Source organism: Bubalus kerabau, chromosome 8, assembly GCF_029407905.1.
Source record: "Bubalus kerabau isolate K-KA32 ecotype Philippines breed swamp buffalo chromosome 8, PCC_UOA_SB_1v2, whole genome shotgun sequence".
Taxonomy (NCBI): Eukaryota; Metazoa; Chordata; class Mammalia; order Artiodactyla; family Bovidae; genus Bubalus; species Bubalus kerabau.
Genome location: NC_073631.1, coordinates 14692318 through 14836496, shown reverse-complemented (window position 1 = coordinate 14836496; position 144179 = coordinate 14692318). Strand labels below are relative to the sequence as shown.

The following is a 144179-nucleotide window of genomic DNA, read 5'->3' as shown; positions in this document are numbered from 1 at the left end:
TGGTCATGTATGGATGTGAGAGTTGGACTGTGAAGAAAGCTGAGTGCCAAAGAATTGATGCTTTTGTGTTTTTTTATGAATAAATATTTTATTTTTATTTATTTATTTTTTTATATTTTATTTTATTTTTTAACTTTAGAATATTGTATTGGTTTTGCCATATATCAACATGAATCCGCCACAGGTATACATGTGTTCCCCATCCTGAACTCTCCTCCCTCCTCCCTCCCCATACCATCCCTCTGGATCATCCCAGTGCACCAGCCCCAAGCATCCAGTATCGTGTATTGAACCTGGACTGGTGACTCGTTTCATATATGATATTATACATGTTTCAATGCCATTCTCCCAAATCATCCCACCCTCTCCCTCTCTCACAGAGTCTGAAAGACTGTTATACATCAGTGTCTCTTTTGCTGTCTCATATACAGGGTTATTGTTACCATCTTTCTAAATTCCATATATATGCGTTAGTATACTGTATTGGTGTTTTTCTTTCTGGCTTACTTCACTCTGGATAATAGGCTCCAGTTTCATCCACCTCATTAGAACTGACTCAAATGCATTCTTTTTAATGGCTGAGTAATACTCCATTGTGTATATGTACCACAGCTTTCTTATCCTTTCATCTGCTGATGGACATCTAGGTTGCTTCCATGTCCTGGCTATTATAAACAGTGCTGCGATGAACATTGGGGTACACGTGTCTCTTTCCCTTCTGGTTTCCTCAGTGTGTATGCCCAGCAGTGGGATTGCTGGGTCATAAGGCAGTTCTACTTTCAGTTTTTTAAGGAATCTCCACACTGTTCTCCATAGTGGCTGTACTAGTTTGCATTCCCACCAACAGTGTAAGAGGGTTCCCTTTTCTCCACACCCTCTCCAGCATTTATTGCTTGTAGACTTTTGGATCGCAGCCATTCTGACTGGTGTGAAATGGTACCTCATAGTGGTTTTGATTTGCATTTCTCTGATAACGAGTGATGTTGAGCATCTTTTCATGTGTTTGTTAGCCATCTGTATGTCTTCTTTGCAGAAATGTCTATTTAGTTCTTTGGCCCATTTTTTGATTGGGTCATTTATTTTTCTGAAATTGAGCTGTAGGAGTTGCTTGTATATTTTTGAGATTAGTTGTTTGTCAGTTGCTTCATTTGCTATTATTTTCTCCCATTCTGAAGGCTGTCTTTTCACCTTGCTTATAGTTTCCTTTGTTGTGCAGAAGCTTTTAAGTTTAATTAGGTCCCATTTGTTTATTTTTGCTTTTATTTCCAATATTCTGAGAGGTGGGTCATAGAGGATCCTGCTGTGATGTATGTCGGAGAGTGTTTTGCCTATGTTATCCTCTAGGAGTTGTATAGTTTCTGGTCTTACGTTTAGATCCTTAATCCATTTTGAGTTTATTTTTGTGTGTGGTGTTAGAAAGTGTTCTAGTTTCATTCTTTTACAAGTGGTTTACCAGTTTTCCCAGCACCACTTGTTAAAGAGATTGTCTTTAATCCATTGTATATTCTTGCCTCCTTTGTCAAAGATAAGGTGTCCATATGTGCGTGGATTTATCTCTGGGCTTTCTATTTTGTTCCATTGATCTATATTTCTGTCTTTGTGCCAGTACCATACTGTCTTGATGACTGTGGCTTTGTAGTAGAGCCTGAAGTCAGGCAGGTTGATTCCTCCAGTTCCATTCTTCTTTCTCAAGATTGCTTTGGCTATTCAAGGTTTTTTGTACTTCCATACAAATTGTGAAATTATTTGTTCTAGCTCTGTGAAGAATACTGTTGGTAGCTTGATAGGGATTGCATTGAATCTATAAATTGCTTTGGGTAGTATACTCATTTTCACTATATTTATTCTTCCAATCCATGAACATGGTATATTTCTCCATCTATTAGTGTCCTCTTTGATTTCTTTCACCAGTGTTTTATAGTTTTCTATATATAGGTCTTTGGTTTCTTTAGGTAGATATATTCCTAAGTATTTTATTCTTTTCGTTGCAATGGTGAATGGAATTGTTTCCTTAATTTCTCTATTTTCTCATTATTAGTGTATAGGAATGCAAGGGATTTCTGTGTGTTGATTTTATATCCTGCAACTTTACTATATTCATTAGTTCTAGTAATTTTCTGGTGGAGTCTTTAGGGTTTTCTATGTAGAGGATCATGTCATCTGCAAACAGTGAGAGTTTTACTTCTTTTCCAATTTGGATTCCGTTTATATCTTTTTCTGCTCTGATTTATGTGGCCAAAACTTCCAAAACTATGTTGAATAGTAGTGGTGAGAGTGGGCACCCTTGTCTTGTTCCTGACTTTAGAGGAAATGCTTTCAATTTTTCACAATTGAGGAAAATGTTTGCTGAGGGTTTGTCATATATAGCTTTTATTATGTTGAGGTATGTTCCTTCTATTCCTGCTTTCTGGAGAGTTTTTATCATAAATGGATGTTGAATTTTGTCAAAGGCTTTCTCTGCATCTATTGAGATAATCATATGGCTTTTATTTTTCAACTTGTTAATGTGGTGTATTACATTGATTGATTTGCGGATATTGAAGAATCCTTGCATCCCTGGGATAAAGCCCACTTGGTCATGGTGTATGATCTTTTCAATGTGTTGTTGGATTCTGATTGCTAGAATTTTGTTAAGGATTTTTTGCATCTATGTTCATCAGTGATATTGGCCTGTAGTTTTCTTTTTTTGTGGGATCTTTGTCAGGTTTTGGTATTAGGGTGATGGTGGCCTCATAGAATGAGTTTGGAAGTTTCCCTTCCTCTGCAATTTTCTGGAAGAGTTTGAGCAGGATAGGTGTTAGCTCTTCTCTAAATTTTTGGTAGAATACAGCTGTGAAGCCATCTGGACCTGGGCTTTTGTTTGCTGGAAGATTTCTGATTACAGTTTCAATTTCCGTGCTTGTGATGGGTCGTTAAGATTTTCTATTTCTTTCTGGTCCAGTTTTGGAAAGTTGTACTTTTCTAAGAATTTGTCCATTTCTTCCATGTTGTCCATTTTATTGGCATACAATTGCTGATAGTAGTCTCTTATGATCCTTTGTATTTCTGTGTTGTCTGTTGTGATCTCTCCATTTTTATTTCTAATTTTATTGATTTGATTTTTCTCCCTTTGTTTCTTGATGAGTCTGGCTAATGGTTTGTCAATTTTATTTATCCTTTCAAAGAACCAGCTTTTGGCTTTGTTGATTTTTGCTATGGTCTCTTTTGTTTCTTTTGCATTTATTTCTGCCCTAATTTTTAAGATTTCTTTCCTTCTACTAATCCTAGGGTTCTTCATTTCCTCCTTTTCTAGTTGCTTTAGGTGTAGAGTTAGGTTATTTATTTGACTTTTTTCTTGTTTCTTGTGGTATGCCTGTATTGCTATGAACTTTCCCCTTAGGACTGCTTTTACAGTGTCCCACAGGTTTTGGGTTGTTGTGTTTTCATTTTCATGTTTCTATGCAAATTTTGATCTCTTTTTTGATTTCTTCTGTGATTTGTTGGTTATTCAGCAACCAATTTGTTGGTCGTTCAGCCTCCATATGTTGGAATTTTTAATAGTTTTTCTCCTGTAATTGAGATCTAATCTTACTGCATTGTGGTCAGAAAAGATGCTTGGAATGATTTCTATTTTTTTGAATTTACCAAGGCTAGATTTATGGCCCAGGATGTGATCTATCCTGGAGAAGGTTCCATGTGTGCTTGAGAAAAAGGTGAAATTCATTATTTTGGGGTGAAATGTCCTATAGATATCAATTAGGTCTAACTGGTCTATTGTATCATTTAAAGTTTGTGTTTCCTTGTTAATTTTCTGTTTAGTTGATCTACCCATAGGTGTGAGTGGGGTATTAAAGTTTCCCACTATTATTGTGTTATTGTTAATTTCCCCTTTCATACTTGTTAGCATTTGTCTTACATATTGCGGTACTCCTATGTTGGGTGCATATATATTTATAATTGTTATATCTTCTTCTTGGATTTATCCTTTGATCATTATGTAGTGACCTTCTTTGTCTCTTTTCACAGCCTTTGTTTTAAAGTCTATTTTATCTGATATGAGTATTGCTACTCCTGCTTTCTTTTGGTCTCTATTTGCATGGAAAATCTTTTTCTAGCCCTTCACTTTCAGTCTGTATGTGTCCCCTGTTTTGAGGTGAGTCTCTTGTAGACAACATATATAGGGGTTTTGTTTTTGTATCCATTCAGCCAGTCTTTGTCTTTTGCTTGGGGCATTCAACCCATTTACGTTTAAGGTAATTATTGATAAGTATGATCCCATTGCCATTTACTTTATTGTTTTGGGTTCTAGTTGATACACCCTTTTTGTGTTTCCTGTCTAGAGAATATCCTTTAGTATTTGTTGGAGAGCTGGTTTGGTGGTGCTGAATTCTCCCAGCTTTTGCTTGTCTGTAAAGCTTTTGATTTCTCCATATTTGAAAGAGATCCTTGCTGGGTACAGTAATCTGGGCTGTAGGTTATTTTCTTTCATCACTTTAAGTATGTCTTGCCATTCCCTCCTGGCTTGAAGAGTTTCTATTGAAAGATCAGCTGTTATCCTTATGGGAATTCCGTTGTGTGATATTTGTTGTTTTTCCCTTGCTGCTTTTAATATTTGTTCTTTGTGTTTGATCTTTGTTAATTTGATTAATATGTGTCTTGGGGTGTTTCGCCTTGGGTTTATCCTGTTTGGGACTCTCTGGGTTTCTTGGACTTGGGTCATTATTTCCTTCCCCATTTTAGGGAAGTTTTCAACTATTAGCTCCTCAAGTATTTTCTCATGGTCTTTCTTTTTTTCTTCTTCTTCTGGGACTCCTATGATTCAAATGTTGTAGCATTTAATATTGTCCTGGAGGTCTCTGAGATTGTCCTCATTTCTTTTAATTCATTTTCCTTTTTTCCTCTCTGATTCATTTATTTCTACCATTCTATCTTCTAATTCTCTAATCCTATCTTCTGCCTCTGTTATTCTACTATTTGTTGCCTCCAGAGTGTTTTTGATCTCATTTATTGCATTATTCATTATATATTGACTCTTTTTTATTTCTTCTAGGTCCTTGTTAAACCTTTCTTGCATCTTCTCAATCCTTGTCTCCAGGCTATTTATCTGTGATTCCATTTTGATTTCAAGATTTTGGATCATTTTCACTATTATTATTCGGAATTCTTTATCAGGTAGATTCCCTATCTCTTCCTCTTTTGTTTGGTTTGGTGGGCATTTATCCTGTTCCTTTACCTGCTGGGAATTCATCGGTCTCTTCATCTTGTTTATATTGCTGAGTTTGGGGTGTCCTTTCTGTATTCTGGCAGTTTGTCGAGTTCTCTTTATTGTGGAGTTTCCTTGCTGTGTGTGGGTTTGTACAGGTGGCTTGGTTAGGAAAGCTTGTGTCGGTGTTCTGGTGGGTGGAGCTGGATTTCTTCCCTCTGGAGTGCCAATGAAGTGTCCAGTAATGAGTTATGAGATGTCAATGGATTTGTAGTAACTTTGGGCAGCCTGTATATTGGAGCTCAGGGCTGTGTTCCTGTGTTGCTGGAGAATTTGCATGGTATGTCTTGTTCTGGAACCTGTTGGCCCTTGTGTGGTGCTTGGTTTCAGTGTAGGTATGGAGGCATTTGATGAGCTCCTGTCAATTAATTTCCCCTGGAGTCAGGAGTTCCCTGGAGTCAGGGTTTGGACTTAAGCCTCCTGCTTCCGGTTTTCAGCCTTATTTTTACAGTAGTCCCAAAACTTCTCCTTCTATACAGCACCATTGATAAAACATTCTCCTTTTGAAGACAATGGACTGCTTTTCTGGATGCCTGATGTCCTCTGCCGGCTTTCAAAGTTGTTTTGTGGAATTTACTCAGCGTTTAAATGTTCTTTTGATGAATTTGTGGGGGAGAAAGTGGTCTCCCCGTCCTATTCCTCCACCATGTTAGCTCCTCTGGCCGTAGGTCTTAGCAACCTCCTCGTAAGACTTCTTTCCTTCTTAAGTCACCTTTTCACTTGGGGGAAGCACTTCACGACTTCTTTTTGGCATACCCCAATTGCCAAATCATTACTCTAGAGTTTTGGCACCATTATTAAGTGAGTAAGGGTCATTTGAACATAAACCCTGCTGATATTAAGACTGCGGGCCTAGAATTGATGCTTTTGAACTGTGGTGTGGAGAAGACTCTTGAGTGACTCTTGGTGATGGACAGGGAGGCCTGGTGTGCTGCTATTCATGGGGTTGCAAAGAGTCAGACACGACTGAGCGACTGAACTGAAGCCTAAATCATGCTTATATCCCTTTGCCATGGAACTGGGCACTATCCTAAGTTGTAGTAACATAATAATACAGTGTGGCTGTCTTTGAGGTATCAATAATTTAAGATCAGGTATGGATGTGAGAGTTGCACTATAAAGAAGAAAGCTGAGCACCAAAGAATTGATGCTTTTGAACTGTGGTGTTGGATAAGACTCTTGAGAGTCCCTTGGACTGCAAGAAGATCCAACCAGTCCATTCTAAAGGAGATCAGTCCTGGGTGTTCATTGGAAGGACTGATGCTGAAGGTGAAACTCCAGTACTTTGGCCACCTCATGCAAAGAGTTGACTCATTGGAAAAGACCCTGATGCTTGAAAAGATTGAGGGCAGGAGGAGAAGGGGACAACAGAAGATAAGATGGTTGGATGGCATCACCGACTCAATGGACATGGGTTTAGGTGGACTCTGGGAGTTGGTGATGGACAGGGAGGCCTGCCGTGCTGTGATTCATGGGGTCACAAAGAGTCGGACACAACTGACCAACTGAACTGAACTGATAGATAACATATAAAGTCAATGATGGAAAAAGTGGACTACTCAACAAATAGTACTGGCAAGTAGGTAGTCATTTGAAACAAAATTAAGTTGGAGCCCCTTTTCATGTCATCAGTTCAGTTCAGTTTAGTTCAGTCGCTCAGTAATGTCCGACTCTTTGCGTCCCTATGAATTGCAGCAAGCCAGGCCTCCCTGTCCATCACCAACTCCCGGAGTTGACCCAAACTCATGTCCATTGAGTCGGTGATGCCATCCAGCCATCTCATCCTCTGTCATCTCCTTCTCCTCCTGCCCCCAATCCCTCCCAGCATCAGAGTCTTTTCCAATGAGTCAACTCTTTGCATGAGGTGGCCAAAGTACTGGAGTTTCAGCTTCAGCATCAGTCCCTCCAGTGAATACGCAGGACTGATCTCCTTTAGAATGGATTGGTTGGATCTCCTTGCAGTCCAAGGGACTCTCAAGACTCTTCTCCAACACCACAGTTCAAAAGCATCAATTCTTCGGTGCTCAGCTTTCTTCACAGTCCAACTCTCACATCCATACATGACCACTGGGAAAACCATAGCCTTGACTAGATGAAACTTTGTTGGCAAAGTAATGTCTCTGCTTTTGAATATGCTATCTAGGTTGGTCATAACTTTCCTTCCAAGGGGTAAGCATCTTTTAATTTCATGGCTGCGATCACCATCTGTAGTGATTTTGGAGCCCCCCAAAATAAAGTCTGACACTGTTTCCACTGTTTCCCCATCTATTTCCCATGAAGTGATGAGACCTAGGAAAAAAATACAAGGGATTTCCTTTATTAGTTTGGAGTGGATAAATCTTCTTTAACTATTCAAAATCCAAAAGTCACAAAAGAAAAGACTGACAAAACTTTATATGCTTATAAAACATCTACAAAGCAAAAACACCATAAGCAAAGCAAAAGACAGACTTGAGAAAATTATCTGTATTTTACATCATAGGAACATGTGAAGAATTCCTTGAAGTTGATAAGAAAAAGACCTACAATACATAGATGAGCAAACAGTATAATCAAAGTAGTCACTGAAACTGAATTAGTAATTGCTTTTAAATATATGACTAGATGGGACTTCCCTGGTGACTCAGACCGTAAAGAATCTATCTGCAAAGCAGGAGACCCAGATTCAATCCTTGAGTTGGGAATATCCTCTGGATAAGGGAATGGCTACCCATCTCAGTATTCTTGCCTGGAGAATTCCATGGACAGAGGAGCCTGGAGGGCAACAGTCCTGGGGTTGCAGAGTTGGACACAACTAAGTGACTAACATTTTCACTTTTTTTTTCCACACTGTATCTGGGGTGTAGGCTGTGAGAGACAAGCATTGATGTGTTGTTGGTTGTAAGTGTAAATTGTGAGGGTCCCTAAGGAAAGCAATCTTGCTATAAATATCAAAATTGAAAATGCATATATTCTCTGACCCAGTTATCCCACATCTGTGAACTTAACTTTTATACATAGATTCCTATTGGTAGAATCAGCTCAGTTCAGTCACTCAGTCATGTCCAACTCTTTGCAACCCCATGGTCTGCACCATGCCAAGCTTCCCTGTCCGTCACCATCTCCTGGAACTTGCTCAAACTCATGTCCATTTAGTTGGTGATGCATTCCAACCATCTCATCCTCTGTCATCCCCTTCTCCTCCTGCCTTCAATCTTTTCCAGCATCAGGGTCTTTTCCATGAGTAGAATATGACATATAAATTAGTCTATTCACTATAAGTATTATTTGTAATAGCAATTTGTTGGAACTAATTAATAAGAGGATGGTGGGAGTCAATAAAGGAATGGTAGATTGCTGTTGCCATACAACCCTACTGAGGGGTTACAAATAGTGGGAAAACTATACATAAATAGGGAGGGATCTGTAAGGAATATTGCTAAGTGGGAAAAAAAAGTACAGAAACCTGGATAGTATATTTTATGTTAAAGAAATAGAAATATGTATTTCCTTGTGCTATATAAAAGGACTTTGAAAGAACACAGGAAAAGCTAGTGAAAGTGGCTACATGTAATGGGAGAGAATTAGATGAGGAAGAGTGGAGTTAAAAACATTAGGTTGGCCAAAAAGTTTGTTTGGATTTTTGTGCAGTCTCACCAAAAACCCTGAGCAAACTTTTCGACCAACCCTAGAAAACTTTTCTTTTAATATATTTATTTTTGAGCCATCTAAATATATTCTGTATTCAAAAATAAATAAATTAAAATAAACAATGCAGGAAGTTGACCTTGAGGGAAGATGCTAGGGACATGGCTGGCGCCAGTATACATTCCTATTTTGGTTATCACCACATATCTCCCCTGGTATTTTAAAGACGAGCAGAATGCTGAGACAGAGGCTTACCAATCCTCTGGTGTCTTCTTTCTGATATCCCCTTATAACTCCATTGGTATTTTCAAAGCTAGCGCCTTGCCAAAGATGAAGTGTACACATGTTTCATGCGGGAAGTGATGGCAATTTTAATTTTTGTTCCAATAATATGCCTGTTCCTTTTACATGTCTCCACTCAGATAAAATTAGAACTCTGAAAAAAGAATTAAAGATAATCTTTGGTCTGGTAAAAAGGAGATATCAAAGGTTTAAATCTGTAGAAAAGAAAAAAATTTGGACAACTGTAATGTTAGAGGAAAATAAATCACAGCAATAGAAAGTAATCAAATAATATAAAACAGGATGGAAGTAATAAGACTAAAAAATCACAGTTAGCAGTATAAATAGGAAAGTGTAAAACCCTTCTGGCAATATCTGGCCTACAGCTATTCTGTTTGGTTGATTCAGAGTGCAAATTTAAACAGAACCTGGCAGGGGACCAGGATTAAGGAAACATTTTCTCTGTGTCTTGAAAACCAAAAGAACCATCATTCTGGTGCGCCAGGAGTGGCTTGGGGGAGTAAAGACTACGCCAAGATGCTCCTCAGGAACAAACTTGGAATTTGCTCATAATCACAAAAAAGTGGGCCATTGAGGACCCAAGTTTCTGCTCTATATAGCACAGACTCAATAGTTTTATTCTGTAAAATGTTTAAAGAAGGTGTAACCAAAAGCCCACTGTGGCACATTGGGGAAAAAAAAGAAAAAGGAAAAACTCAATAAAGCTCCCATAGAATGACCAGCGTTGAGCACTGTTGCTTCCCTATGTCCCCTCCAAGTTAAACTGTTTATGTAATGTAGCCAAAGTAACGGAATGAAGTGATTTGGAATCGCAAACTACACACCAGTCATAAGTGGGAGAAAATCTTGCTTTAAAAAGTAAAACTGTAAGAGTTTTTTTATATAAGAATATGAAAAGCAGGTCTATTTATTTTTATAATACTTTTAGATTTGCCTTTTAAGTTATTTATGGCATTTCTTTTGACCAAGAGAAATCCTGTTCTTCTTTTTTTAAAAAAATAAATTAGTATCCCAATTGTGATGGGATACTTCGATGCTGGGAAAGATTGAAGGCAGAAGGAGAAGAGGGTTACAGAGAATGAGATGGTTGGATGGCATCACTGATTCAGTGGACATGCACTTGGGTAAACTCCGGGAGATGGTGACGGACAGGGAAGCCTGGCGTGCTGTGGTCCATGGGGTCTCAAAGAGTTGGACATGACTTGGCGACTGAACAACAACAATCTCAATAATGGGCTTCCAAGGTGTCTCAGGAGTAAAGGATCTGATTGCCAATGCAGGAGACTCAGGTTTGATCCCTGGGCTGGGGAGATCCCCTGGAGAAGGGAATGGCAATCCACTCCATTATTTTGCCTGGGAAAATCCCATGGGCAGAGGAGCCTGATGGGCTACAGTCCATGGGGTGGAAAAAGAGTCAGACATAACTTAGTGACTAAACAACATCAACAATCCTAATCCTTTGCATTTTGCTTTCTTCTTTTGGGTGTATGTTTAAGCTATTCTTTCTGTATTAGAGATTACATTAAAACTAAGTTGTATTTTTCCCCCTCCTTCCCTTGCTTATGTAAAATTCTATGTTTACTATATTAAGAATTATCCTGTATAAGACTCGATTTCCAACTTTTTCTTCCACTCTTTTGCATGTAGCACATGAATTTAATTGTAATCTTCTGGGTTTCTTCATTTCTGTTGACTTCAAATACTTCCCTCATTATTTGCTGTGGTTGCCCTGGAGGTGTGCTGTTCAAGTCTCCCCTCAAAACATATATGGGATAAGCCAGTACACAAGAAGAGGAGTTGCCATTTTGGAAGGGGCAAAAGAACCTGATCAACACTAGGAGGTGGGGCTACTTTTCCATGATGGCAGATGGAAAGGACGGGTGTGAAGCCAAGGTGATCCACTAGGGTTCCACTCGTTACTCCCTTGTCCTACTGGAACTGCAAAGGAACAAGTGCATCCGTGGTAATGCACTAATAAGAGTAGGATTGCCAAGAACTCAGACCCTGCTAGACACAACTCCAGGTGAGCCATCGAGAACTGCATGGCTAAGGGCAAAAGAGATTTAGAATTGATGGTGGAGAGGGGAGATGTGCGCGTAAGCTGTGGCCCAAAGGCTAACTGCAGACACAAGGACTGTAATGTGTCCTGTTCACTTCTGTTTTGAAAATTTGTCATCAGAAAAAGCAGGCCATCGAAATTATGCAGGACACATGTGTGTGTGTGGAGGATTCGTGTCCACCGGTCCCCTGTTCACATCTCCCTTCAAGAGAACCCGATGTGAAGAAAGTCGTGGTGGATGGTCTGCAAATACAGCACCTATGGACCTGCCTCATTGTTCAGGCTGAGGTCTTCATTTCTCTGGGCTGCCCCAAGCCAATAGTGAGCACGATGGGGGTCCATTGGCCAAGCTATTCCCCCCCGCAGGCAGAATTCCTCTGAATGGGGGGGATCTTTGACCCAGGGCTCCTCAAAACAGCCCAGTTGAGACTTTCTTAGTGTTTCATACATGCTAACACTCTTCTTACTCAAATTTCTACCCCTTCCCCTTTCCTTTCACTAGTATCACAAATACATCATTATTTGAGGGAAAGAGTAATAAAAATGGTATAAATTAGATTACTGAGAGAAAGGCAAACTTTTAGTCCCATATGGATAAAGGAAATGAGTAAGCATTTTATTAAGAAAAAAATTGAAAAATGAAAATAAATAATTGTGACTTAAAGGCAAAAAACACCTTCTCTTGAAGAATTCTTTAGCTATGTATGAATTTGTGTGCTAAGTCCTTTCAGTTGTATCCCACTCTTTGTAACTCTATGAACTGTAGCCTGTCAGGCTCCTCTGTCCATGGGATTTCCCAGGCAAGAATGCTAGAGTGGGTTGCATTTCCTTCTCCAGGGCATCTTCCCAACCCAGGGATAGAAGCTGTGTCTCTTATGTCTCCTGCATTGGTAGGTGGGTTCTTTACCACTAGTGCCACATGGGAAGCCCATGTACGAGTTTCCCAGAGTCTAAATATGATCTTCTCAGAGAGCCTTTTTCTGACCTTTGCTTGGAAGAGACCTCTGTAATATTGCCTCCTTTTTAAAAATATGGAAAAGGGAATGAGGAGGGAAGCAGTGTACCCTCTTATCTTGAGGGTGTACTCAATACCTCCTCCAAGTGCCATGTTCTTCTTATTCCTCTCTTCTCTGTCAAGGGTCACTTCTTACTGGGATATAGATCGGGAATTCATGAGTTAGAGTCCCTCTAATGACAATACTGCTGTTTCTCTCAAGGTCCCTGTGTGTAAGTGGGGGTTGGGCATGGGGCAGATCCTACTCTCCTTTCAGTCAACCACATATCAGGTTGTTGTTGCATATTTAATTGCTCAGTCATGTCCGGCTCTTGTGAACTCATGGACTGTAGCCCATCAGGCTCCTCTGTCCTTGGGGTTCTCCAGGCAAGAATACTGGAGTGGGTTGCCATTTCCTCTTGCAGGGGATCTCCCCCACCCAGGGATCGAACCCGGGTCTCCTGTACTGCAGGCAGATTCTTTACCATCTGAGCCACCAAGTTGTTGTGGTGTCTCAAGTTTTTCTAAAGGGCCAGGAAAATCAAAGCTATAAGAAACAGAAGAACTTTCCTGACTACTCCAGCATCCTCTGGGATACAGGAAAAAGGGGGCAGTTGAGACTACGTTCTAGTGGGGAGAGCGTGTTTTAAAATGAAGCCACTTGGCTGGGGCCAGATGTGGTCAAAGCAGCGGCATAATGATGTTGCCCTGAGAAGCAAGTGTCCACAGAAGAGGTCACTGCTCTTTCTGGAGGGCAAATGTGTACCAACATCCTGACATGGTGGGCTGGCACCTGGTCCTCAGAGCAATAACCTCCAAAGGGAAACAAAACTGGGAATTAGAAAAGGAGCCAGCACAGATACTACTGGAATTTTTGGTAAAGGAAGAAAAAAAAAGGAACCAGCATTGACTGAGAAGGAAGAGACAATGTAGAGAGAAAGGAAGAGAACGCTCAGCCTTGTTTGTATGAAGAGTTAAATGGAGGACTGTGCACGTTTGTGGGATATTTTATGAGCTACTCTGGGGATGCCTGTGTCGAGATGCTGGCTGGCGTGATCTGAAGACACTTTATGACCGCCACATTGCCTTGTTCCAAAAAAGGCTACAAGATGGCTTACAGCACTGGGCAAAATGGAGCCAGATAATATCAAGGGAATGGCTACCCACTGCAGTATTCTTGCCGGAGAATCCCATGGACAGAGGTGTCTGGTAGGCTACAGTCCACGGGGTCGCAAAGAGTTGGACACGACTGAGTGACTAACACTTTCACTTTCAACATCATTTGAAATAGGTGAGAGGGGGATAAAGGGGCCAAGAATGAGGCTGGCATAAGTAATGAAGACCAAAGTCCCCTGTATTCTGGGATGGAGCACAGACTTAACTCTGGTTTTTATCAGCAAGTTTGAAAAGCCAACTCTCAGTGTCCATAAGATAGTGGCAAGTGAACTAACGGTTCAGGAAGAAGCACAAATATCCAGTGAGAAGGGCACAATGAAATAACTCTTGAGAGTCCACATAAAGAGGTCATTGTGCAATGTAATCAACAACATTCTTCCAGGGGCACAAGGATAAATTTCATGTAACCATTTTGCAGAACGTCCTGCAGTGCTGACCAAGGACGATGCAAACCAAGGATGAATCCTGAGGGTACGAAAAGAATTTTCTGGGTGCCTGCCTGACTTTAATTCTGAGGTACATTTTAAAGGATCTGAGGAAATAATAAAAGCCAAATCCTTAATGTTCCTTTATACATTTGGCCCAAGGTATCAACCCATAGCTGATAGATATTAAGTAGCTGGAAGTTCAAAACTGGTTATCTTCCATGTGGAGTTCTACTATTTCAGAGATCTAGGGGGAAGTAGTAACACAATGGAACATTGAGTAAGTGTAGGAGTGGCACCTTTTGGGTAAATTTAGCAGTCTCAATAATCAGGAGTTTCTGAGGGAGTACTCTAGTGTTTGGCCAAGATTCTCTTTAGGGAAAAAAAAAATGTGGAATATGTACTCTCAGACAGATGGGCCATTTAGGTTCCAAATTTCTGCTCAGTATAACCTAGTCTTAATTAATATTAGTCTGGAAAATGTGTAAGAAAGGCAAACTAAACATTGTGGCCATTAAAATTAATCCTCCCCTCCCCTAATTCCTGACAAACATCCATAGAAAGCCTGGCTTTGAGTCCTGTGATTTCCTGATGTTCTTCCAAGTTAAATGATTTTCGTAATGTACATCAGGGTATCTGAATGAAGTGGCTTCTGTATAGAATTAATCAGAAGCCAACTGAAATTCAGAAAATACCTTAGTTTACATTTTTGTCCAGTACTCATGTTCTAAAATTTTCTGGCTTGTAGTTTTCCTATATAATATCTTCTGGCATATTGGTTTGACATTTCTATGTAATGGACTGTAACAATTCTGGTTTTATCTTTTGCCTAGATCTTAGTAGATCTTTTCTCATCTTGAGATATTTACTTGCAATAGGGAATAACCTCAGTCTTCTGTTACAAGTTAATCACTAAAAGGGTATTGCCTATAAGTTTAAAATATACATAATGGCCCATCTCTGGGAACCCTGCCTGCCAGGTAATGAGAACTTAAGTAAAGTATCTTTGATTGGCTCACAGGAAACATCCTGACCAGGCCCACCTGTGAAGAGTTAAAGGAAGGGGAAGTTAACACATCCTCTCTGGGGTTTGGGCGGAACCAGGACTTTAACCCCACCCGCTTCAGTGTAAAAGAAGCCTGAGTTCTCACCAGGAAGATGGCTTTTTGGGGTACTAGCCCATCATGTTCTTAGTCTGCTGGTTTTCCAAATAAAGTCGCTATAACGTGACCAACAACTCTTGATTTACTTGCCTGGCTTTGGTGGGAAGTATGAACTTGGATTTGGTTAACAAATTGACAAAGCCAGATGGGAGCCTTGCTGCTGGTGGGCAGTCAGTCTCAGCTGGGGAATTTTCAGGTAAGACCTTAATCAGGGCTGCTTGCCCTGAGGGTCTTCCCTTCAAGATTACCAAAATGGAACTGGCGGCCCCAGGGCGTGGCAATGGGAGCCGGGAATATCCTGGGAATATCCAGGAAATATGGACTCAGTACAGTAGGGTAAGTCACTCTGGTATGTGAAAATGTGGGAAGTTCTTTCTCTTCCATTTTGGGTTTTCTCCTCTGGAATAAACCAAACTCGTTTTCTATTTGAGTAGGGTGTGTGTGTGCTGAGTCACCTCAGTTATGTCCAACTCTTTGCGACCCTATGGACTGTAGCCCAGCAGGCTCATCTGTCCATGGGATTCTCCAGGCAAGAATACTGGAGTGGGTTGCCGTGCCCTCCTCCAGGGGATCTACCTGACCCAGGTTTTGACCTGCATCTCTTTCTTCTCCTGCATTGGCAGGCATGTTCTTTGCCACTAGGGCCACCTGGGAAGCATCCTGTTGGAAAGAGAAAATAGTTCTTGGACTTTTACCTGATTTGTGAACAGGCATTTTGTTTCTTTGGATGCTAGCATGTGCGTGCTGTTTATTTGGTTTGTTGTATTTCTGTTTTAAAAATGGGGAATATTTCCACTATTCCTAGAGCAAGTTCTCTGAAGAACATTTTGGGTAAGTGATTACAGCTATGAACCCACGACTGAGAGGAAGGTTTCTGGTTGTAACAATGGGTGGCAACAATCCCTGGTAGGCTCTCAACAAGGGCTTGAGGCATTGTTACCTTGGGGTCCTGTGCACCTCGTATTGTCACCCTTGCTGGTCAAGCACATCATTTGTGGTTTCTCATTGGTGTGGATCCAGCAGCTCTCCGAGGAGTCATGTTGCCTTGGGGTTAATGTTTCTTGCACTATGTAAAACCCTGTGACCAAATTTGAGGGTTTATTTAGGGTTTTCTGTTTGGTCTTCAGGTTTTTCATTTTGTCTTGATACCATTTTTTATTTACAGACTAATGTCAAATGGAGGAAAGGAACAACAGCAACAACAAAAAACCTATCTGTTTTTGTCTGAAAGCAGGATATTCTCAGGGAGAAGATAAAGTTTCCACTTGGTTCCTAAAATCACCCAAAACCCCATCCCAGAATTCAGCCTGGCTGGCTAATGTCAAGGGAAAAAGGCATTCTTTTAATGGTTAGAGATGATCAATTGCTGTTTATGGTTTTATAGTGGCCTTTGAATGGCTCTATAGCTATTCTTTGAAGAAACAGGGAAGAAGAATGATGAAATCCTCTATGTGTGGCATTTGTGTTACTACATCAGAAAAGCCAGATAGTCGTCACCTTTATGGTAAAAGAAGTGAAGTGAAATCACTCAGTCATGTCTGACTCTTTGCAACCCCTTGGACTGTATCCTACAAGGCTCCTCTGTCCATGGAATTTTCCAGGCAAGAATACTGGAGTGGGTTGCCATTTCCTTCTCCAGGGGATCTTCCCGACCCAGGGATTGAACCCAGGTCTCCTGCATTGCAGGCAGATGCTTTACCATCTGAGCCACCAGGGAAGCCCCAAGGGAAAACCTGTCATATATGAAAAAAAAAGTGGGGGGGGGATGAGGGTGAGGATATATTGCTCCAAGCTCTGGCTGAGCTGACCGTCCCAGCTCCTCCAGCTGTTATGCCAATATCCCCACCACTTCCAGTGCCTCTTGTTCTTTGTTTTGTTGTTTAGTTCTTCGGTTGTATCTGACTGTTTGCGACACCATTAACTGTAGCCCTGTCAGGCTCCCCCATCAATGGGTTTTCCCAGGCAAGAATACTGGACTGGGTTTCACCTCCTTTTCCTGGGGATCTTCCCGTCCTAGGTGTTGAACTTGCATCTCCTACATTGGCAGGCAGACTCTTTACCACTGAGCCACAGACGAAGCCCTGCCTCCCAATCCTGTCCAGTCCCAGTTCCCTACACTGGGGATTAGGAAGTGGTCAGACTGGCTCCACCTCCTCAGAGTCAATTAGAAAATCCTGTGTTAGTTCCTGGGGCACAGAGACCTAGTCTGGCACCACCTTTAAATGCACAAGGCACTCAGTTTGGACCAGGAGCCGTTTTGGACCAGGGCAATTTCCCTTGTGCCGATATTCTGTAGGAGGTTTTAATACAAATGGCAGGCACCCGGGTTTCTATGAATCCATGGTCCTTTCTCAGACTTGTTTAATTGGAAAGATGGCAGCCCTTCTTAGAGGAAGGATATGCTTACGGGAGCTGAAAGGTCATCGATAAGGCTATGAGATTATAAGAGTCATGAATATCCATTAGAAAAACCAGGCTGTGAAGAAGGCTTCAGAAGTCCCTGCTGGCTTGGGGACAGATACAGGGGATGGTGGGGGTGGGACAGTAGAGGCAAAGACTCTCCCCCTTCCCATTTTAGCTTTGGGTTGGGCTTCTAATTCAACCCAAAGACATCTCTAAACTTGGAGAATAATTTGGCCCTCGAAAGCACCTCAGAGCTACTTTGCAGTGCACTTTGAAGTGCAACAGCAACAAGAATGTTTAGTATGTAATAAAACTGTCATCCAAAAAAATAAGATACAGATTCTTGCATCACCTCCCCCCAGCCCTACACACACACATATACCAATTCCTGTTCTAAAGTTAACCCATAACTTGTGCTGTTAATACTTGACTAAAACCCTAACTGGAAACAAAAAAGACTGAAACTCAATCTTCACCTCAAAATGAAAACAAACTAAAATGAGCAACGAGATTTATGGCCCGTAGTTCAGGTCAACACCCATGTGAGGAGAAAGGGGATGAGCAAAGCCGGTGACAGAACAGAGTCAGCCAGGGAAGATGTTTCTACAAAGAGTAGTGGAACATCAGGAAAAGCTACCTGCAGATTCGCTGTGCATAGCTGGAGGAACCAGATCCTTCTAAGGCACATCCAAGAATGGAGAGCCCAGGAAGGAGACCATTCCAGTCATTCCAGTTTTAGAAGCTCCCATAGAGACCAGGATGATGCCTGAATGCTCAGCAGCACCGTAGGCATAGTCTGGGGAGATGGCTTAGCCTTGCGACCCAAAGGCATCTGAGCAACCCTTTCATTTCAGCCTCAGATCACTTCCTGCTCACTCAGCACCCAGGACAAACTTAAAGGGCTTATTTCTCTCTTGGGAGGAATCAGATTTCTTTCCATCCTCAAGTGCCTCATGTAGTGCAACACGCAGGTCTGGCTGCTTTGGGGGAAGGAGGGCCGGGCTCCAGGAAGACGGGGGTCTCCACCTGCACTCCTGTGGTGTCGGGGCGCAGGCACACTGGGTGGGTTGGTGCTGCAAAGGGCCATGTGGCCCAAGAACGGACCTGCAGGCAGTTTCGCTGCTCTGCCTCACCTCTGAATTTTTGAAAAATATTGATCCGGTTACAGACATTATCCTGATATAGATCCCGAGACCCCTGAAAATACAAGAAGGGTTAATTTGACTGCTTTTTTGGGGGAAAGTGTGTCAAGATCTCAGGAGAAAGTTGCAAACGTTAAATGTGCATTTGGAGTGAACCTTTCTCAGTTGGTAGATGTTGCTTTTAAAATGTTAAACAACAGGGAACAATGACTGCATAAAGAAGATGCAAAGCTAAATGCCATTTTTTTCTTTCATTACTTTCTAAAAGCGAAATGTAGTTTGATTTACAATGTTATGTTGGTTTCAGGTGTATAGCAGTGATTCAGTTATATACACACACAGTCACACACACATATGTATTCTTTTTCAGATTCTTTTCCCTTACAGGTTATTACAAAATAAGTGTAGTTCCCTGTGCTATACAGTAGGTCCTTGTTGGTTATCTATTTTATATAAAGTAGTGATTATATGTTAATTAGGATTAACATATAATCCTAGTTTATCCTTCCCCCTCCCCGTTCGCTTTGGTAACCATGTTTGTTTTCTATGTCTGCAGGTCTATTTCTGTTTTGTATATAAGTTCATTTGCATCTTTTTTTTTTCCAAATTCCATATATAGGTTGTAATATTTGTCTTTCTCTGTCTGTTATAGGTCACTTAGTGTGATAATCTCTAGACCCATCCTTGTTGCTGCAAATGGCATTATTTCATTGTTGTTTCATGGCTTAGTAATATTCCGCTGGGCTTCCCTGGTGGCTCAAAGTTAGAGAATCTGCCTGAAAATGCAGGAGATGTGGGTTCAGTCCTGGGGTTGGGAAGATACCCTGGAGAAGGAAATAGCAACCTACTCCAGTATTCTTGCTTGAGAAATCCCGTGGGCAGAGGAAACTGGCTGGCTATAGTGCATAGGGTTGCAAAGAATCAAACATGATGGAAAGACAGCAACCTACAAAAGACCATCCAGGAAGTCACTCAGAATTGCATGAAATGTGCTTAAAAATAACTGAAGACTGCCGTCAGACCTCCCCAGATGAGGACTCAACACAAAGGAACCTGCCCCACTGGGGACTGGCAAGTAGACTTTACTCAAATGCCTTCAGCTGCAGGAAATTTCATAGATTTGCCAGTGTTTTGGGTACTTTTTCAGGCTGGTGGAGGCATATCCCATCCAGACAGAAAAAGGCTCTGAAGTGGTTAAAGTCCTGCTTAGGGAAATTATTCCCTGGTTTGGATTGCCTCATGCCCTTCATAACGACAGTGGGACTGCTTTTGTCTCCAGGATAATCAAGCAGGTGTCTAAAGCGCTGCAAATTAATTGGAAACTATGTTCATCTCAGAGACCACAATCAATAGAAAAAAAACAAGAAAATGAATCATCTGTTAAAAAGGAGCATTGCTAAAATGTCAGGAGACTAATTTAACTTGGGATAAGGCCTCGACAGTGGCCCTGCTATGGATCAGAGTGGCTCCTAGAAGTGGGCTTAAATTAAGCCCCTTTGGAATATGGTATGGTCAGCCATTCCAGGCGTCTGCCTGGGTGGGAGAATCTCTAAATGCTCTAAAGACCTAGAAATTGCCAATTATGTTAAAGCCTTGGACCCTACAACAACCCCTGCTCATGAGTTTGCTTCCACCAGAACTAGCCTTTCCAACTGAAGTTGCTTTACATCCTTTCTGACCTGGAGACTGAGTCCTTCCTAATATCCGGAGAGAATAAGGGCCTGGACATCAGTTGATTGCAAGGTGGACAGGGCCACACACGCTACTGTTTACCATGCGTTCATCTGTCAAGTTGGCTGGAGTAAGCCATGGATTCATCACACTGGGATAAAAAGCAGTACCACTATCATCCAAAAATGACCCTATTTCTGAGAGGCCTGGAGAGCAGTGGGTTTGTGAACTCTTAGACTTTACCTTGCTCTCTCAAAAAAAAAAAAGCCAAATGTTCATTTTAATTTCACTGTAGCTAGAGAAGGGTCAGCATATTTAATTTTGTCCAAATAAATGGCATAGGAATTTATATGTGTTGGAACCAGGAACCAAAATCCCAAGTTCGATTAAATTAGACAATAAAGTGCTGAGGGCTTAAACCAGATTCAGATAGTTGTAGATGAAAAAGGAAACAGGGTGGTACAGGGTCATGTATGGATGTGAGAGTTGGACTGTGAAGAAAGCTGAGCACTGAAGAATTGATGCTTTTGAATTGTGGTGTTGGAGAAGACTCTTGAGAGCCCCTTGGACTGCAAGGAGATCCAACCAGTCCATTCTAAAGGAGATCAGTCCTGGGTATTCTTTGGAAGGACTGATGCTAAAGCTGAAACTCCAATACTTTGGCCACCTCATGCAAAGAGTTGACTCATTGGAAAAGACTCTGATGCTGGGAGGGATTGGGGGCAGGAGGAGAAGGGGACGACAGAGGATGAGATGGCTGGATGGCATCAGCGACTCGATGGACATGAGTTTGGGTGAACTCCGGGAGTTGGTGATGGACAGGGAGGCCTGGTGTGCTGCGGTTCATGGGGTCGCAGAGTTGGACACGACTGAGTGACTGAAATGAACTGATCAAAAGATTCTACGGAATATTTTCTGTTCAAGGTTGATCAATTGCATTCTGTAATCACATTTGTCATCCCTTTTCAGCTGGAATTAGGGAGATCTTTGTCCCTTTTCCCACAGGATTCTGAAATGGATCATTGACAGGGGAAACTGTAATAGGGAAGAAACTCTGTATTCGATTACAAATTAACCACTAAAGGGATATTGCCTATAAGCCTAAATTATACATAATGGTGCATCTCTGGGAACCCTGCTTCCCAGGAAGTGAGTGTTGAGTTAAATAGTTTTATCTAGCTCACAGGAAACATGCTGACCAGGCCCACCTGTGAACAGTCTTAGGCAGTAAGAAATTAACACATCCTTTCTAGGATTTTACCTCCCCCACCCTGTTTTAATATAAAAGAAGCCTGAATTCTTTTTTTTTTTTTTTTTTAACATTTCTCAGAACTTTAATAGGTTACAGAATGGAGCAGAGGGTTGTTCGTAGGGGAATGGACTATGCAGGTTTCAGTGAGGCATGGAGACCCTGGGAACTCACCCTCCCTCTGTCACAATGTGAATACCTTCTCTTTCTGATGATCTCAGTATTCTTTTTCACCTCTCTCTGAACTTAAAAACAAAAACAAAAACACACTTTTATATTGGAGTATAGTTGACTAAACAATGTTGTGATGGTTTCAGGTGAACAGTGAAGGGACTCAGCCATGTATATACATGTGTATCCACTCTCCCCCAAACTCCCCTCCCATCCAGGCTGCCTCACCACATTGAGCAGAGTTTCCTGTGCTATAGAGTAGGTGCTTGTTGGTTATCCATTGTAAATACAGCAGTGTGTACCTGTCCATCCCAATTCCCTAACTATCCCTTCCCCCTATCAAAGAAGCCTGAGTTCTAAATCAGAGAAGATGGTTTTTTTGTGACATTGGCTCATTGAACAGTAGTTTATCATCTCACTCTGCTGGCTTTCCAAATAAAGTCACTATTCCTTACCCTAGCAACTCATCTCTTAGTTAATTGACCTGTTGGGTGGTGAGCAGTATGAGCTCAGACTTCTTAATGTACATTTTCTACTTCTTATTTTGTATGTCTTTAAATCTTTTAATCACCTTAAATATCTTTTGATATATGGAGTTGTTATTCAGTCACTCAATCATGTCAGACACTTTGCAACCCCATGTACTGCATCACACCAGGCCTCCCTGTCCATCACTAACTCCCAGAGCTTGCCCAAACTCATGTCCATCGAGTTGGTGATTCCATCCATTTCATCCCCTGTCATCCCCTTCTCCTCCTGCCCTCAACCTTTCTCAGCATCAGGGTTTTTTTTTTTTTTTCCCCCAGTGAACTGGCTCTTTGTATCAGGTAGCCAAAGCACTGGAGCTTAAGCATCAGTCCTTCCAACAAATATTTAGGGTTGATTTCCTTTCGGATTGACTGGTTTGATCTCCTTGCAATCCAAGGGACTCTCAAGAGTCTTCTCCAGCACCACAGTTTGAATGCATCTGTTCTTTGGTGCTCACCCTTCTTTATGGTCCAACTTTCATGTCTGTACATGACAACTGGAAAAACCATAGCTTTGACTATATGGACCTTTGTTGGCAAAGTGATGTCTCTGCTTTTTAATAGGCTGTCTAGGAGCAAGCATCTTTTATTTTCATGGCTGCAGTCACCATCTACAGTGATTTTGGAGTCCAAGAAAATAAAGTCTATCACTGTTTCCATTTTTTCCCTGTCTATTTGCCATGAAGCGATGGGATTGTATCCCATGATCTTAGTTTTTTTGAACGAGTTTTAAGCCAGCTTTTTCACTCTCCTTTAACCTTCATCAACAGGCTCTTTAGTTCCTCTTTGCTTTCTGCCATTGGGGTGGTATCAGCTGCATATTTGAGGTTACTAATATTTCTCCTGGCAATCTTGATTCCAGTTTGTGCTTCATCCAGCCCAGCATTTCGCTTCCAGTCCGGCATTTCGCACCCAGCCCAATACTCTGCATATAAGTTAAATAAACAGAGTGACAATATACAGTCTTGAGTAAGAAAGGGAATTTATTGCCCCCATTCAGACTCAGGTTCAATCCCTGGGTTTGGTAAGATCCCCTGGAGTAGGAAATGGCAACGCACTCCAGTATTCTTACCTGGAGAATCCCATGGATAGAGGAGCCTAGTGGGTTACAGTCCATAGGGTTGCAAAGAGTCAGACACGACTGAGTGATTATCCATGCATGTACATACTCCCACAATTAAGCAGTTGTCTCAGGACTATTTAAAGACTATGTCTATCTTTCCTTAGCAATGTGAATCAAATATTACCTTATTCTAATATTTTCTGAATTAAAATGTTTTATATTCTATTAATCTATATATTCCACATTAACACCTAGAGCTTAATGTGTCTATACATCCAATTGTTTCAACACAGTTCCTACTCCTTCCATTGTATGTGTGTGTTCCTTCCATTATTCTATTTAAATTCTTTTTTGGATAGCCATGCCCATACATTACTTTTCTACAGTTTCCTTTTAAAATTTCATAATCTCTAAGTGCTCCAGCTGTTTCCCTTGTGTGTGAGTGTGTTTTGGAAGTGCTGGACCTTTTGGTCTTCAAGTAAATGTTTTTCCATGATTTTTTCTTAGTGATAGTGTCCTGAGGTGAGGGTGAGATGGAAGGAGGTGAGGAGGGTTCTTAATTCTAGTTTACCCTCTCTACATCAGAGATGGCTGTCACTATTTTTCTCCTGAATCACTTAGGAAAAAACTCATCTTGCTACTCCAAACCTATCTAGTCTAGTCTCACAGAGTACAGTATGATCCTCTTAACTAGGGCTTCCCTGGTGGCTCAGATGGTAAAGAGTCTGCCTGCAATGCAGGAGACCCAGGTTCAATCTCTGAGTCAGGAAGATCCCCTGAAGAAGGAAATGACAAACCATCTTGAAGATAATGAAGACTTTGTACAAAGACTGGCAAAGACTTTTGAAATTTCTCCGACATTGATTCTCAGCCTAGCCGCATTCTACAATATGTGGCTGCAGAACATATAAGAAATACTAATCTTGATCTACCCTATGAGACTTTAATTTCATTGACCTCATTGGCCAGAATCTGATTTAATATGCAACACTGAAAGAGAAAGGAAGAAGAAAATGATCTAGGTAAAGATAAAAGCAAAACCAGATATTTCCAAATTCTAGGAGAAATAATAAGAGCCTGAACAGAGGCGGTGGCAACGAGAGAAGAGAAATGTGAAGACTGAAAAGGATTTAAGAAATGGATTGCATGGAATGTATGAGAAAGATACAAGAGTTGAGAATGATTCCTAGATTTTCCACTGGGGAGAAAGAAGGATGGTGCTACCTTCCACTGAAGGAGGAAACACAGGAGAAAGTGTTGGCTGCTGTTTTCTGAGGGGAGGTGAGGAGAACACAGAAGATGCTCTCAGTTTTATTTACCTTGTCCGGAGAATCCCATGGGCAGAGGAGCCTGGCGGGCCACAGTTCATGGGGTCACAGAGTCAGACATGACTGAGCGACTCACACTGATCCTATGATTTATGAGACAAAACAAAACATACTGACCTAGTTATGAAAAAACTACGGTCAAAAATCAAGTACTTTGATTAGAGAGTCAAGAAAGCTAAAGAAAAAAAGACCCACAACGACCAGAAAACCTTTTTATTTTTAATGTAAGATGGTGTAAGCCTTTAATATAACATGTTTATAATATTGGAGATATTTTAAATTTGAAAATAAAAAATGCAAAAGTTTTCTTTGTTGGTTTACCTCGAATTTGGAAAAAGAATCTTGGTACCATTTTTTCATAAGATGTAAAAATGTCAGATTTTTTTCCATTATGATGTTTAGTAAAATTTTATCTTTGAATCCTTTAAAGACAAAGCATTTCATTTTGTCCTGTTTCATAGTTCCCCAAATTCTTCATAATGGATAAGATACCTGTATAACTTTTATATTTTAAAACAACTATTCCTGGTGTTACCTAGGATTCAGGTCTTTCAATTTTGTCAAATTTAGGTTTGGGGACCATATTAAACGGCAGCCATATACCTTGCACTTTCCTCTCATACTTCACTTGTACTGTCACTATTAATATAAAAAGGAAAACGAATAGTGCTTTTACATTTCATAAAATTTGAAACAAGAAAAAGTTTTCCAGAATTTAGTCTTCCACCCTATAATTTTGGGAACGTAGGTGCCAACTGTTCCTTCTGTAGAAACCATTTTTAGTGTAAGAAAATGAACCAGAATAAATGTTGCCAAATACATTTCTCCAAATCTCAGCTATCCTGAGAATGAACAAATCGAGTCATATATTCAATCAGTTTTGAATGTCTTTGCAGAGAAAATATTCAAACTGGTAAGATGAATTGAAGAGCCAATCAAAACAGGCCATCTTTATTTCAGTCTTTGAAACCAGGCTAACGGTCATTTTCTCTTGAATTATGAAAAAATTTTAATCTCTTTTGAAAGTTCTAAAGAACTCTAAGTACAATGCCATGTAACCTCTTTTTATATAGCAGGCTCCCATATGGTACATCCAATTTATCAAAGAAAATACTGACTTGTCCATAAGATAAGCCACCAAACATTCCCAGTTTATGATATCAATGACTGTATTCATCCTATATCAAACTTTAGGATCTCCTCAATCAATCAGTATATCATTTTCTTGTAATGAATAGGACATTGGTATATTTCTGAGTTGGTTACATTAGAATTCTCAGCATAAGCACAAATATAATTAGGTGGCCATATCTTGATGTACTGAGGGAGATAAGTTTTCCTCATTAGCCTTCTATTTTCAAAGCTTATTTTTTTGGCATGTAATTTCTGCTACATTCAATGGATATGATTTAAAAACTAACCATCTGTTACATATTCTGATGTAATTTTTTCAGTTAATATATACCTGAATTTCACAGCATTTATTATTTAATAAGTTTTCATTAAAGTCCTGTTGAAATTTCAGGCTTTCATTTAATTCATTAATCTGAGTTTTACTTATACTGGCACCCACATATACATTTTTATGTACTGGCAATAGTTTTTTGTAGAGTTGATTTCATAATGGTTTTTGAAGTAGTATTTTTAAGTAGTTTTATGACACAGTCACATTTTGTCTGAACACAGAAGAATATTTTTTACTTCCACAAAAAGCACAATCTCTTTTTAAAATATACAGCCTTCCTAGTTTATCTGTTCATTTTCCACTTTTGGTAGAGATAGGATTCCAAATAATTCCCGCTACTACAACAAATATAATAGCATAAGTACAATGACAAATTGCAATTGACATTTTTCCCAGCATAAAGCAAGAAAATGAAAAATAGTAGAATGCACAGCAAGTAAGAGCCTGTTCTGCCTAGTACAGCTAGCACTCAGGCATGCAAGTGGCTTCCATCAAGGCTGTAAAAACCCTTAGGCTCACTTGTTCAGTCCTGTCGGACTCTTTGCAGCCCCACAGACAGTAGCCCCCCAGACTCCTCTGCACATGGGATTCTCCAGGCAAGAATACTGGAGTGGGTTGCCATCTCCTACTCCAGGCGATCTTCCTGACCCAGGGATCGAACCTAGGTCTCTTGTATCTCCTGCTTTGGCAGGCAGATTCTTTACCTCTAGTGCCACCTGGGAAGCCACACAAAGACCCTTATTTGCTGCAGAGTCACAGGCTATGTGCCATGTGACTATTTGCACTCACTCTTTATCTGACCACATAAGTGGGTTAAATTTTTTATAACAGTATTCAAATCAATATCCTAAAACTCAAATAAAGCATATTTTTAGCCTCTTGTCCAAATCACTAAGGTGGCAGCTGGGAAAATAATTTTCCTTTTCATCATTTTGCAGGGCTGCCCACCTGCCCTGTATGGGATTAGTACTTGATACTATTTCTGTAGCTTTTATTAATTAGTTCATTTGGCAAATAATTATGAGGTATTATTCTAGGAGCTGCGGATACCATAGGGAGTAAAATAAAAAACTTGTCCTCGAAAGAGTATGTTCTAAGGAGGGGCGAGATGGAAGCTGAAAAGCATAGGTATGTAAAAAGAGTAAGTATGGCAGACCTACAAAGAAAAAAGCTGACTAGTACCATAATTCAAGAAAGAGCCAGCGGACTTCTGGAACAGGGTGATCACACTGGAGATGATGAAAAGTGGCTGAGTTACTGAATTATGGATCTATTTTGAAGATGAAAATGACAAGATTTACTAAAGTATAAAACAAAAAGTCTAAGAGTCGAAGTTTTTTGAACAACTGAACAATGTAGTTGCCATTTACTGAGAAAAAGACAGTGGGTGTTTTTGTGCTTGCTGCAACTACTGAAGCCCGTACAACTAGAGACTATGCTCTGCAATAAGAGAAGCCACTACAATGAAAAGCCCAGGCACTGCCACTAGAGAAGCCCCCACTCGCTGCAACTAGAGGAAGCCCGCATGCAGCCATGAAGACCCAGCACAGCAGACAAGAGAAAAAGCTAGGCCTCTTAAAAAAAAAAAAAGAAAAAAAGACTATAGGTGTTTTTGTTTGTGGCCAATAGTGGGGAAGCCTAGTTTTAGACCTGTTAAGTTTGAGATGTCTTTTGAATATTCAAATAGAGATATTCAGGTATCTAGATTTGAATTTCAGGGAAGAAGTTCAGGCTAAAGACATAAATTTGGCTGGTAGACATCAAAATACATCCAAATATAATGTTTAAAGCCATTTGACTATTTGTACTCACTCCTTAAGTAATATCGCCTGAAGTTCTGAGGACTGAGCTTTGGGGAACTGCAGTTCAGAGGCTGACAGAATGAGGAGGATCTAGTATCTAGGACTGTGAAGGAATGAGGTAGTGGGAAAACAGGAAACGGTGACATCCTGGAATCACAGTGGAGGAGATGGCAGTGAATCGACTGTGTCAAACATAGGTTAAGTAGGGTGGAAACTACGAGTTGATCAATAGATTTAGCAATATGGAGGCACTTGTTGATCTTGACAAGAGGCAATTCAGGTCTGTAGGAGAAGATAAATGAAGCAGTAGCTTTGGGAATGCTAGAGATAGAGGAATTTTGTTTTTAAGATAGCAGAAGTAAAACCAGAACTCCTTAACTGATGGCCAAGCATTTCTAGACCTACTTTGTGTATCGCACATGACTATATCTATCTTGACACTGGAGTTGCAATCTTACTGGAGTGGGAAAAAAGGACAATATAATGGAACCAGGTAATTAATGCTAGAATAGTTGAAAAGAATATAAACTGTTGGTTTCACAGAGGATGTGGAGTTTAAATTCTGTGTTAAAAAAGTTGGATTTAAATTGGTGGATGAAAGAGTGGGAACTAAAGAATAGTATATTTGGTCTGGCTGGCTGGAACTCATATTAAGAGATAAACATGGAGAACTTTCACCATTAGCTAAGTTCTGGTTTATTATTTTGGCAGTGGAGATTAAAAAAATTAAATAATCCATCTGTGGTAACTGTAGAATTAAGAAAAAGTTCTTAATACTTTCATGATCCTTTTTAGCAATTTTCATTATTAAAAAATTCTCTCAAGGGACTTCCTTGGTGGTCCAGTGCTTAGGAATCCGTGAGCCAATTCAAGGGACTTGGGTTCAACACCTGGTCTGGGAAGATTTCGCATGCCGTGGAGCAACTAAGCGTGTGTGCCCCGACCACTGAGTCTGGGAGGCACAGTAAGAGAAGCCACCACAATGAGAAGTCCACACACTGCAGGGAGAGTAGTCCCCACTCACCACAGCTAGAGAAAAGCCCCAGGGAAGCACTGAAGACCCAAAATAGCCAAAAAGAAAGAAAATTAGAAAAACAATTCTCTCAAATATCTTCTACGGAATAGGACCACTAGGTACTAGGGCGTGCATGCTAAGTCCTTCAGTCTTGTCCAACTCTTTGTGACCCTATGGACTGCAGCCCACCAGGAACCTCTGTCCATGGGATTCTCCAGGCAAGAGTGGGTTGCCATACCCTCCTCCAGGGATCTCCCTGCACCTCCAGGGATCTCCCTGCACCCCCTGCATTGGTCAGTGGGTACTTCACCACTAGTGTCACCTGGGAGGCCCAGGTATGAGTGAAGTAAATGATAATACAATCAGCTGAAGTTTAAAATATGACTACTTTTAAGGATGAAGATTTTGCCTGCACATGACAATCACTTCCAGGCAAGCATTTCCTTTTAAAATGTTGATCTACTCCATTTTTATACTTCAGAATGGTATTTTAAAGTGTTTCATAAATAATTTTGTATAAAAAATATATTTTGTATAAAAAGTGAGAGTTTTAAAATTTGGACCCATTTTGTCTTTCTTCTTGAATTGCTGTTGCTAAAACTTCTAAAATACGTTGAAAAACAGTGGCAGGGAATGGACATCCTTGTCTTGTTCCTGGTATGAGAGGGAATGCTTTCAGCTTTTCACCACTGAGAAGGATGCTAGCTGTGGGTTTGTTGTATATGGTCTTCATTATATTAAGTTCCCTTTATGCCCACTTTCTGGAGAGTTTGTCATAAATGAGTATTGAGTTTTGTCAAAGTTTTTTCTGCATCTATTGAGATGATCAGATGGTTTTTATTCTTCAACTTGTTAATATGGTGTATCACACTGATTGATTTGCAGATATTGAAGAATCCTTGCATTCCTGGGGTAAATCCTACTTGATCATGGTGTATGTTCCTTTTAATGTGTTGTTGGATTTGGCTTGCTAGGATTTCGTTGAGGATTTTTGCCTGTACGTTGATCAGTGATACTGGCCTGTAATTTTCTTTCTTTGGTGGGATCTTTGTTAAGTTTTGGTATCAGGGTGTTAATGCTTTTCTAAATGTTTCATACAATTCACCTGTGAAGCCATCTGGTCCTGGACTTTTGTTTGGAAGTATTTTTAATCACAGAAATTTAAATCTTATTTCTTAATCTATTAGATAATTTATACCTCATAATATATTCAACTCTACTCTTGGAAAATAGTCTCTTACTTATACTACTTTATCAATCTAACTTTTAAGCAAGTTTTATCATTCTAATGTGTAGCATATAAGACACTAGAAGGGATTTCACTAAAATATCAGAATGGATTTAAAGGTGCTTTTCAAGTGTATTTAGAATTTTTGGTGTCAAAATAAATTCTGCAGGTAACTATCCAAGTTGTTTTAATCAAGAGAAGCTGTTGAGTCCCATTTTGTAGGTCAAATAATACTGTATAAATGATTTAATACTGCTCAACAAAAAAAATTCCAATTTGGCTCTCAAGCTTACTAGATTGTCCCTCCCATTTTTATCCATCTGAAGTGGAAGAGGCATTCTCCTAGAAGTTGCATGTTCCTTGACAAACTGTCTTTTATTAAGCCTGTTTTATGAAGGTTCTACCCTAGGTCCTATGGTCTATTTAATAGGCTTAATAGTTTACACATGTATTGAATATTTTTTACAATCTAGTTAAAAAATATAATAATCAAACATATATATGCTTATTGTTAAAGTTAATTTTACAATGCTTAAAAGCCTCGTAACATTTGAAATAATATTCACCCATTTAAAAAATTTTAACTGGCAACTTGTCTTACAATGGAATGGTAGGATAGAAATGTTGTTTTATACTAGCACCTAGAATAATAGGATTCATTTCATAGGTACAGTGAATGGTTTTATGTGAAGGCTCTGAATTTTTTTAAATATATTTTTATTGAATGATAATTGCTTTACCGAATTTTGTTTTCTGTCAAACCTTAACATGAATCAGCCACAGGTATACATACCTCCCTTTTGAACCTTCCTCCCATCTCCCTCCCATCCCACCCCTCTAGGTTGATACAGAGCCCCTGTTTGAGTTTCCTGAGCCACACAGCAAATTTCCGTTGGCTATCTGTTTTACATATGGTAATGTAAGTTTCCATTTTACTCGTTCCATACATCTCACCCTCTCCTCCCCTCTCCCCATGTCCATAAGTCTATTCTCTATGTCTGTTTCTCCATTGCTGCCCTGTAAGTAAATTCTTCAGTACCCTTTTTCTAGATTCTGTATATATGCATTAGAATACAATATTTCTCTTTCTGACTTCACTCTGTATAATAGGTTCTAGGTTCATCCACCTCATTAGAACTGACTCAAAGGCGTTCCTTTTTATGGCTAAGTACTATTCCATTGTGTATATGTACCAGGACTTCTTCATCCATTCAACTGTTGATGGACATCTAGGTTGCTTCCATGTTCTATTGTCAATAGTGCTGCAGTGAACAATGGGATACATGTGTCTTTTTCATTTTTGGTTTCTTCAGGGTATATGCCTAAGAGTGGGATTGCTGGGTCATATGGTGGTTTTATTCCTAGCTTTTAAAGGAATCTCCGTACCATCTTCAATAGTGGCTGTATCAATTTATATTCCCACCAACAGTGCAAGAGCAGTCCCTTTTCCCCGCACCCTCTCCAGCATTTATTGCTTGTTGACTTTTTGATGATGGCCATTCTGACTGGTGTGAGGTGATATCTCATTGTAGTTTTGATTTGCATTTCTCTAATGAGTGATGTTGAGTGTCTTTTCACGTGTTTGTTAACCACCTGTATGTCTTTGGAGAAATGTGTTTGTTTTTCTGGTATTGAGTTCTATGAGCTGCTTGTATATTTTGGAAATTAATCCTTTGTCAGTTGTTTCATTTGGTATCATTTTCTCCCATTCTGAGGGTTGTCTTTTCACCTCACTTATAGCTTCCTTTTCTGTGCAAAAGCTTTTAAGTTTAACCAGGTCCCACTTGTTTACTTTTGTTTCTATTTCTTTTACTCTAGGAGATGAGTCATAGAGGATCGTGCTTTATGTTGAGTGTTCTGCCTATGTTTTCCTCTAAGAATTTTACAGTTTCTGGTCTTACATTTAGGTCTTTAATCCATTTTGAGTTTATCTTTGTGTTTGGTGTTAGGAAGTGTTCAAATTTTTTTTTTACATATAGCTGTCCAGTTTTCCCAGCACCATTTATTGAAGAGGCTGTCTCTGCCCCATTGTATATTCTTGACTCCTTTGTAAAAAATAAGGTAGCCATAGGTGCATGGGTTTATTTCTTGGCTTTCTATCTTGTTCCATTGTTCTATATTTCTGTTTTTGTGCCAGTACCATACTGTCTTCATGACTGTAGCTTTGTAGTGTGATCTAAAGTGAGGAAGCTTGATTCCTCCAGTTCCATTCTTCTTTCTGAAGACTGCTTTGGCTATTTGAGGTCTTTTGTGTTTCCGTATGAATTGTTAAATTTTTTGTTCTAGTTTTGTGAAAAATGTCATTGGTAGTTTGATAGGCATCACATTGAATCTGCAGATTGCATTTGGTAGTATAATCATTTTCACAATATTGATTCTTTCTACCCAGGAACATGGGTTATCTCTCCATCTGTTTATGTCGTCTTTGATTTCTTTCATTCATGTCTTACAATTTTCTGTGTACAGTTCTTTTTTCTCCTTAGGTAAGTTTATTCCTAGATATTGATTCCTAGAATCAATCAATGGGATTGATTCCTTAATTTCTCTGATTTTTCATTGTTAGTATATAGAAATGCAAGTGATTTCTGTGTATTGATTTTGTATCCTAAAACTTTTCTAAATTCACTGATTAGCTCTAGTAATTTCCCGATACTGTCTTTCGGATTTTCTATGTACAGAATCACGTCATCTGCAAACAGTGAGAGCTTTACTTCTTTTCCAATCTGGATTCCTTTTCTTTTTCTTCTCTGACTGCTGTAACTAGGACTTTCAGAACAATGTTGAATAATAGTGGGGAAGGTGGACACCCTTGTCTTGTTCCTGATCTTAGGGAAAATGCTTTGTTTTTCACCATTGAGAATAATGTTTGCTGTAGGCTTATCACATATGGTCTTTACTATGTTGAGGTAGGGTCCTCTTTGCCCATGTTTTGAAGAACTTTAATCATAAATGGGTGCTGAATTTTGTCAAAGGCTTTTTCTGCATATATTGAGATTATCACATGGTTTTTATCTTTCAATTTGTTAATACGGTGTATCACAAGGCTCTGAATTTACAAATGGGAAGGTTTGACAAAGGCAACAGGGGAGGACGGGGGTAAATTGAGTAAGACAAGTGCCTTCTGAGGCCAGAGGACAGATTTTTCAATGTGACGTAATTTATAGAAACTCTGAGTTTCAGAGAACCTGTGATTTTCTGTTAAACATCTTTCTCTGAAGAATGGTATGACTGAGTAATGCAGATAATCATTATGTGAGTCAATGCAGAAAAAAATATTAAAACATACCATACACAGATGCTAACATTGTGGCAACTTAGAGCACAACAACCTCTTATCCGTAAAGACTCATTAAAAAAATCTAATACAAATAGAATATTTTAATTACAAATGTAATATTATTTTAATTTTTATCTGTCACTGTTTTATTTTATATATACATTAAATGAAAACTTGTGAAGAAGAAATAGGGCTCACCAGTTAAGTTTTAGGCTTGAGTTCAAATAGGGAAGAAAACTTATATTCACTTGGGTATCACTATTAGAAGATATAAATGCTTCTAAAAAACAAATACTGGTCATCTTTTTTTTTCAGTTGTTTCATCAGGAAGAATCTTTCTCAGGTGATAAAATTACAAGCTAAATTAAAATGCACTCTACTCATTGGCAAGCCACACTAGCAAGAATAATGTGATCAGAGTACTTGGAAGTTTTTGATTTATAACTATACTATTCTCTACTTATAAGCCTGCAGTCTAAGAAGCAGAGCAATGAATCATTACAATTGTCTATCTGGGAAATGTCAAAAGACTAAGTAAGGGCAGAAGAAGAGAGAAAAAGAAAGAGCACACATCTGTTTGAAAGGCACTCCTCAATTAATGGAAATATATCACTAGCACATAAATCCAGTGCTAAAGAAATACTCCAATTTTTTAAATCTTCAAGTAACATTACTAATAAAATAATGTTTTAACTCATGAGCAGAAAGGACAGATTATCCTCTAAATTATTCTTTTATTCTTTAACTATCACTGTGACTTACCCATATATGCTAAGAGGTTTAAAAAGTAAATTTAAACTGAGGAAATGAATTAGACATTTGAACCAATCATTAATGGATCCAGCTTTTAAAAAAAACCACATAGTTTAATTGATACTTTACAATACAAAAATAAGCATCCACAGAATGTTTATTTACTGTTTAAATTATTCCATATTTTCATATACCATGAACAAAAAATATTTTACCCCATACACAGTAACAGCAAACAAGTGCAATTTTTAAAACATTAAAATCTGTAATCAAATCTGTACAACAGATAAATAAATTTATACCTCTAACAGTTAAGCCTGTAACAGAACCAAAAACAACATTGCCCAAGGTGACCAGTTTACTTAAAATTCTACTTATACATCTCAAACATATCGTGAATCTTTACTACACTGCACACATTTAGATTGATAAATATATTTTTTTTAAAATAGGAGGGAATAATAGGAAATACCAAAATGGTTATAAAGAGCTTCCAAACATTGGAAATAATATACAAAAACTAATTAGATCGGGGAAAGCGTATGTGATGAGTCCACAGGGTAACTGGTATTACACTGGTGTAGCTCAAGGAAAGGAAACAGGTAAATGTTTGGACTGGAAAGAAAATTTGGCCTTTTTATAAAAAGCTACAATAGCATCAATGACAAAACCCTGTCATGGAGCGCAGAACAACTCTGGGACAAAGTGTACAAAGATTTTAGGCTTATATACCTGAAAACTACCATTAGGAAGAAAAATCATATCAGGGAACATAATATCAGAACATGAACAATAAAAGACATACCGTTTGTCATTCCACATCATTGCACATATAAGGAAACAACACTGCAATCTTTCTTGAGTAAGAAAGTTTTCGATGAAGTAGGAAGTTCCATGATGAATATAGGTGCATACAATTTTTATTACCATAAATTTAGTAAATATCAAAACACTCAGTGGTGTTACTAAGCTAATTAAATTATCTGTATTTTTTACTGGAAAGGTAATTATTTCCCTGCCTTCATATGTTAACTTAAAATCACGTATAAATGGAAATGTAGATCCAGTAGAAAAGACTTTTCACATGCAATCCTACATGATGCACTCTGCTTCAATTTTTTTCAGTATTTCACATTGTATATGTACATTTCCAAAATATACAACCACACATGTTCAACAGATGTCACTGAGCTATCTTCTTGCCACACACATTTTTATTTACATATACATTTACAATACATCTCCAGATAGATGCTGTTCTCCTCTAGGTAGGTTCAAAGTTAACCTGAAGAGTTTTAAGTTTTTAGAATCCTAATGTCTTGATTTATCTTGAATGGATGATAAGATGAGGAGTCCACAAAAAAATGCAGCTATACATGCCAATCTTTTCAACAGAGATGAGTTATCTTTAGGAATAATAATCTGTGCAAGATCATTAGTGATCTGAGAAATTTCATGTGCCACACAAACAAATATGAAAGTGCTGACAATAATGTTGAGCATAGGGTTTCCAGGTATAAGGACCAAGATACCCCTTGTGTCTGCTGCCAGCCATATGTGATATTGGCAAATAAATAGCTGGAAGGAAAAATATTTCAAGTTAGGTATTTTCAGAAAGTCCATAAATGTATTATTGGTTTTCCTAATTAAAACATATGATAGCATAACTGTTTCACTACTGGCCTTGAAAAGTTTATTGTCAAAATGCCTACACCACAAAGTGAACTACAGATTCAATGCAATACCTGTCAAGTTACCAATGCCATTTTTTTTGCAGATCTAGAACAAAAAAAAAAAATCTGAAAAATTGTACAGAAACACAAAAGACCCCAAACAGACACAGTAATCTTAAGAAAAATGGAACTGGGGAATCAGGCTCCCTGATTCCAGACTATACTACAAATATACAATAATCAAAACAGCACGACACTGGCACAAAAATAAAATGGTAGTGGCACAAAAACAGAAGTATGCATCCGTGGGACAAGACAGAAAGCCCAGAGGCAAACCCACACCCACCGTCACCTAACCTATGACAGAGGAGGCAAGAACACACGATGGAGAGAAGACAGCCTCTTCAGGAAGTGGTACTAGGAAATCTGGACAGCTCCATGTAAAAGGATGAAATTAGAACACAAAAATAAGCTCAAAATGGATTAAAGGCCTAAATGTAAGACCAGACACTATAAAATTCTTGTAGGAAAACACCGCAAAAACACTTTGACATAAACCACAGCAAGATCTTTTTCAATCCACCTCCTATAGTAATGAAAATAGGAACAAAAATAAACAAATACGATCTAATAAACTTAAAAGCTGTTGCACAGCAAAGGAAACCATAAACAAAATGAAAAGACAACCTACAGAACTGGAGAAAATATTTGCAAATGAAGCACCTGACAAGGGATTAATCTCCAAAATATACAAACAGCTCATGCAGCTCAGTATCAAAAAGCAACCCAATCAAAAACATAGGCAGAAGATCTTAAACAGACATTTCTCTAAAAAAGATATACAGCTGGCTAAAACATACATGGAATTATTATTTCATAATAATATTATTTCATAATATCACTAATTATTAGAGAAATGCAAATCAAAACTACCATGAGGTATCACCTCACAATAGTCAGAATGGCCATCATCAAAAAAAATCTATAAACAATAAATGCTGGAGAGAGTATGGAGAAAGGTGAGCTCCCCTACACTTGGTGGAAATGTAAACTGGGTACAGCCACTATGGAGGAAGCATGAAGGTTTCTTAAAAAAACTAAAAACAGAGCTGCCATATGATCCAGCAATCCCACTCCTGAGCATATATCCAGAGAAAACCACAATTTGAAAAGATACATGCATGCCAATATTCAGCAGTATTTACAATAGCCAGGACATGGAAGCAACTGAAACATCCAACAGAGGAATGGATAAAGAAGATGTGGTATATATTTACAATGGAACATTACTCAGCCATATAAAAGAATGAAATAACACCATTTGCTGCAACATGGATGGACACAGATGGATTGATACTGAGTGAAGGAAAGGTCAAAGAACTTCATTATGTATAATGAACTTATATATAAAACGGAAACAGAGTTACAGATGTAGAAAACAAACTTATGGTTACCAGCGGGTAAAGAGGGTGTAGAGATAAACTGGAAGATTGGGACTGACATATATACACTACTCTATATAAAACAGATAACAAATAACTACTATACCATGGAACTCTACTCAATACTCTATACTGACCTATGTGGGAAAAGAATCTACTCTAGAAGAGTGTATACCTGATTCATTTTGCTGTATACCTGAAACTAACACAACATGGGAAATCAACTGTATTCCAATACAATTAAAAAAAAAATCCCACAAACAACTCAGTCAAAAAATAGCAGAAGCTCTAATAGATGTTTCTCCAAAGAAGACATACAAAGGGCCAAAGTGTACATGAAAAGATGTTGAACATCACTAATTACCAGAAAAATGCAAATCAAAACTACTATGAGGCAGACCTGGGGAAAAGACTGGTGCTGAACGCATGGAGACAGCCTGAGGAGCTGGAGTGTGGTGTGGCTGCAACGGTGGGTGTCTGCAGAAGCGTGGGCCTGCCATAGAAACGAAGGGCCATTGTTAAGCAGTGTGTGAAGGGTGGGCCTCCACAGCAGCCTCTTGTTCCATGTGCAGGCCCATGCCTTGCCTCCTCTGCCTCCAGGAGAGTGCGCCCCAGCTGCCACTGCTTCAGGAGACTCCTGTGTCAACCACCGCCCCGGCAGGCCCCGGGAGCAGATGCCAGCAGGTTGCCCATATGCAGAAGCGGAACTGAAACCACAGCTGAGCCCCAGAGGCCAAGCAACTTAGGAAGCAGGACTGAATTCTCTCCCCATGGCAGCATGAGCCATGGAACACCTCCACTGGCAGCTTTGTAAATTCAGCACCTGTGGGACATACAAATAGACAACAGGTGCTTCTGCTGCTGGGAGGGCTCTGACCTCAGCAGCTGTGGGCTCTGTGGGTACACGCGCATGAGGGCTGGGCTAGGCCAGGGTATGAGATGTCTCCACAGCTCCCCCTGGATTCAGAGGCGTGAGTACTGTGGTCCTGGGACCTGACTGGACCCAGATCCTGCGCTGGTGGCCTTGTGAAGACAACACCCCAGGGACACCAGGGCCATGGCTGGCATTCCCACTACTGAGGCAGAGCCAAGGGCACTGCCAACAACAACGCATTCTGTGAGCCCTGACAAGTGAAAGGTGACACGACAGCACACTCACTGGTGAACAGCTCCTGCAAGGAAAACTCAGTGCTCCTCTCCCAGCAGGAGAGCTCCAATCCCACCTGCCTTACACTGTAGCTCTGAAATGCAGCTCAGAACAGCATCTGGGGGCCTCTACACCAACAACTAGGGAGCAGACCCTGCCCCTGATAGGGCAGTGACAACTACAGAGCCAGGAGCAGGCCCAGTTCAATATCCAGGGCAGGCTCTGGCCGTCACGAGCCACACCTCCTATCAGAAGGGTAACGACCAGTATAACTGAGCAAAGAGGTGGCAGGCTCCGTACTAAAGAGTGCTTCCACCAAAAAATACTAAACCCATGCAGGCTACACAGGGATGCACCTACAGAAAAATAGACCTCTAAGACCACAGAGGATGACTGTTCCTCCTAAACTCAGACAGCAAGAGAAAAATGCAAAATGAAGAAGCAGAGGAACCACTCCCAATTAAAAGTATGAAAAGAATTCCCCTGAAAGAACAAGCAATAAAAGAGACCTCTTCAGTCTAACAGAAACTGAGTTTAAAAAGGAGACAGTGAAAATACTGAAGGAATGAAGAGAGGCTATGGACAGAAATGCAAATTATTGTAAAAAGCGACTAGAAGCTATGAGGAGGAGCCAAGAAAAATTAGAAAAGTCATTTCCATAGACAAAAGGTGAACTAACTGCAATGAAGAGCAGAATGGATAATGCAGAAGAAAGAATAAGTGATCTAGAAGATAGAATAATGGAAATCACCCAATTAGAATAGTGGAGAGAAAGCCAAATGAAAAAAAAAAATGAAAGCAATGTAACAGACTTATAGGATAAGATAAAACATGCCGATCCACAAGTAGGGATCCCAGAAGAAGCAGAGAGAGAAAAGGGGATTGAAAATGTATTTGAAGAAATTATTGCTGAAAATTGCCCAAACCTAAAGAAGGAAGCAGATATATCTCAGGTACAGGAAGTACACAGGGTCCCAAACAAGATGAACCCAAACAGACCTATTGCAAGACATTATTAAAATGGCAAAAGTTAAAGAGAAGATTCTAAAGGCTTGTAACAGAAAAGCAGAGAGTTAATTATAAGGGAACCCCTATAAGGTTCTCAGGTAATTTCTCTACAGAAATGCTGCAGGTTAGAAGGGAGTGGCAAGGTATATTAAAAGTCTTGTAAGGCAAAATCCTGTAATGTAGGATACTTTACCCAGCAAGATTATAATTTAGAATAAAAGGAGAAAGAAAGAATTTCTCAGATAAGCAAAAACTAAAAGAATACAGCAACACTAAACCTATCCTAAAGGAAAATATTGAAAGGTCGTCTCTAAATAGAAAAGAGGAATCTATAGGGAAGAAAAATATCACAATTGAAAAGTACATCTCTTAAATAAGCCAGTAGAAAGAGTTAAAAAAATTTAAAAATTTTGTGAAAGCAATGATGACCACAATGGACAGCAACAGGCTGAACATGAAGATGTAAATGAGGACATCATAAAATGTGGGGGAGGAGAGTAAGAAAATATAGACTTTTTTTTTAGAAAGTGTGTGAGCCTATATGACTACCAGTCTAAACCAAATAGATGTAGAAAGAAGTTAACATACTTGAAAACAGAGCAACAGCAAATCAAAACACAACAGATTCATGAAAACCAAGAAGAGAACATAAGTATAATACAAAGGAAAACCATCAAACCACAAAAGGAAAAACAAAAAGAGACAAGAAATATAAAACCAACAAGAAGACAAGGTTTAAAATGGCAATAAAAAACATATCTATCAATAATTACTTTAAATGTTAGTGGACTAAATGCTCCAATCAAAAGACACACAGTGGCAAACTGGATTAAAAAAACAAAAGCCTAAAATATGCTGCCTTCAGAAGACCCACTTTAGGGCAAAGGACACTTAAAGATTAAAAGGGAGGGGATGTAAAAAGACATTTCATGCAAACAGAAATGACCAGAGTCACAAACTCATATGAGAGAAGACAGACTTTAAAACAAAGGATATAAAGAAAGATAAAGAAGGATACTCTATAATGATAAAAGGACCACTGCAAAGAGATGCTAACAAACATGAAGGGAGAAACTGACAGGAATACAATAATTAGAAGCCTTTAACACCCCAGGCACATCAATGGACAGATCTTTGAGAGAGAAAATCAATAAGGCAACAGAAATGCTAAATGATAAAACAGAATAGTCCGACTTAAATGATACCTTCAGGACATTACACTCAAAAAAAAAAAAAAAACAGAATACATATTCAAGTGTCCATATGATTCAATAATTCCACTTTGGCATATAGCTGGAGAAAATGATAATTCAAAAATACCTAGTCTTCTCTGCAGTACTATTTACAATCGCCAAGACACAGAAGCAACCTAAATGTCCATGGGCGGGTGAAAGAGAAGATGTAGAGTGTGTGTGTGTGTGTGTGTGTGTGTGTGTGTGTGTGTATGGAACATCAGTCATAAAAAAGAATGAAATAATGCCATTTGCAGCAACATAGACAGACCTAGAAAATACTAAGTGAAGTAAGCCAAAGACAAGTATCATATGATACCACTTATATGTAGAATCTTACAAACAAAACAAAATGAATGAACTTAATTCCAAGAACTTAATTCACAGATATAGAAAACAAACTTATGGTTAGTTACCAATGGGAAAATGGGGAGGTGATAAATTAGCAGGTTGGGATTAACATACTATTATATGTAAAATAGATAGCCAACAAGAACCTAATAAATAGCACTGGAACTATACTCAATATCTTGTAATAACTTATAAGGGAAGAGAATCTGAAAAAGAATGTGTAATTGAATCACACAGAAATCTTTCCCATTTTAAAGACAACTTAATACATATTATAACTCTAAAATGTATCTTTTATGATTAAATGAATTCTACTATTTTAAAATGTTCTATTTCAATAATAAAACTCAGAATACACTGAATGTATTTCATACCTACTTTAAACTGATTTTGAGGATAAATTCATATAGTTACTGCACACAAAATAATGAGTTTAAAAATTTTCCCCAAACTTTCAGTAAGAGTGAATTTTATTATGATAAGTATCAATAAACTAAATTCCAACAATATAATATTTAATTATGAATGAACGAATCAAAATCCTCTCACTTGATTTCATTTATGTCTATTTACAAATTTCATTTGTATCTATTTCATTTTTTTTCTCTTCCTATTTCTGCATCTTGGCTGTACTTGAAAGTTTAAGACAAAATAAATATGTGAAAGTCATCTGTATCTAGCCATTTAAATAAGACTTTAAAAGCATTCTACAATACTGCTGTTGAAGTTCAAAGTTTCTTGCCTATAATTTCATAAACATAGCTTTGGTTTAAAAAAAAATAAGTTACACACCTATATATATATTTATATACACAGCTCCATAAAACCCTGGGTAGTAAAAGACAGATCAAAATATTAATGTACCAACCTCTAATGAAATTTTTCCAAACCAAGCAAAAAATGAACTGTAAACTGAACGAGCATACCCAGGGATATTCCTTATTAGGATGAAGGCTAAAATCTAAAGAAAAAACACACAGGCAAATATTAATAATCTGCTTATTAAAAGAATTTTGCTTTCTTTCACGTGATAATTTTATTCTTCATGTTACTGAACTTAATACATAGACTGGTTTTTTTTCCCTCAATAGATGAAGTATTTGCAAGTTATTTTTGATCTAGAGTCTACTCAAACTGGATTTCTGAGCAGGTGGTCTATATAGTGCAAACAAGGGCAGGTTTTATATGGCTGGATGGTTTTATTTTATTTTTTATGTATATGTTTTTATTTTATTTTATATTTTATAGAAAAAATATAAACTCATCTTGAGGACCTTTGTGTAGAAAGAAATGCTATATTTATGTATCAAAATTAATAAAATCCCATGATATGATTTTGCTTCTTCTAAAAAGTATTCACTCTGTTGGGAGCTACCCACCCCCATCTTTTCGCTCTCTTCAAGGCTCCTTCTACTGACAGCAATGTAAATGTGGGAAAAAGTAACTAAGGAAAGATGAATATGTGGCATATAGTGGCCAGGAGTAAAAGTGATGTGGCTCAGCAGGGTTTATGTTAGCCTTATTCTATGTCCAGTCACTTTCTCCCTTAGCTACTCTTACATTGTTCTGTATTGGTGTCATGTTAGTGGAACAGCCCCCTTCCTTTCATGTTGCTATAGAAATGACATCAGATACAAAATATAAAGTGTTACTTGTAAGCATGACTTCTGCAGAAGTCCTGAAAATGCTTTATTAATATAGTACAATTTTTAAAATGTCATTGTCAATTGTGTTTGGAGAGTTGGTCATATGCTTAGTTCTACTGACTATATAGAGGTTTAAGATGGATGAAATAGTTTCTTCATTGAAGAGAACTTAAAACCTAAAAGAAGATCCTCCAGAAATCCTCCCTGTTCCTTTCTGTTGAACCATACAGTTTTTAGGCTTTGGCTTAGACATAACTTTGTCCAAGAACCCTGCTCTGATATCAAGACGGATTAGGAAGAAATCCCACATGTTCTAAAGTACCCTGTAGTTAACCATCACCACACTAATCACAACGCCCTATCATTACCTGCAACCACAGGTATCTCTGTAAAATGCAAATGTGATTTGCGCTGCTGAGCAGCCTCTGCCCACCTCCCAGTCACTACACATACTTCTTTAGACTCGGGCTCTCTGAGTTCCAGCACCAATGGCTTTCTTCAAGTTCCCTGAATGGGAATATACTCTTTTCTACCCACATGACCTAAGTTCTCACTGCCTGCCTTCATTCCTCCAATCTTAGCTTAATTTTTCCACCCCTCTTTGGCTGTACCTTATGGCATTCAGAACTTCCCTGACCAGGGATCCAACTTGCACCCCCTGCAGTGGAATCACAGAGTCTTAACTGCTGGACCACCAGGGAAGCTCCTCTCAGCTTAATTTTATCAGGGAAATCGTCTCTGAACCCTATCCACCTTCACTCCAACTCCAACTAGGTCATATACCCTTACTGTATTCCCTTGTAGCATCATGAACTTCTGTTCATGATTACTTGGTGATTATACGATTACTATCTGCAACCGAAGAATACAGGCTCTGTGAGGGTAGGGACCACGTCTGCTTTGGTCATCACTACATCCCTCAGCATTACATCTAGCACATAGAAAGAAGTATCAAAGACTTGTTAAATGAATTAAAAAAAACTGTTTAATGAATAAATGTTCAACCATATTTCTGTTGGACTGTAAGTTCTGAGGGCAGGAACTACATGCACTTCTGACCTGTAGCATGGTTCTTAACACATGGAAGGCCATTAATAAGTAAGGCCAAAAACAAGTAAATGAAGAAATCTGAATAAACAAATGATGAAAAAGCAAACAGGAGAAATGAATTAACATTTTCTAAGTGCTTATCAAGTGATAAACACCGATCATTTCTATACATTTAATAATAACATTTAATAACCACCCTTTAAAAGAGATTTTAGTATCTCTATTACAGTAGAGGAAGGTAGGGCTTAGAAAGATACACTACATTTAATAGATTTTGATTTAAAAGTTGTCTCTAAAGACTCCTGTTCTAATCAAAAATTTAGAAAAATTTCTCTAAATAATTACCTGTACCACAGAAACGGATGGATGGAGTTCATTGCACTCTGCTTTGTTTTTACAACTGCTAGCCCAGATGGAATAGGTCTAAAACAAAAAATTTATGGATCACTTCACAAAAATAGTTATGCCTTAAAAAGGCAGCACTCAATTTTAAGAAGTTTCTTTATAACATACTTCATAATTTTTCTAAAGATTTCTTTTTTTTTTTGGATGTGGACCATTTTAAAAGCCTTTATTGAATTTGTTACAATATTGCTTTTGTTTCATGTTTTGACTTTTTTGGCTAGGAGCCATGTGGGATCTTAGCTGCCTGACCAAGGATCAAACCCACACCTCCTGCATTGGAAGGCAAAGTTCTAACCACTGGACTGCCAGGAAAGTCTGACACTGCACTTCATTATGCTATTAAAGTTCAGTGAAAACTGTACCCAGGTTTGCTCCTCCCTCATTTTGGCAAGCTCAAATATAACAAAGTAGAGAGAAAGGAGCCTAAGTCTGTTTTCCCAGAAATAGTGATCATAATGCAGTGATGGCTTTTCTGTTAAATATCTTATATTTTTTCCCAAACCTATTACAACTTTTAAAATTCCTATATCATTGAGATCTCAAGTTATTCTTCATATTTAACACATATATGTTTATATTCTCTTTAGAATTTATGTTCAATTTAAAATGAGAAAAAGATATTTCAAAAGTAAAAGATTTTATTCATTAAAAATAAATGATTAAATTCTTATCTCTTAAAGTTAATTTTCTGCACCATTTGGGATTTTGGAAATTTAGAAGATTACATGTGAAACTTACCAAGAAAGAAACTACTGAAATAAATAATAGAAAATTTGAAATTTTGCTTGAAAAAAGAGGTTCACCCTTTCCTTCAGAAAGTATCTGGCGCTTCTGTAAAGCCAGATAAATGAAAGCAAACAACATTCCATGAAAGACTACCTGAAAAATAAGGGGGGAAAACCTGTTTTAAATAGCTACTTTTCAATAAATAGCAAATATACTTGGTAAAGAAGCACAATATGTATAGAAGTATATAGGTTAAAAGCTAAAAGATCCAAAGTTTCTATGAAGAACCTAAAATCAAGAAATCTAATACAGTTATGTAAAGTTTAAAAATAAAATAAAATTAAAAAAAAAAAAAAAAAAAAAAAAAAAAAAAAAAAAAAAAAAGAAATAAGGTCAAGTCAGTGATCATTGGAAACAATCTGCAATGGACAAGCAAACATCTCTTGCAATGACAAGATAAGCTGGTTTACTTCAAGTAGTCTCAGCAGCAAGTAAAGAAATAAAGACATTTTATATATCTGGATAAAACCATAATTTGAAAAGATACATGCACCCCAATGTTCACTGAAGCACTATTTACAACAGCCAGGAAGTGGAAGCAACCCAAATATCCATCAGTGGGTGAATGGACAAAGATGTGGTACATAAATACAATGGAACATTACTCAGCCATAAAAAAGAATGAAAAATACCACTTGCAGTAATAGTAATTCTTGCCTGGGAAATCCCATGGACAGAGGAGCCTGGTGGGCTACAGTCCATGAGGTCTCAAAAGAGTCGGACATGACTTAGAGACTAAACAACCACAAGCCCTGGGCACATGTTGCCAAACTGCTATGATACTTCTGACTTTAAACCTTTCCCAACATTTAAGAATTTTCATTTAAAAACTGACACATTGTAAATCAAGTATATTTCAGTTAAAAAATAATAATCTTTAAAAGACTAGATGAATCAAAACAATAACAATAAATGTTAAGATAAACTGTTTAGAAATAAAAGGTATTTTGCCCACTGCAAAAAAGAAAAGAAAACCAAGGGGTGGGCTGGATTGCTTTAATTTACCAAATCAACATGTTTCCTTATTCCAAAACTAAATAAAAACAAATTACATTTTTCCAAATAAATTTTAAAAGTATAATTTGAAATGGCAAAAGAGCACAAGGTAAATACATACATAACGGTCTAACCTCCATCTGAACCACCATTCATATACATTTCCTTTTAGTTCAAAACACTTGGACAATGGCCAAAGAGAAAAGATCTTCTCAAATGCACCCTGAGAAGAGGAATTCAGAAAATTAGGATGGTATAAGTCAATACTGGCTTTTGCAATTCTATTATAAACTGTAATTTTCTAAAGTTAAGATTATATTAAGGTCATTCATAATTTTAAAATTCTATTTATTTCATATCAAAATGTCATTTCATTTGAAAAGAAACTTATTTTACTAATGGGTAGTAAAGATAACAAAACATTTTTGTTAACTTACTTTCATAGCACATGAAAGGCTATTGAGACTGCAAAATCAAAAAAAAAAAAAAAAACAGAACAAAACAAACCCCAAGTTGGTAATTGGAAAGTTATTCCATTTAATCTAGTGTACAAAAGAGCTACTATTTAATGATCAAAACACAAAACTACAAATTACTTCAGCCAATATGGTATCAATAACCTAAAGAATGATGGTTAAAGTTATAGTTTTTCTTTATGTAATGTCCTTAATAATCAATCTATAATGAACCATATAAATTAAAAGAATCCTCTGGATTAGTCACCTTACTCAATCAACTATACCCAAATGCCATTATTAGACTTTGAAACAAAGCTTACAACTTTACTCTGGTCATTAGTGAATGTACCTTCTTATTGATCTGACAGTCTGGAAAATCTGGGAATGAAGGGGCAGAAGTCTTGGGTACATTTCTGAACATTAATGAAGTCTTTCAAATAAGAGAACAAAACACTCAATTTCCAGACTAAAGAATGACAACAAACTCTATTATGGAAACTCCATTATTACACATGATGCCATGGCATTAAAAAAAAATGTGTAACTTCAGTTTTTTAAAAGGCTAATAAAAAATCAAAGTAAAACATGAAAATAGTATTATGTTTTAGGAAATACCAAATCTTTAGGTCAGAAGAACTTTATTATTTTAATAAAATGCAATATTCTCCATTTAGTCACAGAATTTAAAATGCTAGTCACTTATAAAAATAGGTTCTATCAAGGTCTATGCCTCAGGATGATTATTACCAAAACCTGCAATATAAAGTGTATACCTATTATATCACATTTCTCCATTACACCAATATGTATTAGAGATACAGGATTCCATAGATCATGTATCAAGTTTATTTCTCATCAAAATTTATTTTTTATGCAATCAATAAGCAAGTATTTAATGAGCACCCATTTGCACAAGGCACTGGGCTGTACTGGGCTATTTCTGTTTTTTTTTTTTTCTTATCCAGTAGTCAATACTGATTCAAAGTTAAATCTTAATTCTTTTTATGAACTCCTGGTCTGTCTTTGTTTCCCTCCCTCAGATGAACCAGGGAGTCTTGGGAATTTTAATGAATAATTGTCAAGTGGCAATGGCAACCCACTCCAGTACTCCTGCCTGGAAAATCCCATGGACGGAGGAGCCTGGCGGGCTGTAGTCCATGGGGTCGCTAAGAGTCGGACATGACTGAGCGACTTCACTTTCACGCATTGGAGAAGGAAATGGCAACCCACTCCAGTGTTCTTGCCTGGAGAATCCCAGGGACGGGGGAGCCTGGTGGGCTGCCGTCTATGGGGTCACACAGAGTTGAACACAACTGAAGCGACTTAGCAGCAGCAGCAGCAGTGTGACACTCAACTGGCTATTTCTTTAACATTTGCCTATTGTTTCCTTATTACTTTACATATTTCCTGCAGAAAACCTTAGAAGTCAGGCAGATATAAGATACTTTATTTCTAAGAATGAAAATAAACAGGAAAGCCTATAGAAAAAAAAAAAAAGAAAAGCCCTCTATAGGAGTTTACATACACATATACACACACACACACAATGCTCATATGGCATTTTCATCTGGTAGAGTTGGATACAAGACAGTGTTGGAGATGGCAGTAAACTACAGAATATGTCACAACTAAATGCATTTAAATTAAAATACTGTTATAAATATCATGCTGCCCAAATAATAAGTCTGTTTGATGGACTGACCAGCAGGTAGCAGTTTGCCATCTTGCGAAAATAGTTAAGAAAATCTCAACCATCAAAATAGGGGGATAAAAGGTTAGAGATACATACTACATATAAACAAGTCCCTTTGCCCCTAAGTTGGCTTTATTAACAGCCAAAATTTTGCTCTATGAATTTATGGGAAAAGTCAAGTAACACTTTGATGCCATGAATAATGCACAAACCAAGTTGCAAATTCTGTCAAGAGAATTTTGATCTTCACTTAGAGTAGTGTCTTATAAGAGGCGTTCAATAAAAGTTTGATTGATCAAAGTCAAGTAAAATGGATTCTGAACAATTGCCAGGGGAAGAGCTTTAAATTGCTCTTACAACAAAAACAGAGGTAACAAAAGTAGATAGGTCTCAAAAGAACTCCAGTGAGTAGTCAACTACAGAGTGACACTTTTATTACAGTCATTAAAAAATGAAGCTTCAAAAAAAGCTCTGATTCTTCTCTCATACTTTAACAGATTTGAACTTTAGAATAAAATACAACAAAATATAAACCAAAAAGGACAATACAAACCTGAGAATATGCCAAAAAACATATACATAACAGCAAGAAGGCTAGTTTCAACAGTAAGCCAAAATGCCACAAACAATTTCCTAAGAGAGAAAATATTTAATTTACTAAGAAATGTAAACTTACATTAGAAAACATGTTAAATACTCTCTATTTAACATATTAATACCCTGCATAGTTCTTTATAATAATTTAAGGCTGCCTACAGGATACACAAAATATATCTAAATTACAAGTGGGACACAAAGGAAGAAAAGGTGGAACGTCCTTACTAGGAACGAGGCTACAACATTAACCTGATACCCCATATACTTGATATTTAGCCACTCTAAATGCATTTGAAAATACATCCCAGATTAAATTATACTATTCATTATTGAAAGTTACAACAAAACTTGGAACAGGTTCAATGTAATTCTAACAAACACTCATGTTTAATAACTTAGGTAATACCGCTGAAACATTACAGTTTTAAGGAGGGAGCTTAAGAACTTCCCAGTGGACTAGTTTAATCATAAGATGTATTTCAACATATGCATATTTTAAGTTATGTGTTCACAGTTTATACATATTGATTATCATTTTATAAATATGCAGGGTTTGTGTTGAGGAATTAAACTACAGAGACTCTCCAAGACACAAATGGACTTTACTGAAGGCTGGAGCTTAACTCTTTCCTGAAAAATTATTTTGTATTATAATAGAAGTCGACAGAAAATATTTTTTTGATATATAATATTTGATTGTAAGACCTAAAAGACATTATTAAAGATAAAAAAAAATTATTTTTCCAAAAAAAAAAAACCCAAGCTTTAATTTTAATGACATGATCTTGATGGAGAAAAGCATTAGGATCAATGACTGTGACCTTACTTTGAACGTTCATCAGACCTAGCTGTGTAAAATTTGAAGATGACACCTTGTGGGCACTTATGTTTCCTTAAACATAAAACAGGTTGATAATAACTGCTTAAAGGGTTGTTTAGAAGATAAGCTATACTAGTGATTTTTAAGCTTGTTTGACACAAAAAGCCTTTTTGCAAATGAACGTCTACTCAAAATCTACACACACACACACACACACACACACACACACACGTACACACGCGTACACACACACACACACACACACACACACACAGAATCAAGTAAACCAGAGCTGCCAAGACTGAAGCAGGATGTGTGGCCCTCTGGCACGCTCCATGCTGGCTCCATACAAGAGAGTTTGAAAACGGCTGCACTAGCTGATATGTAAAATGGCTTTGAAAGTTTAACTTTAAAGAGAGAAAATATAATATAAATGCAAACTATTGTTCCTCACTGTTAATACTACTTGAACCACGTAACTAACATTCTAGAAACATAATTTAAGAACAAATTTTCAAAATATCAATGCTACATATAAATTTAAACTGTCAATACGTCTCAATAAAAATAATAGCCTTTAGCAACTAAAAAGAAACTTGCACTGGAAGAATATATTTATTAACATTAGTAAGAAAACATATTTACCGTTTGCTTTTTTTTGGGTTATTTGTGGCCATAGTGCTAAAGTAACATATATGACCATGAACCATACAGTGACCAAGGGGACAAAGTAATAGAATTGATAAGGCCGATCCATTACTATGCATAACACCACTACCAGGAAATTGAGACGAAATAAGACCTATTAAAAAGGAGAAGAAAACGGTTTCACTTTGAAAAGTAGACAGATTCTCTCTGACAGAGTATAAATGTTTAAGACTAAAATAATAACTGTACAAGTACCATTTACTAATCCTTAAAAAATCATATTTGTTCTAAAATCATTGTAAAGAGTTGAACATAAAATTTTTATGCATCATTTTATTAACTGGATCCCAGCAAAGCACCAACCTAAGCTGTCCTCTGGCTACAACTGTCATCTTGTTAAATGCAGGAAAAGAATCATAAACCTCCTTCCTAGAGCTACAGTTTATAAACAAAAGATTAGATTATCTCAATGAAAGAATGTCCATTTGATCTCCGTTTGATGTTGATTTATCCCATTTGGTATTAAGTTGAAAGTTTTAATAGATACAAAATAATATTACTCAAATTAAAAAGGGTCTTTGAAAAACAAAAGTTATCTTTGGGACTTCCGTAACAGTCATTTCAGATAGTGTGATGTCAAAAAACACAGAATTTGAGAAGATTAATATTAGAGCTTTATCACTTACTATGTGACCTTTTTAAGTGAAAGTTGCTCAGTCGTGTCTGACTCTTTGAGACACCAGGGACTGTACAGTCCACGGAATTCTCCAGGCTAGAATACTGGAGTGGGTAGTCATTCCCTTCTCCAGGGGATCTTTTGAATCCAGGGATCGAACCCAGGTATCCCACATTGCAGGCGGATTCTTTACCAGCTGAGCCACAAGGGAGGCCAAGAATACTGGAGTAGGTCGCCTATTCCTTCTCCAGCGGATCTTCCTGACCCAGGAGCTGAACCAGGGTCTCCTGCGTTGCAGGAGGATTCTTAACCAACTGAGCCATCAGGGAAGCTTAGGCAAATTATTTAACCTCTCTGAGCCTCAGTGTCCTTGTCTGTAAACATAAAGATCATAACTCAGGGTTGTAATGAAGGGTAAATAGAATAATGTTTACAAACTGCCTAGCACGATGTAGAAACTTAATAAATCTTAATCCTCTTCTTAGAGAGAGAAAACATAGCATATTATAACAATCCCAGGTAACTGCACATTTCTACAAAACTAAACAGGGAGGCCTGGCGTGCTGCGATTCATGGGGTCACAAAGAGCCAGACACGACTGAGCGACGGAACTGAACTGAAAGTGATTCAGCAATGTTTTCCCTTGTGTGCATCTATTATACATTCATCTAAATTCTGTTTTTCCATCCTTCAGTAATAAATTACTTATTTTGAATTATTAACCATAGAACATGGAAATAATACAACTTTAAAGTGCCATTTCACAAATTCAAATTACTTCAAATTATTCATGGCCATATTTATATTTTCTCAACAGTCAGGCACAAAAGCACGTTGAAATGAAAGAAAAAGAAAAACAATGCATTCCTACCTGACATACTCTATGGATTCCAAAGTCTCCTTTGACCCAAAAGTATGAGAAATGCCCATACCCTGTCTGAAATAGATACGCAGCAACCAGGACCCGAATGTGCATGTACACAGGCAAAAACTGTGGACAAAAATAAACAGGTCAAATACATGTTGACGCTAACTGTACCTAACTAATCAGAACCAGTACATTTAACCAAGACAATGGAGCATTATCATCATTCGGTGTTAGCTCAATGAATAGATTTATTCTCAAAAATTAGGCATCAGAGCAGGGGTTTAAAAAAAAAAGTAGACTCTGGAATCTGATGGACGTAGATTCAAATTCTGGCTCTCACACTTAATTATGTGACTTCAGAGTTTTCTAAACTGCAAAATGAAAGTATCTTCTCCTTTCTCAAAGGGTTTTGTGAGAAATGAATGATTTAATAAATGTGAAGTGCTTTATACACTTCATTCAACTTGAATTAAATATATGATATCCATAATTATTAATCATCATATATGCTGAACATGAGGTCACTCTGGAGTTCACATTTTCTCAAGAAGATTAAAAAAACAAACAAAATCCTACATTTTTGGCCCCCTTAAACATATGGAATTTAGACTTGTAAATAAAATTGTCACAATTACTTATTACTTAGCAAAAATTACACATTTAAAAAATATGCAAGCATAATTCAGAAATATTATTTCCCTCCTAATCTTTTATAAAACAATTTTATTTTTCCCTCCTTCTTTGATGTTTCATCTTTACCATGATTTTTCAAAGCATCACATCTTCACTTCTGTCTAAGCTGCAATACATTTCTCATCTATATCTTATGGGAGTCACTGGAAACATTACTTCATTTACAAGTCCTCATTCTCTTAACCTTAAACCACTGTCACTGCCCCTCTCCACCACCTATTAGTCCCTTGGTTGTCTATTCACTATTTCACAACACAGGTAGTGTGCCGCCTTTTAAATGATCTTTAAAAGACTTGTTCAGTGACACCCAACATTTGTAATAAGAGACTATCTTTTATGAATAATTACTAAATCTATGCAAACATTTTTTTTTTTTTTGCTTCTATTTGATTGACTCATCTGATCATCTCTAATTATCCAGCATTAACACTGGTTATGGCCACTTTAGCTACGTGTTTCTTCCCCAAGTGATACTTTGCAGGATAAAATAACTGAGCAGATGCCTTAAACAGATTTAATAAGGCCTTGAACATATGCATCTTTTGTATGTATCCTTGAATGCATCCTTGAACATTTCTTCTATCTTTTCTGAGGGATAACTTTTTTCTGGAAGGAAACCCCCAAATATAATAAATTATAAGTTCTTCAATACAGCCTCCACTTTAGCCAAACCGTTAGATTCTGTCTCCTGAACTGGCCCTTGTGTTTTCCTGCCGCCTCTCCTCTGTTTACCTGCTCATTCTACCCTGGAATGTTCTCCTAATCACATGCCATTCATACATATCCTATTCTTCTCGAGAGCCCTGGTGACATTTTCCAATCTTTTACTCTCAGATGAAAGTCATTTCTTCTTCCTTTGAGGTCTTTTAGCACAAACATCTACATATCAGATTTTTTATTTATTGCTCTTCATCATTAGTTCTTTCTAAATGTCTTATCATTAGATGGGAAATTTTCAGTGCAGGTATAACATATTAGAATCACAGGGATGAAGTGGGAACACAGGATTGAAAGAGACTTGAAACTGTTCTAATCCAAACCTGTATCTTTACTTTATTCTTGATTGCACTTTAAAATATTTCCTTCAAGTATTTGAGCACCTTTTAATAGCGGAAAACATACAAATTCTCAAGGCAATCCATTCCATTTTCAGATGGTCATTAATTGCTATAAAGTTCCTTGTCATGAAAAACTGAAATCAAACTATGTAAAAGCTACCAATTTAAGCTCTCTAGGGCAGTGCTGTGCAATGAAATAAAATGTGAGCCGTGTGGCAAATCTTTCATGTGGCTGCCAGACATTTAAACAGTTAAAAGAAATAAGTGAAATTAATTTTAATAAACAAATTTTATTTAATTCAATATACCCAAAATATTATATCATCCCAACATATACTGAGACATTTCATATTTTTTCATACTAGGCTTGTGAACTTTGTATACATTTATCAAAATGAATCATACTTAATCTTAAACATATTTCACATTTCAGAACATCTCAACTCTGACTGCGCTTCAAGTGCTCAGTGGCTACCTGTGGCTAGTGGCCACCAAAATGGACAGCTTAGTTCTAGAGCCATATGCATGCCCTTTATCACTTTTACATCTGATTGTTCTGTAAGCATTTATAAACAGAGGTCAAACTGAGGCTAATCATTCCCAATTACGTAAACCACTCTCCATGAAACATGCTTTTGAGCCCCTTCAAGAATGGGTCTGGGCCTACAATGTTGAGACTTAAGTCATATTTAAACAGGAAATGCAACCATTTAAATGGAATTAAACACTATCACAATTTGCCAAGTTTCTACCAATGCTGCATTATTACAAATGTTGTTTGAAACTTTTGACTTTTTAAAGATAAAGCCAACAGAAGAGTTGCAAGAACAGTGCAACACTCGCCTATTTACTGTGCTGAACTACGTAAAAAGTGTGTTGCTGCCACATGACGCCATCCCTAGAAATTTCAGCAACTATCAGTATCACTGAAGAAAGAACAGTTTCTTACATGACTGTATTACCATTATAACATCCAATGAATTTAATATGAATATAACAGCATCCACTGTACAATCCATATACAAATTTCTTTGTCCCAGTGATATCCTTTATTATTAAATTTTTTTTTAAATTTAGGAACCTTAAGAATCATACACTGCATTTATTTTTTATTCCTCTTTAGCCTCCTTTAATCTGAATTGTTTTCCTTTTTTGTCTTGCAGGAGTCAAATATTACAACAAAACATTAGTATTAAAAATGTATTTAGTATCCAACTTCATTAGAATTAATAATGAGGCTGACTTCTGGTTCTGTTCTTTTTCTAGCCTCACAAATTTTCCCTTAAGACCTTTTTATTCAGGTCCCTTCAGGGAAGTTATTTACAAACTCTCAAAGAAGAAAAAGCCACAATGGAACACAAAGTCATCTATTGTATATACCTAACTTGCTGTACACTCTATATCTGATATAAGTTATGTTTTAAAGGAATTTTTACACCAACAATTGCAATCTGCCAGTCCACCTGGATTATTTTAATAATTCTCTGTAATTTTTTACATAGTTTCTATTTTACTATAAAAATATGGCACAACTAACGCTTGACATATTTTACTCAAAATATAAAACATTAATAAGGTAATTAAAATAATCATGACAATTAAAAAGTTTTTAATGAGGGTAATTCCACAAATATCCAAGAATCAAGTCCCAAATATGTTGCTGATAATGTTTTGCCAAATGTAGATACAGGTAATTTTTAACCACAAAATTCTATATAAAAGAACAGGGATATGTGAATCATCACAAATGATCTTGATATCTTTCCAGAATATAGATATTTTAAACTGTAATTTAGAATGAATTGGGATGTAGTTTAAGACGTATTAGAATGTTAACTTGGCAAATGATTATAATAGAATGCCAAACTGCTTTCATCCCTTTATGATCCAAATGCTTTCTGGAATCACTGAATTTGGGTTTTTTTTTTTTTTTTTTTTTTTAAACAGTACTATTACTCTTTAATATGTCAGCAATTAATGTCTTTAAGTGGCATTTTCTTAAAACAAAACCCTTTCCACATCCTCTCAAATCTTTCCCCATCCCCACCCCAAATTAAACTAATCTTTCTTCACGCGTCAGAGCTATTTCCATGACTCAATATTCATCTTTATTTACTTTCTAGAGAACTTGCTAAATTTATCCTACAAATTCTGAACCGGGCTTATAAACTAACCCTTACTATCTTCATGTCGTCTTGCTTTGGATCCCTTTCACGGCCTTGGCTCTTCCACAACTGCCTGAACTTACTGGGCCCCTTCAGCTGCAGCGCCGCAGGGATGCCACTGCTGCCGCAAACATACATGTTACAACTGTGCAGCTCCAGCTTCAAAGGTTACACTCCTCCTTCTGCCTTGTACCCTTTAAACATTCAAAAAGTACCAGCAATTTTTGAAAATAAAGAGACTTAATGAAGAATAACATTAGTGCTAATTGTTAAGAGATATCTGATGAACCCCAGTATTGTTTATTTTAACTGTTGCTATGGAAATTTCAAAACACTCCTTTCTGGCAAATCTCCCCTGTTATCTCAATATGATATTGATTCTATGTTAAATTACTGTTTATAGACATGTGCTTTATATAAGGAAATAAAATAAAAACCAGTTCATGTTCAATAGTTCCCAAATTATGAAACAATCTGTTAAATTTTTAAAACATATTTTATAGAAATCAAATAAAATTTTATTTCTTTAAAAACAAATTTTATAGAAATCAATTTGTACCTTCACTTAAAAAGTGTGAAAAGTGGTTATTAGATACCTAGGTTCACTCTTAAAATCTTGTTTTAACTGTAGCTCTAATGTTACAATTCTGAATACATTTTTTTCTACCCCTACCAAATCTGGTGTCCCCAGTTAATGAGAACCCTAAGTCTAAAAGACTTAAAAAGACACCTACTGTTGAGGGAAAAATTATTTTGGCCAGGTACAGAGGGCACGAGGTGAGCTAAGGAAGAGTCCTCCATCTCATGGAAGCGGTAATACTTAGGAGGTATGGAACATAATACATGGTCAACAGCAGCAGATCATCAGTATCTGAGGATTCTGAATACTGAGGCAAGAGAGTTCTACATTTTTAAACTTTAGAAGTATAAAAATGGTTGGTCAAACTTGCTAAAATACAATGAAGGGTAGAATATAAAATATAATCATCTAATCTGATTTCTTTTAATAGTAACTTGCCTATTCTAAGTCCTTTGCAACTAAGTATCATCTAGAAAGTCTCTTAATAAATTAGTTTTCTAACAGTATGACATGAAACAATACCCTTGGATGATTGTTCCTACTACATCAAAATTAATGTCAGGTAAATACAAACAAATTATTGCCTTATCTTTTAAAAAATAATTATTTTGCTTTTAAGTGTATACATTCTCAGATCAGGTGGTAGAAGAGAAATGGGAAGACAGAAAGATTGGGTGGGAAATAAGATGGGTCTCTAAATGGTAGAGAATATAAAACACAAAGAGTTGGTGTCCTAAAGGAAACATTAAGGTGACATTATTTCCTGTATTTTCTGAACTTAAATTTGAAATACTTACTGTACTTGCTCCAGAGATATGATAAATCAAAATCACAAGTTGCATCCAGCCTTTCCATTCATCTGTTTGTTCTCTATTTAATACTTTAGTCTGTGCAAAATAATCAATATTTGTTTTAAAAACCATCAAGAAGCTACTATTTAGACAGAATATATTAAGTATGTTAAAATTTTTCTTATAGGATATAAATTAATCCTCCTTTCAAAAGAACCTTGGGGAGAAAACAGTTAAAGACTGTCATTTAGTTTCTTGATAAAAGAGATAATAAACTATTTAAGTATAATATGAATTAAAAAATGAATATAAAAGAGATTTTAAATATTTACGTTGATACATATGGTTTAATATTATTTTTTAAACTGTGACAGATGTGTTTATAAATCTAAAAAGTGGTATTTTATAATTTTCTTTAAGAAAATCTTAAATTTCAGTTAGAAAAAAATTAAAATTTCAGTTAGAAAAAAATCTCATAGTTCTCTTACACTGTACTGTGAAGAAAAAAGCTCCATTATCATACTTTATTTTCTCTAGAATATTCCCACTGGGGATGAAGAACTGATTAATCATCCTCATATGAAAGTTATTTCTTACAAAAGAATTTATTAATTCAAATAAATCATGACTTATAAAGGAGTTACATTTATATTCTGAGCAATTACAGTAAAGCTAAAATAGGCATTCAGAACACTTTTAACAGTGCCCACATTATTATGTAAGTTCTAATATGTGTGTGCATGCCTGAGCATATAAATATATAAATAGAAAAAGTGTTTATTAGTGTAATTATATACTTTTAACTTATAAAAGATAACGGTATCTCATGTTTGTGGACCATCAGAAAGTGGGGAGCATCTCTATTTTCTCCATCCTCAGGCAGGCAAAATAACACCAAGTCACGATATCTTTTTCACAGTCATTTTCCAACTTTTCAACAATCTTTATGAACCTGAGCTTTCTCCAAACTGTTTCAAAAAAGCAACAGTTAAGTGACATACAACTGCAATATTCCTTCATCCTCTTCTATATATGTAAATGTTTGTATATGATGGCATGATAAATGGTATTAATTCTTTAATCCAGACTTTATAATGAGATGAGAAGGATAACATGAACTAAAAAGAAATGATTCTTACCTCCTTGGTATTTTCATTGTAAAATACTCCCAAAACCAAGATGTAGATAATAGGAATAAAGAAAGTTGAATGTGTATAAAATTTGTTTTCCTTCATAAATAGATTTGCCCGGTCACATATATAGAAATAAGCCATAATCAGGCCAAGTTTGCAGAAAGACTGTAAAAATATTTCTAATGGAGACACAGGGGGATTGATAATATTTTTCTTTTCTTCTCCACTTTCCAAGTCAGTACAAGGCTTATTCTTCCGATGAGCATTACGATGAATTACATAAAAAATTAAATATCCAACAATAGATAAAGTGAAAAAGCAAGCAGCTAGCTTCTGTATGAGAGTAAGAGGAGGCCGAGGTTGACAACAGGAACCATCTACAGGCTTCAAAATCTTATTGCAATACACGTTCATAAGAATCATTGCACTCTGTGAACAAATCAAGTGATTTCGTTATTATCTTGTCAGTAATGTATTTCCCATTAGATTTTCTCCTGTGAATACAACTGACTTTTTAGCACTGAAACCAAAATGCTTTTGTACTTTTTACTATCATTTCCCAAACAATCATGTAAATAATGATAGTCCTTCAATCTGTAAGTAACTAGTTCAGGGTTTTTCAAACTTCTTGGGTTATGATCCATAGTGAAAAGTTCATTTTATAATGTGACTCAGAATATATATACATACATATAGGAAACAATACCCATCCTTACTACTTGGAATGCATCTGAGTTTTTTCCATTCTATTCTTTAAAAAAAGAAAAAAATACGGATTTCATGACTGTTAATGGGCCGTGACTTTTGGTTACAAAAACACTGACAGATGTCAAGCACCAAAGTATTGTAATTAACAGATATTCAATACAGAAGATACCAAGATACTTAAGATACACTTCCAGTCTTTACATATGAAAAAAGAATGTAGAGTAATTGCCACCAAAAATGATTAACTCTTAGCTAACAATATTTATAATATGTCTTTCATTTGGTTTACAAGTTTATGGACTACTTGGGATTCAATAGTTTTAGTGTTTCTAACTTGAAGTGGAATCTTCAACATAATTTTATCATAATAAAATATTCTAAGCAAGCTATCAGGAGCCTTTCTAGCTGAAGGTTCAGTCAAATTTAGTTTTATAAAAACTGCATGGTTCTAAAAACCTTTAGAACTGTAAAGCATTCAAAGTATTCAGCCATTTAGAAAATCTCATTCTCTCAGCTTTAAGACTTTAGAAGATTCTGAGCCTGGAACTCTTGCAGACACTAGTCTACAAAGTCCATCCCAAGGTTCATAACCAGTTCTAGGGAGTCCACAAAGCCCTTGAAAAAATATGGAGAAGTGCTGTGTGTGTGTGTATGCAAATATGCATTTTTCTACAGGAGAGGAATGGAACAATTACTTTTTATCAGATACAAGGGTTATGTGATACTCAAAAAGATTCAGGACCACTACTTTATCTGTTGCACTGTGTGTGAAAATTTATAATTATCCAGTTCTCTCTTGTATTTAAACTAAAATCCCTTTCCACCCATCAATCTGGAGTTGTTCAGTATCTACTCTGTACCATGACTAATGCTTAGGGTATCAGAATTAGAAGGAAATAAAAAAAAAAAAAAATGTTCTCCATATTAAAATATTCCCTTTGTGGAAGCTTAATTTTATTTTAAGGTTTAAGGCAAAGAACATGGAGCAATAGTTTTCAAACATGAATGTAATGAGGACTTAAAAGCTTTTTAAGAGTATCTAGCACTGACTAAATGAAGTTGCATTTCCTTCCTTCCATAACCTTCTTCCTTAGAGTATATGAAAACTCTTACATATTCAGCTAGGTGATGAAAGTCAACTTATTTCTAGATCTATGTCTAGACAGAAAAACTGAAAATAACTGACTGCAATTCAGTTCAGTTCAGTTCAGTCGCTCAGTCGTGTCCGACTCTTTGCGACCCCATGAACTGCAACACGCCAGGCCTCCCTGTCCATCACCAACTCCCAGAGTTCACCCAAACCCAGGTCCATCGAGTCGGTGATGCCATCCAGCCATCTCATCCTCTGTCATCCCCTTTTCCTCCTGCCCTTAATCCCTCCCAGCATCAGAGTCTCTTCCAATGAGTCAACTCTTCGCATGAAGTGGCCAAAGTACTGGAATAGTGATATATAGCTATCAGTTAGATATTACTGTCCCTACTGACAGATACAAGAATTCTTACAGTTTCTCTGCTTGATTCAGGAAGATGTAAGCCATCCAAAGATTCCATGATGGTTTCTTGAGCAATCAATTTGGAAACACTGAACACCTTAACATGTGATTTAGAATTTCTGGTGCTGCTATTCAAAATACTGACTGCAGCTTCATTGTAGGCATCTATCTTCTCATTAGTGATCATTTTCCTATTTTCACTTAATAGATCTTCATAAACAGGATCTGCACATGAAACATATTTTTTAAAATACACTTAGAAGTCCCTACTGGTAGAAATTATAATCATGCAAGTAAGTTAACTGCATTTCATATTTTGTTGTTAAAGTTGAGAATTCCAAGCACCTAATAATTCATTTTTTTTTTACAATAGTTGACCAAGATTTTGTAATAGATTTCCTAGCTTATAGTCAAATTTTGAATCTATACCTCTCTTCAAATTAAAAGAATTTTATACCTCATCTCTCTTAAGTACACAACTTTTAGGAAACATTTTTATGTTCTAGCATGTCTTTAAAGTTTGAAAATTTTGGATGCTGGATTATATCAGGTAACGGGAATTCAAAACTGGATTATGGAAGATCACCTAATTAAGAATAACAGTCAATCTTTTTTTTTTCCTCCTGTTGCTGCTTAATTTTTGCAAACTTTATTCCCATAATTAGGAGGTAATATTACTAATGATCAAAGCTTTTTACCACTTAGCATAATCATTTAAATGTAACTTTTTCTCATTTTAGAAAGAGAAAGGTTAATGAGTCTGTAAATGAAATAGTGATTTTGGAAGAGATTATTACTATCCTTGTTATCTCTCTCAGTTTGACATTAAACTTGGAAATAATTATAATAGTTTCTGACAAACAACTTAAATTGCTAAAATACCCAAGGCATTAAATAATGGACATTCAATAAACTGAAGTGAGTTGATCTAATGTTAACTTTTTCTTAAAGAATTTCATTGCAAAGTATAAACTAGATGGTTTGAATTTAAATATATTCTGTCAATTCCAAAGAATGTTTACTTCCAATGAGTCTAGTATTATGAACCAGATAACTTTTTCTATATTTCCCAATCACAATAAAAACTTGTCAAGAAATAAAATCAAAGGCAAGCATCTAATTTGCCTTTAGGACTTACTCTCTTTGTTATATTCTATTCTAACTGCTGAGACTCTTGGATAATTTATTTATTAATTTTTTACTTATTATATTTATTAGTCTGTCTGTTCCTTAAGTTCAAAACAGGAAACCAAATAGCTCAAGTTTACTCTAATTTTGCAAACATTTATTCTCATAAAGTAGTAATTTTGCTTCTTGAAATAGATAATAGAAACCCAAGCCTCAAAACACATAAAAATGACATTTTTTCATTACTTTTACCTTGTAAGACCCAATAAACATCACTAGTCTTTGCCAGTTTTTCTAAAAGTGGTGCTATGGAGGTAATATTCATTTTATATTGGGAAAGCGCTTCATTGCTGCCATTGTGAATCTTGATAGACCACTGAGAGGAAGTAAAAATTAAGCATTAATTCAGTATTTATCACAGGAAAATGAAAGTATAGCATTTCCTCTATTGTAAAAAAGGTTCTCATTTTAAGAGAATTCCCATTTTTATTTAATATTAGAATAAAATATGGTCAATTATTTCATGAAATACATGAAGGCAGTTACAAAGAGCTGATAAAAAATCAGACTTTCAATGTATAACATTCAAGAAAAAAGAATGTAATTTTAGATATAAAAATAATATTGACATTTACCATCAAATTTCCTAAGTTCATTCAGAACTTTTTTTATTAAAATTATCAGTCTAATTAATTATAAGAGAAATAAGAATTAAAATATAAGTATAATCAAGAATTCTATTTAGCATAAGTTAATTCTTTCTTAGCATGTTCTTAAGTTCTTAAACAAAAATAATTTATGTAAGAATACAGATAATAACTTACTGTGGCAGCTCCTGCTACAATCACATGGGGCTTTGCAACAGAATCCTGAAGAAAGAAAAATCTTTATAATAGTGTTATAGTTAGTTCAGGAGATTAATACAAGTAATATTACTTAACTTTTTTCCCTTAAGTTCTTCTTCCATTTAAATGCATTTTAATTTTCTAGGGTTCCTATTCAGATTCTTGTTACAACAAGATGGATATCCTTTGCTTACAACCTTACATGGTTGTATGACTACACAGGATGGCATGAAGCTTGTATGGCTAATTCTTTGGTGTTCTTTAAGATAAAACTCAACATTCAGAAAACTTCAGATCATGGCATCTGGTCCCATCACTTCATGGCAAATAGATGGGACAACAATGGAAACAGCGAGAGATTTTATTTTTTGGGGCTCCAAAATCAGTGCAGATGGTGACTGCAGCCATGAAATTAAAAGACACATACTCCTTGGAAGAAAAGTTATGACCAATCTAGACACCATATTAAAAAGCAGAGACATTACTTTGCCAATAAAGGTCTGTCTAGTCAAAGCTTTGGTTTTTCCAGTGGTCATGTATGGATGTGAGAGTTGGACTATAAAGAAAGCTGGGCACTGAAGAATTGATGCTTTTGAACTGTGGTGCTGGAGAAGACTCTTGAGAGTCCCTTGGACTGCAAGGAGATGCAACCAGTCCATCTTAAAGGAATTCAGTCATGAATATTCATTGGAAGGACTTATGCTGAAGCTGAAACTCCAATACTTTGGCCACTTGATGCGAAGAACTGACCCATTGGAAAAGACCCTGATGCTGGGAAAGGTTGAAGGTGGGAAGAGAAGGGGACAACAGAGGATGAGATGGTTGGATGGCATCACCAACTCAATGGACATGAGTCTGAGTAGGCTCCGTGAGTTGGTGATGGACAGAGAGGCCTGGCGTGCTGCAGTCCATGGGATCGCATAGAGTCGGACATGACTGAGTGACTGAACTGAACTGAAGATAAAACCCAAACCATAAAAAACACTACTAAAATCTAATTTGGCCTAATATTATTGTGAATTCTGAGTAAATCGTGTAAAGCTCTAATATATTATGTCAGCCAATTAAAAAGTATCTTTGGAAGCCTACAGTGGACACAGTTACAATGTTAAATAAAAGTAGGGCTCTAAGGAGACAAGGTCTTTTGGGTCTGGTATGTATTTAACAAAGTTAACCATAGATCATAATGTGGGAAAAAAACAAGGAGAAAATTTGGTAGAAATCCTCACCTAATGCAAATTATATTATTTATAATACTACCAATTATATAGAGGCTTCCCAGTTGGTTCAGTGGTAAAGAATCCACCTGCCAAAGGAGATCCCTGGGTTGGGAAAATCCTCTGAAGGAGGAAATGACAACACAGTCCAGCATTCTTGCTAAGAAAATCCCATGGACAGAGAAGCCTGGCGGGCTAGTCCTAGGGTTGCAAAGACAAAACTGAACGCACACACACCAGTTGCATACTACTTGGTAATTTACTAACTATTTCTCTTAAATTAGCTCATTTTAATATAGATTCTTGCCACTTGTGAGACAGGCAGGGAGATTACATATGTATACATATACATATGTATATATTGTTTTTTAAAAAAGGCTATAGACTCAGGTTTATAGGTATTGCTGAGGCCTGGCAGAGATAGAACCAGAAATTAAGTCTCTGACTACTGAGTTCAATGCACTTTTCACAACACAGAAGACCTGATATTACGATCATGTGCACAAGAAATGATTAAAATTAAGAAATCAGAAAACGTCCAAGCCATATTCAAAAAGAGAAGTGACAGTTACTGTCTCATTATGCAGGTAAAATATGCTAAGTGTAGAGAACCATGAAAGCAGAGAAATGAAATAACAAAATTAGTCTATTTCCAGGCTAGCATGCCCCATTTTATATTGCTATTTTACTGAAACTTTTTCCTCATCTGTAGGTGGCTCCCTTCCTCACTCTTCACAGCAGCTATCCCAAATCATACTAAATATTTTTCTTACACAGGTCGTCCCACCTGCCCTCCTCCTCACTTTTGGCATAAAGCCTAATCCTCAAACTTAAGAGAAAAACAGAACTCATGTGGTCTGTGTGCTCTTGCCTTCCTTGCTCCATTCTCACAACTTTATCCATACACTCAGTCTATCATCTTCTGATAGATGAAGAGTAAACCAAATGTGTCCCTGTTCTACTTAATGGCTAACCTGTTAACTCTTGAGTCTGTATCTCTTCCCTTTTTAGATCTGGAGCTATGTCTGTAAGTTATCTTCTCCAACTCTGGAATTATCCCTTTCATCCTCTTCTCTTCATCCTTCTCTCAATCCACAAAATGTCAAATCATCTTTATCCTCAAAAAATGTTCCTTCAATTCTGTCTCACCCTCAAATGTTTCCCATTCACTCTAGACCAACAGATTACTCAGAAGGGCGTTCGGCTTTCACTGTGCTAATTTTAATTTCTTTCTCATTTATGCCTCAATTTATCATGCTTTGATTTTGAGTTAATAATCCATTAAAACCTCCCTCAGAGCCCATTAATGAATTCTGAATTGCAGGTCCTGTAGTTTCAGTCTATCCCATATAGTTCCTAAAGTGACACTACTATCCACTTTTAAAACTCCTTCCTTCCCTGGGTGTTATATTACCGTTATTCTTCTGCTTTTGTTGCCTTACCTCTTTTACTGCCTTCTCTCAGAATCTTTTCTGTTTCATTCCTACATTCTCTTCTTTAATCTACACTTGCTGTCTATTGAATTATTTCCATTCAAGTCACTTCAAATATCACCTCACTTCATACCAAGACTCCCCAGACTGGTCTAAGTAACTCAGACCTAATGCTTACCATTCATCTGTAGAAATAAATCTAAATTGCTGGTTTCCCTAATTACCCATATCTGCCAGTCATCTAGAAGCTCTTTGAGAGGAACTCTGTTATGTTAATCAAAGTATCAGCAGTGTTTAGCCTGAGGCCTAAAATATGACATGATTTATAAATATCTGTCGGATAACAGTGGAGTTATTTAAATTCAACTTTGCTTATATGCCTATAGGTATCTGTAAGGTTATTTCAGTCATTTCTTTCTAATCCAGTGTTCTTCTCATCTCCTCTGTAAAGCTTTCTTAGATCTTCACCTATACTCTAAACAACTCTCATCCTAGGTGCCTCTGACATGGTGCTTTCACAGTTCTCTGTGGCCAAGTCTATTGTTACCCTTCGTATTATCATGTCATCATTCATAAGAAAGTCTAGTCTACCTTCTAGATTGCTTACTCCTTGAGGGCTGAGACTGGGGCTAATTTCCAGCCACATTCCTAATACTGAGAACAAAGCTAGTTATAGTACAGACATAATAAAAATATGTATTCTCAGGATTCAGCAGCTTACTATGGAAACAGTAAAAAAAATACATGAATATATGCATACAAACATACTCCTTGAATAATTAAAACCAGTCAACTAATCAATCTCAGGTAATTATATGACAATTTATTCAATAAGAAGAATATTTCCTCTCCCCCAAGAATCAAAAGGAGTTTTACAATAGAACCTAAAGCTCCAAAATCAAGTTTTAGTAAATTATAAGAACACAAGATCTGAATATGCAATATATCTTCAGCTTAGTCATAATAAAGGTTTTTGTGATCTTGCCTGAATTCTAAATTATATTACACTGATGTTGCTTAACTGTGAATTTCTACAACTTTGATGGATATACTTTCAGGTTCAGCATAAATATAAATCACATGTTTAAATCATCTGAAATACACACATAACATTATTCTTATTTCTGGACATTTAAAAACATATTAATAAAAACAAAACAAAACTATGTGAGATCCAAATTTTCCAGAAAGTTGAATTCTAAAAGTTGTCTGTATGTTTGTTTTTTGAAAACTTAAATATTTTCTCAAAGAAACAAAGTTAAAAATGTTGACTAGGTTCTCACTGGATCCTACAAAATTCTATTTAATGTGTTACAGTTGCTGTATTAAAATACTTATTGTGAAAAGAAGCAAAGAAAAATACCATTGCAACACAAGTAATTAAGCAAAACAAGGCCAACAAAGTCGAGTATTGTTTTATCCATCCCTAATGCAAATACCTCTGGGAAAGGATACAGGTTTAATTAAAGGACTGACAAGGAGATGGATGGAGACACTGTGGGAATTCTAAAGTGGCCCTGTGAGAAGTTAGGGATTTTCTGAGGCTAACAGCACTCTTGTCTTCTATCTAATTTATCTCCAAACATTATGAGCCAAAGCACACTAGGCTTGACTTTTAGGTCGCAAGTGTAATAATTAAAGGGTATAAGGATATTAAAAAAAAATTTTTTTTTTCAGAAGTATCAGGACATAAGTTTGAAGAACAAAGTAGAAAAATGCTCAAGAAAATGTGTATTGCGATAGAAAGATTATCTGAGTTTGAATTAACTGAGCTATGGCAACCTACTCCAGTATTTCTTCCCTGGAAAATTCCACGGATAGCGGAACCGAGCAGGCTATGGTCCATAGGGTTGCAAAGAGTTGACCATGACTGAGCACGCAAACACGCGCAACAGTAACAGAAAGCTTTAAATAAAGAAAGCTTTAAATCAGTAAAGTGTGGTATAAGCCTAATCACCACAGGGTTAGAATGGTAATGCCCAGAGACACTGGATCAAAACTCTGCTTTCTCTGTAGAGTGACAATCGATCCAGCATGGTCAAAATTAAGAAGGCTGGTATAAAGCAGAGGCGAGTAAGATAGGCGAGTGTAGGAGAATGGACTTCCAAAATCTGACTGCTCAAAACCAGCAAGGCCATATTTTCAAATACAGACCTCAGTCCACACTTTGATACACTGTTTCATAGAACCATTAACCTCTGGATGCCACAGAAAATCCTAAGAGAGAAATGTAAGAAAAGAAGTCAAAGAAAATACTATGTCCACCATTCAAAACAAACTTGAACACATCTCTTACAGAGTAGTTAAAAGTAAAACACTACCTTATCTACAATATCTTCATCTCTCATCCCAATTTGGCAAGTCTCACAATAGTTCTCTGTATGTCCACTTTTGCTATTCTTTAGAATATTTCTGCATATTTTCAACAGAGTAATGTTTTAAAATTTAAAATCTGATCTTGCCACATCCCCGCTTAAATATTTAAGAATTTTCAATCAATTGCTCTGAGGATAAGTTTCAAAGTCCTTAAAATTCCAAGAAATTGCAGTCTGGCCTCTGCCCAGATAGTCTGCCTTTTTTCTGCCACTTTCCCACTTGTTCTAAGTATACTTCTGGTTTTCCTTCGGCTCTTGGAATGCTCTACATGCTCCTTTTTCTCCAGGGCTTTGTTCCTGATCTTTCCACCTATAATGCTCATAAGCTCTCCCCCTCAGTCTACCTAGCTCCTACTTACCCTTGAGGCCTCCGGTAAAGCATCACTTCCTCAAGGAGGAAAATGCTTTTTAATGCTACTTTTAATTCCCCATTCTACACATTTATAATGTCCTACTTTTTCCTTTTTGTCATTCTTAGCTTCCCTGGTGGCTCAGACAGTAAAGAATCTGCCGGCAATGAAGGAGACCTGGGTTCGATCCCTGGGTTGGGAAGATCCCCTGGAGAAGGGAATGGCAACCCACTCTAGCATTCTTTCCTTGAGAATTCCATGGACAGAGGAGCCTGGTGAGCTGAACAGTCCATGGGGTCGCAAAGAGTTAGACACAACTGAGCGACTAACACTTTAACACTTAATCCCATGATTAAATGCTCACAGAAAACTATAATGACTTGCAAGCTCCATTAGATAGACCTAGGACACTGCTGTCTTGATCTCCATCTGTATTCTCAGGACCTAGAAGGCACTGGGAATTCAGAAAATTCATATAATGTTCTCTTATGAAGAGTAATCCTGAATACACACTGGTTTCAAATTGACATACTTTTTCCTGGATAAAAATCTAAGAGACCAAATTTTCTATTACACAAAACAGTGCGTGTATTACATGATTTTACTCTACCTGTCTTCTCTCAATACACTACACGTACATGTAAATTAACCAACGAATAGTTTCAACATCATAACACTGAGCTTACTATTATATGAACTTACCACTTTAACTGATGCAATCTTGTCTTCAAAAGGAATGTTTTCATGCTACCATAATGAGGGAGAGATGACAGAAAAATATTAATGTATAGATTAATTTTATGTAAATAATTCCTCCTTCAGCTTTTTTGTTGATTCATTTATACACCATATCCCAATTATCTACCTTCAACCCCAAGGGGAAAAGATCTGCATAGACTACCCCAAAATAAGTGATACTATTAAAAAAAAAAACTTTTTATTTGTGATCTTCAACATCTTAGAGGTAGGTTAAAGATGATAAAACTCCCACTATGAATAAGCAGGTAGGAGAACATGCCTACATAAATTATCTTTTTGTCAAGCTTCCCACGGTTCCAATTCAGTCCTAGTATTATCATCTATGGCAGAGACCAGTTGCTGCTCTGTGTCTCCCAGATCCCTTCCAGTTAGACAGGACCGCATGACTAGTTCTGGCCAATGTACCATGACTAGATGTAATGCGGGTCACTTCCAGGCTGAAGTTCCCAGGGCGATTCTGCTCATCTGTTTAACCTGATACAGAGACTGAGGAGGTTGAATGTCCCAAATGGAACAACTAGAAAACAGTAAAAATTCCAACAGCAGAGATCCCTGAATGACTGTAGGGAACAAAGCCCTTTGTCCCAGGTGGTTAGAACAAGAAGTGCTAAGTATTAAAACTGTGATATGGGTTTATTGCTGTAGCAACAGCTAGTCCATCCTCACCACTATACTAATGAAGGCCCTGCCTAAATATGAATGGACACATAGGACTCTAGGTTATTAAAGATTTCACTCTGAAGATGGTACATAGTCTAGTTGTAGAAAAAAATTAAAATCCAAAGACTATAACTTCTTGTAACTGTTTCATAAAAAGAAAAAAATCATTTCATGATTAAATATTCAGGATGGAACGGGGTGGTTAATAAGAAGCTAACTGTCTTCCTAAAATCAAGGTTGAAACATTTTCATTAACTAAACAGAAAGTATTTATATTAAGAAATAAAGTTTGTTTCTATCAACAGGCTAAATTTTAAAATTCTTGTTAGTCCTGTTTAAGCATCTTTTCCCAAAAGGACTTAAAAAAAAAAATCAAGTTGACTTACAGTGTTGTTAGTTTCAGGTGTATGGCAAAGTGAATCAGTTATACATATACATTCATCCACTCTTTTTTTAGTTAATATTTTGTATATATAGTAGTATGTATATGCTAATCCCCCCCAGTCCAGTACTCTTGGAAAATCCCAGGGACGGGGAGCCTGGTGGGCTGCCGTTTATGGGGTCGCACAGAGTTGGACACGAATGAAGTGACTTAGCATATGCTAATCCCAATATTCCAATTTATCCCTTCTCCCTCTTATTCCCTGGTAACCATAAGTTTGTTTTCTACATCTGCGACTCTACTTCTGTTTTTTAAATAAGTTCATTTGTATTCTTTTTCCCCAAAAGGACTCTTGAGACCATTAATTCAATAGGACTTGTGGTGGTTTAGTCGCTAAGTCACGGACAGCAGCCCACCAGGCTCCTCTGTCCGTGGGATTTTTCCAGGCAAGAATACTGGACTGGGTTGCCATTTCCTTTTCCAGTACTTCAAGGTATGTTATATGAAAAGAGTTTCCTTGGTCAAATAAGTCTGGGACATAGGGTCAGAGAAAATCACACAGGTGTTCTCTTCCTATCCCTTTAAAAAATTCTCCCTCCGAGATACAGCGTGTCATGAAATATTTCTCCTTTTTGCATGGCACAGTTAATTCAGTCAACTCAATCTCTTCATTTTAATATAACATCTGTTGTATACAAAATAACATATCACATATATGTAAGTCACAAGTCATAGTAAAAATAAATAAGCACTCATGAATTCATGGCACATATCAGTGTTACCAACACACGACATGAGCTATGTTGGCTTCTAAATTCCTTCTCTAAATTCCTTTCTTCACCCAAAAAGAACAATCATCTTAAATTTTATTTTCCTTTCTATTTTACTATACAGCTTGTCACACATATATGCATCTGTAAATGATACGCTGTTCAATGTTGTTGGCTTTCACGCCATTTTAATTTTGAAAAATCTCAGACTCACAGCAAAATCGACATCCTTTACCAATTGTTAGTATTTTCTACACTAATTTCATGTGTCTCCATGCACCACATATACATGGTTTTTCTTCTTTGCTGAACCATGTAAAAGTAAACTGCAGACATAACAACATTTCACCCTTAAATATTTAAACACGTATCTTTGAAGAATATGGACATTCTCTTGCATAACTGTAATACTGTAGTCCCAAAGAATCTGACATTGATAAAATATTATCAAATCTAATAATATAGTGCATGTTCAACTTTCCCTAATAAAGTCTTTGCTACAGTTCTTATATTTTAACCTAGAATTCAATAAAAGCCAGGTATTATGTACGTGACTGAAGACAAGATGGTGGAGGAAACAGACCTTGAGCCCACCTCCTCTCACAAGAACACCAAAATCACAACTAATTGCTAAACAACCATGGATAATAAGATTGGAACCTTTCAAAAAAGATATTCTATATCCAAAGACAAAAAGAAGGCCAACAAAATGGGAGGAGAGTCACACTTGTGATATAATCAAATTACATATCCTGACCCACAAACTGGAGAATAATTTTATCACAGAAGTTCTCACACAGGAGAGAGTGTTCTGAGCCCCATGCCAGGCTCCCCAGCGTAGAGGTCTGGTATTGAGAGGAGGAGCCTCGAGAGCATTTGGCTTTCCCAGCAAAGGGGCTGATTATAGGAGATCCACAGGACTGGGGGACAGACTCCACACGTCGAGGGGTGCACACAAGGTCCTATTAGAACAGTGACCCAGAGCAAAAGCAAGGACTTCCAAGGGGACTGGGCTGGACCTACCTGCTGGTCTTGGAGGGTGTTCTGTGGAGGCATGGGGCAGCTATGAGTCTCTCTAGTGTCCTAAAAGCTGGCAGTGGTAATATTGGGGAGTGTTCCTCTACTTGAACTCTTGTTAGAGGCAGACATCTTACATGGGTAATTAGCAGCAAGACCCATGCCCTGCCCAACAGCCTGTAGGCTCCAAAGTTGAAGCGCCTCAGGCCAAACAATCCACAGGGCAGGAACACAGCCCCACTCATTAGCAGTCCCAGTTCAGTTCAGTTGCTCAGTCTTGTCCGACTCTTTGCAACCCCATGGACTGCAACATGCCAGGCTTCCCTGTCCATCACCAACTCCCAGAGCTTACTCAAACTCATGTCCATCAAGTTGGTGATGCCATCCAACCGTCTCCTCCTCTGTCATCCCCTTCTCCCACCTTCAATCTTTCCCAGCATCAGGGTCTTTTCCAATGAGTCAGTTCTTCACATAAGGTGGCCAAAGTATTGGCCACTCATTAGCAGACAGGCTGCCTAAAGACTTTCTGAGCCCATGGTCACCTATAGACATGGCGCTTGACACAGCCCTGCCCACCAGAGAACCAAGAGCCAGCTCCATTCACCAGTGGGCAAGCAACAGCCTCTCCTACCAGGAAGCCTTCACAAGCCTCTAGAACAGGCTCACCCACCAGGGGGCAGACACTGGCCTCTCACCAGAAAGCCTGTACAAGACTCTAGACCAGATTCACCCACCAGAGGGCAGACACCAGAAGCAAGAGAACAACCATACAGCACCCTACGGAACTGAGTCTGCAAACTCAGGTCAGAACCGACCCGGGGGCCAGCTGGTCACTGGACCTTGGGTAATAAGAGGGAAATGCACTGCTTGGACACCGAGGGCATCCCCTATTGGAGGAAACTTCTCCAAAACTTCCACATACATAAAAATACAAATGGAAATTTAGACAAAATGTGGTGGCAGAGGAATATGTTCCAGAGGAAGGAAAAAGAAAGACACCCAAAATGACAACTAATGGCATGAAGACAGGCAATCTATCCGAGGAAAGAGTTAAGAGTAATGGATGCACAGAGCAGGAAGGTACAAGAAGTTTATACAAGAGTCAGAAAATACCAAGAACAACCAAAGAGATGAAAAATACAACAACTGAGCTGAAAATACACGAGAAAGACTCAACAGCAAAATAAATGAGGCAGATGAACGGGTAAGTAAGCTTGAAGACAGTGCTGGAAACTACTGCTATGGAAGAGAATAAGAAAACAGAACGAAAAGAAAAAAGGACAATTTAAGAGACTTCTGGGGCTCTGTCAAATACACCAACAGTAACATAATAGGGGTCCCAGAAGGAGGAGAGAAAGGGCCTAAAAATATTTGAAGAGACAATAGCTGAAAACGTGCCTAACATGGGAAAAGAAACAGTCAACAAAGTCCAGGGAGCACAAAGTCCCATATAGGATTAACCAACCCAAGGAGGTACAGGCCCAGAAACACAGTAATAAAACCAATAAAAATTAAAGACCAAAGTGAAAACATTAAAAGCAATGAAGGAAAAGCAACAAATAACCAACAAGGGAATCCCTGTAAGACTATCAGCTGATTTTTCAGGAGAAATTGTACTGGCCAGAATTGAGTGGCACAATATATTTAAAGTGATGAAAAGGAAGAAACTACAATGAAAAAATACCCTACCCAGCAAAGGCCTTGTTCAGATTGGTTTGAGAAATCAAAACTTTACAGATAAGCAAAAACCAAAAGAATTCAGCACCACCAAATCAAATGCTAAACAAACTGCTCTACATGAAAACGAGAAGGCAACAATTAGAAACACTAAATTTACAAAATGGGAAAGCTCACTGGATAAATCAAATGTATAGTAAAGGAAACTACCCTCACACAAATACAGTACATAAACCAGTAACTGTGAGAGGTGGAAAGTACAAATTCAGGATATTTGAAATGCATTTGAAATTAAGAGATCAGCAACTTAAACAATCGTATATATATGTGTGTGTGTGTGCACGCGCGTGTGTGTGTGTATAGAGAGAGACTGCTATATCAAAACCTCATGGTAACCACGAGCCAAAAAACTATAAAAAAATCCAAGCACAGCACTAAACACAGTCATCAAATCAGAAGAGAACAAAAGAAGGAAGAAGAAAATGACCCTACAAAACCAAATCCAAAAAACGGCAGCTTCAGCTGCATGCAACAAATTCTGGTACAGTCTTTTTTCATTTTTCTTCTGTTACAAATATTTTCTAATTTTCCTTGCTACAGCTTCTTAGATACACCCATCATTTAAAAGGGGTCACTTAATTTCCAAATGGAGAAGGCAATGGCACCCCACTCCAGTACTCTTGCCTGGAAAATTCCATGGACGGAGGAGCCTGGTAGGCTGCAGTCCATGGGGTCGCTAAGAGTCAGACACGACTGAGCGACTTCACTTTCACTTTTCACTTTCATGCATTGGAGGAGGAAATGGCAACCCACTCCAGTGTTCTTGCCTGGAGAATCCCAGGGACGGGAGAGCCTGGTGGGCTGCAGTCTATGGGGTCGCACAGAGTCAGACACGACTGAAGTGACTTAGCAGCAGCAGCAATTTCCAAATACATGGGCTTTTTAAAAGTATCTTTGATATTAATTTCTTATTTTGATATTAATTTCTCATTTAAATCCTTTCTTCTCTGCAATCACCCTCTGTGTTTTTTGTCTTCTGACTTTATTGACGCTTTCAATGACTAAGCCAAAGATCTCTCTTGGTAAATGTCACAATGCACTTGAAAATATGTGGGTTATTTTCAAATATCTTTTTTGATATTGATTTCTAACATAATTTCACAGTGATAAGAGAACAGTCTGTATGATCTCAACACCTTTAGACCATGAAATTTTTGTCATCACAGTCCTTACTATTAGTATTTGTATTTTTCTTTCTGACTTACTTCACTTAATATAATAAACTCTAGTTGCATCCATGTTGCTGCAAATGGCATTATTTTGTTCCTTTCTCTAGCTAAGTACTCTGCGATTGTGTCTATGTGCCACATCTTTATGCAGTGCATTCATCTGTCGATGGACACAGGTTGTTTCCATGTTTTGGTTATTGTGAACAGTGCTGCTATGACAGATGCATGTATCTTTCTGAATTATATTTTTGTCTGATAGAACATGCCCTCACACCTTGCACAAAAATAAACTCAAAATGGCTTAAAGACTTAAACATAATGATACCATAAAACTCCTAGAAAAGAACATAGGCAAAACATTCTCTGACACAAATCTTATCAATATTTCCTTAGCTCAGTCTCCCAAGGAAATAGAAATAAAAACAAAAATAAATAAATGGGACCTAATCAAATTTGGGGCTTCCCAGGTAGCTCAGCTGGTAAAGAATCCACCTGCAATGCAGGAGACCCTGGTTCAATTCCTGGGTCGGGAACTTCCTCTGGAGATACCCACTCCAGTATTCTTGGGCTTTGCTGGTGACTCAGCTGCTAAAGAATCCACCTGCAATGCAGGAGCCCTGAGCTTGATTCCTGGGTTGGGAAGAGCCCCTGGAGGAGGGCATGGCAACCCATTTCAGTATTCTTGCCTGGAGAATCCCAATGGACAGAGAAACCTGATGAGATATAGTCCATGGGGTTGCAAAGAGTTGGACAGGCCTGAGCAACTAAGCACAGCACAGCACAATCAAACTTACAAGCTTTTGCACAGTAAGGGAAACCATAAACAACATGAAAAGACAGTGCTACAGAAGGGGAGAAAATGATGCTACAGACAAGGGCTTAAGCTCCAAAATACATACATAACTCATACAACTCAGCAACAACAAAACACCAAATCATCCAATCAAAAAATGGGCAGAAGACCTTAATAGACATCTCTCCAAAGAAGACAAACAGATGGCCAGTAGGCACATGAAAAGATGCTCAGTGTCATTAATTATTAGAGACATGCAAATCAAAACTACAATGAGGTCCCAGCCTACTGATGGCCATCATTAAAAAGTCTACAAATAACAAATGCTGGAGAGGATGTGGAGAAAAGGGAATCCTCCTACATTGTGGGAATGTAAGTTGGTACAGCCACTATGGAGAACAGTATGGAGGTTCCTCAGAAAACTAAATTGTCTTTTAATAAAATTTTGTGAGCTTTCTGCATACAGATGTAGGCTTATTTACTAGGTTTATTCCTATGCACTGTGTTTTTTAAATTATTATTATTATTGCACAGAGTATATTTTAAATAACATTTTTGAACTCTCTATTCCTGACAAGTAGATATGAAATTAATTTTTAACAGCTTTATTGAGTCAGTGCAATCAATTTTCATACATTTATCTTATAATTAGCTATATTGTTAAAAATTTTATTATATCTAGTAAATTTTCTATAGGTTCTTTGGGATTTTCTATGTAGACAACTGTATTATAAAATATCAAGTTAATTCTTTACAATCCTTACATCTTCAAAGTACCACCTTTCTTTGGCTGAGAGAGAAAGAGTTAGTCGCTCAGTCATATCTGACTCTCTGCTATCCCATGGACTGTAGCCCACCAGGCTCCTCTATCTATGGGATTCTCCAGGCAAGAATACTGGTGTGGGTTGCCATTTCCTCTTCCAGGGGATCTTCCCAACCCAGGGATTGAACCTGGGTCTCCCTAAGGATCTCTAATACAATACTAAGTAGAAGCAGCAATAATGAACATCCTGAGTTTAATGGAAATATGTCTACCATCTTACCACTGGAACATTTATTGTAGGCTTTTAGAATTTTTATCAGAATAAGAATATAAAGGAGCTTACTTAAAAGAGAGAGATGATACCAATTCCCTGATACTGTTAGGACTTGTTTAATGGACCAAAATGTGATCAAAATAAGGCTTCCATGTGTGCTTTGAAAGATATTCTCTGATATCTTAGCGTATTAAGTACTGAGTTATAAGTTTATAAAATCAGCATACTAACAGCCCATATTTACTTATTTGCTTGCACTACCATTAATTACATGAGCAGTGAGTAATTCTCCCACTATGGTAGACAGTCCGGAGAAGGCAATGGCACCCCACTCCAGTACTCTTGCCTGGAAAATCCCATGGACGGAGGAGCCTGGTAGGCTGCAATCCATGGGGTCGCTAAGAGTCGACACGACTGAGCGACTTCACTTTCACTTTTTTCATGCATTGGAGAAGGAAATGGCAGCCCACTCCAGTGTTCTTGCCTGGAGAATCCCAGGGACGGGGGAGCCTGGTGGGCTGCCGTCTATGCAGTCGCACAGAGTCGGACACAACTGAAGTGACTTAGCATAGCATAGCATAGCATGGTAGACAGTCAGTCTGAAATCAGTCTGAAAAATCTGTGTTTAGCTGACAAGTTTAGACTACTTATATTTATTTTGATCATAAATGTTTCCATCTTAATTTTTGATTTCTAGCTCCCTCACACATATGTATATTTTATATAAACATAAAATTAAACAGATTTTTAACATGTAATATGTTTATATATATGTATGTATTCACATGTATGTATCAGAGTACACACATATGTGTGTGCTTATGTATGTATGTTTATATATTATATTTGATATTAGATGAATTTGGTTTCATTTATTTTTTTCTTCTTCTGGTTTGGAATTACCCACCCTAATTCTATCCTTCCAGTCCTTGCCCTTGGAATAAAGGGCATCTTAAGTTCTAAGTTAAGATGATACCTTAAAGTGTAAAGAGGACAGCAGAACACTTTAATTGTGGTCCTCTCTCTCTGACTTATATGCTATGTCAGTTCTTCAGTACTGTGTTTTCGTAAAGTGTAAAAAGACATTATTTGACATAGTTTGTTTAGATTCATATACATGTTTCCTATTTTCTTTAACCATTAATTCAGATCATTTTTTTTCTGAATCATTTCCCTCCTTCTTGAAGTTTATTCTTTGGAAAACTCTTTAGTATAAGTTTATATGGCAGTAAGCCCTTGTAGTTGTTGTTTATTTAAAAATGTCCTATAATTCAAGAATAGAGGAATTTGTATGTTAGGGATACAATTCTAGGTTAAAACCCACTTTCTATCAGAACATTAAAGCTATTAGTCTACTGTCCTCTGGCTATCAATATTGCTGTTGAGGAATATGCTGGCTCAGAGCTTTGTTTGCTACATACAGGGCACTGTGGCTACAGGCATCCATCTTAAGGGCAACCCAAATCTCTACTGCATACCGACTGTTATTGTTCCCATTACTGGACTGGCCTCACAGTTTGTTCCTTTTTTGTGGAGGATGTGTCCCCCATTTCAAAGTCTAGAAATACATCAACAAGTATTTTTTAATCTAGGATCCAGTTGGTTTGAGGTGGAAGGGGCCCCCAGAGTATCTAGCTTGCCCTCTGGCTGGAAGTAACACAAACAGCTTTTTTCATTGCAACACTTCTCAAGTTTTTAATATCCTAGCCTAAACTAAAACTATCTAAGAGGAGGATATGATATCCACCTCTGCCCAAACTTATTTGACCAGAGCTTCTTACAGAACTAGTCTTCCACAAAATATAATTTGAAAAAAATAAATCCTGCTCTAAAGCTTCTTTTTAAAAAGTTTTCCTCAGTACAGAAAAGAAATTCAAAAAAATTATCTTCAATACTCCTATTCCACTTAAAGAATCCCATTACCAAGGCTAAAATAAAATTAATCAACTTTCACAACATGCCAGGCTATGTTGTGAAATATATTTAAAAAATAATGATAATCCACAATCTCTGTCCTCAAGGTGTTCAGAGAGAAAAGAATAAGTAAAATACAACTTAGCAAATGCTCCACCAGTAGTTTGAACTAGTTTCACAATAACTGTCTCTTTAAAACTATAAAAAACTTTCTTTGCAAAATGTATATAAAATAAAATGCGTCTTGTTTGACTATTGTGGGATAACTCGGAACCTCTAGAAAATAAAAACTGGAAAGCCAGTGCCCAGGAACACCATCCCATGTTGTAGCTACTGCTGGCCAGGGACTAAAACCATTATAGATTTTTTTCAACTAACTGTTGCCAAATGCATTATTCCAATTTTCAAATCCTCTAGTCTAAGCCTAGAAATAGTAAAACTATTTTTTTTTTAATTCAGACATCTATTTTTTAAATGTTTACTGAGGTTTTTTTACTTTAAGCTGTAAGAATCTCAAGTCATTAAATAGTTTCAAATCTTCTGTATAGTTTTGTATGTATAAATACAAATGCAAAATACATTTATAGATATCAAATAAAATGAAAAGTTGACTTTGTTATCTTCTATTATTCAGCTTTAAAATCTATACTGGCTTTTCCTAGTAGACAAAATCACTACTGGACTCTTCTTACAAGAGTTCCTAAGGACTCAGTATCCATTACCATCATCACGATGAGACTAGTTAGTTAGCTGTGAAGTTCCCAATTTTTCAGTTTCCTACCACTGGACAAGGTGATGTGTACAGGCAGATTTTTATCATAAATTAACGAGCTACTACCCCTACAATTCTGAACTTTCTTGTACTTTACTTTTTTCTTGTTATTCCCCACTCCCAACCATATGCAATTCAAGACAGAAATGAGAACTTCAGATCACTTAAAAATGTATTAAACAGAAAGATATGATCAAATAGTTCACAAAAATTAACTAATTAACAAATTAACATTTAGAAAGATGTTCACCCTTGTTAGTTTTTTTTTTAAAGATACATTTTTAAAATTAGAAATTAAAAAGAGCAGAAATTTGTCACACTGTCATTTTAATTATGTAGCATGAACGTCCAGTGCCAGAAAGGTTACAGAAAATTAGGTTCCAATGTACACTGCTAATTACAGTATAGATTGAAAGAATTCAATAATATAATCAATAATTTTTAAAGTACTATATTCTTTAACCTAATATTTGCACTGTAAAGATTCTATCCTAAGGAAATAATTTAAAAAGCAAAGTTTTCACACAAAAATGTAATAAAAATGTCCTTTTTAAAAATCACAAATTAAAAATTAGAAAACTACAAAAAGTTAAGAAAAGGGAAGATTATATAAGATCACATTATATCCACTCACTAGTATGTTGCCATTATGAAGATACTTACATTGATTTATAATAATATGGTAAATTATGATAAGTGGTGGCAAAGAAGATATCAAATTGTACATGCTAATCTATTATAATTTTGTCTTTTAAAAAAGAGACTGAAAAGAAATATAGCAAAATATTAAAAGGAGGATAAGGGATATTTCTTCTTTGTTCTTTCTAAAAAAAATTTTTTTTAAGTTTTTCCATGGAAAGAATTTTAATATTTCTGAAAACAAAAAGTTTAAGTCAATAAAAGGTTTGCCAATACTTTACCCACCACTTCTTTTTCTTATGGCTCCATAATGGCAAATTATCCCCCATTACCTTTCCCAAAACCAAACTAAAAATTTTATAGTTTCTTTTGTTCATGTGAAAGGGCACACTCCTCCTGTAACTATTCAGTTGCCTAACTTCTAAAACAACACCCTAATGAAACGAATAGACAGATTTTACCTTATTTCCTTCTTCTTTGAATTGAGGATTAATTATTTTCACAAAAGAATAAAATAACTGACGAATTCTGGAATCTCCAATAAATGCAATATGTTTATCTACGAGGCAGTTCTTTGCTTCACTGAAATCAACAAGGAAACATCAATTAGAATACAGAAAATTAACCCAGGCATCTTCAAAGCACATGATTTGTGAAGAAAGTAGTACAGGATTATTATATACAGTTATGTTGTTTTTTTAGAAACAGGTGGCCAGGTCTGTTTAACCTACCAGTTCGTGTATGATTGATTAATTCGATTAAGTGTTTCATATGTACTCGAACCACAGTAAGTGCTTAATACCCACTCTCTCAGAAAAACTGCACGAGGTAGCTATCCAAATCCCAAAGCAAAAGTCCTTCATTCACAGGCTATTGCCCTTGGCCCCTGGTTGTCTCTCACCTGAAATAAAGCAGATTGGTCCAAAGCTTTCCCTAATGCTTTAGAGAATACTCTTTTGGACTCACCCCCACTCCTGCCCTGTCAGCACTTCTCTACCATCACATAGAGAAGTACCATCTGCCACTTTCTTTGCTCTATTAACACTTCTCTACCAGATACTAAGACCCATCTTAGACAAGAAGAAAAAATAACTAAACAGATGAAGAAACTTTACCTGATTTTGTACTTATGCATCATACAGCTGTGAGGCTGCCAAACTTTCTCTCCAAGAAATCTGCCACTTGAGAGAAGGTATTCACATGAGTCATTGCCTGTAATAATTAAACACAATAATGTTGCTAACAATAGTTATATTTTTATACGTTGGTTGTCTATCCCATTTTACCTTTGGAGATGAGAGAGTACAGAGTTTTCTATACTTCACTGTACCTTCTAGGTACATACGACTCATCCATGAGAAGCATAGCAACTATTAATATATTAATATTGAAGACAATGAGAGACACTAGGATAGATAATTCACCTAGAGTATTCTTCATCCCCAGTGCTACGTTAATGCTTTGGCAGTTCCTTCTACTGCAAGTTTCCCCTCCAGGGACATCTTGCCTCAAAATAGCCTTTTTATCTGTTTATAACCAACCTAGATAGCATGTTCAAAAGCAGAGACATTACTTTGCCAACAAAGGTTCGTCTAGTCAAGGCTATGGTTTTTCCTGTGGTCATGTATGGATGTGAGAGTTGGACTGTGAAGAAGGCTGAGCGCCAAAGAATTGATGCTTTTGAACTGTGGTGTTGGAGAAGACTCTTGAGAGTCCCTTGGACTGCAAGGAGATCCAACCAGTCCATTCTGAAGGAGATCAGCCCTGGGATTTCTTTGGAAGGAATGATGCTGAAGCTGAAACTCCAGTACTTTGGCCACCTCATGCCAAGAGTTGACTCATTGGAAAAGACTGTGATGCTGGGAGGGATTGGGGGCAGGAGGAGAAGGGGACGACAGAGGATGAGATGGCTGGATGGCATTACTGACTTGATGGACGTGAGTCTGAGTGAACCCCGGGAGTTGGTGATGGACAGGGAGGCCTGGTGTGCCTCGATTCATGGGGTCGCAAAGAGTCGGACACGACTGAGCGACTGATCTCTGATCTGATAACTTCTACTTCTAGTTGGAAAACAAAAGTTTAAGGGATAAAAGAGAAGACTTTGGAAATGACTTTATATTCAACTATTACAGTACTTCGTGCATTAGTACATCAGAAACCTGGTACATGTTGAAGTATTTTATAAATCTACGCCCTGATTTTCACAACTTCTCTGGAAGGAAGTGGGCTATATCCCTACTCTGTAAATGTGCAAACAGAGACAGACTTATTAAAAACTTCTTAAAATGCGTAATAAAATGTCATCCTTCTACAATCTCACAAAGACTTGAAACACTGTTAGTCAAAAGATGGCTGAAGATACACATGATTACCAGTAATAAATGCTATTATTAATATCCATCCTCTACTTCTCTCGATTGTCTCTTGCCTCCACCATCAGGATGACAGCAAACTCCTCCCACTGTGGTTGGGAGAAGTTTCAAACAGAAAATCCCATATAAGCAAACCCCCCCACTCCTGTGTAAACTGGGACAGATGGTTACCCTACTTCTTTTGCCCATTTTACTGTACATTAGCTTAATGTACATGACCAATGTATGTGGTTAAAAGGGGGGTTGGAGGCATTAGAACAGTTCAAATATGTCAAAAGGACGAGGGAGAAATGAGATGTGTACATTAACTGTGGGGTTACAATTAATGTGCTTCTAAATTTGGTCTCCAGTTCTTTAACAGTCAATAGCAATCTCGATTTGTTTTACAAATAGTTAAGGTCAGGACGGAGAATCTGGTAAAAAAGAATACTACAGAACCAAATGGTGGAGACAGAAAGAGCCAAAGATACTTTAAGTAGAACACATCTCTTTTTTCCATCCAGTCATCCATTTATCTGGACAACACACAGATAAAAGGTGATACAAACACAAGGCAACTAAGCATAAACAATGAAAATGTTGATACCACAGTGTCATAAATTCTAAAACAGAATATCGAGCAAAGTGAAAATAGTACACTGTTCTGTTGGTGAAAACTGGATAAGGAAAGTTATTATATTTTTGTAATTACAGAGGTAGCCTAAGCAGTTTTTTCTGTATTTTAAAGATTTTTTAATAACATCTCTCTAAGGAAACTATAAATAATCAGTTCTTAATTCTTTTCAATTATCAAAAACTAATGCTAGTTCTAAAAAACAAAATTAAGTTACATAAACAATCACGGAGGAGTAAAGAAAGGACTATAGAAACACACAATTATTTCCTAAAATCAGCACTGCTGCTGCATTTTTTAATAATGGCCATATAGTAAAATCCTATTAAAAATCCAGTAAATGTTTAAAATTAGGATGAAAATTCCATATTTACAGCACTTCTACCTCTTCAAATACATCCATTAAACCAAGCACAAAGTTAGTAACACATTTGTTTTATTAAAAAGTTATATAAGGAGTTTTAAACAACTGGCATTCTGTAAAGTTTTCCTTTCTTCATCCCTTCTTGTTGTTGCTGTTACCTGACTTCTGTTTCTTAGTGGAAGTTGGATCAGTCTTCAGTGTGCAAGATGATGCTGTTTGTCTAACCATCTCTACAGGTGATTTTGTGGAGATGGAAGTGCCACACCAGCGTCTTAAAATAACCAATTTTCTCCACCAGAAAATGTGTGTTAAAATGCCAAATTCTTCTTTCCCTCTTCAATATTACTACTCAGACATTATTTTTCAGTAGTTCAGCTGGTAGAAAACAAAAGCTCTAATCTCAAGACCCCACATTAGAAAAACCTCATACCAACACAGATTTTTAAAGTTGTCACTAGCCAAAAGACATTATGAACACTGCATTTTAAAAACTAGCTGGTCTTTCTGGGAAAAATATTCAACTACCATATTAAGGTAGTTGAACAAATGCTAGTTAATGGTGACTCTTCATAATATATTATATGATGCAAATTTAAATTAAAGAAAAAATTGTATCTGAAACAGTCTCTGTATCTTATCAGTTAAAGTGAAAATCGCTCAGTCGTGTCTGACTCTTCGGGACCCCATGGACTGAGGTCTGCCAGGCTCCTTTGTCCATGGACTTTTCCAGGCCAGAATATTGGAGTGGGTAGCCGTTCCCTTCTCTAGGGGATCTTCCTGACTCAGGGATCAAACCCAGGTCTCCCGAATTGCAGGTGGATTCTTTACCGTCTGAGCCACCAGGGAAGCAGAAACTACACCAGCTATTTTAGTAGAGAGAATGTAATATGAAGAACTGTTAGGAAAGTAAAAGAATTGCTAAGTAGATAACTGAAAAGGTTAGGAGGACACAGACTTTCATATATTTGTCAGCAAAATAATAAAAATAGTAGCGCTAGTAAATACTATAATACCTAATTAAAAATAAATTAACTAGTCCTAAAAAAAAAAAAACTCCACACAATTCTATACTCTAAAACTAGTTCTTTTCCTGGGAAGGAAACAGTTTTAAAATCAAATCGTTAAATGTAAATCTAAATGTTCAATTAATGTGACACATTTATATTATGTATACGGTGGGCTGCCGTCTATGGGGTCGCACAGAGTTGGAGACGACTGAAGCGACTTAGCAGCAGCAGCAGCAGCAGCTACATGTTAACATATGCTGGCACATTATTTTCCTTTCAAAATTTACCCAGAAGAACCCCAAACAAAAGAAAACAAAATACTGCAGTCATTATTTTCAATTGCTTCATATAATTTTGATAGCTACCTTAATACAACCAGTGAGATGAAAGTTGCCAAGTGCTCAGATAAATCAAGTTAGGAACAGAATTTAAAAAAAGAAAAAAAAAAGCAACTAATGGGATAGAATTATCTACTTCAGCTATCTCTAATACAAAGATTATCTAGATGAATGGCTGTCTTCCCTTCATTCTGTTATCTTAAGCATAAGCATTCTGGTTTGTCAATCTAAAATCTCAGATTTTTATGCATGATTTTTCTATAATAGAAAGATACTAAGAGCAGACAAAGTAAGTAAACAAGTTAAAAAAACCCTGAAAAACAAAAGAACTAAAGAAAACACCTGACCTGCTAAATAAACTGAGGCTTATATTTTTCATTGAATAGAATACCTCTGACACACTGCACCTTTAGACTGAATCATCTTGACAAAGCTGTGTTTCTTACTATCAACCATGAAAATACCAGATCATAAAGTTTACAATGTGATCTGCAGAATATTTTATTTGCCCCCAAACTTAGCAAGTTATACTTGTCTGTGTTGAAAAATCACCATTTACAATTTTCTTAAGATAAGCTAGGAGTGCCTTTTTACAAGCGGTGTCATGTAGATCAGGATTTTTCTAGCAGCCAAAGAAGGGAAAGCCTGAGAGACCTAACGGTGCTTCTTGTTTTAATTTCTGAAACTTTGAACTCATATTCCAAACCATGCAGTATTATTTCATATTTGCATTAAATATGCCTATGACAGAAAGGAATTAGAATTCAACAAAACTAAGACATTTGAAGCAAGTTAACTTTATCAATTAGAAAATCTAAATTTAACCAGATTGGAACTATTCTTAAGGCTACTGATACTGGCTTCTTATCCTAGAAATGGTGTCTTTAGTCTGTAATCATAATATTAATATCTTGTGATTCCATAATGGTAAAATTTACAAAAAATGTAACTAAAAGAATAACTACTTTTTAAAATGTCATTTTTATGTGAAATAATAATGAAAAAAACCCACAAAACACTACTTTCTAAAGTTAAGATCAGAACATGTTCTTAGAACATGAAATTCAATTAAAACCAAAAGAACCAAATGCAGGGAGGCAAAGAGAAGGAAATAAGGACTTCAAAAATCTGTTTATCCAATAATTGTTACAGAGTTCCTACTATGTGTTAAGCTCTGATGATTTAAGGATGAATAAAATACCACCCTTGGAAGCTCAGAGTTTGTGTGGGAAAGTCAGATACAAATTATTATAATACAAGACGGTAAGTCTATACTATTTACTGTAGAAACACTGAATTCCTAATTTCTACTTCTACGCTGGTGACATCTGAACCTGGATTTGAAGGAACAAGTAAACAGGTCAGATTTTGAAGTTTTAGACATGTAACTTCTAGAAAATCACCATTTATTGGAAAATGAATAAGACAATTCTTGGCTGGCACTGTGAGGTTGAATTAGTATTTCTAAATGATAACCCATGTTCTGACAGAAAACACTTTCTCACTCCTTTTATACTTTACTACTGTCTAAGAGGCTCCAGAAAGGCAGAATATAACATAATAGTATGAGACAGGACTAACTGGGTTTTAAATCCTAGCTCAGTCAGATTAATTGTGTGTCTTTAGGCAACTTAACCTCTCATGCCTCATCTTTAAAATGTAAATAATACTGCAATTCTCTGAATCTAAGACCACTGATTATAAAATACACCATTATTTTATATAACAGTAGGAAAAATGTTATCAATTAAACTTTGACATGCAATCAAAGTTTTAAAAACTCATCTTGATTACAGATATTAAAAATGGTGGAAGCGAGAAGTGGGAAGATTGAAATCTAGTAATTGTATCTACCCATAGGCTGGTTGCAAAGACAAAATGAGTTAAGATTTAAAACCCTTAGTAAAACAGCACCCGGCATATGATAGGTGCTCAATGATAGCATGTAGTTTTGCCTAGCTTTGCTTTCTGTAGTGTGCAATTTTTTACTTTCTTTAGTTTGTAAAACAAGAGATACTGAATCTGTGTATTTCAACTGCATTCCCTCTCCTGGCCTGAGGCAAACCCATACTCACGCACTGGAGATTTTCATACACAGCCTAAACCTCTATATATAAAGAAAGTCCTTTTGTATTCTAAAGATTTATGATGCTGTGATTCAAGTGTTTGATTATCCTTGTGTGAAAAGCATTGCATCTGACTGTTTCACACTGCTAAAGCATGAGGCTGGCTAAAAAGTTTCTGGTAAGATCATATCACCCCCCTGCCCTCCCCTCCCCCTCCGCCCCCCGCCACGTCTCAAGTTCGTGACATCTCACGTGGGCATGTACACACACCAGGTGTACTGCTTCACACTCAAGACACGGAAGCACCTACAGAAGCTGCTGATGAGCTTCTGGAGGAGGATTTATAAACAATCCCAGATTGCTACACTGACTCACAAGGTTCCATCTGACATTCTATTTTCCCTGCGGAGGACAGATCTTGAAAGGATGAAATTTATAATGTAAATATAGCAATTAGGATCCATGATTATCAAAAGACAAAAGCACAATTAAAAAAGGGAGGTGGGGGGACTAGATGTTTAACTTATAGGAGGGCCACAGCACACAGTTATAAAAGTTATCTCCACTATCACATACATAAAATTGAGTTAGATTACTATCATCTTACAACAAAATAGCATAAAATGTCAGTGGTCAGAAAATCTTCTTTAAAATGACAATAAATGAATGCATCAAATCGTTCGCTTTATTTTGTATATGAAAGTGTTGGACTTCTCTTACAGCAAATGCACCAAAGTCTTGCCAGGTCATGTGAATGGGATCTATGGGAAGCTGGAGGAGAAAGGCCAAGAGGGTATAAGCGATTTACCTTTTTCAATCGATTTCGTGTATTTATATAAAGGGCTATTCATCCAGTACAGCACTAGAGTATAAGATTTTTAACTCTCAAGCATTGGAGAAAACAAAGCGGCACAACTGATCAAAACATCCTTTACTTTTAAAGATTTCCTAAAATGAGAAGCGAGTTCAGATTCCAGTGCCCCCTTTACTGGATATTTTGCCAAAGTAGGCGTGACGCTAAAAGGGAAACACCTTAAATGTGCACCTATTACACATTACCTCTTGACCAGTTATGTCACAATCACCAAGAGCTGTCCCGATAATGGCTTCAAAACTACAAGAACCACAAACAAGAGATCCTATCTTTGTTAATTTCCCTCAGCCTGTCAGCCTCTATCCTAGTGACATTCTTACAGAGAAAATCAAGGGGAAAAAAAAATAAATCAAGAAGGACAAGTAAATATCCCTTGATTACTGAAAAATAACACGTTCTGAAATACTGAGGTCATATTTCCTTGCTCTTTGCACCAATTTCAAAACCCACAGCAAAGGCCTCCTCTCAGACTGCTTCCAACTTGTTTTCATTGCCCACCTCAACTCCTGTCAACCCAGAAGTTCTTTTCTAATATTGGCAGCAGCTTCACTTTGTAAAAAGTGTGCAACCAGACCCCTTTAAACGTTTCTGAATCACAAAGCCTGGGTGACACCTCCTCCATTTGGCCAAGAGCATCTTCTGCCGGCTGTCAACTCGGCCGCAAAAGAAAATGGGGCGGCCCCTGCCGCTGTCCAACAGCTTGGCCCCGCTGTTCCAGGGGGCAGAAACGGGATAAAACAAAGGCTAAAAAGCCGGGCACTTAAGGCGCAGAATTGGGCGAGCCCACTTGGAGACGAGGTGCCCCCGTGCCGGGCGGCCTTGGCCTTCAGGCGCCCCGGGCTGGCCCCCCGAGGGCCGCCTGCTCGCCTCCTGCACGCGAGCCCCGGGTCTGCCGCGTCTCCCCCGGGCCAGCCCGCGCAGGAGCCGGGACCCCCGCTACCCGCTGGCCCCGGCCCGGGCGGGCGCCCACGACTCCAGCAGTGGCGGCTCGGGGTGGGGGGGGCGGTGCCCAGGACCACGGGCCCTCGACCCGTGGCCGCCTGAACTGGGGTCCGCTCGGTCGGTCGGGGGCGCCTGGCCCGCCGCCCGGGCCACCTGGGGGCACGTGGGGGTACCGCCTGCCCCGCCCGCTGGGCGCGCCGGCGGGCGGCCGCGTGAGCGTGGGCGTGTGTCGGGCGAGGGGGGCGGCCTCCAGCCTCCGCGTCGCCTCCTCCCGCCCCGGCCGGCCCGGGCAGGGGGAGGGCCCGCTCACCTCGGTAGCGGCGGGAGGCGAGGTGGCACACCGCGAGCAGCAGTACGGCCACCAGCGCCAGTACCTTGGCGCTCCTCACGCTGAAGTAGTGGTTGATCTCCCGCTTGCCCAAGTTGTAGGCCAGAGCCGCCATCTTGGTTCCTCCATGACAACAGTGTGCGGCGGAGCGGGGAAGGGGCGCCGCACAGGGGCAGCACTGGGGCTGCCGCCGCCGCAGCCAGTCGAGGAGCCGCCGCCAGCCCTCGCGGCCGCCACCCGCGCCTCCCGCCGGGGAGGCTGACCCCGCGGCGCCCCCGGCCTCTACCTGCCCCTCCTCGGCCGCGGCCGCCTCGGCGGCCTCCCCCCAGCCCCGCCGCCGCTGTTCCGCCGTGCCTTTCCCCCAGGCGCCCTGGACGCCTGTCTCCTCCCCTTCCTCCTCCTCCCCTTTAGCCTCCTGCCTTAAGAGAGGCTGCGCTTGAGAGGGGGGTCCGGTTGCCCAGTCCTCCGGGGTCACGGACCCCAGACTGTCCTCAGGGGTCACCGGGTCACCTGAGGCAGGCGGCGGCGGCGGCGGCAGAGACATGGGGATGTGAGGAGAGGGGACCAGGCTTCCACCCTGGCCCGAACGCGACTCCTGGGCTTTTAATTAGCTTACTGGCGGCAACCTGAGCCCAGGTTGGGGCAATAGAAGTACCGTTCCGGAAGAAAAGCACACATCGTTCCCCTCCTTCCTTCCGCAACACACCCTTTAACGAGCTTTCTACTCCCTAAACCTGCCTAGCAGGATGCGAAGGCTACCCCAAAGTCACCGGGGCTTATCGTCAGGCTCTCTGGTCAGTCTGGATGCCCCCCTGATGCAAGCCAGGTGTAGACACTGCGGACAGCCTTAGCACCAACCCACCTGTATGATGACCAGTCTTAACTCTTAACTCACTGCTCGGAAGCCCGTTTCTCTTGAAAACTTGGGGGCGGGGGGTGTTGGGGGGGGAAGCCCTGGGTTTATCCAGTTCCAGTGAGCGAAAGTATATCAAAAGTACAGAGTGCTTCCTTGCTCAGTCGCTTCAGTCAAGTCCGACTCGTTGAGACCCCATGAACTTACAGCCCACCAGCTTCCTCTGTCCATGGGATTCACCAGGCAAGAACACTGGAATTCGCTCCCTTCTGGAATGAACAGAGTAGAAGGTACAAAACGAGCCTCGCTTGATGTAGGTGTCAGTGAGAATAGAACTCCACTTTTTTTGTATTTACACGAGCGTTGGTTAGGTGGTTGGGCCAGACGTCAAAATGTGTTCTCGGGACCATCATTCATGCTCCTGAAGTTGGTTAATGTGGTTATCAAAAAAGGGAGCACTCCTTTGCCTTTGTTAAACCTTCCTTAGTCCCCCATTTTATTTATTTCGTTAGTTTTCTGGGTTCCCCTGTGCTGCCTTCCATGTGGGAATGGTTATTTACATTTGCTTCCTTTTCTGCTTGAGTGAGTTCCTGATTAGTTAGGGTGTTTTCAGGCGTTCTTTGCAACTTTCCCGTTAAGCCATTCCTGAACTTGTACTTAAACGTCCCTCTTAAAGTGATAGAATGTTCGATATGATGGGACTGTAGAGATCTTGTCATCCCAATTCTTTTCATCCAAGGAGTCTTTTTATTGTTTTTATCTATGGACCCCATATCTTGAAAGATTTTTGACACTTAAATGAAATCACATACATCACTGTCATGGATGTAATGCTAATACGCAATAAAGCTACATAAGTGTACAAACACGAGGCACTGTTCCCTGGAAATGGTTGCTTAATTTTGGCTGTCGTTCTTCTGATCCAAGGTTGATCACATGCTGGGAGAATTAAATCAGATATTGCAAAAAAAAAAAAAAAAACCCAAACAGATAAATAACTCTGCTAACAGTATACAGTCTACCAAATCACATCTTGGAAATTTCTATGATGTCATCAACAGCAAATTAGAATTTCTGATCAGCACATGATAACCAGTGTTAGCCTGCAGGGTTGATTTAATGCCTGCCAAAAGTAAAGAAACTTGACATTTTATTTAATTGCAATTTCTAGAAGGCTTTCTGAAATGTTGTGAATAGCTTGTGCCCCCCCTTCCTTCCCTCCAGTTCAGTTAAGCCACTTAGTTGTGTCCAACTCTTTGTGACCCCATGGACTGCAGCACGCCAGGCCTCCCTGTCCATCACCAACTTCCGGAGCTTACTCAAACTCATGTCCATCGAGTCAGTGATGCCATCCAGCCATCTCATCCTCTGTCATCCCCTTCTCCTCCTGCCCTCAGTCTTTCCCAGCATCAGGGTCTTTTCTAATGAGTCAGTTCTTCGCATCAGGTGGCCTAAGTATTGGAGTTTCAGCTTCAACATCAGTCCTTCCAATGAATATTCAGGAATGATTTCCTTTAGGATGGACTGGTTGGATCTCCTTGCAGTCCAAGGGACTCTCAAGAGTCTTCTCCACACCCCAGTTCAAAAGCATCTATTCTTTGGCGCTCAGCTTTCTTTATAGTAGGCTTCCCTGGTGGTTCAGAGGTTAAAGCGTCTGCCTGCAATGCAGGAGACCTGGGTTCGATCCCTGGGTCAGGAAGATGCCCTGGAGAAGGAAATGGCATGAGGAGCCTGGTGGGCTACAGTCCATGGGGTTGCAAAGAGTCGGACACAACTGAGCGACTTCACTTTCACTTTCACTTTCTTTACAGTCCAGCTCTCACATCCATACATGACTCTGAAAAACCATAGCTTTGACTAGACGGGATTTTGTTGGCAAAGTAACGTCTCTGCTTTTTAATACGGTGTGTAGGTTGCTCATAACTTTCCTTTCAAGGAGGAAGCGTCTTTTAATTTCATGGCTGCAATCACCATCTGCAGTGATTTTGGAGCCCCCCCAAAATAAAGTCTCTCACAAAGTTTCCATTGTTTCCCCATCTATTTGCTATGAAGTGATGGGACCAGATGCCATGATCTTAGTTTTCTGAATGTTGAGCTTTAAGCCAACTTTTCCACTCTCCTCTTTCACTTTCATCAAGAGGCTCTTTAGTTCTTTACTTTCTGCCATAAGTGTGGTGTCATTTGCATAGCTTTCCCTCCAGTTTAAAGCTAATCCTTCTCTGCTCTGAATCTCTTCCTGTCCCCCTTTCTTGGGAGTGTTGATGACCCCATCAGTTATCCCTATGTCAGTCATTCTCTTTCTGTGTCTTCTTTAAACTCTTTGTCTCTCCTGGACATTTCCCTTCTACTAATAACTTTATTTTGTTAGTGAAGCCCATCCGTGGACTGTGTTTCTTTGTGTTTAACTCTCCATCTAGTTCCTTCTCTGACAAGCTCTAGGAAGGATAGTGTTGACTTTTCAGTCTTCACTTGCTCTACTCCCATTCTCTCTTCTAAATAACTCAAATATGTTGCCTCCTCTCCATTCCCTGGTTGTTGCCTTGCTTAAGGCATGATATCTTGCTGGAACTTTTTATCCTTTAAACTTTTCTCCCTCATGTCTGGCTCAAAAATTCAATCTTACAGCTTCCTGCCATTCCTCTAACCAGACTGAACTTTCTTAAATATAATAATGCTAAAAACTAGTTAGTGGCTCCATGTTTATTTGCCAGAATGTTAACTAATGCTCAGCAGATTATCTCAATGCTAATATTATAAAAAAAAAAAAGAAACGATCTAATAGGAGACAAAATGAAAAATACTGACCACACTTTACTCCTGCCCTTCTATTTTTTTTTTCCTTTTTAACCAAATATCTATTTCCTGTTGTAGCACAGGAGGTCATGAGGATAAAGAAGAGAGCAAACAGGTTCGAAAAGGACCAGCACCATAGGAGAAGCACAGTTCTGAGGTGAAAATATTTTGATATAAACTGTTCCTGCTCTACTGTGTCCATTTTGTTGGGATTTTAAAATTTGGGTATAATTGACATTTGGAGTTGTATTAGTTTCTAGCATACAATGTGATTTGATATTTGTATATACTGCAAAATCATAACTGGTTAACATTTGTCACCATGCATATATACATAAAGAATCTGCCTGCAATATAAGAGATGTGAAGATGTGAGTTCTATACCTGGGTTGGGAAGATTCTCTGGAGAAGGAAATGGCAACCCACTTTAGTATTCTTGCCCAGAAAATCCCAGCAGAAGAGCCTGGCAGGCTGCAGTTCATGGGGTCGCAGAAGAGTTGGACGTGACTGAGTGACTAAATAACAACATATATACATGGTTACAGGATTTTTTTTCTTATGATTAGAACTTTTAAGATCTACTCTTTTAGCAACTTGCAAATATGCAATACAGTGTAATTAACTATACTTCCATTCTGACTTGAGAAATTCTTTCTCTTCTTTTCCCAAATTTTTTTCTCTTCTTTCTTCTTTGTCCTTGATTGTATCAGTAAAATTTCATTTGAGAATCTGGTATCATAAGTTTCCCTTCTTTATTTTTACCTATAAACTGCTCCCTCTTCACTGTATATGCAGCGTGTAAGCTCAATTACTTCCTATTTAAAGCATCTTCCTTAATTCACCACACAATCTCTTCTCCCTTAACTGTCAAATTTCTGGCCTGATCTTTTCTCAACTGTTTATTCGTTCTTTAAATACTTGAAAACTGACTTCTACTCCTATTACTTTACCTACACTACTTTCTTTAGCTCTCATATTATCCAGCCATACTAAAGTATAAGCCAAAAAACATTATGTATGTGTTGCTTTTTTCTTACTATTAATATCATTCACTTAGCTTGAATACTTTTTCTCCTGTACCTCATATGCTACTTATTTAAAACCTTTCTTCTTCCCCCCTTCCCACCCCCCCACCCCTTCCTTCAGCCTTAGTAAGGTATAATTGACAAATAAAATTGTTTATAGGGTACAAAGTAATGATTTGATATAACCATCCTTTGTGAAATGATTAACACAATCAGAAGAACTTTCTCCTGTAAAGACCTGCAACACTGTGCCTCTTCGCCAAGGCTCCTTGTGGGAATATGGCTCTTTCCCTGCACGGGGTTTGTCATGGTACTTTTGTTTCTGGGTATGCTTCAGTGTGCATGCAGCAACAGACAGCACCCAATCAGAGTAGGTATTATATCTTCCTTCCTTGTGCATGTTGTGTTTATTGGGAAACCACCAGTTCTTTTGGGCTATATCCCACTGTGCCTTGTAATCTGCTCAGTTAATGTGTTTATCTCCTTCTTCTTCATTCCTTTCCCCTCCAGATTTTGTGCAGTGGGGCACAGGGAATTAGTACGTTTTGTTTGATTTGTAGGGAAAACTTGTGAAAGACTTAGAAATAGACCAAGATATTAGGGTTGTCTTCAATGGGAAATTGGGCATTGTCCAGCTTATCTGCTTCTGTCCGGTTTCTGAGTCTTTTATTGTCTTTGAATTATTTTGCATTGCTGTAAGTTATATAATACTTATAGTAATGCAAATGATTCTTGCCCATAGAAATGCAAATTGTATCTCATTGGGATTCAGTTGATTATTGCTCTGTGGATATTGAGCAGTTTTGAAGTTTTACATTTGTTAAGCAAATTTATTTCACCATTCCTAATGCCCAGATATATGAGATTCTTTGAATTCTCTTTTGAACCAATTGTAATGTCTTCTGGTTCATTCATTAATTAGTGAATTAAATTAAAGCTTTGACACATGTTAATTTTATGTTATGAAAGTCATGCTATATTCTCTTCTTTTTTTATATATATTCTCTTCTAAAAATTATCTTTTAATACATGAATATGCCTTGAACTTAATAAATATTAATATTTCTTAAGTTCAGATCAAAGATCATTTTAATGAAGAACATTGGAAAAAATTGAGACACCTTTCTTAGAATTTTTAAGACTATAGGATACAGATGTATTTTCCAAAGTGAATTTGGCTTGTTTGAACAAATGAACAATTTCCTATGCAAGACTGAGAAACTTGCTTTTATCACAATGAATTTTAATATTGGCCTTTTGATTTTTTGACTGAGTGTACCCCAAACAAAACAAAAGCCAAATATCTGATTTGTGTGTATTTAAATGTCAAAAAAACTAATACAAAATAGTAAGAAATTATGAAGTATTACACCGTTATTTTATTACATGCTTTTAGTTGTTTTTTTTTTAATCTGGAAGATCTCACCTTAAAAATTATACAGATCTCAGTAATCATTTGGAAATTGTATAAAGTATAAGTTTATATACAATATTGTAGTCTTCACTATCATGTGTAAGAAACATATCCTGATTGGGAAACAGCTCGAAGTCAACTTTAAAGTCTCAGGTCCTTTCTGTCTAAATTCTCTCTTTACCCCAATTATATTCTGGTTCTCACACCATTTCAGCGTCTCTTTGAACTTTTCTTCTGCTACCAGTTGTGGTGTTTTCCACAGTTATCTGCACTATTGAGAAAGCTCTTCATTCCCTACCTTGGTAGAATCATTCACTTCGCTGTTTGCACAAAGGTGAAAGCAGAAGAGATAGGGGGGAAAATGTGGACAGATCAGAGAGGTTTTAGCAGTAAAACCTGACAGAACATGCCAGTGGATTGCCTGTGGGAAGATAAGGGAGGAAGAGAATCGGGTGATTTCTGTTTCTGCTTGAGCAACTGGTGGCTTCAGGGATCACTTACCTACGTGGGAAAGATTGTCAGAACAGTTCTTCAGTTTCTTCTTACTTACATCAAAGCCCAGACAATCCAATACATATTAAATTTTCACATGTGAAATTCTGCCCTACGCCTCTGCCATCTTCAATACCCTTTCTCCAGGACAGAAACATGTATCATCCACTTTATTCCCAAATTACAGAGGTTTTTCTTAGGTGAAATCAGTTTCCTATCAACAGTTAACAAATAAAGGGAGACAAGGATGATAGTATAACAATAATTTTGCCCTGAGTCTTACTCAGTGGCTGAGACAAATTCTCCTTTCTGTAGAGTAGCTATTTTAAATTAGCTGGAAATTCACAGTTCGCTGCTTTGAAAAAATCCCTTAGGGAAGGCAAATATGAATATCTCCCCTTTGTTTCTAGGGTGCAGGATGTTAACCATTGATCAGATCAAAGTGGGGCTACTTAAAGAGAAGAAAAAAATTCTAAATGACCTGCCTGGTTTGTTTCACACAGCCTTCTGGCCCAAGTGGTACTGACATTTTCATTAAACAGGTTAAGGAAAACAGTAGAGGTTAATTGACTTAGTGGTGTCTCAGCTGAAACAGACAAAACTGCCCAAGGCCTCAGGTAAGTCTAATGTTGTTAGCAGTGTTCTGGCCTTCCACTTTACACACTCTCACCTTTGAACGTCCATAAACAAATTAGGATCGCTTCATGTATAATGCTGTGGAACTCACAGAGTTGTGTGAAAATGTATTAGGTAATATCTGTAAAGCACTTTAAATGATTTATTCTTTAGCCAGTTTTTCCTAAGGGATACTTTGTCTCACAGGCTTCTAATTGCCATCTAGCTAGATGATAAAGAGCAGTCTTCAACTAAATACTTAGTGGGTTGCAGGAGATGACTCATAGGTCTTTTACTCTGTGCACACAGAATATAAACTTACATTTCCCATCATGAAATTCTGCTTTTCTAACTAGCATATTTTTTGAGGTGACATTTAGATATCATTTTTGGTTTGCAGAAGTGGCAGGTATAACTTTGTGGTTGTTAGTGGAAAGTTTTTACTATGGGCGTAGAATAATGTAGTAAAAAAAAAAAGAAAAGCTTAGGCTTTGAAAGAACATTCGGGGTTTGACACCTGGATCCACCATTTACTAGCTAAACACTGTGGCAAATTGTTTTACCTGTTGAACTTCAACTTTCTTACTTGTAAAAAGAGGATAATAAGACCTATCACTCAAGGTTGTTTTTATGACTAAATGAGTAATGTATAGTTTTTGACACTTAGGTGATGCTTAATAAAAAATTCTTTCTTCCTTCAAAGTTCACTGTCACTGGTAAATTTGCCAGAAGTTTTCTTAAATTTGTTCTCTACTGGCTAGCATCTGTGTCATGGAGACTGAGTGTTTAATTAATAGAAAATAGCCCAGTCAAACATAGATACAGTCCTTTAGATAATTAAATAATCTTTGGTTTAGTCTGTTAGATAATACTCCAGTATGATAATGAGAGGTCCTATCACCCATCTTTTGCCTTATTTATAAATTTTTAATAATTTCTGCTTAACAGTCTGTTCTTTTGATCATAAATAACCTTTAGAGATCTATTTTTGATCGCACACACAAAACGCTGGATTCATTATGCATTGGAGTGGTTGTTTACGTAGTTCAGCCAAAGGTATTAACTGTCTGTGTATGCCTACTTGAGGGTTCAGTACTGAGCAACCGTAGAGCCAAAGAATTAAATTCTGCTGAGTTTTTCCATTAAGAAATGTAAGATTCAAATAATTTAAAAGGATCTATTATTTTCTTCTATCCTAAGATTAGGAAACCAAGCCCAAGAAAACCTATCCACCCAAGCCCAAGAAAACCTATTTCACTCATGGCTTATAGATTCTGGTGAACTCTTTTCCACTTTATGTTCCAAGTATGCTGAAGTTCCTGGCCAGCAGTAAGTCTGTTGCTTCTGACTTGTGGGGCTTTAACCATAAAATAGGTACCAGCCTAGTTTTTTTAGGTGGGATTGTAGGCATTGCTTTCACATATAAAATACAACACTTGCTTGTTAATGATGAGATGTCCATATCTGATTGTAATTTATTTTCAAATATGACTCCCAGGTATGACTTTGTATGATGGTGTCAAAATCTTCAGTGTTGGGGTGCAAGACATAATCTTTTAATAAGAATTTGATACCTGGTGAAAGGAAGAGGAACCAGAGATCAAATTGCCAACATCCACTGGATCATCAAAAAAGCAAGAGAGTTCCAGAAAAACATCTATTTCTGCTTTATTGACTATGCCAAAGCCTTTGACCCTGTGGATCACAATAAACTGTGGAAAATTCTTCAAGAAATGGGAATACCAGACCACCTGACTGCCTCTTGAGAAATCTGTATGCAGGTCAAGAAGCAACAGTTAGAACTGGACATGGAACAACAGACTGGTTTCAAATAGGAAAAGGAGTACGTCAAGGCTGTATATTGTCACCCTGCTTATTTAACTTATATGCAGAATACATCATGAGAAATGCTGGGCTGGAAGAAGCACAAGCTGGAATCAAGATTGCCGGTAGAAATATCAATAACCTCAGCTATGCAGATGACACCACCATTATGTCAGAAAGTGAAGAAGAACTAAAGAGCCTCTTGATGAAAGTGAAAGAGGAGAGTGAAAAAGTTGGCTTAAAGCTCAACATTCAGAAAACTAAGATCATGGCATCTGGTCCCATCAGTTCATGGGAAATAGATGGAGAAACAGTGGAAACAGTTTCAGACTTTATTTTTTGGGGCTCCAAAATCCCTGCACATGGTGATTGCAGCCATGAAATTAAAAGATGCTTACTCCTTGGAAGAAAAGTTATGACCAACCTAGATAGCATATTAAAAAGCAGAGACATTACTTTGCCAACAAAGATCCGTCTAGTTAAGGCTATGGTTTTTCCAGTAATCATGTATGGATGTGAGAGCTGGACTATAAAGAAAGCTGAGCACCGAAGAATTGATGCTTTTGAACTGTGGTGTTGGAGAAGACTCTTGAGAGTCCCTTGGACTGCAAGGAGATCCATCCAGTCCATCCTAAAGGAAATCAGTCCTGAATATTCATTGGAAGGATTGATGCTGAAGCTGAAACTTGGCCACCTGATGTGAAGAGCTGACTCACGTGAAAAGACCCTGATGCTGGGAAAGATTGAAGGTGGGAGAAGCAGGGGATGACAGAGGATGAGATGGTTCGATGGCATCACCGACTCAATGGACATGAGTTTGAGTAAACTCTGGGAGTTGGTGATGGACAGGGAGGCCTGGCGTGCCGCAGTCTATGGGGTTGCAAAGAGTCGGACAGGACTGAGCGACTGAACTGAACTGAAAGGAAGACAGCTGCTTTTTGACCTATGCAAGTAACTTTGGAGACTCAGTAAAGATATTTGGTTCTAAATTCTGAAGGAGGCACTGAAAGCTAGGAGCTATTTTTTTTAATGTTTCATTTTATGTTGAAAGTTACATTTGATGTTGAGAGTTAGAGAGCTAGACATAAATTGTTAATGCCAAGTAAAGTACTTCTTCACAAAAGCATCAGAAAATAGACAGTTAACAAATAAATGCTGTCAGTATTCCAAACCAAATAACTATAGTTAAACTTCCCGTATCAATTCATTTAGCTTTATGTACATATTTCTTGTTCTGCTGTATCTTGGGTCATCAGTCTGCTTTCATGAAGTCATCTCACTCTGAAAAAAGAAAAGAGTCTTGAAAATCTCAACTCATTCCCAAATATATCTGACAGTTGTGCAAGCAATGTCATCTTTGTGCTCGAAAGTTGTTACTCATGAGCCTATTCATTGAACTATCATCAATTAAGAGTACAAAGTGTATTCTTTCCCATGAGATTCTGAGATTGTCCTTTGTTGAATATTAAAATTTTAACCTGTGAGCCTTTTGACAAGCATCAGAAGATAATAGGAGTCATCTGTCAATGAGACTAAATGATTATGGTTAATATATCGTGGTAACTAACAATGTCAAAGCCGAAGACAGTAAAATTCTTTACTAAATGTAGTATGTAATTTTTTGTAAGAATTTGATCAGTGTTTTTCCTGGGAGTAAGAACATGTTATAGACAATGACAGCACCGAGAAATCTCCAGGACCTTCCAATTCATTTTATAATGCATACTGTCTCCAAAATATATATGTGAATAATATTTTGTCTATATAGAAATTTACCCTATAACTTGACCACTCTTTTGATTGGTTCTTACAATATAGTTGAGCTAATCTAGAAGTACAGAACATGTCAAGAAAACAATTTGGGGGCATCACCTCTTTTTATAAAGCAAAAGAATAAATCGTCATGAATTTCCAGGGATCTTATGGAGAATTTCAAAGAAGTTTTATTTGTAATGAAAATCCTGAAAATTTTATTTTTCTGCATATAAGCTATTGTGGGAAAGCAAAATCAAGAGAGTTCTCAGAGGACATTAGGTAATGTATTAAGACAGGATCAAATGTGCCTGAGAAACAGTAAGTTGGCTAACTGTTAAGCAAACTGACAATACAATACAATATTCTAAATAAGAAGAAAGCAACACAATTGAAAGGAATCTTAGCTTTTTCAGAAATGAGGAGTATTATGTTTTTGTTGCCTAATAATAAAGTACTTGACAAAGTCTTCAGAAAACTGTTGTGTTAGGATGTGGAATTTCCAAAATGCAGACAGATCACACAGAATGTAAAAGAGTAGCTACTTACTACCCCTTGTAAAGAGAAGACTAAAGAGTTCAAGATAAACTTGAACTTTTAATATATAGAAAATAAAATTCTATATTTACATTAGAATTCTATTATTAAAATTCCATTATTTACATTAATATTATATTTAGCAGTAAAGGATTCATGAACTCCCTGCCCTACATTTTAAATTTTCTTATAAATAAACCCAGCAAGACTCAGTGAACTTTGTCAAAATTTGAATCCATTTCATTATTTCTAGTTTGAGACAAATACAGTTTTTTCCTGCCAATGTATGTACTTTTCTATATTCAAAAATTTTCTTACACAATCCTTTTTTGTATTAAGGAAAAACCAGAGTTTCAAAGACAAGACTAGTCTCCTTTTCTTGAAAACAAAAACACATATCACTATCTTACATTCAGTTGTAATTTTCTGCTACTATTGCTTTAGCAGTCTTTGACTACCTATGTGGTTCATGACTCTCAGTCAAATTAACTGACTTCTGTTTCACAGAGAAAACTGGAAAGGAGTGTCAAAGAATCTCATACACATCAAATTAACAAAACTCATAAATACACACATAAAACCCTCTACAGTCCCCTACATCCATTTTCACCTTTATAAATTAGCAAAATAAATATAATCACTATCATGGCCAACATATTTAGCCACTATAAGAAACAAACACACACACACACACACACATATATATATACACACATACATATATATATAGTATACATATGTATACAATATATATATATGTTGGGTGACCACATTTCAGTTTAATATTTCACTCACTTAGAGATTTTCTATGTGTCCAAGGTTATTCATTAAAGAACTTGATTTAAGAATGTGTTGTGTGTTCCAGTCGTGTCCGACTCTGCGACCACATGGACCATAGCCCACCAGGCTCGTCTGTCCATGGGACTCTCCAGGCAAGCATACTGGAATGGGTTGCCATTTCCTTCTCCATGATTTAAGAATAGTCCAGGTTCTACTTTTAGAGCTAACCAATGAATTTGGTAAAGTTGCAGGATACAAAGTTAATACATAGAAATCTTTTTCATACAAAAGATCAGAAAGAAATTAAGGAAACAATCCCATTTACCATTGCAACAAAAAAAATGAAATGCCTAGGAATAAATCTACCTAGGGAGAAAAAAGACCTGTATGCAGAAAACTATAAGATACTGATGAAAGAAACCAAAGATGACACAAACAGATGGAAAAACATATCATATTCTTGGACTGGAAGATCCAATATTGTGAAAAAACTGACTGTGCTACCCCCCAAAATACACAGATTCAGTGCAATCCCTGTCAAATTACCAATGGCACTTTTCACAGAATTAAGACAAAAAAATCTTATAATTTTCATGGAAATGCAAAATTCTCTGGGTAACCAAAGCAATCTTGAGACAGAAAAACAGAGTGGGAGGAATCAGGCTCCCTGACTTCAGACTATACTACAAAGCTACAGTTATCAAGACAGTATGATACTGGCACAAAAACAGAAATATAGATTGATGGAGCAAGATAACAAGAGAAAGCCCAGAGATAAACCCATGCACCTATGGCCACCTAATCTATGCCACAGAAGGCAAGAATATACAATGGAGAAAAGACAGTCTTTTCACTAAGTGGTGCTGGGAAAACTAGATAGCTACATCTAGATTCTAAAAGAATGCAATCAGAACATTCTCCTAACACCATACACAAAAATAAACTCAAAGCAGAGCAAAGGACAACTACAAACAAGATGAAAGACAAGAATGGGAGAAAACATTTGCAAGTGAAGCAACTAACAAGGGGTTAATCTCCAAAATATACAAACAGCTCAATATAAAAAAATAAAAATTAAAAAATGGATGGAAGAACTAAATAGACTTTTCTCCAAAAAAGATATACAGATGGCCAACAAACACATGAAAAAATGTTCAGCATTACTAATTATTAGAAAATTGCAAATCAAAACTACACTGAAGTATCACGTCACCCTGGTCAGAATGCCCATCATCAAAAAAATATACAAACAATAAATGTTGGAGAGGTGTGGAGAAAAGGGAACCCTTTTATACTATCCATGGAAATATAAATTGATCCAACCACTATGGAGAACAGTATGAAGATTCATTAAAATACAAAAAATAGAACAATCATATGACCCAGCAATCCCATTCCTGGGCATAAACTCGGAGAAAAACCATAATTCAGAAAGGTACTTGTATCCCAGTGTTCATTGCAGCACTATTTACAATAACCAGGATGTGAAAGGAACGCCCATGTCCATCAACACAGGAATAAATAAGATGTGGTACGGTAGAATATACAGTGGAATATTACTAAACCATAAAAAGGAATGAAATTGTGCAATTTGCAGAGATGTGTCTAGACCTAGAGACAGTCATACAGAGTGAAGTAAGTCAGAGAGAGAAAAGCAAATCACTTACATGTGGAATCTAGAAAAATGATATTTTTGCAAAGCAGGAACAGAGACACAGGATATAGAAAATAAATGTATGGATACTAAGGAGGGAAGTGGGGGTAAGATAAACTGGGAGATTGGGATTGACATATATACACTACTGTGTATAAAATGGTCTTCCCAGGTGGCTTAGTGGTAAAGAATCCACCTGCCAACGCAGGAGACACAGGAGTTGCAGATCTGATCCCTGGGTCAGGAAGATCCCTGGAAGAGGAAATGGCAACCCACTCCAGTATTCTTGCCTGGAAAATTCCATAGGCAGAGAAGCCTGGCAAGCTGCAGTCCATGGGGTCGCAAAGAATCGGATGTGACTGAGCATGCAAATTTATAAAATAGATAACTAGTGAGAACCTGTTGTATAGCACAAGGAACTCAGTGCTCTGTGGGGACCTAAGTGGGAAGAAAATCATAATCTAAGGTTTTAGGATTAAATAAGGATCTTAAGTTGACATGTAACTATTTAGAAAATCACTTATCAGAATTATAATTTAAGAATTTATGTAGACCATTTGTATTTACATAGCTTAATGATTGGGACTGAGAACTGAGATCCTCTGTATCAGTTTGACCTAATATTTGTTCCAGGACATTCTTGTCCAGGAATATAAAAGCTGTAGCCAATTAACAGTTTCACTACTTGCTTCAGGAAATTCCTGAAAAGCTATTTATCTGTATAGTTTGTCCATCTGGCCAGACAGCTCTATCTCCTGTCAGGATAATAGACTGCTCACTTGGCCAAATAGGTAGCTTATAAAAAACATTGTTAAGACACATGTCAAGAAGCTAACTTTCTTTGTCTCTCAATCCTAAACTATTATGTCAAGGACTGTCCTGACTTCAACCATTTAAGCCCAGATCCCCAAGTCCTTCCCCAGTCTCCCCATTTGAGACGTCCTTAGAATCTCTCAAGGTAGTGTTCTCCCTTACTGCAGTGGGCCTAATAAAATTAACTTTGATTGATAAACAGAAACCGTGAGTTTAATAAATGTCCATTGCTTTAAGCTGAGAAGTTTGTGCTAATATTGTTATGCAGCAATAAACTCAGAAGACCACATTGATAAAACCAAGGGAGCATCATTGCTGTTTTCAACCCAAAAGTTATTAAACCAGCCTTGTTTATAAAAGATTAAGCCTTATTACATGAACTTAAGTTTTTATATTGACCTGCTTCTGATTTTGAGCTTTCTATAAGATTCATTTTAAAACCTAGTTTTACAAGTTTGATTTCTTTATTTCCTGAGAAATATGGGAATAATAAAGTTATATAAGTGCTTATTTTTCTTTCTGAGCCAATTAGAATGGCACTATTTGTATTTGAGAGACTTAATAGTTTATATATTCTAGAGACAGGAAAACATCAAAAATGATGAGAGGCAAAGGTCTTTCTCAGTGACATACACAGACTTGCTGAGAGATTGCAGCTTCAGTTCCACAGGTTCAATCATAGATTAACATTAAATGCAGAACCATAAATACTCATTAAAGCAGATCTCAAGGGATGTTCTACTTTCAGAGAGCATAAAATGCTTTCTTGACTGAGTACAATTCACATATACTCCTCAACAAACAAATGCTGGCAAACCAGACTCTTTATCATCTCTTGCCTGTTTGTTCCCCATTATATTCTGAGCGAGATCACCTAATGATGAGATCATAAAAGCAGATTCCCAAATACCATTGTTACAATGAGGAAAAAATTGTTGACTGTGCATAAATGAACACAAGATGCTTTCTTGACTATGAAATCAAGACTGTCCCAGTGGTCCAGTGTATCAACTTGGTCCATGGGTACAGCTGTAAAGTTAGACAAGACTTGACTAGATGAATAGACTTGGCCAAGAACCAGAAAAAAGAAACAAAAAGTGTCTATGGTTTACTCAGGAACAATGATTTAGGCTGTTTTGATATCAAAGAATTTACATGGGGAGTAGGATGGGCAGAGGGGCCATGTTAACTGATAACCCCGAACCTTGTCAAAAAGTACAAGTGTATCTTTGCTGAATGTGTTAAACTGTGCTTCTTTTTTTAAAAGGTAAAATTACAACTTTCACACAGATCTAAAAATGAGTTGATGTTAAAGATTTAATTAGGGCTTCCCTGGTAGCTCAGCTGGTAAAGAATCCGCCTGCTTCAGAATCAGACTTCCTCACCTAACTGTTCCCCATTATATTCTGAGTGAGATCCCCTAATGATGAGATCATAAAAGCAGATTCCCAAATACTGTTGTTACAATGAGGAAAAAATTGTTGACTGTGCATAAATGTACACAAGATGCCTTCTTGACTATGAAATCAAGACTGTCCCAGTGGTCCAGTGTATCGACTTGGTCCATGGGTGCAGCTGTGGAGTTAGACAAGACATGAATAGATGAATAGACTTGGCCAAGAACCAGAACAAAGAAACAAAGAGTTTCTATGGTTTACTCAGGAACAATGATTTAGGCTATTTTGATATCAAACAATTTACATGGGGAGTAGGATGGGCAGAGGGGCCATGTTAACTGATAACCTTGAGTGTTAAAAAGTGTTAAATTTTGCTGAATGAGTTAAACTATACTTCTTTTTTAAAAGGTAAAATTACAGCTTTCACACAGATATAAGAATAAGTAGATTTCAAAATTTTAACTCATTAATGGGAAACTGTTGAGGTATTATAAGTTCAAGGCAGGATTTAAGAAAAAGATATTTGCAAATCAGGAATAGTGAAATAAATATGCAAATCAAAGTAATATTGGCCTCAAGGGGGCAGGTGGGAAGGGTGGAAAGTTAGTTGACTCTCCACCAGGTAGAACTTGCACAATTATAGACAATAAATATTGTGCATTGTTACCAGTTATCTACAACTTACAGAGCTGTAAGATAACTCAAGAATAATGAAAGGCTAGAATCGGAAACCTGGAAAGATGTGATCTAAATAGTACATACTCTTTTACATTGAAGCATAATTTTTTCCCTACTGTGAGCTTGACTGGCTTAATAATGGGAAAAGGAGGCAAAGCAGACTTGAGATCTGCTTTGGGAGTAGAAACTATGCAACTGGTAGTTGCTCAGATGTAGTAGTGAGTGGGAAGGAGACGTCAAAGATCATTCATTACATGTGTGGTGCTTGCCACAGTGTTCAGTGGTTGATTCACAGGGGCTAGGATAATAACCTGTAGGGTGTTGGGGTCAATGAAAGGAAAAATGAGGGAACTATTTTAAGAAGGGGTCATTTTAGAAACTCATTTGTGATCGTAAAGAGGTCTTTTGGTAGTGATGGGGAGGATTGCACTATGCGTAGACCCACCCTTTTTAAGGCCACATGAGATAATCATATAGCCTAAGTGAAAATGGTGTGCTTACTCTGCCTGGAAGCTCCTGGGTAAATCCTTTAGCTTCCTTTTGTGGAATTGACTCAGAGTATATCACCTTTCTTGGTGCACTTGGTCAGGAATCACTTGTGGACCTACAAACAATTTAAGTGGGAATTTAGGAAATTCCTAAAGGGAATCACAGGAGTCAATGCTCATTACTTTTCTTTTTCCCCAGTGTGAATTTGATAAGAGAATATTCTAAGGGAGGAAAAAAGTAGGGGGAACTGAAGATATATTACCCTTTCTTCTAAAAGTTTGAGAGAAAAGGCAATTATATGACCAGGAACCTTTTTCGTATTTAAAATATGAAGAACTCTAGGTTCTTTGTTTGTAATAAACCATATTACTGTTTGCTTAGCTTAAGGTCCTTTGAAACTCAGTTTTAAAACCAACGTCTGCTCTAAACTTGCTGTTCTGGTTTCCCAACATTCCACAATTTCACCTTAAATTAACATATATTTTCTGTTTATCCAGTATATGAACATGAGCTACTATATATCTTTGTTCCTTAAGGAAGGAAGGAAGGATGAAAGGAAAGGAGCAAAGACAGTAATGGAGAAAGAGAGAAAAATAGGAAAAATGTGTGTGTTGGGGGGGGTGCGACACTGAATCTAGTTGCAGTTTGATCACTAACTTGCTACAACAGAGTTAGTCTGATCACTACTGTAGATCTAGGATCTCCGTGTTTTGAGCACTGAGCAGCACCAAACCACAACTTTCCTTAAGCTTCACTGTTGTTTCTTTCATACCATCAGTTGGTCGGTATTATTCAGTGCCTCATATGTGCCAAGTCATGTACAGGAGGCTAGGGGTGTGCTAGTAAATTAAGGCATCTCTGCCCTGTTTAGAGATTTGCTCTTATGGGAGGTACTGAAAAATAAACACGCATAAGTAAAAGCAAGTTTAATATAGGATACCAAGTAAAGGAGACCTTTCTTGTTACTCCTATACTCATGATTTAGAAGCCAAGTGAAAGTGACTCAGTTGTGTCTGACTCTTTGCGACCCCATGGACTATACATGGGGTATAGTTAATGGTTAATTAACCTGGAATGGTTAATCTTTCCCTTCTCCAGGGGATCTTCCCAACCCAGGGATGGAACCCAGGTCTCCCGCATTGCAGGCAGATTCTTTACCAGCTGAGCCACAAGGGAAGCCCAAGAATTCTGGAGTGGGTAGACTATTCTTTCTCCACTGAATCTTCCCAACCCAGGAATCGAACCAGGGTCTCCTGCATTGCAGAGGGATTCTTTACCAATTGAGCTATCAGGGAAGACAAATCTGAGGTTAAAAAAATGTATTGAGTGCTTCAGATTCTAAAAACAACAGCAGAGAACTGGGGACAGATGTCCCATCAAGGCTTGGTCTGCTCCCCTTTCAGTCTCTCTGAGAGGGGATTAAAGAGGAAAGGAGAGAGAAAGAGAGAAGCAGCTGTCTGAAGTGAGAGTGACTGGCATTTGCTTCTCTTCTACTTGGTGGAACTGAGGAGGTATCTCCTAAAAGTCAAGTGAGTGTTCGTTAACTCCAAGAGCCAAGTCAGAGGAGCTGCACAAAGCTGCCTGTAGAGTTTGGGGGCATCTGCAAGAAAGTGAGACTGCATCTTGTTTTGTATTGGATCATCGACTTATGCATGTTGTTGACCAGCCTCTGTGTCATTTTAACATAGAAGGGAAAAAATTGGAAACAAATGACGGAACAGAGAGAGGAAGTAGGCTGTCCTTGAACCTTTGCATGGCAAGGATATGAGAGGTCTGCAGTTCAAGAAGACACACTAAACTGTACACGGACTCAGGCTGACCTTCTGGTACCTCACCTGGTGAGTAAGTTTTGACACCAGGAGCTTTGTAATATACCACTAGAACAGCTGCTGTGGGAAGGTTGGAAGACGTGAGCTGGAGGGAGACTAAATGAAGGATCTCTGTGGGTTTTCTGAAGAACCAGCAGTTGGAGACTGTTTGCAAGGAGAGCATGAAGGCTAGTGGTTCTTACCCAGAGACACCTCAGTGACCAAGAGAGAACCATGACAAGCAGCCTGTTCCCCAAGATCTTGGCCATCTTTCCTGGTTTTCTTCCACTTTCACTCCCAATTCCAGAAGCCCTAATATTGGTAGAAATGGAGAGGAACTGTGAAGGAACATCCTGAGAAGGAGAATGAGACTTAAAAATGAACTAGACTGAGTTGTAATAACTAGAAGCAACCCAGCATCTTTGAGAGCTGCCTGAGTTATTGTTAAGAGGCAGGAAAGGAAAATTGAACAATGCAAGCTTGAAGCCAATGATTGGAAAAAAAAAAATAAAACTTCTTTCAAGCTTATTCCTCTGTAGAGTTCAGACTGTAAATAAACCACTTACAAAGAAGGGGGACAGTTTTGTTTGGTGTTTATGCTGTGGAGAAAATAGAGTAATGAGTAGAAAGTAACTATGAAGATTAGTTTGGGTAGGAGGCCACTTTAGCTATGGTGATCTAGGAAGCCTCTTTGGGTTGAGAATTTCCATGATGAGAAAGAGCCATTTATTCCAAACTCAGGGGCAAAAGTGTAAAATGACCCAAGGTAAGATTAAAAAAAATTCAATATGGCTAGAGTTTAGATAGTTAGGCACTGATAGAAAATACTTCTGGTAAAACAGGCAGAAAGCCAAGTAACAGGAGGCCTTGTAGGCCATGGTAAAATATTTTGATAGCAATTTTGCTTTCCTCAAAAAATTTTCAAACATTTTCTTGGACTTAGCTTCTTTGTATTATAGAAGACTCTGAATTTGTTAACATAGTTATATTTGATGGGTCACACATACCATATAGTTCTAAATACTTATGGTCTCAGAAGTAAGAAAATATAAATATATCTTACATTTGTTCTCTTATGACCATAATGCTGCTCCTTCATATTGTTATAAAAAATTCTGCTATTCGATCTTTCATCTCATTCAACTCTTTCTTGTTGAATTCTTGGCCATCATGGGGATGTACATAGTTAAGTAGTTATAACTGGTAACTAGCTTCCCTTGTAGTTCAGATGGTAAAGAGTCTACCTGCAATGTGGGAGACCCGGTTTGATCCCTGGATTGGGAAGATCCTCAGGAGAAGGCAATGGCATCCCACTCCAGTACTCTTGCCTGGAGAATCTAATGGATGGAGGAGCCTGGCAGTCTACAGTCCATGGGGTCACATAGAATGGGACACGTCTGAGCGACTTCGCTTTCTTTCTTTTCTAGAGGACTGAAATGATGGGTCCAGGCTTTGTAAATAATTCATATTAATCATACCCAAAGAAAAAAAGAACAAACTATTAATTTGATAGCAAATGGAAAATGTGTGGAAAATAATGAAATCACGGCAGCTAAAAGTTCTCCTCTTTGATGGGTATGATTTAACTCCCAGAAGAGTAAACCTTTTCCTCTTGGACTTAGCTATAAACTCCAGAGATGGAGTCTCTCCCAGGAGCAGTGCCTGTTGTCTCTCGTTAGAGCCAGTTCTTCCATAACCACATTCTAGCAGCAATGTTCTGGGCTTCTTCTCTAATATGAACTGAATGTATGGCAAAAACCACCACAATATTGTAAAGTAATTAGCCTCCAATTAAAAAAAAAACAAACACAAAACAACTTCTTTCTGCTACACTTATGCAAATAGTCACTCTGAATCCAACATGATCCTTTTTAGTTAATCCTGGAACATTAACCATCACAGCTGTCTCATGGAAGAAACAGAAAATTTCTGTCAGTATGGAAATAACTGTAAAACTCACGATAAACGAAGACTTGTGAATAGTATATCAGTTATTGCAGTCATCATTATAGCAGTATATTTCCTTGGGTTCTTATGGGAAATTACTTTCTTTGGCACATTCTTGGGAATTATTTCCTATGTTCCATTAGCCCTGCGGGATGACATCCTAAACCGACGGATGCAGTTCTGTTGTTTTGTTAGCTTGCTCCATAACTGCTCTTAGGGCTCCTTGTTTGAATGCATATTGCATTCTCTTTGAATATCACCTGAGAATATGATTCATGGTTTAGCCTTAATGTTTTCCAAAAAGCACCTGATGAATATGAAAGAAGCTGGTTCTGGTGGAAAAAGTAATGAACAGCAGAGCTGGTGATCCTTGCTGTAGTTTGTGACCCCACTGTTAAAGATATGACCTGTGGCAAGTTACTTTATACAGCGTTTCTTTCTTTCACCTGTAGCTTATTTTTTAAAATCCCCTTCAGTTTAGGTTTTCTATTACCCTAAGATTCTTCAGCATTTAGTAAATATTAACTCTGTAACTAAAAATCCTGTTGGGGAGACAAAATTGAAGTACAGAAATTGTGGAAAATATATAATCAATTACTCACATATACTATGTTAATGAGGGATATTGATTGCACACAACAGGAGTCCACTGATTAAGCAAAAACTGAGGTTGTTGCAAAAGCTATCAGGGACTCTCACAATCAGCTGGAGGCTAGGTCAGGGACCAGGCTTGGGGAAAGGGAGGATTCCAGGGAACTCTGTAGAGCAGAGAAGTGGGAAGTGCAGTCTTCTCAGGATTCTGCTGTTGGGATGTCACCCTGAATATACCTATCAACCATTTGTTTTATTCTTCCATTACTTGTTCATAATATAGGATGAAAGCATTCAGTGGGCTGATGTTAGGTCGTGAGCCCACCCTCAGGGTGTATTTAGAGATAGGAGCCTGACAGATGGCACAGTTATTCTCTAACTGTGATAAATACACAAAGAAGAGAACTTATTTGCTAAAAGGATATTAGAGTGCTATTAAGAAGTAGAATGTGCTTAGTTGCTCAGTTGTATCTGACTCTTTGCCACCCCATAGCCTGTAGCCCATCAGGCTCCTCTGTCCATGGGGATTCTCCAGGCAAGAATACTGCAGTGGGTTGTCATGCCCTCCTCAAAGGGATCTTCCAAACCCAGGGATCAAACCCAGATCTCCCACATTACAGGTGGCTTCTTTTACTGTCTGAGCCACCAGGGAAGCTTAAGAATACTGGAGTGGGTAGCCTTTCCCTTCTCCAGGGGATCTTTCCAAACAAGAAATCAAACCAGTGTCTCCTGCATTGCAGGCAGATTCTTTACCAGCTGGGCTACCAGGGAAGCCCAAGAAGTAGGATGGCTAATGACAAATGTCCACTGTGTATTAAATTGCTGAGGCTAGAGAAGCTAGTTCAGTTTATACTGGAAGTATTGAGAGACTTTATAGAAAAGGTTGGATAAATAGATGTTGAGATGAAGTCCATGAAGGGAGATTTAAAATGCTTCACCGAAGAATCAAACACAAAGATAAACATACAGAAGCCATCAAAATTCAATCTGTAGGATTTTCAGTGTTGTATCTAGTCCACTACATTGCATCTTTTAGTTCTCAGAAGGGCTTTATGGTCCCTTATGGGAAAAGGAACAGTGTAACTCTTGACACAATCTATTCTCTAAACCTAGTAACAATGTATCTTCTCATCAGAGATCACTTGTTTTCCAAAGCTCTGCTAAGAATGCAGTTACATTTCCCTGGGCACTGAGGAATTTATGGTTCCTCAGTTTCCCCATCCATTCAGAAGACATGTCATCCCCTATGTTATAAAAATAATAAGCACAAAATATATGTAAAAAGAGCTAATGCTGGTGCCATTTAGTTGCTAACTCTTGTCCGACTCTTCATGACCCCATGGACTGTAGCATGCCACTCTGTCCATGGGATTTCCCAGGCAAGAATACTGGAGTGGGTTGCCATTTCCTTCTCCAGAGAGTCTTCCTGACTCAGGGATTGAACCTGTGTTCTCCCGCTTGGCAGGCAGATTCTTTACCACTGAGCCACCTGGGAAGCCCTAAAAGAGCTAATACAAGACAGAAGAAATCATACACATTTATTGTGGTTATCATTTATTATTGTGTAACATTTTTTTCTTCTCCCTTTTAACCAAGATTTTGCTGATTAATTGGAATAGGGTGGTTTACATGGTAATATTGCTCACATTTCTAGTGACAGAAGCATACATACTCTTCCCACAAGATTCTATGGCTGTGCATGGCAGCCATAGATTCCTCTGATTAACCAGTCTCAAAGGCTATTGATGACCAGTAGGCCTACATCTGAGACTTATGTAGCTAAGACTGTTTGTGTTTAAATTTTTAACTCTCCTTTGACTGTAAGATTGTTAGATCTTATTTCATTTTTCATAAATAAAAGTGAAACCTTTTTTGACAGCAACTCGAGAACAAGCAATGACCCTGATTGTCTCTGTCTCAACACAATTTCAAATAGACACCTAAAACATACTTCACATATAACATTTTCATGACTGAACTTGGGGATTCCTCTGTGCTGAGCACACATATTAGGGACTCAGTAAATATTGGTTGATTTAATTCAGTATACACCTGGAAACTGATAAAGAAGTGCTTCTTCGTGTTGGCTGCCATGAAATTACATTACGGTTGTTTGTGGTAGTCCTGTGAAGCAGAGTTTTCACTTTCCCCTAGAAATAGTTGGAAAAGCAAACAACTGTCTAGATAACATGGGTAAACATGAATAAAATACATTTACAGTATCCTACCTTGATGACGGATTTGCAAATCTGTCTGCTTAAATGTTCAAGAAAGAGAAAAATTGCACAGGAAATAAAAACCTGTGTATTTTCCTATCAAAACTGGTGAAGGTAAGCATGTATGGTAAATTGGAAAAAGCGTGTAAAAGTCTGGGTTTTTTTTTTTTTTTTTTTTTTTGGAATGTTATCTTTTACGTATTAGCTTGCTGTTCTTGGTGGCAAAATAGGGGCAAAGATTATTGACTATCCCTTTTTTAATTTCGTTTTTCTTGCTGAAAGTGACAGTTGGCAACTGACACAAGTGGGATGAGGAAACCACGAAGGTGCATTTTCCCCCAGCTAGATGTGAAGAATGTGTTCTGTTTGTAATGCATGTCTGCCCATAAGGCTGACTAGGATGCCAGTAGTTGTGGGCTGCCCTGGGATTTCTTTGGAAGGAATGATGCTAAAGCTGAAACTCCAGTACTTTGGCCACCTCATGCGAAGAGTTGACTCATTGGAAAAGACTGTGATGCTGGGAGGGATTGGGGGCAGGAGGAGAAGGGGATGACAGAGGATGAGATGGCTGGATGGCATCACTGACTCGATGGATGTGAGTCTGGGTGAACTCCGGGAGTTGGTGATGGACAGGGAGGCCTGGTGTGCTGCGATTCATGGGGTCGAAAAGAGTCGGACACGACTGAACTGAACTGAAGGTTAACTCAGATGCACAGGAGGCATAGAAACGTGAAGACAGGTCCAGGCTGTGAGAGGTGTGTTGTCAGGGCCAAGCCAGCAGCTGGCTCTGCAGACACCTCACAGAACCCTGTGAGGGGGCTTTATTTTGGTGAATTTATTACAGTAAGTGATCTGGCTCTGACTTGTCTAGGCTTGAAGCCCTGAAGCTTTACTCATTTCATGAAATGGATGCATTTCTTCGTGATGGTTTCATGTAAACCGTGTTCACAAGGTTGATATCCAAAATGTAGTGCCAATGTATTAATTTTTAATGGGAAGTGGCGTTGTCATACTAGTTAGAAAGCTATAGTCTCTGATCTTTCTTTAGATAATTGAACATGAGATGTAAGATTATAACCTGAAGCTTATTTGATGAATATGAAATCAGTACAAAGGGAATTGGTTAAATAAACCATTCCTTAACTATTAATGCATTCAGAACACAGTCAACTTAACTGGCCTGAGAGCTTTTCTTCTCTCTTTTATATCTCTTCTTGTTAGTCATTGTGTCCTAAGCTTGCTTAACCATTTAAGGTTCATAGTCCCTCATTTCGCAGTCTCAGGGAAAACTGTAATCCTTCATGTAATGACTTCAAGAGAATTTTACTTTTAACTTTCACTGGTTATCATTTGAGCTTCCCTGGTGCCTCAGACAGTAAAGAATCCACCTGCAACGTGGGAGACCTGGGTTTGATCGCTGGGGTGGGAAGATCCCCTGGAGGAGGGAAAGGCTAAAATGTAGTGTTAGTCGCTCAGTCATGTCTGACTCTTTGTGACCCCATGGACAGTAGCCTGCCAGAGAATCCTCTGTCCCTGGGATTCTCCAGGCTAGAATACTGGAGTGGGTAGTTATTCCCTTCTCCAGGGGATCTTCCCAAACCAGGGATTGAACCGGGGTCTCCCACGTTGCAGGCAGATTCTCGACTCTCTGAGCCACCAGGGAATATCATTTATAAACTAAAATATAAATTAAGATTACAAGTACAGTTTTTAAAACTTATATATAGGTAGCACATAGAAGTCACAAGTATTCTCCGAATACTTGCAAGTTAAGCAAATTAAGTAATACTGAACTTCTGAAAAAATGAGTGGACTATTCTCCACTATTAAAGAAAACTAGGAGGCGATTCGTCTAATCTCAGTTTTTGTAAGTGGGATTTCCTGAGGGTGTTCAAGGTAAAACGGTTGGTTGCAGAGGAGTCTGTGTTTGAGGGGAGGCAAGCATGGTCCAGTTTGAAGGAGAATCCTTTACTTAGCTAAAGGGGAGAGGAGTGAGCTTATATTTCTGAGAAGAGAAGCAAGAAAGAGGGAACCTGTTTGTTGGGAGGGAAGGTTTTCCAAATGCAGTGGGAAGGATACATGCTTTGAAGTCATACAAACTTGTGCTTGAATCCCATCTTATCACTTAACAATAGGGTAATGGTCGACATTTGCACAGCTTCTCTGCTTGAGTCTTATCAGTATAATGAGGGAAGAAGACATCTAGGTTACAGCATTTATTATAACATCAAAGGAAGTCACATGAACAAAGTGCCTAAACCGCTGTGGTGTTCAAATGCTGCTTTCCTTCTCTTCCTAACCCATGATGTTTAATTGTAACCAGATTAGAAAAGAGGACTTCCAGGATAAGACCTTTTTATTCTAGTTGATTGAAAGTTTCTCTTCTCTTAATGTGATCACCCTGGTAAAAAAAAACTAGAGAAGAGCTCTTTCACGCCTTGTCTGCAGACATCCCTGCCGGCAGTCTCTTTCCCTGATTCGCTTAGTGTACTTACCCTTGCTGTGATCACTGATAAGAGAGGAGATTGGTTCAATTTGGCGATGAGGAGGATATTTCACTGTTCTACAGTGGCAGTAATGCCCCTTCTGCCCTTGGGGAGAGAGATTATAAGGGTTACTGAGTTGGTTGAAAGTTTCATCTATATGGTTTTGTCCTTTTCCAATTGTATCCATTTAATATAAAGCTTTTTCATTTTTTAAATTTCTTCTTTTTTTAAAAAAAAACCTTAATGGCATTCAAGGCTGGAGTCTGGAAGTAGTTCATTTCATACATTGTTATATTCTCATTTGTTTTTCAAATCTTTCAAAATTGGTCTGGTTATCTTAGCTTTTTCTTTCTTTTTTTTTAGAATTAAGTAACTTGTGGAGCCTTTGGTTCTTAGACTTCTTTATCTTCTGGATGTTCTCTGAATGCCATAAATACAATATTATAGTGAATCAACATTTTTTTCACCATAGAAAATCAAATCTAATCTCACTAAACTGTTTTTCAAATGTAAGAGCCAATGCTGCGGGCTGAGGGCATGAAATGAGTAGGAAAACAAGGGTATAAAATAAGGCAGATTGTTTTCTAACAGGAATATAGACATATAATTAAAATGATTTTCAAGTTGCAGGCACAGCCTAGATTTTACTGTATCCAGGAGGGCAAGGGACACAATGAATGCCTTGTTTCTTTGGCTAATAGTGAAAACATCTCATTAAAAAAGTACATTTTCAACAGTAATGTCCTAAACTGCAAAGCCAATCACCCAAACAGAAGATATCTGGGCAAAATGTGGTTACTAGATACCTGTAAAGAAATCTAATTTGGAAAAAAAAAAAGCTAATTTCTTGATTTTCTGCAGTTACTAAAGAGACCTCAAAGAATATACATTTGTAGTTGAATTTAAGTTGTAGAAAACTCTGGGAAAGTTTTTCAAGTTGTTTTTATATAATACACTGAGTGAATCAGAGGTGAGAAATGTTCTAAATCAATAACCAGCATTCGAATGTGACTTTTATATAATTTCTCAAGAGGAGATCTGGAGACCCAGTGCATTGTAACTTCTAGTCAAGCCCAGACGCTCGTCACCTTGTTCTCTCAAGAGAAGGGCTTGAACACATGGGGATGACAAAAGGATACCCACTTGGGAGTTTATTGATTTTCGCATGTTATTTTCCCTTCTGCTTGCCTCTCCCACTAATTTCTCACTCCCTGCTATTTCTTTCACTGCCAGCATGGCAGAGAAAAAAAATGTGGTTATTGGCACATATTGGTGGGTATTGTACATATTGGAACTTTGAACAAGTTCCTATTTCTGTTCACAGTGCGGGAGTGCATACAGAGCACAGAAGTGCTTCTATGGTCCTAATGGTCTCTTGGTCAGAAAATGACTGGTATCCAGCTGAATTTTGAAATTGTTATTTAGAATGACCTTTAAACGCATTTGCTTTACAGATAATTAGAATTTAAATTAGATTTCAGAAAGCCAGCAAAACGAGGTGGTTAAGGCATAAGCCCTGAAACAGAATCTTGATTCTACATCTTATTAAGTATGTAACATTGGGTAAATGACTTACCCCCTTTGTGTCTTCCTTTCTTGATTTGATTATACAAAATGAGGATAATCCTGGTGTCTACCCGATAGGCTTGTTGTGGGTCAAATATATTGATATGTAGAGTATTTAGAGTATGCTTGGATCATGATACATACAATCTAAGTGTTTACTCTCACAGGACCACAATCCCTTATTTGCAATTCTAAAATTGAAAACTTAAAAAAAAATCTACGCCTATTGCAGTGAACTCATTAAGTGGTAAGATCTGACTGGAAATGACCTGTGGCAATTTACAGGTCCACTTTTCCCTCCTTTGTGTAAATACAGTTGTCCCTTGGTGTCTGCAGGTACTAGTTTCAGGCCCTGCTGTGAATACCAAAATTCTTGGATGCTTAAGTCTCTAATATAAAATGGGGTAGTATTTGCATATAACCTATACATATCCTCCCATATACTTAAAAGCATCACTAGATTACTTAGATTACTAGATTACAGTACCTAACCTAATGTAAATACTTTGCATATAGTTACCAGCCTGTGGCAAATTCAAGTTTTTATTTTTATAACTTTCTAGATTTTTTTTAAAAGAATATTGTTAGTCTGTGGTTGATTGGATCCCCAGATGCAGAACCCATGGATACAGAGGGCTTATATATTAATGACTGAAGAATTATTAATATGTTTGATTAAAAGCACCTGACAGCCTCCACTAAAGTTGTTACATAAGATAGCCATGATTTTCTTAAACCTGAGACATTCTGAATTCCAAAAAATATCAAGTCCCAAAGGTTTTGCAGGGGGATAGTGGCTCTGTGTAGCTATTATGTCAAGTGGTAGAGTAGCAGATGCAATCTTGTTTTTGATTTGTTGGGCACAAAAGAAATGATTTGAAAATGTAGAAACTTTCTTTTTTAAAAAATGTATTTGTTGAAGTGTGGTTGATTTACAATGTTATATTAATACCTGTTGTACAGCAAAGTGATCAGTTGTGCATGTATGTACACTCTTGTTCATATTCTTTAACATTGTGGTTTATCTCAGGATATGAATATATTGATAGTTCCCTGTGCTGTGCGCTGGGCCCTTGCTGTTTGTCATTCTATATGTAAGCTTGCACCTGCTAATCCCAGACTCCCAACCCATCCCTCCCCTATGTCCCTTCCCCTTGGCAACCATAAGTCTGTTCTTTATGTCTGTGAGCCTGTTTCTTTTTCGTAGATAAGTTCATTTGTGTCATATTTTAGACTGAAAATGTGGACGTTTTCGTAACTCAATAGAGTTACATGACACAGTGATACATGAGATTGGGGAATGGATATTCTGGTTAATCAAATATTCTAATTAGTGTAGAGTTGCTATATATATACATATAATATCCATGGATAGTATAAATTAAAAAAAAAAGTATTTGCTTATTTGACTGCATCCGGTATTAGTTGTAGCATCTGGACTCCAGAGCGTGGGCTTCAGTAATTGTGGCATGCGGGCTCTCTAGCTGGGGCACATAAGCTTTGTTGCTCCATGATATATGGGATCTTAGTTCCTGGACTAAGGATCGAACCCATGTCTCCTGCATTGCCAGATGAATTTTTAACCACTGGACCACCAGGAAAGTCCCTGGATTATAAATATTTAAAGTTTGTATTGGGTGTTCAATAAGTGCAGCCTGTGTTTATTGAGTACTTTTTTTGTGCCAAATACTGTATTAAGCAATTTACATTGATTTTTATTTACTCTTCTCAACAGCTCTATAAAGCAAGTTTGATCACCATCTCACTTTAGACAAAAATTAAGAGGTCACACAGGTGGTTAGTAAAACTCTAACCTAAGTTTGGGCACTCTAGAACCTGTGCCCTTATCTATGAATTGATTATTCTTTGGTGATTTAAAATTTGTCACCCATGATATTCTTGTGTTCCAAAGACATCATTAGGAACACTAATAATAGCATTTATTATGCCTTTACTATATCCAGTTGTGCTAAAAGTAGAATCATAACTCAGCTGTGAATGAGTGCCAGTTAAAAGTGTTGATTCAAAACATCTCAACAAACATTGTTTCATTATATTTATTTAGTCATTAGATGCATTACTCTGTGATTTATGATTCGGGATGAAAGACCAATAAAATAGGTCATCTTTTTAAGAGATTATAATTCCAGGGTAAGTGGTTCCCCACAGGTTAATAGATATACTTAACTTTTTATTTCAATTTAGAGTTAATAATGAGCTAGTTCACATAAAATGTAAAAATCTTACAGCTGTATAGGTCTATTATTCCCCAGCAAATTTTTATGTAATAATCTTCATATGTATTACCTCTATTACCTCACAAGAAAATCTCATAATTTTTGACCTAAACACCTAGGTATATTCTAACACATATAATTTTAAAGAAATTAAGTGAGGAAATAATATTTTATATTAGCTCAGATATTTAATTTATATCCAAGTATTTTTTTTCCTTTTTGAAGATCTGAATTTTTCATTTCCCTTCAGCCTGAAGAATTTTATTTAGCATTTCAGCATATCTGTTAGGTGACAAATTTTCTTAGTTTTCTTTTATTTGAAAACATTATTTCACCTTAGTTTTTGAAAGATGTGTTTGCTGCACATGGAATTCTGGACTGACAGTTTCTTCTTTCAACACCCGGAAGATACTTTCATGAAATTCTGGCCTCTATAGTTTAGATTGAAAAGTCTGTAATCATCAGGATTGTTTTCTCCTGTGTAACTGCGTCATTTTTTTTCTGACTGCTTGCAAGATTTTTCTTTTTCTTTGATTTTCAGCAGTTAGATTATGATGTTTCTACATATAGCTTTTTAAATATTTATCATGTTCTGGGTTCACCAACCTTTTATTTTTAGGCATTTCACCAAATTTGGAAAAATTTTGGTTATTTTTTCAAATGCTTTTTTGGCCATACGTCTTCTCATCCTGGGCTTCCAATACATATGTGTTAGATCTTTTGACATTGAGGCTCTATTAATTTTCTTCTAAATTTTTTGGTTTATTTTTCAGATTGGATAATTTCTATTGTATCATCAAGCTGTTTTCTCTGTCATCTCTATTATTTAAGCTTATCCAAGAATATTTTTAATTTGATATTTCATTTTCAGTTTTAGAATTTATTAGTTTCTTTTGCATAATTTCTATATCTTCAATGAGATTCCCTAACTTTTCATTCATTCAGTTCAGTTCAGTTCAGTTGCTCAGTCATGTCCGACTCTTTGCGACCTCTTGAATCACAGCATGCCAGGCCTCCCTGTCCATCACCAACTCCCCGAGTTCACTTAGTTGATGGACATGTCCATCCAGTTGATGATGCCATCCAGCCATCTCATCCTCTGTCATCTCCTTCTCCTCCTGACCCCAATCCCTCCCAGCATTAGGGTCTTTTCCAATGAGTCAACTCTTCACATGAGGTAGCCAAAGTATTGAAGTTTCAGCTCAGCATCAGTCCTTCCAATGAACACCCAGGACTAATCTCCTTTAGGATGGACTGGTTGGATCTCCTCGCAGTCCTAGGGATTCTCAAGAGTCTTCTCCAACACCACAGTTCAAAAGCATCAATTCTTCGGTGCTCAGCTTTCTTTACAGTCCAACTCTCACATCCATACATGACCACAGGAAAAACCATAACCTTGACTAGACGGACCTTTGTTGGCAAAGTTATATCTCTGCTTTTCAATATGCTATCTAGGTTGGTCATAACTTTCCTTCCAAGGAGTAAGCATCTTTTAATTTCATGGCTGCAATCACCATCTGTAGTGATTTTGGAGCCCTCCAAAATAAAGTCTGACACTGTTTCCACTGTTTCCCCATCTATTTCCCACGAAGTGATGGGACCAGATGCCATGATCTTAGTTTTCTGAATACTGAGCTTTAAGCCAACTTTTTCACTCTCCACTTTCACTTTCATCAAGAGGCTTTTTAGTTCCTCTTCACTTTATGCCATAAGGGTGGTGTCATCTGCATATCTGAGGTTATTGATATTTCTCCTGGCAATCTTGATTCCAGCTTGTGCTTCTTCCAGCCCAGCATTTCTCATAAGGTACTCTGCATATAAGTTAAACCATCAGGGTGACAATATACAGCCTTGACGTATTCCTTTTCCTATTTGGAACCAGTCTGTTTTTCCATGTCCAGTTCTAACTGTTGCTTCCTGACCTGCGTATAGTTTCAGATCAGATCAGTAGCTCAGTCGTGTCCGACTCTTTGCGACCCCATGAATTGCAGCACGCCAGGCCTCCCTGTCCGTTACCAACTCCCGGAGTTCACTCAGACTCACATCCATCGAGTCAGTGATGCCATCCAGCCATCTCATCCTCTGTCGTCCCCTTCTCCTCCTGCCCCCAATCCCTCCCAGCATCACAGTCTTTTCCAATGAGTCAACTCTTCGCATGAGGTGGCCAAAGTACTGGAGTTTCAGCTTTAGCATCATTCCTTCCAAAGAAATCTCAGGGCTGATCTCCCTCAGAATGGACTGGTTGGATCTCCTTGCAGTCCAAGGGACTCTCAAGAGTCTTCTCCAACACCACAGTTCAAAAGCATCAATTCTTCGGCGCTCAGCCTTCTTCACAGTCCAGCTCTCACATCCATACATGACCACAGGAAAAACCATAGCCTTGACTAGACGAACCTTTGTTGGCAAAGTAATGTCTCTGCTCTTGAATATGCTATCTAGGTTGGTCATAACTTTTCTTCCAAGGAGTAAGCGTCTTTTAATTTCATGGCTGCAGTCACCATCTGCAGTGATTTTGGAGACCAAAAAAATAAAGTCTGACACTGCTTCCACTGTTTCCCCATCTATTTGCCATGAAGTGATGGGACCGGATGCCATGATCTTCGTTTTCTGAATGTTGAGCTTTTTTTACTCTCCACTTTCACTTTCATCAAGAGGCTTTTTAGTTCCTCTTCACTTTCTGCCATAAGGGTGGTGTCATCTGCATATCTGAAGTTATTGATATTTCTCCCGGCAATCTTGATTCCAGCTTGTGTTTCTTCCAGTCCAGCGTTTCTCATGATGTACTCTGCATATAAGTTAAATAAACTTATCGTTTACCATACTATTTTTCTTTGCCTCAATGAGTATAGTTATAATAGCTGTTCTAAAAATCCTTGCCTGTGTTAAAATTAAGTACAAAATGGAACCCAGACTTGATAATTTCCTGAGCAGACAAGACCAATTAAATCATATAAGTGTAACTTGATTTAGACTATTTTGCAAAGCAAGTGAAATTTAACTTGATTAGCTTCTTGTAAATGGTTCTGACAATTATAAAAGAAATGTTAAGTTGTCTTCCTAAAACTGGTATCAGATGATCCTTTTAACAAATTCCCTGTGTTATGGAAACCCCCATTGTAATAATTATCAATCATTTTTACATTATAAGCTGCCCTATAATGTCATACCCTGAGCTTCATATTAGTTTTAAATTTGAAAACTCCCAGTTCACAAACTATTCTTAAATGTACAATAAACTCTGACTAAATACTATTTTTTGCTTTGGTGGTTTTAATTTTGTTATTTCTAGATTTTTGACATCTACTAATTTCAATGTTTGGATCATCCGGGGTTGATGTTTACATTGTCTATTCTCTTTTGTTTATACTTTTTGGCTATTTTGAATAAGCTTCTCTGAACATTCATATATTAATACAAGTCTTTGTGTGGGCATACATTTTTTATTACATGTATCAAAGATACATGGGATAGAATTTCTTGGACATATGATAAGTTTCCACATCCAAAAACCTACCAGACCACTTTAATCTTTCACTCTCCAGCAGCATAAAAATGTTTTAGTGTCTCCACATCTGCAATCATACTTGATGTTGATAAGTCTTTCCAATTTCAGTCATTCTAGCAGATGTAGTAGTATCTCATTGTAGCTTAATTTGCCTTTCTCCTGTGACTAGTAATGTTGACCATCTTTTGTTGTGCCATCAAATCTTTTGCTCATTTAAAAAATTGAGTTGTATGTCTTCTTATTCTAGAGTTTTAATTGTTCTTTATATGTTTTAGATATTAGTCCTTTATCAGATATATGTTTTGTAAATATTTTCTCCTAGTCTGTGCTTTGTCTTTTTATTTCCATAAACAGTGTTCTTTGAAGAATAAAGTTTAAAAGATACTAATAAAATTCAATTTATAGTTTTTTTCTTATTGATTGTGCTTTGGTATCATATCTAAAAATTCTTTACCTACTCCAGGTCAGAAAGATCTTCTCCTACATCTTCTCTTAAAATATTATAGTTTTATATCTTGTATTTAGGATTGTGATCCATTTTGAGTTAATTTTTGTATGTGATATAAGATATCTAAGTTTATTTTTAACATGTGGATATTTTTTCTGTTTTTTGAAAACATTATTCTTTCCCATTAAAGTATCTTGGTGTCTTTGTCAAAAATCTGTTGGCCATAGGGTCTGTTTAGAAATTTGTTATTTAGTTTTTAAAGATTTGTGGATTTTCAAAGTACCTTTGTATTATTAATACGTATTTTGCTTGACTTGGAAAAAAGTCAGTTGGCTGTAATATAAGTTCATTTCTGGACTGTCTGTTCTGTATGTCTATCCTTATTCCAAGATCACATTGTCCAGACTATTGTAGCCTTATAGTATATTTTGAAATCAGGTAGTATAAACTCTCTAACTTTTTTCTTATTGTTTGAAAATTTTCTAGCTACTATAGATTATTTGCAATTCTATATAAATTTTAGAATCACTTGTTAAATTTTAAAATAAAACTACTGGGATTTTATCATTATTTTGTTGATTCTGTAATTCAGACTTTGAATGTTAGCTCAAACTTGAATTTTAACTCAATTTACTGTTAAATTTTAATGTTACTGCGATTGTGATTGTTTTCTTCATTTTGTTTTTGGATTGTTTTGCTAATATAGAGAAATACTATTAACTTTTTATATTAATCTTATATCTTATGACCTTGGAAAACTTCTCTATTAGTTCTATTAATTTCTAAAGCATATTCCTTGGGGTTTTCTACATAAAAGATTTTAATGTCTGCAAGTAAAGACTTCTTACTTTTCAACTTGTATGCTTATAGTTTCTTTTTCTTGCCCTGCTATATCCTTTTGATATCTTTGTCTGCTCTGATCATTACCAAAATTTTATTAATATCTTCAGCCAGAATTGTGTATTAACTATCCTTTTAACTGTCAGTAATTGCTTTGCATATTTTGACATTTCATTACTAGGTACATACAAATATAGATTATTATAAAATACTTTTGAATTGACTGTTTTTAAAATCATACTCTCACATCTCTCTTTATTTCTAGTTATTGATTTTTGCATTAAAGTTTTCTTTATCTTATCTATCTATAGTTTCAACATCTCCCTTTTGGTTAGTGTTTGCATATAATCTCTTTTTCCATACATTTCTTTCAACTTTTGTTTCCTTACATTTAAGGTGAGGTCTTAAATAAAATACCTTAATTTAAGGTTCTGTAAGCAGTATACAGATTTTTAAAAATCTATTTGAATAATTTTGTCCTTCAATTGGAGGATATGATCCGTTTATATTTGATATAATTACTATTATTTATGTTTAAATGTACTATATTAGGCTTGATTTCATTTTATTTCTTGTCTGTTTTTTCCTTTTTACTAAATTATTTTGAATTAGTAAGTATATTATTCTTTTTCTGTTTTTTTCTTGATAATAATACATCTGAAAATATTCCAGATGGTAAGATATTACAGTTAATAAAGAGATTACAACATGCATTCTTGAATTATTACTACCTTCATTAAATTAGAATCCAGCTTAAATTAGTGCTTTTACTGCTTTCTGGACAATGCAAGGATCTCATAAACATTCTCACTAGAGTAACTGTCATTTTTTGTGCTGCTGCTGTTATATATCTTAGTTTCCATATATTTTAAATCCCATAAGTCACTTTAAAAAATCAACTAATATTAATTTAGATTTACTTACATTCTAAACTTTTGATCCTTTTCCTTAATTCCTATATCACAAGATTTACAGCTTCATCATTTTCCTAACGGAAAAACCCTTGCTAGTATGTCTTTTAGCATATACTTACATTGAATTCTCTCAGTCTTGTTTTTGAATTTTAGTTTATAACAGCTTGATTCATATTAATAATTTACAGAGCATAAATGCATCCTTTTAAAGATTTCCAATTCATTATTTTTTGTTATATTTGTAGCGCTCTAAATATTCTGTCTTTATTTGTCAAATTACTTTGCCAACAAAGGTCCCTCTAGGCAAGGCTATGGTTTTTCCAGCAGTCATGTATGGATGTGAGAATTGGACTATAAAGAAAGCTGAGCGCCAAAGAATTGATGCTTTTGAACTGTGGTGTTGGAGAAGACTCTTGAGAGTCCCTTGGACTGCAAGGAGATCCAGCCAGTCCATCCTAAAGGAGCTCAGTCCTGAATTTTCATTCGAAGGACTGATGTTGAAACTGAAATGCCAGTATTTTGGCCACCTGATGCGAAGAACTGACTCATTTGAAAAGACCCTGATGCTGGGAAAGATTGAAGGCAGGAGGAGAAGGGGACCACAGAGGATGAGATGGTTGGATTTCATCACTGACTTAATGGACATGAGTTTGAGTAAACTCTGGGAGTTGGTGATGGACAGGGAAGCCTGGTGTGCTGCAGTCCATGGCGTTGCAAAGAGTCGAACACGACTGAGCAACTGAACTGAACTGAAATATAATGTCTAATTTATATTTATACAGTCGTAAATGCTGTCTAATTTCATCATCCCTGAAGAAACCTTGTACCTGTTATCAATTCATATTCCATTTTCTCCCTGCCCTTGGCAACTGATAATCTCCTTTTTGTCTCTATAAATTTGCATATTTTGGACATTTCATAAAAATAGAATCACAAAACTATCACCTTTGTGTGGCTTCTCTCACTTAGCAAAATATTTTCAAGCTTTATCTATATGAGCATAGATATGTACTTCATTCTTATAGTTCTTTTTATATTCTGTTTGTATCTCTTATCAAATACATAATTTGCTGGTATTTTCTCCCATTATTTAAGGGTTTTTTTTTTTCATTTTCTTGGTGATGTCCTTTGACGTGCAGATGTTTTAATTTATTGAAATCCAATTTATGCATTTTTTAATTTTTGTCACTTGTGCTTTTGGCGGCATATCTAAGAAACCATTGCTAAAGCTAGAGTCCTGGAGATGTTTTATGACTTTAGCTTTACATTTATGGATATAACCTATTTTGAGTTCATTTTGTATGTGGTTCAGCTTTATTCTGTTGCATGTGCATATGGGGAGGGAGGAGGGAGGAGGGTTCAGGGTGGGGAACACATGTATGCCTGTGGCGGATTCATTTTGATATTTGGCAAAACTAAGACAATTATGTAAAGTTTAAAAATTAAAAAAAAAAAAAAGACTGTTCTTTTCCCTTTGAACTGTCCCTGTTGAATATTCTCTCTGCCTTTTCTCATGTATGTTTCCTAGTTATTCTCTTTCGGTTTTCTAATCTTTGCCTTTTCTGCTATTAAACATATGTATTGGATTCTTGATTTCAATTATTATCAGTTTTCATTCATACAATTTATACTTGATTCTTTTTAGTAGATCCCTGTTTTCTTATAAAATTTCCACCCTTCTCTCTGTTATAAAGAATACATTAAGCATTGTTATTTTAAAATCTAATGATAACTCCAACAGCTGAATCATCTTTAGTTCTATATCTGTTCTCTAATTTTTCCTTTTTTTTTTTTTGCTATATGTTCCAATTTCTTATTTTCTCTAGTAATATTTGATGAAGCATTGATATTCTGAATGAAAAATCATAGAGATCATAGGTGATGGTGTCTTTCCCCAAGATAGTTTAATTTCATTTGACAGGAAGAGAGCCATGGCAGATCACCTTGATCTAGTGGAAAACGGATTCTGTACTCTGATGGCATTGGTCTTATTCTAAATCGCCTTCATTCTTAGGACAAAGTCCTTCCTTCTAAGGGATAGCTTTTCAGTGGTCTCAGTCATGAGGGTGTTTCCTGTGTCACCTCTACTTTCTGAGCCCTGAATGATAACCTACATGTCCTCAGCACTACCATACTGCCAGGGTCTTTGCTTAGCTGTCATACTACTATTTTTGGCTAGGTTTCTGCGAGTCTTGCTCTGTGCATATGTGGTTTCAAAGATGGAAAACCCTTTGCAGGGAAGTTGCATGCAGAATTTCAGGTACACTTTTTATGTGTTTTCTCATTTTCTTCAAGTCTACCCTATTGTTTAGCCGCTAAGCCATGTCTAACTCTTCTGCGACACCATGGAATTTAGGTCACCAGGCTCATCTGTCCATGGGATCTTCCAGGCAAGAATATGGGAGGGGCTGCCATTTCCTTCTCCAGTCTACCCTGTTGGATGCCCTCAACTCTGAATCCTGTCTCTTCAGCCCAGTGAGAATGTTGCAGCCAGGTTTGTCTTTGTGTTTAGCCTCTGTTTCTCTCCGTGGCAGATCTGCGGGTGTCTTGAGGAAGATCACAGAGCAGAGAGGCTCATCTCCGCGTGCTTGCCTTCTCTCCAGGACCGCTGCTTCTCACGTTCTCCCTGCTGTCAGTACTCGCTAATGTGTCAAGCTATTGTGTCATGCATTTTATAATTAATTTTGACAAGAGAATTACTCTGATATTTAACTTTGCTGTATTAACTGGAAGCAGAGTCTTCCCAGCTTTCTTTTAAGAAATATACAAGGAGAATTCCTATTTTTTACTATAGTATAGTTCCGTTGTGTCAGCAAGTAATACTTTTTAGAAAATAAGATACGTTCTTGGTGTTATAATTTGTGGGTTTTATCTGTGATTGGAAGGCTTGGCTTTAAACCGTAAGGAGAGCGCCCTAAAATTATGTCAGTGCTATAACATTTACACAGAGACATGATGACTCAAAATTTATAAAAGCAGGGTGGCTTTCTTTGGGCTATATATGAGACCTCAACATACGTGATGTATAATGTGTTAAAGAAAACCTGTTGTACCAATATTTTGATCTATACTTAGTGTGTCAGCTATCCTTAGCATTTAATTCACTGTATTTTTGTTGTTTTAGACTGTAAAACATATTTCAAAAATAAACAATTTGAGTGGCCCAAGTCTCTTTAAAATGTCTCTAAAAAACTTTGAGCAACTTGCTAAATATTCTCTCAGTAACCCCTTTTTTGATTTGATTTGATTTGATTTGATCTGATAGAGTGCCTGATGAACTATGGATGGAGGTTCATGACATTGTACAGGAGAGAGGGATCAAGACCATCCCCAAGAAAAAGAAATGCAAAACAGCAAAATGGCTGTCTGAGGAGGCCTTATAGATAGCTGTGAAAAGAAGAGAAGCTAAAGGCAAAGGAGAAAAAGAAAGATATACCCATTTGAATGCAGAGTTCCAAAGAACAGCAAGGAGAGATAAGAAAGCCTTCCTCAGTGACCAGTGCAAAGAAATAGAGGAAAACAACAGAATGGGGAAAGACTAGAGATCTCTTCAAGAAAATTAGAGATACCAAGGGAACATTTCATGCAAAGATGGGCTCAATAAAGGACAGAAATGGTATGGACCTAACAGAAGCAAAAGATATTAAGAAGAGGTGGCAAGAGTACCCAGAAGAACTATACAAAAAAGATCTTCACGACCCAAATAATCACGATGGTGTGATCACTCACCTAGAGCCAGACATCCTGGAATGTGAGGTCAAGTGAGCCTTAGGAAGCATCACTATAAACAAAGCTAGTGGAGGTGATGGAATTCCAGTTGAGCTAGTTCAAATCCTAAAAGATGATGCTGTGAAAGTGCTGCACTCAGTATGCCAGGAAATGTGGAAAATGCAGCAGTGGTCACAGGACTAGAAAAGGTCAGTTTTCATTCCAATCCCCAAAAAAGGCAGTGCCAAAGATGCTCAACCTATTGCACAATTGCACTCATCTCACATACTAGTAAAGTAATGCTCAAAATTCTCCAAGCCAGGTTTCATCAGTACATGAACTGTGAACTTCCAGATGTTCAAGCTGGTTTTAGAAAAGGCAGAGGAACCAGAGATCAACTTGCCAACATCTGCTGGATCATCAAAAAAGCAAGAGAGTTCCAGAAAAACATCTATTTCTGCTTTATTGATTATGCCAAAGCCTTTGACTGTGTGGATCACAATAAACTGTGGAAAATTCAGAAAGAGATGGGAATACCAGACCACCTGACCTGCCTCTTGAGAAACCTATATGCAGGTCAGGAAGCAACAGTTAGAACTGGACATGAACAACAGACTGTTTCCAAATCGGGAAAGGAGCACGTCAAGGCTGTATATTGTCACCCTGCTTATTTAGCTTATACGCAGAGTACATCATGAGAAACACTGAGCTGGAAGAAGCACAAGCTGGAATCAAGATAGCCGGGAGAAATATCAATAACCTCAGCTATGCAGATGACACCGCCCTTATGGCAGAAAGTGAAGAAGAACTAAAAAGCCTCTTGATGAAAGTGAAAGAGGAGAGTAAAAAAGTTGGCTTAAGGCTCAACATCCAGAAAACTAAGATCATGGCATCTGGTCCCATCACTTTGTGGCAAATAGATGGGGAAACAGTGTAAACAGTGTCAGACTTTATTTTTTGGGGCTCCAAAATCACTGCAGATGGTGACTGCAAGCCATGAAATTAAAAGACCCTTACTCCTTGGAAGAAAAGTTATGACCAACCTAGATAGCATATTCAAAAGCAGAGACATTACTTTTCCAACAAAGGTCCATCTAGTCAAGACTATGGTTTTTCCAGTAGTCATGTATGGATGTGAGAGTTGGACTCTAAAGAAAGCTGGGCACCAAAGAATTGATGCTTTTGAACTGTGGTGTTGGAGAAGACTCTTGAGAGTCTCTTGGACTGTAAGGTGATCCAACCAGTTCATCCTAAAGGAAATCAGTCCTAAATATGCACTGGAAGGACTGATGTTGAAGCTGAAACTCCAGTACTTGAACACCTGATGCAAAGAACTGACTTTTTGGAAAAGACCCTGATGCTGGGAAAAATTGAAGGTGGGAGAAGAAGGGGATGACAGAGGATGAGATGGTTGGATGGCCTCACTGAATCAACTCACTGAATCAATGGACATGAGTTTGAGTAAACTGGAAGTTGGTGATGGACAGGGAGGCCTGGCCTGCTACAGTCCATGGGGTCACAAAGAGTTAGACACGACTGAGCAACTGAACTTAACTGAACTGAAGCCTTTTTTGAGAATTAACAAATTCCTTCTATTAATCTTAGTTCTACCCAGAAATATTATAGTACATATAAACATATTTATTGATATTGCTGTTGATGACTATCAAGATGTTTCTTCTACTGAATATTATTTTTAAAGTAACAACTGAAAAAATATCTTTCTCTTTATCCTTGCCTAAGTGTTTGCAAACTCTATCTACTAAGTGTCAGAACAAGAACTGATTATTTCTGCCTACTCACTATCATTGATACTTTGACAACTATCAAAAGTCTTGACATTTCATTATAATCCACATAAGTGATAAGCATTTCCTTTAAAACAGAACCTTCAGCTTTACTTGGAGAATTATGGAAATAGCTGTGAGATTTAAAAAATTGTTTTCAATAATATTTGTAAAGGGGAAATTTACGACTGCAAGACAAACAAAGGAGTGACTGTCTATATTTTCAATTCAATTTTAGAGCCTTTGGAGATTATCTGAATCTATAGGGATATGGAACTTTGTCTCTAACTAAGCTGTTTTACAACTTTGTACAAAGTTGTATAAAATGGACGAGTGCTAAGTCGCTTTAGTTGTGTCCGACTCTTTGTGACTCCATGGACTGTAGCCCGCCAGGCTCCTCTGTCCATGGGATTCTCCAGGCAAGAATACTGGAGTGGGTTGCCATGTCGTCCTGCAGGGGATCTTCCTGACCCAGGGATCGAACCCGCATCTCTTAAGTCTCCTGCACTGGCAGGCGAGTTCTTTACCAATAGCACCATAATGCAAATAATTCTTGTCTGTAGACATGTAAAAATATTTTTCTGATAGAAGGAAAACATTTTCCTCCTGTGGGAAAGCCAGTTTTGCAAATTCATCTCAGTATTACAGATTCAGCAGTATGTATTCTTTGTGATCCCCCTTTTGAACCCATTGAAATGGGTCCCTCATTTAATTAATGAGTTAAGTAACATCTTTGACATGTGTTAATTTTACATTTGTATGAACGACATTTGATCTTCTTTTGAAAATTATCATCTAACCTAATGCTCCCTTGGGCTTGTCATTTATGGAAACTCTTAATGGAAACTGAATTTATGTGGGGATGGAATTTAGGTAGATTTGAATGAGTATAATGATGGTCAATGAAAGTATGAAAGACAAGAGCTTGTTTCTTTCCCCAGGCTTGAGATAAAGACCCACTCAGTGCAGGAAATATGTCCTTAAGATTACAAAGATTTCTCAGGGTTTTGTTGTTGCTTTAGTTTGTGTACCTTAGTAGTACCTATAGAGAAATATTTTCTCATTAAATCTGTTACACTGCAATTATTTTTAATATGATTTTTGTTGTACTCTTTATTTCAAAGCCTGGTTTGTTTCTTTATTTCCAAGATTGGTTTAGTAACTAAAACTGCCCACACTTCTGATAACAATTACCAATAAAGAGGAACATGTATTATTATATATTTATAAATCATTCAGAATTTGAAGAATCTCTTAAGCCACTTACAAAATAAAATCTTTCTCAGTTCTGTACCCCTTCATCGGCACCAGAAATGCAAGGAGTAATTTCCCCATCATTAATACTACCCTAGTTGTCCAGGATTTCATCTCTCCTATCGTTGGTTTTCCCAGGGGGTTCAGTGGTAAAGACTCTGCCTGCCCGTGCAGGAGATGCAAGAGATGTATATTCGATTGTTGGGTCAGGAAGATCCCTGGAGGAGGAAATGGCAAGCCACTCCCGTGTTCTCGCCTGAGAAATTCCATGGACAGAGGAGTCTGGCAGGCTACAGTCCGTGGGTCACAAAAAGTTGGACGCTACTGAGCAACTAACCACACATGCATGCATCTTGAATTTAAGAGGGTCTGAAACATGATAATCAGGAGGAAGATTTTGGGTTATTCAAACAATAAAATCCTGTAGTCCAGAAGACATCATCAAGGCTCAAAATCAGTAGATGAACCACTGGGTTCTAAAGTCCTTTCTTGTTGCTAAGGAGAGGATCACCTGGAGTTGTGTGACATTCTTACTCAAGTGAAGGCTCCAGCTTATTCAGCTTGCATTCACCATATGGGCACTGGATTGGTGCTCTTGGCAGTGGTTCTTAATTAGATCTACCTACTGGTTTCTTCCCAGATTGCAAGCTCCCTTCTTGGGCTCCAAATTTCCCAGGGCTCCTTTTGTTACCCCCTCTCATTTCCTCACCTCTTTCCAGCTTCCTTTTTGTCAGGAATAAGGGGTGGAGGGGGGCAAATCTGTTCCTCTCTATTTGGACTTTCCTTACAGGCAGTTTTTCTTTCCTTGTTTAGTTCTCTTGTTTTTTTCCTGACAGTAAACTTTGATGGCTCATTACCTTTAGAGGTTGAATCATTAGCAAGCAAAATATTAGTTCTCTTTCTTAATATTCAAACCTTGCCTCTAGGCAAGGAAAAATATTTGCATTCCATTATTCTCTGCATGAAAGGAAAAAAATTAAAAAGTTTAAGTTTGTATATTATAATAGTCATAAATTGGAGTCTTGCCACAGAAAAGTATTTGATTAGGATGCTTTTAGGAGGTAGAAAAATTGATATTGGAGCTGACAAGCTCCCTTCATTATGCTTTCTCTTAGGTTCAGAATATAGAAGAAATTCTGTACCAGTCTACAATCCCTTTAGAAACCACTTGAGTTTGATATCTGTTTGGAGTTGAAAAATTCTTAGATTTTTAGAATGGTAACATAATTCATATAAATTTATTATGTAACTTCTTCCAGAGGGTCCTGGGATAGCACTGGTTACTCAGAAATTTTTTTTTTTTTTTTGCCATCAATGAATGGCAAAAAATGAATATTCACACTCCATAGGATTAAGTATTTAAATGGTCTCTTGTCACTTCAGAATATCTTCTCCTACTAAAAATTTCAGATCAGATTCTGTTTTGATGCCAAATAAATTAAAAACTTACCTCAGACTTTTCAGAGCTTTCTGGATTTTGCAATTTTGAATAGAAAATGTAGGCTTATATTTCTTCAATTTTAAGATGTTATCAATTTCAAATGATAGTTTTGAAAGCCCCAAAATAATTTACTATTATTCCATGTGTTTTTACTGTTTTTTCACTATCTTTTAGTTATATATACCTGATTTTATTGTATCTGGGGCAGTGAACATGGTGTGCATAATATTTTTTTTGGTTTTGTGTTTGTATTTGTTGAAACTTCCCTTGTGGGTAGCATGTGGTTATTTATCATAAATTTCTTACTTATATTAAAAAAGTGTTTATTTTCTGAGTGCATGTATGTATTCATGTATATACTGATCTCTCTCTATATATACATATGTTTGTGTATGTATAGAAATATCTAAGTAGACACACAGGTACATACTTATATATATTAGCAAATGTTGTTATATCATTCCGACATTGTCCACCACACTTATTTTGAATCTGCTTGATCTATTCTGCTATCTGAAATACGTATCTTAAAAGTTCCTGCTATTTCTGTAAGCCTATTAGTTTATCTTTCCAGTTCTGAGTTTTTTCTTTTCATTCTGATACATTTTATGTTGTTTGATGACTATGTATTTTATGGCTTTTATGTGAATGAAGCCATTCCTTCATTTCTTAATGACTTTTGCCTTCAATTCTTTTATTAATCAGACACTCTCAGGTTTCTTTTGATTGCAACTAGCCTGGCATTTTGTTGTTGTTAAACAGAGCTTGAATAGTTTAAATCTGTTTTGGATAATTTAATCCATTTATATTTATTATAATTACTGATATGTTTAGAATTATTTCTGCTCTCTTGTATGAATTTTCAAATTATTATAATTCTTGTTTCTCTGCCCGCCCATTTCCTCTTATTTTACATATATTTCTCTCGATTAGGGCTTGGTAAACTACAGCCTGCAGGCAAATCCAGTGCAGTATGAGTCAAGTTCAGTCATTAATTCATACATGGGGGATGTCTGTGGCTCCTTTCGTGTGGCAGCAACAAGGTTGAGTGGCTGTGATGGCCGCCCTGTGGCTGCAAGATCAAGAACATATGCTCTTCAGTACGTTACTGATAAAATTGCAGAACTCTGCCTTAAGTAATTGTTGGGTAGATCTTTGCTCTTTAATGACATTAAAAGATGTGCTGCCTTATTTCCAAGTTCTAGGTAATATTTTTTCCTAAATTAACAATTTTTTTTCATTTTTGATTACTTACAAATAAGCAGTTTATAAATCTTGGACGTGTGATCTTTCTGAATTTCTATGAAAGTCATGTTTTTAACTTCTTTTTGATGTTGACCCTGATCATATTGGTTTCTTCTACTTCTCCATTATGAAGGCTTCAGCTTCCTTTTTGTAATTGATAGCTATTTTGGAGGGAGATATTGGATTATATCAATAGCCATTCTTCATCAAACCCAGAAACCTTAGCATCTATTGACTACTTCCACCTGAATCAACTACCATATGGCTGGTGCCGGATGGTAATTTTCTATTTCTGTCTTTTTCCCACTTTGGTCTACTTGTTAATAGGAATTCTACTAAGAAAGTAGTAGAATTATCACCCCTTTTATGTATGTGTATATGTATGTATCAACTCAGGGATTTCTGTTTTATTCACTGAGTTTTAATCAATTCCTATTTGGATTTCCCAGGTGGTGCTAGTGGTAAAGAATCTGCCTGCCAATGCAGGAGACACAAGAGACGCATGTTTGATCCCTGGGTTTGATCCTTGGGTCAGGAAGATCCCCTGGAGAAGGGAATGGCTACACACTCCAGTATTCTTGCCTGGGAAATCTCAGGGACAGAGGAGCCAGGCAGGCTACAGTCCATGGGGTTGCAAAGAGTCAGACACGACTGACTGACAAACATTACCACTACTACTACCATTATTTTAATGCTCAAATTGTTTAATTTGGCCAGTATGAACCTCTTGAAAGCTGGCTCTTATGTCCTTTTAACATGCCCAATTATTCTTCTAATCTGTAACCAGATATATTACCCATTATGTAACTGGCCCACACCCTGCCCAGTTATTCTTTAAGTACTTTCTTATATTCTGGCACACCAAGATATTCCAGGACCATCTATCTTATACTTTTCTTGCCTCCATCCTGAAATCAGTTATTTCCCCAAGGATTTTAGGTTCCTTTAGAGGAAGATGGAATTTTGAAACTAATATCTGGGCACTCACTTATGTTCATTGTTAGTTACTAAAGTGTCATTGCTTCTAGATGGTCTCCAAAGAAGGTGCAAAATATATATGTGCGTATGGACATATGTATACACATATTATGACACATACATATCTATGTATATTTATATATCTATCCAGAGAAATGTATAAAGTATGTTCAAACATGACTTCACACTGGTATCTCCAATTCCAATTTAACAGCTCAAGCTTCTTTCTAGTCATCCTCCTTTTCTTATTTGTAACTCACTTCTCCAACACTGAAAAATCTGGCTCACAGTATCATTAGTCATCTTTATAGTGTCGTTTATTTATTTATTTAGGCCCTGCCACATGGCTTGTGGGATCTTAGTTTCTTGCCCGGGGATTGAACCCAGGCCCACAGCAGTAAAAGCACAAGTGCTAACCCTGGCCCACTAGGGAATTCCTCTATTGTCTTTAGTATAGTTACTTCTTTTCTCAGTCTCTCTGTATATAACTGATCTCCTGACCACAGGAGCCATATGTTTGGCCTTTGCTCCATCATCAGCCCTTCCCACTCCCTTATCCATCCTCCCCACCTCATGTCTGCTTGGCCTTTGCCTCTACCGCCACCTCCTTGAATTGGTTGCTTGCTGCATGGCCCAACACCTCCTCAGCTCCAGACTCACGACTGCCTCCTGTGCTTTCAGAAAGTGGAAGACCAGAAGGGAAAGAGACACGTGTACCCCAATGTTCATCGCAGCACTGTTTATAATAGCCAGGACATGGAAGCAACCTAGATGTCCATCAGCAGATGAATGGATAAGAAAGCTGTGGTACATATACACAATGGAGTATTACTCAGCCATTAAAAAGAATATATTTGAATCAGTTCTAATGAGGTGGCTGAAACTGGAGCCTATTATACAGAGTGAAGTAAGCCAGAAAGAAAAACACCAATACAGTATACTAACGCATATATATGGAATTTAGAAAGATGGTAACAATAACCCTGTGTACGAGACAGCAAAAGAGACACTGATGTATAGAACAGTCTTATGGACTCTGTGAGAGAGGGAGAGGGTGGGAAGATTTGGGAGAATGGCATTGAAACATGTAAAATATCATGTATGAAATGAGTTGCCAGTCCAGGTTCGATGCACGATACTGGATGCTTGGGGCTGGTGCACTGGGACGACCCAGAGGGATGGAATGGGGAGGGAGGAGGGAGGAGGGTTCAGGATGGGGAACACATGTATACCTGTGGCGGATTCATTTTGATATTTGGCAAAACTAATACAATTATGTAAAGTTTAAAAATAAAATTAAACACACACACACACACACACACACACACACACAAAGAACTTCATAATAAGCATTTTCTAGACATGCAAATAAAATGTACTCCTTAAAACAAACAAACAAACAAAAATAAACTATTATACTTCAAAATTGTCTATAAACAATTGCAAAAAAAAAAAAAAGAAAGTGGAAGAACCTATTAAGTAGAGGAAGAAGAGGAGAAATAAAGGATTTTTCTTTTTAAACCTTCATGGTCTGAAATGTTTGTTTCTAGGCCTGTTTTTTTATTTTTCTGAATTGTTTTTTTCTGGTAGCAGTGATGAACTCTTTGGACAAAAGAATCCTGTCACTTAGTTCTTAGAAATTCTTCGTCTCTATTTCTCCAACCATAGCTCTTCCTTTTTGTCTTTCTTCTCCTCTTAGGAAGATTCATTGTCAGACATTAGAACTTCTAATCTGTTTTCTGTGTCTTTTAAAATTTTCTCGAGAGTTTACATCTCATTACCTCCGTATTATGTCCTGGAGGAATCTCACAGAAGTATATTCCAGTTTACCAACTTACTTGGAAGTAGATCCAGTATGTTAGTCAGTCTGTTTATTAAGTTGTATATGGCTTCTCTAGGGGTCATTGGTAAAGTATCCACCTACCAATGCAGCAGAGACAGGTTCAGTCCCTGGGTCAGGAAAATCCCCTGGAGAAGGAAATGGCAACCCACTCCAGGATTCTTGTCTGGGAAATCCCATGGACAGAGGAGCCTGGTGGGCTACAGTCCATGGGGCCGCAAAAGTGTCGGGCATGACTTAGCGACTAAACAACAATGAAATTTATTAATGAGTACATTTTTCATTTGACAGACCTTTAACTGATTATTTTATTACTATTATGTTTGCTTCATAACCATTTTTTCTTGTTTTTATATATTTTATTGAATTTCCTGTTTTGTCTCTCCTATAGTATTAAACATTCTTTGAAGACCTTTCCGTTAATTCATCTCCTTAAGTCAAAGTTCTTTGTTGTTAATTGAATGACTGATCTTGATGACAGTCTTTCATGGTGTTGCCATGGGATTAGTAAATCTTATTTGGATATTTATCTCCAGTGACAGAATTCTTCTGCATGTGTGCCAAGTACTGACAGTTGCCTGCGTGTCCAAAATGACTTCCAGTGGTGATGATGTAGTTCTCCTAATACCACATAACATGGCTACAGCAAGGGCAGTATTTTCTTTCAGGATGGCTGTCTTGACGTCTTAGCTCAGCAGCTGTGGCGTGCACCAGATATAAAGGTCCTGAAGATTTCCTGCCTATAATACTTCAGTTGTGATGGCTTCCCACACAATGGCTGCCTCTTATACTTATTCTTGTGATTGTGGCTCACTGCTATGACTGCCGGTCTTTCTTTTAGCAATACCCCACAAGTTCATCAGTTCAGTCGCTCAGTCGGGTCTGACTCTTTGTGACCCCATGGACTACAGCACACCAGGCTTCCCTGTCCATCACCAACTCTCGGAGCTTGCTCAAACTCATGTCCATCGAGTCAGTGATTCCATCCAACCATCCTCTGCCGTCCCCTTTTCCTCCTGCCTTCAGTCTTTCCCGGCATCAGGGTCTTTTCTAATGAGTTAGCTCTTTGCATCAGGTGGCCAAGGAGCTTCAGCTTCAAGTGGCCAAGGAGCTTCAGCTTCAGCATTAGTTCTTCCAATGAAAATTCAGGACTGATTTCCTTTAGGATGGACTGGTTTGATCTCCTTGTTGTCCATGGGACTCTCAAGAGTCTTCTACAACACCACAGTTCAACAGCATCAATTCTTCAGCACTCAGCTTTCTTTATGGTCCGACTCTCACATCCATACATGACTACTGGAAAAACCATAGCTTTGACTAGATGGACCTTTGTCAGTAAAGTAATGTCTCTGCTTTTTAATATGCTGTCTATATTTGTCATAGATTTTCTTCCAAGGAGCAAGCGTCTTTTAATTTCATGGCTGCAGTCACCATTTGCAGTGATTTTGAAGCCCAAGAAAATAAAGTCTGTCACTGTTTCCATTGTTTCCACAAGTTCATGCCCACCAAGAATTCCTTTTCTGGTTAAGAATTAATTTCTTATAAAATAAAACAAATTAAAAAAATAAATAATTTGAATTAAAAAAAATTAATTTCTTTCTTTTCTCTCCCCTTCCTTCCTTCCTTCCTGTCTTCATTCCTTCTTCCCTCCCTCCCTTTTTTCCTCCCTTCTTCCTCCTCCTCCTTCTCCTCTCTCTTCCTTCCTTTTTCTTTATTCTCTGGTTTTGTGTGTTAGTCTGCATCTTAGAACCAAAATCTATAAATGAAATTTAGTACCTTTTTGTTAATGAATTTACATAAACAATGGCATTTTGTGTCTTATCCTTCATAAAGATAGAGTTATAACGCTTCTTTGTATTTGGAGTTTAAAAGACTTTTCTGAGTCATTCTCAATGGGCACTCAAATGTAGCACCATGTGAAAACCACACTTCCTGGCATAGTGACTTCTTTAGTATGTTTAGGCTTGAAACAGTGACACTATAATGTGGAAGAGCACTGGGATTTTGTCTGTATTTCCTATTTGATTAAGTTCATGTTTTCTTTTTATCTTTAAATGCCTTAAGTATTTCTGGAAGTTAAATAGCTTTTCTTGAAAGTCAGCCAAAGATTTTAATAGATAACTATTTGGAGGCCTGACTGTGGTTCTTTGTAACCATGTGTTGTTTGTAGCAGTCTTTCCCCACTTTGAGAATTTGATGATCTATTAAAAAGATCTGGCAATTTCCAGGGCCTTTAATTGTATCACCTGACTTCTGCCAGGTATCCTCTCTCACAATACTGTTTCATTTCAGTGGTTTTATAACGTACTCATTTTGAAAGCATGTTAAATGAACATTTGAGATCTGAATTTCAGTCTGTGAGTAACAGTATAGCATGTGACACCATTGCTGAAAACAGGCTCATGACTCAATGACAAACTCCTTAACTGGGACGTCTGTGTACGGACGTTGACATCACAACTTATCCAGCCAAGTTCTTGGGACACAAAGTATGAAAAAGTTTTGCTTTAGTCAAAAAATATGGTGTTCTTGTTATTAGTAAATATCTAACACACTGAGTTAGAGAATAGAAACAAAAAGGGTATAATAGGGTAAAAGCAACTAAGTTGGTCTCTGTGTCAGGTAGGTCTTCTCTGACAACATGGAAAAGGAGAAATAATTCCAAATAGCTTAAGAAAAAGAATATGTTGACTCGTGTAACAGAAAATCCAGGGGTTTGATACAGGACTTAAAATACTATCATTAGGACCTGGTTTTGCCATCTCTCTTCATTCAGCTATGCTGTGTGTTGGCTTCATTCTCAGGCTGGCTAAGCCTAACCTCTCCAGTGTTCAAGTCCAGAGGAAATGGGAGAAAGCGTCCTCTGGAAATTTCCATGTAAACCCTTGGATCCACTGTAATGGGACCAATTTGGATCATATGGGTTCTGACCCAATCTCCTGGGGGATCTTTTGCTCTGATTGACTAGGCATCAGGATGGCATGCCATCCAAAATACACAGATTGAGACTCAGAGGGAAGATAAATAGTTTGCCAAGGAAAACTGTGCAATTTAACTTTAAGCAACGTGACATGATATTGGATAGTCAACAACAACATGTCTTATAGATATGGTTGAATATTGAAGACAGAGAAAATAGATAAATAGACTAAAAACTCTCAATTGTATTAAGTAAAGGTGGCTGTGAGTTTCTATTTGATTACAATTTATTAAATTATAAAGGTTTTTAAAGGTCTTTAATAAGTGCTCTGTCATCAGTCTTACATATTATTTCTGTTCTTATACATAGACTAATTTATTTGTTTAAAATTTATTTAGAATTAAACTAAACAGAAGAAAGAAAGAAATAGAAATATATAGGAGTAAATTAGAAAAAGTAAATGTTTCATTAAATTATCCAAGTATACCTTAAGGCTCTTTTTATTTATTATGATGACCTGGAACACTTTAATTGCATTGCTCCACTTGGCTCTAGTGTATAGGTAAATAGTAGTTAAAAAAAAATCTGTTTGCTAGCAACCTAGGGGTAAACCAAACTGTGTTTGCTGTTCCCATAAATCCCAGATACAGTGCTCTAGGTTCTGGTCAGAACTCAATTTTTCTTGTTTACTGACTCACCCAGTAGTGTAAATATATGTAAAATATGATTATAGTATGGAATTCTAGCCTCAAGACTGATTTATTACACCTTCCTCTGAGATCTTAACACAGATAAAAATAGAACAGTGAGAAAATAAGCAGCTACTCCGCCTCTTAACCAGCGACAGGGTTACCCTTTCTCTCTGCCTCCTGGATCCACACCAGTGGGACCAGATAAACACATAGAAGTGAATTGTTCTCCACTTGGGTCATAATGTCATAACTGTGCTTGAATGTTATCTGTCTTTCAGCTTCACAAAGGCTTTTGCAATGATGAATGTAAGGTGTGGTCTGTCTTAAAGCTAGTTGTGGTATGGAAGGAAATTCTTGAGGGCTCTAAAGAAGCCTAGGAGCAGTAACTGGAATTGTGGGAACAGGGATTCTTTGAGAGCGAGGGGAAATGTCCTATCCCCACATTTTTGGTGGAGCAGAAGACGTAAACCAGGTGCTTTTTTCAGTGTTTCTGCTTCTAGATTAACTTAGCTGTCTCCAAGTGCATCCTGGGCATGTGTGTGTGTGTGTGTGTGTGTGTGTGAGAGAGAGAGAGAGACCTAAAGATACTAGAGCCCTTCCCTCTTCCAGTTCATGAGAAGTGAATAAATAAAGGCTTGGCAGCCATCTCACAGAGGCTGCTGACACCTGCTCCGGACAAATCCCAGGGCAATGTGCTTTCTATCTTCACTCCATGTTCTGCACGAAGGACTGAACTTTGTTTATCCTTATCCTCCATCCAGCTAAAGAGATTGTATTTCATGGCCAGCTGGTTCCCTTTGAGGGTGACTTTGGCTCCTTAAATATGATACTTGTCTAGATAAATGTTTAAGTTATTTAACAAAGGACATAAAACCCCACCTTTTCCTGATAGCTTTTTTCCACTTTTCATTACTCTAATAGAGATCATTTGTGTTTGTTGACAAAATTATTTGGTTTTGTTCCCCCAGGAACAGTATTAAAAAGACTAAATATTTTATTACTGTAGAAGGAATTCTTTCTACTTCAGTCGTACTTGTAGCACTGTCCTCTTGCAGCTGTGAATATGATCATAGAAGGTCTAGAGTTATTGGTGTTTATTTAATATAAGTATTCTCAACTAATTTTTCTTTTTGGGGGGGTTTCCTTTTGCTGTATTTCCCCTTATTGGCATGTAGTACTTTCCACACTCAACTTACCTACTAACATGAGAGTGCTTAGAATTAAAACCTTAAGTCATAATAAAAAATATTAAGTACACATGTTTCTGAAGATGCACAGAGGTTTTCCAAACCCTGCAGTGAATACCCATAATGTCTATTGCTGGGCCTTGCACATAATTTGCATTCTGCCTTGCTTGTTATTTGAGTGAAAAAGATGTAAATAGTTTGAATTATCTGTGTAACTATCCTCAAATCATAATATCAATGCCCTTCATAAATCTTGTATTATGGGTTATTTTGATGCTTTTGCTGCTCATTTTCACAGAGCCCTAACCCGTCGGCGTGGGCTACAGCCTCGTGAATGCAGTGGACTCAGATGTGACAAAGCTTCAGACTGTTTCATTACAGCCAGTTTGCCTGGTTTCACATTAAAAAGGGAGCCTAGAAGTGTAAGTCCCTGAAGATCAGAAAGCAGCCACCATGAACTAAGCTAAATGAGACACCTCTGATTTTTTGGGGCATGACTGTAAAACCAGAGATACCGCTGTTTTGTAGGGAGAACGTACCGCAGAATGGAGTCAGGTTATCTAGGTTTAAGAACCAGGTCTTCCCAATTACTACTGTGTACTCTTGGATAAATTCTTTAACGTCTCTAGGCCTTAGTTTCCTTGCTTGTAAAATGGAGATAATAATAGTAGTTAACTCATAGGGTTGGTGTGAGGATTAAATGAAATCATGCTACTGAAGGACACGGAACAGAGTCTGGCACTAAATGAACACTCAACAAATGTTAGCTGTTAAGTCCTGTCTGCCACAACTACTCCTTGACTCTGAAATACTAAAGCTCTTGGAATCTGCAGTGCTCGTTTTGGCACTTGATCATGCATTAATTCATCCATCACCATCTAGTGAGTGGTTTTAATCCCCCTTAGATTGCTGAACATGGCTCACAGTGTTCAAGATAGCAGATTGCCTAGTGATGCTGCTCAGATTAAACTAATCTCTGATAAATATTTACTTGCAGCTCTAAGTCAATCCTAGATGAGGATGGGATGGTTGGAAGGCATCACTGAGTCAATGGACATGAACTTGGGCAAACTCTGAGAGAGAGTGAGGGACAGGGAGGTCTGGTGTGCTGCATTCCATGGGGTTGCAAAGAGTCGGACATAACTTAGTGACCGAACAACAACAAGGTCAATAGTAAAAAAGCTAAAGGAACATGGCACCCTGTTCACGAAGAAGACATGTCTAGCTTATGGAAGCCCTGCTTTCTTCCTCATTACTAGACTATCTGGCTTAATTATGGGAACCTGCACCCTGAGAATGACACGGATAACAGAAGGTAAGTATAGAAGAGTCTGGAAACCTTACGCATTGTGAGAAATTGTGGCGAGGACTGGGTGGTACAGCAGGTAAGAATCTTTCTTTGATGTTAGGCACTATTGGAGAGCTTTGCTCTTTTTAGATTTCTGTTTATAGTCAAGTTTTTATCTTTGAGCTCCCGAGGCTGGTCTGGGATTAGTTACCATCAAGAGTTACCCATTTTCGAAGCCCTTACTCTCGCAGCTCCTGTGGCTTTTTTCCCAAGTCAGTTTTACTGTCCTTGCCATTTTTTCCCCCTCAAAGACTTCTCCCTAGAGGTTCCTAAGTTTTTATGAGCTTCTTGAGAGTGCCGACCAGTTTGCCAGAGGGCTTCAGAGTTGCTAAATCCTGAGTCAAACTCTCTGCCCTTTCCCCCAGGCTTACTAGGCTCTAGAGCAGTGGAATAGAAACACGCAGGAAATGGGGACTAACTGTAGGGGTACAAGGGGCCCCGTCTGGAGCATGAACTTGGTTTGAAGACCAACTCTACAGCTGTGCTGCTAACCCTGCCCTCAATTTTAGACTGCCCTGGATGTTGAGGATTCACTCTGGCTATCTCTCAAGTGATTTTTAAAATTCAAATTACTTGAACTTACCAGAGGGAAAGACTGTGGTTTTTCCATAAAATAAAAAACTGCCACATTGATACTATATTTGGTTTGGAGACTGAGTGTATAAATATGTGGATCAAAACTGTCCATGAAAGCACCCCAAACGGCTTTTTCTCATGATCTGATGTTGGGCATTACTGAATTTTGCACGTAGAAAGCAATTACTTTGATTTTATGTTCATTTTGGTTTCTAAAATCAGAGGTAGGTGCCATCTCAGACTGTTGTTTGCAAGCATTTCCCCCTGGTTTTCTTGGCCCTGCAAGCTTTCTACTGTCCTGACTGACTGTGACTTGTCACGGTGGCTCAGCTCTGTTTTGGATGTTTTGCTAACAATTCAAACTTGCTGTTTTCCCATCACAATTATATTCTCCATTATTTTTCATTTTGTCTTGTTTTTTAGCAATAGTTGTAACTCATGTAATGGTAGGATATTTGTTAGATGTAAACTCTTAGTCCTGCCTGGAAATATCAAATATTTAAAACACTGTATTCTTTGGAAGCACACAAGGAATAATATTTTAACACATCGCTTTTATTCACTGAGTTGACATTAAGCTAAGGTAATTTTGTTCCATGTTGTGTAATGTTCTCACTTGTGATTATTCCTGCAGTTTTCTCATTTTGTTTTTTTAATCACAACAACTAAAGGGCAACAAACAGCTGCTGGAGTTAGGGTTGTCAGACATTTTAAGTAGTTTTTCCTTTTGCATGAAACAGTTCTGTTGAAAATACTAAATTGTGTATATGTTGAGATTGCCACCCGCTGGTGAAAATAGAGAATTTCCATTTTAATGAGTAATTTAGGAAAACATATTTGTTTTCTGTTTCTGGAGTATGAATTTATATGTTTAGGTTTAAAAATATATATTTTAAACTTTTCTAGAAGAATAAAGATTTTTATTATTTTGGAACACTTTAAAGATCTACTGGAAAAAATTAAAAACTCTATCATTTGCAACCATTTAAAAATCTTTATTTATATCTCTTGTGGCCCCTACAAAAGGGAGAAGAGGGAAAAAAAAAAAAACCAAAACCTCAGAATATGCCTAAGCGTTATCAGTGGTTGCTGTTGACTACTAAGATTGAGGGAATAAAATAAATTTTGTTGCTTCTTTACATTTGTATGGAGTTGTATTTTCTCCCCCTACGCAAAGCTTGTATTGCTTTAGAAGAAAAATATAAATCTGAAGAAGAAAAATAGCTATATGCTAGTGTACATAAATCTAAATGTAAGTTTCACAAGGGCACTTGATAGAGTGTTTAAAAAAAAAAAAGCGCCACCCTAAATCAATGCCACATTTAACTAAAAAGATACAAAAGGAACAAAAGCCTGGAGATTGAACTGCAGCTTTCATCACTCCACTAGCACAGATTTTAAATTCAAATGCATACGTAAGAATTTATT

General features: G+C 37.6%; 1 protein-coding gene and 1 long non-coding RNA gene across 6 annotated transcripts; one reads left to right on the top strand and one right to left on the bottom strand.

Moving 5' to 3' along the window:
* Positions 1-34222: 34222 nt before the first annotated feature.
* CASD1 (CAS1 domain containing 1) lies at positions 34223-89543 on the bottom strand. Of its 5 annotated transcripts, none has more exons than XM_055589744.1 (18): positions 89162-89543; positions 80313-80409; positions 79659-79779; positions 68251-68295; positions 66978-67040; positions 62153-62197; positions 61581-61704; positions 60211-60425; positions 58006-58428; positions 56873-56962; positions 51583-51702; positions 50033-50189; positions 48524-48603; positions 45941-46042; positions 44776-44916; positions 43978-44055; positions 41805-41897; positions 34223-35661 (listed from the first exon to the last, which is right to left on the bottom strand). In XM_055589744.1, the coding sequence occupies exons 2-18, from the start codon at positions 80333-80335 to the stop codon at positions 35395-35397; spliced, it is 2187 nt and encodes a 728-aa protein (XP_055445719.1). In that variant the 5' UTR covers positions 80336-80409; positions 89162-89543; the 3' UTR covers positions 34223-35394. The 5 variants fall into 5 exon arrangements, with proteins under 5 accessions (XP_055445719.1, XP_055445718.1, XP_055445715.1 ...); XM_055589743.1 differs by lacking the exon at positions 89162-89543 and adding an exon at positions 88964-89085; XM_055589740.1 differs by lacking the exon at positions 89162-89543 and adding an exon at positions 88084-88673.
* Positions 89108-126942, top strand: LOC129658898 (uncharacterized). Its single transcript, XR_008717566.1, has 3 exons — positions 89108-89244; positions 91826-91904; positions 126310-126942. It is a non-coding gene; the product is annotated as an uncharacterized LOC129658898 (long non-coding RNA).
* The last annotated feature ends 17237 nt before the right edge of the window (positions 126943-144179 follow it).

What these genes read in the sequence shown, in the direction of transcription:
- CASD1 (XM_055589740.1), bottom strand. Translation starts at nt 88,645, where the DNA reads ATGTCTCTGCCGCCGCCGCCGCCGCCTGCCTCAGGTGACCCGGTGACC. An exon ending in TGTTTATTGGGTCTTACAAG is followed by an intron (nt 60,426 to 61,580) that starts GTAAAAGTAATG and finishes TTTCATGTGCAG; the next exon opens with ATCCTGTTTATGAAGATCTA. An exon ending in ACAATGAAAATACCAAGGAG is followed by an intron (nt 56,963 to 58,005) that starts GTAAGAATCATT and finishes TATTTTGCACAG; the next exon opens with ACTAAAGTATTAAATAGAGA.